Genomic DNA, 144179 nt, shown 5'->3' on the forward strand with positions numbered 1-144179 from the left:
TTAGCACCGACCACGGCAGTAACAGTTCCAACGCTCATAGAATTCCTGTGAGCATCGGAGCTCTTACTACTGTGGCCAGCGCTAACAACCGTGCTACGGTTTTGTAAAAGGAGGGTAAATGCAATGGTTGTAGTAAGGGTGAGCAGCCTCCGGGGTAGTGGCACCCCTCATGTGCCTTTTTAACTTCTCTGGCGAGAGCAGCATGCCCACGTTGGTGTCAGCTTGCCCTTTGAAACATAGAAACATAGAAATTGACGGCAGAAAAGGGCCACAGCCCATCGAGTCTGCCCATACCAATGACCCACTCCCCGACTTTACTCCCCTATAGATCCCACGTGAATATCCCATTTTCTCTTAAAATCTGACACGTTGTTGGCGTTGACGTTGTTGGCGTTGACGTCACTTCCTAGGCGCGGGTCCCAGAAGTGACAAGTCGCACTCATCGCCACTGGGTAAATAAATTCATTATAACTGCCACCATGCAGAGTTAAGACAACCTGTCTCTGCTTGCTCCAGTTTAATCCATTGGTTCCCAAACCTGTCCTGGGGGGAGGGGGGCCCCACAGCCAGTCAGGCTTTCAGGATATCCACAATGAATATTCGTGAGATAAAGGTGCATGCAAATCTCATTTATGAATATTCATTGTGGACTTCCTCAAAATCTGAATGGCTGGGAAGCCCCCAAGGACAGGTTTGGGAACCAATGGGTTAATCTTTGCCCCATGTCAGATCCACACATTCTTTGGCATTCATTTGGTTAGCTATTACATTCCTGCACATACATATTCATCACATTAATCTCCCTGCCTCAGAATCAGAAATGATGCCCTGTCTTCCTCTTTCATAAGGAAAATCTTCCACTAGAAAGAAATAAAATCCAATCAGCATGTCTTTTCAAACTACCTCACTGTCTGTCTGAAATACATTTATCAGCTGGGCATCTTTCCATCCTCAAGATATGAATATATCACCAAACATATGAGTCAATAGTCTAAATATTTAAGACGAGAAGAGCTTTCTCTGTCTCTGCTAGCAACAAATGGCATATTTATAGCTGTAGCCAATAGTTAATTCTCAGTGCATCGGTAACTAGGCAGATTTGCACTCCCGCTCAACACACCTCACATCCCATCACACAACCTACTCCCTTCAACCCCTTTATATCTCACACACCTACCATCACTCTTCACACACACCACTCCGTCCTTCACCCAGCACAAACACAACCTCTACACCCTAAGAGATTGAGAGGGGACATGATCGAAACATTCAAGGTGCTGAAGGGAATAGACTTAGTAGATAAGGACAGGTTGTTCACCCTCTCCAAGGTAGGAAGAACGAGAGGGCACTCTCTAAAGTTGAAAGGGAATAGATTCCGTACGAACATAAGGAAGTTCTTCTTCACCCAGAGAGTGGTGGAAAACTGGAACGCTCTTCCGGAGTCTGTCATAGGGGAAAACACCCTCCAGGGATTCAAGACAAAGTTAGACAAGTTCCTGCTGAAACGGAACGTACGCAGGTAGGGCTAGTCTGAGTTAGTGTGATGGTCTTTGACCAGAGGGCCGCTGCGTGAGCGGACTTCTGGGCACGATGGACCACTGGTCTGACCCAGCAGCGGCAATTCTTATGTTATTTTCTAAGCAACTCCCCATCCATTGCATATCATATATACCGCCTTTCTACTGCACACATGCTCACTAATTCCCCCACCCCAACCCACTTACCCGAGAGCAAAAACATTTATAATGCATTAAGAAACAGTTCTATAAATGGGCACCTCCATCTAGGTGCCCCTCAGTAGGGGACAATTCCACGGCTGTGGTAAAAATGGCCTGAGCACATGGGAAAACCACGCACAAGGAGTTCTCATCCAAAACCAAAATCTTGGGTGTAACAATAGATAACACCCTAAACTTTCATTCTCATATTTCTAAATTGGTTTCTTCTTCTTTCTACGCTCTCCACCAAATTCGATTCATTTGCTCATTTCTTCAACAAAGTTCACTTCGTATTCTTATACATTCTCTCGTCTTGAGCAAACTTGACTATTGTAATTCCATTCTCGTTGGACTTCTGAAATATCAAATACATCATTTACGATTGGTCCGGAACTCTGCTGTAAGATTACTTCATCACTGTTCTAAGTTTGATCACGTTACACCACTTCTAAAATCAGAACACATCCTCCCGGTTTTATATCGCATTCCTTTTAAATGTAATATTTTGTCTCATTAGATTCTATCAAGTGGTCTTCCTTCCTTTCATATAGTTTCCTGGTTCCAGACTCGCCACAAAGAACTCTACAATCTTCACAACAGTTATTAGTTGTTCCCTTATTCCGACAACTCTTCCTCGATTTTCATAGGAATTCTTCCTTTTCTGTCATGACTCCCGCTCTCTGGAATTCTCTGCCTTTTTATCTCCGTTCAGAAAAATCATTCGCAAATTTCAAGACACAATTAAAGGCATCCTACTTCTCCTTGGCTTTCCGTTCTTAATTTTTCTAGGTAACGTTTCTCTAAAGTTCCATTTTCGGATTATTCCGACAACTCTTCCTCGATTTTCATAGGAATTCTTCCTTTTCTGTCATGACTCCCGCTCTCTGGAATTCTCTGCCTTTTTATCTCCGTTCAGAAAAATCATTTGCAAATTTCAAGACACAATTAAAGGCATCCTACTTCTCCTTGGCTTTCCGTTCTTAATTTTTCTAGGTAACGTTTCTCTAAAGTTCCATTTTCGGCTTTATCTCAACTAATGTGAGCAGAACAAACTTTAGTCTTCTCCCCTACCATATTGTTCATTCCTTCCCTTTCCCCAACTTACCGACTCCCTCCTTTCCTCCTATTTCTTTGTTGGTTTGACTCTTTGACTGCATTTGATGTTTTCTTTATTTTTTGCTCCCTACCCTATTTAATTTTTACACTTATTTATTTTAAACTTTTATTGTAAACCGCTTAGATTTACCTTTGCGGTATATTAAATAAATTGAACTGGGAACATGAACTTGCACGAAGGCCACCTTTGCTGCAGCTCAACAAAAAGATCTCTAAATTTGATCATGATTTTCAAAAAAACTAACAAGGCGAATATTACATCTCAATTTGGGGCCCTTTTACTAAGGCGCCCTAGTAAAAGGGCCCCTAAAAGAGAAGTCCATAGGCCATTCTTGAGATGGTTTGGAGAAATGCATTGCTTATTCCTAGGAATCTGCTTTTCTCCTTGGGATCTTGCCAGGGACTTGCGACCTGAGTCAACCTTAGTTGGCCACTGTGCAGCATGCTGGGCTTGATGGACCTGTTCACGGCTGTCTTATTTTGTTGACATGCAGCTTGTGAAATCAGTCATTTTTGGACATATTAGGGCTTAAAGTGATGATGTGTCTTCTGTGCTGTTTGTTATTTTTAAGCACTATAAGAAGAATGTGATTTACTCTAATGGGAGCTTTTCTTTATTCCGTTACCTGACGGAAACCTGATTTCAGGCTCCCGCTGAATAGATTATATAATGCACATCAGAAAATATATGACATATTTCATCAGTCATTTTAGTAGCCACCTGTTCCTCAGCATCTGGAGTCAAGCAAAAGGTTTTGCCTTGGTAAAGAGCCTGGAATATTGCTACTCCTTGGGTTTTGGCTAGGTACTAGTGACCTGGATTGGCCAACCTGAGAATGGGCTACTGGGCTTGATGGACCATTGGTCTGACCCATATTCATATGTTCTTATGTTCTATGACATGCATTCAAAAAATGGATCCCAACCTCCCTCAAGTTTTCAAGTCATCCACAGCGAATATGCATCAGACAGACCTTCATGGAATACAGTCAGGCAAACTTCTCTCATCTGTACAAAGTATATTAAAACCTAAAAAGCTAATTGAACAGTGTCATATATTATTTATTCATATAAATTCACAATTAAATCGTCGGACATTTTAATTGCACGTTGTGCGAAGAAATATTTTCTCCAGTATTCTCATTATTTTATAGACCTCTATCATATCACCCCAGTTAAGGGCTTTTGCAGCCGTTTCTGCCTGTTAAGCTGCATTTTGCCCAATGTTTTAGAATTTTTTCTCTCAGGAAATGTGGCATGGAAAGCGTTTGGCAGATAGCATGTTGCATTTACCATGTGCTACTTGACTAACGCAGTGTTAAGGGCCACTTACTGCTTTCTAACTAGGAGGTGCTAAGCCCTGATCCGATAAACATAGGGGTCCTTTTACAAAGGCGCGGTAGCGGTTTACCGTGCATTAAACTGCCTGCTGCGCTAGTTCCTAACGCCTCCATTGATGAGGCATTAGGATTTTAGGCTGTTGCGGGGGTTAGCGCGTGATGAAATGTCCTTGATAAAAGGAGCCCATAGGCACTGAGGAAGGTGGTGCCTAGCGGCTGTCAATCTTCAATTATGCACCGTTTATAGAATCACGCCTAGCGGTGCCTAAAGTGGACTTAGGTGACCCTTATTTATGCCAGTTTTGGCACCTACATGCAAAACATGTCCAAGTTCTTCCCACATTCCTCCCCCTAACCATGACCACTTTCTAGTAGGCGCTTTGGTCATGGCCTATCACCCTATTCATTTTAGTTTTTGCCAAGTATGAGCTACCAATTGCTTATTATTGACGCCAATTAGGCTTATTACATGAAGTTAGGCACCTAGATTGGCTAGTGCAGGGGTAGGGAACTCCGGTCCTCGAGAGCCGTATTCCAGTCGGGTTTTCAGGATTTCCCCAATGAATATGCATTGAAAGCAGTGCATGGAAATAGACCTCATGCATGTTCATTGGGGAAATCCTGAAAACCCGTCTGGAATACGGCTCTTGAGGACCGGAGTTCCCTACCCCTGGGCTAGTGGGACGTGAGAGAGGCAGATGATCTGCGATGATTGAGATGTAGAACAAAGAACAGAACAAACCAGTATATGAAACCAAAAGAAATATAATGTCACATGTGCCCGACGTGGCCACGTTTCGCCGGGCTGCATCAGAGGCAAAATGTCCTGCTGCAATACTTCAACCACTTCCTGAAGGAGTATTGTAGCAGGACATTTTGCCTGTGGCACAGCCCTCGGGCTTAACATGGTCACATTAGCAGTAGCATAGAGAGGGTGAGAGGCGTCCGGGGCGGTGGCTCCCTTCTCCCCCCTCTTGTATTTGCCCCCCTTCCCCGGTCTCGCCTGCTACGCGCAGTTGTTGCTCACAGCGGTCAACAATGTGCTCATCGCGACCCCCATCAGCTCTCCCTATGACTATTTGGCTTTCTGTCAGGTACTTGTGACCTGGATTAGCCACAGTTGGAAAGAGGAAACTGGGCTAGATGGACCCAACAGGGCTGTTCTTATGTTCTTAACTGTCCCCCTTTCCTTCCCAAAAGATAAAATTAATACACAAAATCTTTTACAAGGAGAATCACTTCAGAACAAACTCCTGCATCCATCACTCACAGTCTAGTAGTTTACACAGAAACCACTAACTGGAGCGGGAAACAAATCCAGTGTTTCAAGTAGACAAAACCCCTTTTGTGAAATCCTGTGTTTTGTGCTCTCTGGGCTCCTCTCAGCCTTTTATTGCAGAGCCAAAAGAGACCAATTTATATCTTAAGGTTGCTTTAATTTTCTTCTTGTGGCTGTAGCAGAGAAATGAATAGGAGTGAGGGGCTTATTCTCTGATCCAGCAGGGATATGGCATTAGAAAGAAAAGACAGTGGAGCTAACAAAGTGGAAAAAGAAATAATTTGCTAGGGTGAGCTGTAGGCTCCATGTGTGGACTGAAATGTGTTGTTTATTATACAGAAAAGAGCCAAAAAGGCAGGCTTGTGTAATGAGAGACTAACACCCTGCCAGACAGCGACCCCTTGTGGCAAATGAACTTAAAACACTAAGCAAAATAAAATCCCAATGCAGTGATAATTAGAGAATGACATGGGGACTCAGTCTCCCTGCTCCGTCCCCGTGAGTTTTGTTGCTGTCCCTGCCCCATTCCTGTAAACTCTGCCTTAAACACACAAGCCTCGAACACTTAGGATTTTAAAGTGTTTGAGGCTTGTGCAGATGAGGATGGAGCTTGCAGGAATGGGGCAGAGGCAGGGACAGGAAAAGAACTCGCGGGGACAGGATGGGAAAATGAGTTCCCGCAGGGATGGAGAAAAATTTGTCCCTGTGCCATTCTTTAGTCATAATCTCTCAAACAGTAGTGTGCCCCGAATAGATTCCCGAATTTTACTTTATTTTAAAAAATTTCCTTCATACGTATATGCTAGAATAGATGACATGTATGTTACATGCGCAACAGTCTGTCAATGTTATGAGTGTCTGTGTGCATAAGGATACAACCGCCCAGTCAGCCATCATTCCTTGACGTGATTGGTCCTTGAAAAATAATGACAAGTAATTTTATTTTTATTTTTTATGCAATATTTTTCCTAACATGAGCAACAAAGCAATCAAGACTTTGTTACTGTTTGGATCTTCTTATCTTTGCAAACTTGGATTTTCAGCTCGGACAGAAATTAAATTGAAACTGAGAAAGACTGCAGATGGTGGATGATGAAAAGTGTATTTGTTTGTCAGCTATCGAGCCGTGTTTTGCATTAATTTGCCCTCAAAAACATGCACATCCATTGCATTGATTAGCAATTCTATTCTATCTACTTTAGTTTCATTGTTGTTACAAGATTAGTCTTCGATTTATATACCGGGTCATCTCCCAAAGGAGCTCGACTCAGTTCACATATAATTAAGACTAGCATACATAAGAAGAAGTGCATGAGAGAAGTAAGAGCTGTATTATCATTTCGTTGATACTATAGTTAAGATGTTTGAATATTGTGTGAACAGCAGTTTTCAGGGCTTGTTGTAGCTGGCCTATCAGTCTAATAGAGTCAGGAAGTCCATTCCAAATCTCTACCAGCTTGAAGACAAGAGATTGACTAATCTTCCCAGCAGATAGAATTCCCTTAAAGGAGGAGAAAGATAGCTTATATCTCTGTGTATTCCTCGGATGATAAGATCTAACGGTATTCCAATATAAGGGAACTAAAGGGTCAAATATTCCATAGAGAAGCCTAAAGATTATGCATGCAAATTTAAATTGGATCCTAAAGCGGACTGGGAGCCAGTGAAGCTTTCTCAACAGAGGAGAAACATGGTTGTACTTTTGTTTCCAGAAAATAAGCTTAACTGCCGTATTTTGTATTAACTGGAGTCATTTTAGACTGCCCTGCTTAATGCCTAGATAAACTGAATTACAGTAGTCTAACTGGGCAAGCACACTACCAACACTGAAAAATGTTCTTGATGAAATAATGATCTAACTTTCCTCAACATACGCAGACTGAAAAAACACTTTTTTGTCAAAGTGAGCCAAGTATGGGACAATGAAGCGATTGTGACATCACTGTATGAGGTTGGCTCTTATTGGTGGAATGAGGCATTATGACATCACAATCTCAGCTCTGGTTAACAGAGACTGAAACTCTTCTCACAAAGGGGGGAAAGTTATCAACGTGGGATACAGTTAAGATAGGTTATTTTAACACTAACTCTGCAATGAAGTTATCAGGCAACAAGCAGAATGGTCCTACATGATCTTTCACTGGAGATTTTCTAATGGGAGTCCATAGATGAAATTTAAATTATTGTGTAAAATAAAAAATATATCAGTATTTAGAAAGTAAGCATTACAGAAGTACTGTATCGTATGGATGGTATAAGTATTGTCAGCACCAGGTCTGGTTAAATTATACTGCATTTATGCCACTACTTGACTGGAATGATCAAAGCACACAAGAAAAGGGAAGGAAGAAGGGATTTGGGGATTTAGCTCATACCTTTTCCACTTGTGGCTCAACAAGCTTACTGCTTTCAGATTGAGAATACGATTTACTTCAAAAAAAACCCTACAGCAAAGCTTTGTGATGCTAAAAACCCTGGTTCCATTCTCCCCCTTCAAAACTTTCTCTCGGTACTTTCTATGCGCGGACGTGGTGCAGACACTTCAACACAGCAACCGCCGATTCCACTTTTAAGTTTCCTTCCACAGGGACGTGATATTAGTCTAGAAAACAGCATCCTTTATCAGGATAATTTTTATTAATAAAACTTGCAAAGCATGCTGTTTTAGAGAGGCATATGATGGGAAAGCAAGCCCAAGGAAAATCAGATCTTTTAATTGGAATTATAATTAGAATAAATTAGGAAGACCATCTTTAATCAAAATAAGGAGCTGATGGGCTCATAACCAGGATGTAGCATCATATACAGTGAAGACAGAACACAAGAACAAGATTCAGGAACTTTCTATTTAACATAAAAGCAGAAAGGGCACGCTCCACGCACTGGAAACTGAGACCTAATTTACTCCTCCTGTTCAGCCTCTTCAAGAGAGAGTTAGCGCCTTGGGAATGCCTTGAGTGAGACAATGTTATTAATCATGTTCCTATCAGAATTCTTGACGCTCGGTATCAAATGTGGAGAATTTACATCTGCAGATGAAGTGTCCTGAAGGAAACAGAATGTCCTGTGGAGAATGCAATTTTAATACGATGTAATACCAAAAAAAAAAGGCGCTCCTGTCCTCATTTCCTTCAGCTATGGATACTGGTCAAAGGGTGGAAGTTTGACTTTAGAAACAGCATAATTAAAGGACCCTTTTCCTAATGAGCACTGAAATCTGGGCTTAACATGTTCTAACGCAGGATTCTCATACTCCCTGAGCCCATATTTAATGCGGCACTTGCTTTGGACCTTTTTTTTTTTTTGCAGGTTGTACACTACTGTTCCCATTATCCGCTGAGAGATAATGCAGGAAAACGTACCACCTCCTATTTAGGAAGCCCTAAAATGATGAACAAAAATGGATGCTAGAAAAGATCAGCGCTAAGTGTGATTCAATAAAGGATATGCACTCTCTATACAATTGAGCTTAGCATTGATTTCCACATAAAATCCATTGTACTCTTTGGGATTTTGCCAGGTACTTGGGACCTGGGTTGGCCATCGTTAGAAACAGGATACTGGACTTGAATCACCTTTGGTCTGTCCCAGTATGGCAATGCTTATGTTCTTGTGTGAGCCAAGTATAGGCCAATTGAGCCATTGTGACATCACTGCTGAGGTTGGCTCTTAGGCATTGGTGGAATGAGGCATTATGACGTCACAATCTCAGCTCTGGAATGTTGCTACTCTTTGGGTTTCTGCCAGGTACTGGGGACCTGGATTGGTCACTGATGGAGACAGGATACTGGGCTTGACGGACCTTCGGTCTGTCCCAGTATGGCCACGCTTAGGTTCTTAGGTTCACTTTGACTTTGGGAGCTAGACTTACGCCTCATGACACCTGTTGGATACAGAGACCCAGCATTATGTAACAACGTGCACAATTTTTGGGAACCGTTCCATGGTCATGTCCTCTTGGACTTGTGAATGATGGGATTTGGGATGCGCACAGCCAGATGTGGACACAAATCTAAATTGGTTGTTAGTGGCCAGTTATGGCTGGCTAATGGCTTGTTAGCCAATTAAGTTGCACACACGTCTCAAGATCGTGCAGAAATCAGGAAAAAACACAAAGACATGAAGGGTAATTTTAGATGTGTGATGAGTGTGTTTGTGCTTTTCTCTGTGCAGATACTAGCAAAATGTGTGTGAATAGTTCTGCTTGGAAAATTACCCCAGAGAATTGCACCTGTTTTGATCATGCAGAAATTTGCTCACATGTCTGTGCGTGGACTAGTTTTACATTCATTTTTCTTGGGGTAATTCTTTACAACAGCTGCTAAAATTTATATGCCAGTTACACGTGAGAATGAATAAAATAATAGCACATATGTGCATACATACTAGATTGCATCTAAGCAGAGCCATTGCAACATGGTAGGCAGGGTAAGCTTGGCAGGAAGGTTCCAACGTTTGGAACACCCCCAAACGTTGCCTCAAGCCTAACACCGTCTTAGAAGTTGTGCCAGCCCTGCCCCATCAGGGACTGGGCCGATCTCCATTCTTGTGCTGCCTTTGTCTTAGCATTTGTCTCTGCTTGCAATATCTGCCCCTACCGCATTTGTGCTCTGCCTCCAGGCCCAGCCTGCCAGTTTCGGCATCACCATAACACTGACATCAAGAGAGAACTAGTCCCATTGCATCTCATATGCACGTCCCATTGTCAAGGGGCAGGACTAGCTGAAACCACATGGATGCAAAGTTCTTTCATGTGGGCTTTCACTTTCGATTCAGTAGAAGAGAAGGGAAGGGAACAGAAGGAGAAGATCCTGTCATGGATGGAAGAGTGAAGGGAAACGCTGGAGCCACGGAGCAAGGAAACAGTGAGAGATGCTGGACTGAGGAGGCACGGGTCAGAATACATAGTGGGAGGCATATGGATTACAACTGCAGTCATTGTTTATATACCGCAAATACCTTTGCAAAGTTCATTGTAGTTTACAAATAAACAGAGTGGAAAGGAAGGGAAGAGAGAGATGCACATTAACAGATTTGAGGAAACAGAAAAATGGAAGCAAGCCGAAATGAAAGATCAATGCCAAAGATGGGGAGGAAGTTAAGAAGAAAGGAGGAGAGAAAAGAAACAAATGGACAGGAGACCCTGGATACCGAGTTAAAAACACAGACAGGGAAGCAGAAGTGGAGACAGGAAACAAGATGATTAGAAAAATAAAATCACCAGCTAACAAAGGTAGGAAAATTATTTTATTTCCAGTTAAGTGACTGAACTATGTCAGATCTGAGAATTTACATGTGCTGTCTTTATACAAGTTGCACTTGACAGGTAGCAATGCATTTCTTTCTACTTCTCAAATCTCTGATCCAAAATGGAAGAGATGTAACATAAAACCAGTTACCCTTGACCTTTCCTTACACTGGATGTGGCCACCTTGGTCTTTGAACATCCAAATTCTGCAATGGGCAGCAATTTTATATTTGGGTTTGCTCCTGTAGGAACTCTCCTGTGTTTTGCCCTATCAAGCATCAAAACACCAATGACAGGTTTCTGGTGTTGCTAAAAAAACAAACCCCCTTTTTACAAAGGTGCACTAAGCTTTTTAGCACACACTAAACGCTAATGCATGCGTTATCCTATGGACGTGTTAGCGGTCAGTGCACACGCTAAATCCGTGCTAAAACGCTTAGCGTGCCTTTGTAAAAGAGGGCCAAAGACTGCAAACAACACTTGCAAACAAATGCAACAGTTTTCTTGTTTTCATTCATGTTTGTTTGCCCAATCAATTATTTTCTTTTTTTTTTTTTTTTTCTAAAAATAAAACAAATAATTAAAGCAATTCTAGAATATCGGGATCCAGAATCTTCAAGAAATTTGTCTGAACTGATTGTTGAAAGCACAACCTGCTATTCTGTTAGGATAGGGAGATGCGATTGGTGAAAGTTCACATTTAGGACCCTGTGCGATTGACTTCAATGACCAAAATAAAAGCAACAAAATTCTATAAATGCTTTATATATATTGTTCTTTTATTTTGGACATTGAATTCAACCTCACAGTGTCCTAAACGTGACCTTTATAAACTATATAAAAAGCAATATCACTCACTTTTCTAACAGAACCTCAGCGATGACACCCAAACTGGCTCAAGTTTACGTCACCATTAAGGTTTTAAGCATCAAATTGTCACTGGCTCAAAATTGATATTTCTCTTCATAAATTTTATTTCATCAAGCTCTATATTCATATATACTTTTCTTATAAAAATAATTTGCACTTAACTTCAACTTAGCGAATCATATTCGGGCAAGAGAATTCTTCAACCAATGTGACTCATGCTTTGCTGAAACACTATGGGGTCCTTTTATCAAGCTGCAGTAGGGGTTTAACAAGCGTAATATCGCCGCTAACGCCTGCACTGAGCAGGCGTTAGTTTTTTAGCCAGCCGCGGGGGTTAGCGCGTGATGAAATGTCCGACGTGCTAACCCTGCTAGCGTGGCTTGATAAAAGGAGCCCTATATCAAGGTATATCCCCTATTAAGACCACCATCATCCTTCACCTCATCTTCTATTAGATTTAACCATAGTTAAATTGTGAGTCTGCTTAGACAGATAAGAAAAATACTTAAAAGTACCTGAGTACTATTTAATGTATTGTAAACTGGTTTGGGTGGATCTCTTCATGAAATCGTGGTTAAGAAATCTAAATAAATAAATATTATACCATGACTATTTTTATGCCACATGAAAAGAGCACCACCTGCTGGAATTCTTAATTAAATGAAAAACAAGTGTGGAGCTCTATTCCCTAAGAGATCCATTTGCTAGGTTCATACTGATCACAAAATTTCAATGTGTCATATAGAAATATGATGGCAGATAAAGGCCAAATGGCCCATCCAGTCGGCCCATCTGCAGTAACCATTATCTCTTCCTCTAAGAGATCCCACGTGACTATCCCACACTTTCTTGAATTCAGACAGTCGTTTCCACCACCTCTTCTGGGAGACTATTCCATGCATCTACCACCCTTTCTGTAAAAAAGTATTTCCTTAGTGTACTTCTGAGCCCATCACCTCTTAACTTCATCCTATGCCCTCTCATTCTAGAAATTCCTTTCAAATGAAAGAGATTTGACTCATACGCATTTATTCCATGTAGGTATTTAAACATCTCTCCCTCCTTTCCTCCAAAGTATACATCTTGAGACCTTTAAGTCTGTCCTCATACGCCTTATGATGAAGACCATTCACCATTTTAGTAGCCTTCCTCTGGACCGACTCCATCCTTTTTAGATCTTTTTGAAGGTGCGGCCTCCAGAATTGTATACAATATTCTAAATGAGGTCTCACCAGAGTCTTATACAGGGGCATCAATGCCTCCTTTTTCCTACTGGCCATACCTCTCCCTATGCAACCTAGCTTCCTTCTAGCTTTCGCCGTCACCTTTTCAACCTGTTTGGCCACCTTAAGATCATCACATGCAATCACTACCCAAGTCCTGCTCTTCTGTCGTGCACATAAGTTCTTCACCCCCTAAACTATACAGTTCCCTCTGGTTTTTGCAGCCCAAATGCATTTCTTAGCATTACATTTTAGCTGCCAAATTTCAGCCCATTCTGCAAGCTTCTTCATGTTATTCACACCATCCGGTGTGTCTACTCTATTGCAGATTTGGGTATCATCCCCAACCTCTATGTCATGTCTAGCCAAGTCAGATTATAAGCTCTTCTTAGCAGGGACCGTCTATAAATGTCAAAATGTACAGCGCTATATAAGGGATGAGTAGTGGTTAAAGCAGCATCTTTCCTATATTCAGGCATTTTCTCTGTTGCATCCAAGTTTCGTGTACAAACACTTTTTTTGCAATTTCGTTTAAATGTGCCACATCTTAGCTTCAAGGATTGCTGCGAAGGAGAGGCGCATGCGTAGAAAAGCAGACCGCCCAGAAGCTAACGTAGCCTAGAATCGTGACGCACGCGCGCACAAGAGGCAGGCGCCCGCCAATCGGGGGACACTCGGCGGGCGTGAAGACCAATCGGAGCGTTTCCCGTAATCCAGACAGTTAGGAGAGGCGGGGTTGGCAGGAGCGGAGGAGGAATCAGGCGGCAGCGTTGGGGCAGGGGGGCGGGGCAACGGGTAGAATTGTTTGGTCAATAAAGCTAGTTGAGGCGGGGGGCGGGGCCAGGCTTCCGGAAGAGACCCGGGCTGGGCGCTGACCGTCCGTTGCCCCCGGCCATGGGGCTGTGTCTGCCCTGCCTGGGGGGCGCAGCCGACGACGTGGTGGAGACGCCGGATCCGGTGAGTAGAGGCCGGATCATCAGCCCCCGCCCGCGCAGGCTTGCGCGTATTTTCAAAACGCTGGGCTGCGGGTGGTGCAGTGAGTCAACGGGCTGGGCAGATGGCAGAAGCCGGCTCTGGGAAGACCCCAAAGCGGGCGAAGCCCCAGCGTGGACGAGACAGGAACCCCCCCCCCTCAATGGAGCCCCAGGGTGGGCCCCGTGGGTGGACCCCAGGGTGGGCCCCGTGTGGTGGCTCTTCCTGCAGTCGGCCCCTGGGGGCAAAGCAGTCACTGCCTCCGAAAAGGGACAGCCGTCATTCCCACCCACTCCTAAATCTTCCCCCTTGATGTCCTCCAGAGCTTCCCTTCCTAAGGGCAGCTCCCCGTGGCCTGTCCTCTGCTCCGGATGAAGTCTATTGACTGTTTGAATACCTGCCCTCTGGCCTGACTCTGTCCACTTTATGGGTTTTTTTCTGGGTCTGGTTTCCAGAATTGTACACAGTATGTAAGACTAGCCTTACCGGGTCAGACCAGTGGTCACCCCCCCCCCCCCCCAGCATCCTATATCCACGGTGGCCAGTCCAGGTCTCAAGTACCTGGCCAAAACCCAAAGAGTAGCAGCAGTCCTTGCTACCAATCCAAGGCAAGCAGTGGATCTCCCCCCCTCCCCCCTATGTCTGTCTCGCTAACAGTCTATGGACTTTTCCTCCAGGAACTTGTCGAAACCTGATTTTAAGGCCAAATGGGATCAGCACATGGGATCTATTCACAGGGCAAAGGTAGGGGAGGGACATTAGGGTGGGCAGACTAGATGGGCCGTGGCCCTTATTTGCCGTCTATTTCTATGTTTCTATGTTTAATATTAAAAAAACTGCAGTTGTTACAAAATACGGCTATTAGACTATTATGTGATACTCATAAATACGGGCATGCTTCTTCTCTTAACAGCATCGTTATTGGCTTACTGTGGAACAACGGATTATTTTCAAACTACTGACACTTCCATTTAAAGCAAATAAGATAGTACCGATTATCTCTTACCATCCCATATTCGCCCCCTCGTCTTTTGCATTCCAATCTGTCCTTCCTAATTCTAAATTCACCAGACACATTCCTTCTTTTTTTGCAGCACTGTTCTTTTGAAATTCTCTTCCGTTACAGTCACATTCGTGCTAATTACCTGTCTATTTACCCAAATATTCAACCCCTCGTAGGACGGATGCTGCTCCTTTCCCACTGTCTTCTATTTGTTCTAGACTGGTTGGATCTTGGTTGAATGATAGATTCTATCCTTTCAAGACATTGTACGGTATTGTAGTTCTTTTCCTGTTTTTAATGTTCATTTCAGGATTGTAAACCACCGAGATCTGCCAGTGGCATTACAGCAATATTTAATAAACTATAAATCTCTTCTAAAAGCTCAACTCTATGGAATTCACTTTTCTGTAGCTTTATGTATGGAACCTTTTATATTAAAAGTTTAAGGGGCTCTTAAGATGCGTTTATTTCTATTAGTGTTTGATATTTGATTTTTGTACCTGTTTTGTTGGACTCCATCAAACCTTACAAAGACACTTGAAGTTACAGGGAAATACTTTTAAAACCAATAGAAGGAATATTTTTTTTTTCACTCGGGGAGAATAGTTAAACTCTGGAACGCATTGCCAGAGGTTGTGGTAAGAGCGGATAGCGTAGCTAGTTTTAAGAAGGGTTTGAACAATTTCCTGGAGAAAAAGTCCATAGTCTGTTCTTGAGAGAGACATGGGGGGAAGCCACTGCTTGCCCTGGATCGGTAGCATGGAATATTGCTACTCTTTGGGTTTTGGCCAGGTACTAGGGACCTGGATTGGCCACCTTGAGAACGGGCTACTGGGCTTAATGGACCTTTGGTCTGAACCAGTAAGGCTATTATGTTCTTACGCTAGGGTAGAGTGAAATGCTGTTGGTCTGGACAATTCTTCCTATATCTTTCTTTCCTTTAATACTGGAGTTCTTGTCTGACCTAGGAAATTTTATTGTACGGTCCCTTTGATGGTTTTTCCTAAGCAGGTAATCAAAAGGAACCTTGCTCTTGCAGTCATGACCACAACCCTGCCAAGGCACATTTGATGACACATTGATTTACCTCCATAGGTTGAGACCCCCCAAATGTGGCATACTTGACCCACAATTGGGGAACCACTGGTCTACTCATTCCTCCATCCTAACTTCCGTTTACAACGGATCGCGTTCCAAGACAGGGGTCAGCTTAACCGCAACCAGCTTTTATGTTGGCATAAGAAACTTTAAAACATAGCAAATCCTTCTGAATACTTTCACTTCTGGATTTATGACATCACTTCCCATTTTCTGTAGGAGATGAAAAGACGACAGCTTGCAGCAGCAGCGGAAAAGAGGCAGCAAGAGGTAAATGACCTACCTACCGTGCACAGGCTGTAAGAATGTTCTGTGCGGTGCTTTATAGTCAAGCGTTTTCTGCGTCCGTCTTCTATTATGCAAACTAGAAAATAAGCCTTGAATAAAAACAATTTCAGCGAACAAAAACAACCCTCTTTAAGACGAAGCTAATGAATGCGCTGTTAACTATTGGTAATAGAACAAAACCAAAGGTAGACGAGGGGAAGCCTTTTTATTGAAAGAATCTATTTCTGACATGCATTCAAAGGCTGAACCTTTTTCCTCAGGTCAAAAATGAGCAAATTATGAAGATACCAAAATGTTTAAATGAAATAAGCATTCTAATGCCATGATGATGTGGGGTGGGGGGGAGAGATAGGAAGCAATGATCGTGTAGTATAGTTTTATGGTTTATAATGTGATCAGAAACCCAGATCTCTCTTAAGATGATAAAATATTTTGACAAGTCCTGTCTTATTAATGATTTAAGAGGAAGGAATGGCCTGGTGGTTAGGGCTATAGCGTTGACACCCTGAGGTGGTGGGTTCCAGCCCCATACTGCTCCTTGTTCACAGCATTGCCTCTGCCAGCCATCTGCTGCCACTGCTGCATCTGTGGGAGGCTGTAGGTATGTCAGGTGTCGTGGTGGGAGATTGATCAGCGGGAGAGAGGCCAGACTCGTGCGAGCATGATGAGGGATGGGAACAAGTGCAGAATTCTGCACTGCGCAGTTGCACAGAATTCCACCAGGAGTAAAACCTATGAAAATATATGGGAACAGCCCATGGCGTTAAAGAACCAGTAAGCATCTTGTGCTTGTCTTTGAAGGCGTCCTCCCGCGGCATTAAAAACCCACAGTCAGTGGAGCAGAAGAAAAAGAAGCAGGAAGAGACCGAGAAGTGGTCGTCTACTGAAGGCCCTGTGGGCGGCAGAGGAGGCCTTCGGGTAAGTTGAACAATTGCCAAGTAAGTCAGTCAGGCATGGTCAGATCTGTTGGGTCTATTTAAACCTTTCAGTTGCATTTACCCTGGGGTGGTCCCATTTTGTGTTTGTGGGAGGGGAAGGCTGAAATTAACCAGAGCCAACACCTTGTAGATAAACTGAGAACCATCTAACTAGGGATGATGGTCCTACTGTACCTTCTGTAAATCATTTCACGTACTATGATCCCCCTGGTTGCAGTATAGTGGTGCATTACGGCAGTGCTGCTTTCACAATAAAACTTGTTCACACTGTGTTTTTCAACAATACAGATGTCAATGTGACTGACTCACAATGAGAAATTTAGGGACTTATAAAAACATCCAAGTGCTAGTGGGGCTATCTCCAAAAAGGATCAGACAAGTACCTGCCAGCAGCCTTGGCACAGTGACTGTAAGAAGGGGAGCCAGTTTATACCGCTGAGAGCTCTCTGCTGCTTGGCGACCCCCGTCTTCTTCAGTGAGATCTAAACAGCTGTAGGGAACGTCCCTTCCGGCTGTAGCAGAAGACACACTTACTATTAGGGAGCCTCCCAGTCCACAGGAGCCTTGCATGAAGGAACAAGGATATGTGCATTATTCCAGAAATGCTTTTAAAAAAAGGGAAGTGGTCCTAACCATTATACAGATTCATAAATTTAGCAAGGGGCAGTATTTCCATCAAAAGTCACTTACTGTCCATCACCTGGAATTTTCTCTGTCGCATCATTTTTTCCATTGGCTCTGTCCTCCAAAAAATAAAGACTTTACTGAACGATGCATTCAAAATGGGGCATGGAAAGGAAGAAATGAAATGCATTAGTGTATTTACAAACCGAGACCATGCGGGCATCAAAATCTTCTAAAAGGAGAAGTGCATGTACCATGTGGTGGTTAACCACCTCTGCAAGAAGGGCATTAATAAAAGTACCACAGTCCACACGTTGTGTTGCTTTGGGAAGGAAGGAGAAATCTTAAAGCGGAGGAGGCTCTAAAGTGGTAGGGCTGCCAGATTTTTCCAAAGGAAAATCTGGACTCCATACCTCCCACTGCCCCACCCCCTTAACCTGTTCATGCGTTGGGACGGCATCCACGCATGCGATGCAGTGACATCAGCGTATTCGCAGATGCCGTCTCGATGTCAGAAGCTTTTTAAAACCCAGACCAGGTGCCGGGGAAATCCAGACATCTGGTAACCCTAGGGAAGGGACAGTGAGAAGATAGCAAAGACTACACACAACAGCTGGGAGGTGATTTTCTGTCCTGGGTTTGCCATGTTTCTATTACACTGTCTCTTTCTGTTCCTAGTGGCAGGTTGGATAAAGAGAGACACGGAGGAAGAAACGTTGGAAAAGAAAGAACCAGGGCCTGTGGCTGCTGTGACTCTAACCTTGCAGCTATGCGGAAGTTCTTCACGTGGCTTTTGCTTTGTGTACCCAGAGCTCCAGTTTTTGTCTACAGTTAGCAAGCCCAGGGCTTAAGACAAACACCAGGATGGCCTGGGCTGTCCTCAAATACTTCTACCTAACAAACCAAAGCTTGTGAAATTAACAATGAAAAAAATTAATGCTTTTTCTGGTATAAGTACAAGTTAAGAAATGTCAAAAATGGAGGAGGAAATAATTATGGTGTGGGTGTTCCTAAAATTCACAAAAGTACTTTTTAAGGGAAGAAGTTGTGTAAGGTCAGAATGTGTGGAAATCATCCAGTCACCCAGGATGTTGCCGGTTAAAGAGAATCCACATTATTAAATTTGGCGGCTGAGGGCAGGAGAGTAAGGTTTTGTAAAAATGTGTGAACCAGACAACGATCCGGCCAAGGTCTGTCCCTCTGTTCTTTCTTTGGCAATGGAGGAAAAAAGTTTAGCAACTCAGGTCCAATGTTTACACAGTGTGAAATCTTTGTGCATCTTGGCTTTGTGGGCGCCCGGGCTAGTTTTGCAAAGCTGTAGCAAGCGGACCAGTACGAGAGCAGCAGAAAGGAAAAAAAAAATAATTTAAAAGTAGATGGAGCCATCCTGTCTTTGCCTCTGAAAGGGACGGGCCCTTTCCTGTAGTTTCTGCTGGCTTGCGTCGATGGTGATCTTTGCATTTGGAGAGGAGAGTGTGGCACAGTGGTGTTAAGAGCTACAGCCTCAGCACGCGGAGGTTGTGGGTTCAAACTCTGCACCGTTTCCCTGTGTCCCTGGCCAAGTCACTTAATCCACTGGTACATGAGCTAGATTGTGAGCCCACCAGGATAGAGAGGAGAAATGCTTGAAGTATGTGAATGTAAATCGCTGTAAAATGACAAAAAGGTGGTATCCAAGTCCCATTCCCACCCCTGGCCTCAGGTTTGCAGGTTTTATTTAAAGAGAGTGTAGCTGATTCACTGCCATTTATGGTCTGCTTAAATCTTTATAAAAATACTTGTTTTCTAGTTTGGAGAAGGCCTGTTGCCTTGAGTAATCTTAGGGACACTTACATAAAGGATGGGATGTAGTGTAGTGTCTGCAGGTGTTGATTTGTAACTTTGAATATTGGGATAGGTAAATATTGTGTAATGTCTGTTTCCAGTTGCTGTAACATAACACTAAGCTAAAATGTACCAGTGTTCTACCAGAAGAGGGCAGTGTTGCATTTCTTCTTTTTTTTTGCCTGTTCTAGTGATCATTAAATAAGTTTGATAACATCCTCAGATGTTGTTGATCTTGCAAGAGAGCAAGTGCCAGAACTGCATTTTCACACACAACTACACTACAGAAATTTCTGTACAATGACATTGAATTGCTGCTTTCCTTAAAGTGCTGTGTCTAAGAATATAAAAATAGCCCTACTGGGACGGATCAAAGGTCCATCGGGCCTAAGATCCTGTTTCCAGCAGTAGCCAAAGCAGGTTCCAAGTATCTAGCTAGATCCCAAGTAGTAAAACTGATTTTATGTTGCTTAGCTTAGGAATAAGCAGTGAATTTCCCAAACCGTCTCAATAATGGCCTATGGACTTTTAGGAAACCATTTATAACTTTTCTAAAGCCCGCTAACCTAACTGATTTCACCACATTGTATGAAGAAATGTTTTTCTCCAGTCTGTTTTAAATCTACTAGTTAGTAGCTTCCTTGCAAGCTCCCTAGGCCTAGTAGTTTTGGAAAGAGTTATCCTTTCCACTCATCATTTTATAGACCTCTATCATATCACCCCTGAGCTGTCTCTTCTCCAAGCTGAAGAGCCCTAGCCACTTTAGCCTTTCCTCATAGGGAAGTTGTCCCATCCTTTTAATCATTTTTGTCACCCTACTCTGTACCTTTTCTAATTCCGCTACGTCTTTTTTCAGATACGGTGAGCAGAACTGCACGCAATATTCAAGGTGCGGCCGTACCATAGAGCGATACAAGGGCATTATAAGGATGCAGTTTTTGCATGTTTGGACCTACAAGCTCACCCAGGTTGGCAGAGACTTCATGCCCCAACACAATTGACCCTAAGGAGAGGTGTTGAGCTAGTGAAGGGATGGTGGTATCAGCCCATGCCATGGATGCAGACCCTAACTTGATTTCTTAAATTATATTTCCCGCCACTGCCATCCCTCCTATTAGAATAGAGGGTTCTTGTACACAAACAACTGTGTGCTCAGCAACTTGAGAAACCATTAAGTTCAGTCCCCTCTTGATCACGAATGGATTATGTATCCTTATAAAATACTTCCCAGACAAAAGCTATACAAATATTTCCAACCCAGTTTGACACTTGCACAAAGTAGCTGGGTAGGCATGTGCTATATGCTTTTTATAAAACTTCAGTACCGCACACCACCATGCATGAAAAATGCCAGTACTGTGGCACGTGGCAGCCAGCAGTGAGTTTAGAAGAGCTCGCTGGCCGCGGAGGAAGCAGCAGAGTCTTTCTAAATGACCTTATCAACATAGAGGAAGCCCCTGATGTACTTAAAATCCTCTTTACTTGCTGACTTCCCTAATCTCACCGTTAAGATGTGCAGTTGCTTGAGAGTGAAATAATCCGAGTTAAAAGGGGGTTAATGAGTGGTTTACAGCTGCTCAATTGTAAATGAACATCTATCCCCCACTGCCTAAGACCTGATCTGTCTTTTGCAAGGAGTGTGGTTCTAAAAGCGGGGAACTGTTTGAGCCTGCCATGCAGCTCTTCCCAACACAACGCAGGGCCAGGACTTTCCAGTAATTGGAGAGTGCCGTAGGAAACTAGCTCTGGTCCCTGGGAAAACCCCCATCAATGCCCCCGCCATGGTTGGCTGATTTCCTCCCACTGGCATCTGCCAAAGACATCGGGATGAGTAAGCCAGATTGCTAATACTAGGCCTTGTTTTACAAAGGGCAGTTCTAGAGACTAGGACCTATACTGGCGCCTAACTTAAGTCAAAGCTGCTGTTTAAAATAAATTAAATGCAACTTATAGCAAAAAAACGGAGATGCCTGATGCTACTGTAGGCGTGGCTTTCACCAGAAATGGCGTTAAGCGTTGTAAGGCGCCTCTGTAGGTGGAAATTTAGGCTTTGAAAACCCTGGCCTACATTTCCCAAAGGCACGGCATTTATCATGTGATTTGATACGCAAGCGGCAGCCGATGGTACTGTTTATAGAACCCGGGCCTCGATGCCTGTAAATGTAGAGCATATTAGCACATGAGCACAGAAATGTACACTTGCTCTGGGTTTTGAAAAGCTTCCAACCTGGGTCTGTGTCGGGAGGACATCACATGCATGCATGTCATTGCATTGCATTGCATTGCATTGCATGCATATATGCCCTCCTGACGCAGTCCCAAGGACGAAAATGGGTTGAGGCTGGGGGTGGGGCTAAGGTAACCCTACCCAGGCGGTTATGTGCACAGGAGTCGGGCCAGAAGAACACAATGAGGTAAAAAGGGCAAACAGAAATTCCCCCCTTCCCCAGAAGTAGCCAGCTGCTTAAAGAAATTCTTTGCTAGCTCCCACAACACTTTGATTAACCAGAGATAGGGATACCATATTTAAAAAAAGGAAAACCCTGGACACACAACCCCATCCCCAGAAAGCTGCCTCTCCAATCACGTCTGGAGCAGGAGCGAATGCGTGTGATGTCATCCACGCATGCTCAGAGGCCCTCCAGAGCTTGGGGGCTTTCAAAAACCCAAACGCCGGGTTTTGGAAAGTCTGTCCGGGATCCTGGACAATCCTCTAAAGAGAGGACATCTGGTAACCCTAACCAGAGAGAGACAAACTTCTCGGCTGCACCTTCCCCACAATTACAGCCTGTAGGCTCTGTGTGTTTTCAAATAAAGGTCTAGTCACAGTTCTTCACATAAATCAACAATGTACTGTGACATTTTAGAGGTAGGTTTTATTAAATAAGGGGAAGCATGAGAGAAACTTGACAATTGTTCTGGTGGCATGTGACAGCCTAATACAGTTTGTCCAAAACTCACAGCATAAGGAAGGAAAAAATTAGTCTCCAAGCAAAATAAGTCACCTGCAAAGAATGTCATGAGAGCCACAGGTTGACACGGAGCGATTAAACAGAACATATCTAAAGTACATACCTGTTCTGTTCCCTGAAAATGTGAATGATGCTCTCGGCTACAAAAGAATTCTACAAACACAGATCACAATCAAATGTAAACTTTATTTGCATTAAAGAAGGATTTAGACATAAGAAAATAATTACTAAAATATTTATCAAAAGAAAACATTAACCGACTACCATGTGATGTGGGAGGGAGGTACATTGGGCTTCCACATCGGTGTGACCACGTCCAGGACCGACTTGTCCCAGAGGCAGGGGATCAGGATGGGAGCAGACTTGAGAACCTGAAAACATGTACCTCTGCATGTGTTCTCCACCTACACAAGACAGTCTAGGATTCACTAATCCCTTCTTTTTTTCTTAGATTTAAGAAATGCAGTTTTGAAAAGGTTACACAGAACGATCAGCTAGTGCTACTGTGCCATGTTCCTTCTTACGTTGAAGCAGTCTAGCACAAAAGACAAGGGAGATCTTTTCAACCAATGACCAGTCTTTAGTCAACGCAGTGATCCCAACAAGGATCCCTCTTTCGGCGTGTAAGGAACGCCTACCCCAGGGGACACTTTTGCAGAGAAATGCTGAAAGATAAAAAATTCTTAGCGCAGTTGGATCGCGGTGTTCACAGCAAGTGCAAAGTGTCCCCTGAGGAAGGTGTACTTTACACGCCAAAACAGGGATCCTTGTTGGGACCACTGTGTTGACTAAAGACTGATCATTGGTTGAAAAGACTTCCCTTGCCTTTTTTGCTAGACTGTTTATACTTTAGGCAAGGTGTTCCCTCTGTCTGCCTGTCTACTTTTTTACTTTTAAAGCATGAGACTGGCAAAGTTTCTGAGAGCTGATGGACTTCAAGAAATACAAGACAGGCTTGAGCTCTCAGACTGCAGCCAACAGAGCTTCAAAACATACCTGTCGGCCCTAGCATTGCTACCAATTAGCATTTTGGTTGCCCTAACCAACGTCAGCAAAGGCCTATGGGAAATTATATCAATCTGACTTTGGGATAAGTACTCATGCACAGAATTCACATACAGAAAGCATCCAGGCAGACTTTCAAACAGCCCTAATTAAATCATGCTTAAAAGGTAACAAACGAACTTGCAGCTAAGAGGTGCTAAGAAGATGTTTTAATGTCTGATGCTTAGGATGGACAGCTTAGGATATACAATGGATCCAGGTGCACAGTTATTGTCAGAGGCATACTGGAAATTACATTTGACTCCAGTCTATTCTTCTCCAGTCTAGCACACCTCACTTCCCTTCCTGGTCAGTGAAACTAACTATTGTTTCAGACAATTTACTAAGGATGGGGATGCTTAACTTCAATAGATTCTATATTTAGAATAATTCCAAGCTATAAAAGCCCCCTCTCAACAACACCCCTCGCTCTTGCTCTCTATCTTTGAAACTTTGCTCTCTCTTTAATTGTAATGCTTATGAAGATTGCTTTTCTTAGAGCTACCGAGGCACACTGGCAGAAACGATAACCTTATTGTATACTAATCTTGTACATGTGCTTTCTTGCACATTTAGGCATAAGTGCAAAGCCCCTTTATACAGTATACTATATATGTTCCCCCCCAAACTGATCTTATTACGATAATAATTACATTTATTTAAGAAAGTTATACTGACTAATAAGTACATTTGAGTTTTGCACCCACCTCTGGCACTTTACCAAACAATGGTCAACTATCTTGCTAAGAGGTTGCACAAAATAAATAGCAGGTTTTTTTAAACCATGTTTCTCTAATTTTTTTAAACTGAATGTTCAGAATGTTGTAAAGCTCTTTTGCAACCTTATGACTACAATCTGCATGAGACTGCCTGCTCGGTTCACTTTATCTCCCTCTTACAGTTGTAGTGAGCAGAGACGACCAAGTAGTTGTCGGCGTTTATGTCCTTGAGGGTGGGAGACTTGATCTGGATGGGAGATGTTTTACTGTCCACCCGTGAGATCTGTAGCATTCTGCAGGGATCGTGTTTCAACAAATAGCCAGCAAAGGTCTCCCAACCGCCTCCTACTCGCACCATGACATGCTTGTTGTGCAGCATCTGGAAGAGAAAGAGCAGGGGCGGGTCAGCTCCACTTCTAGAACCTGCCCAATTGGGCCACTTTTCATGAGAACCATGAATATTCATTGGGAACGGCTTTAAAATCAATCAATTATACATAAAATAGTAAACGATAGCACGTAAAACCCAAGATGACCCTTCCAGGTGGCTTTTGCGGATGATCTGTATCTCACTAATCCCCTGAGGAAGGCATTCGCTGAAACTGGGATCCTAGTTGGGACCATTTTAGAAGAGTTGTCTTCATTGTTGCACTGTTTTATGGACAAATAAACAGATTTTATTTGATTGGGTTGAGGCATCTCACTTGCCTCTTTTTGTGTGTTTTCCTTGCTTGTTCTCAAGGCAAGTTTTTGCTTTTCTTCACCTACCACTTTTTCATAAGAACCACAAATGAATTTGGTTCTTTGAGGACAAGAAATGCACTCCATGAATATTCATTGGGAACTGCTTTAAAATCAATCGATTATACATAAAATAGTAAATAATAGCACGTAAAACCCAAGATGACCCTTCCAGTTGGCTCAACTGAGATTCATCCACTTTGGGTAAAAGCACATAGTTTCATAACAACCTACCACAAACCTCCATATCTGTTCCAAGCATGCCTAAAATTGGCCACAGTGATGCCCTCTACCACCTCTGCTGGTATAACATAACAAAAATTTATTTCAATACCACAATACCGTTAAGTTTTGTAAACCACACATAAGCAGTGAATATGATACATTAATCTTGTAAAAAAATACATTTTCAGTTGTCTCCTAAAATGCTGAAAAGAACAAGAAGTTGCTATTAGAGAATTCAAATCTTTATCCCATAATGCAGCCTGATCCGATAAAAGACGTTGATGGTATTGTTTATATTGTAACATAGTAGATGACGGCAGATAAAGACCCGAATGGTCCATCCAGTCTGCCCAACCTGATTCAATTTAAATTTTTATTTTTTATTTTTCTTCATAGCTATTTCTGGGCAAGAATCCAAAGCTTTACCCGGTACTATGCTTGGGTTCCAACTGCCGAAATCTCTGTTAAGACTTACTCCAGCCCATCTACACCCTCCCAGCCATTGAAGCCCTCCCCTGCCCATCCTCCACCAAACGGCCATACCCAGACCGTGCAAGTCTGCCCAGTAACTGACCTAGTTCAATATTTAATATTATTTTCTGATTCTAAATCTTCTGTGTTCATCCCACGCTACTTTGAACTCAGTCACAGTTTTACTCTCCACCACCTCTCTCGGGAGCGCATTCCAGGCATCCACCACCCTCTCCGTAAAGTAGAATTTCCTAACATTGCCCCTGAATCTACCACCCCTCAACCTCAAATTATGTCCTCTGGTTTTACCATTTTCCTTTCTCTGGAAAAGATTTTGTTCTACGTTAATACCCTTTAAGTATTTGAACGTCTGAATCATATCTCCCCTGTCTCTCCTTTCCTCTAGGGTATACATATTCAGGGCTTCCAGTCTCTCCTCATACGTCTTCTGGCGCAAGCCTCCTATCATTTTCGTCACCCTCCTCTGGACCGCCTCAAGTCTTCTTACGTCTTTCGCCAGATACGGTCTCCAAAACTGAACACAATACTCCAAGTGGGGCCTCACCAATGACCTGTACAGGGGCATCAACACCTTCTTCCTTCTACTGACTACGCCTCTCTTTATACAGCCCAGAATCCTTCTGGCAACAGCCACTGCCTTGTCACACTGTTTTTTCGCCTTTAGATCTTCGGACACTATCACCCCAAGGTCCCTCTCCCCGTCTGTGCATATCAGCTTCTCTCCTCCCAGCATATACGGTTCCTTCCTATTATTAATCCCCAAATGCATTACTCTGCATTTCTTTGCATTTAATTTTAGTTGCCAGGCATTAGACCATTCCTCTAACTTTTGCAGATCCTTTTTCATATTCTCCACTCCCTCTTCGGTGTCTACTCTGTTACAAATCTTGGTATCATCTGCAAAAAGGCACACTTTTCCTTCTAACCCTTCAGCAATGTCACTTACATACATATTGAACAGGATTGGCCCCAGCACCGAACCCTGAGGGACTCCACTAGTCATCTTTCCTTCCTTCGAGCGACTTCCATTAACCACCACCCTCTGGCGTCTGTCCGACAGCCAGTTTCTGACCCAGTTCACCACTTTGGGTCCTAACTTCAGCCCTTCAAGTTTGTTCAACAGCCTCCTATGAGGAACTGTATCAAAGGCTTTGCTGAAATCCAAGTAAATTACATCTAGCATATGTCCTCGATCCAGCTCTCTGGTCACCCAATCAAAAAATTCAATCAGGTTCGTTTGGCACGATTTACCTTTTGTAAAGCCATGTTGCCTCGGATCCTGTAACCCATTAGATTCAAGGAAATACACTATCCTTTCTTTCAGCAACACTATTGGCATTAACTGAAGGAAAGGTAAATACAGTATGCATGCGTCGAGAGCGCTTTGAATTTACAAATGTGAACGAATTCATGAGATAGTTGGGTGCAAGGCCGAACAAAACCTTAAATGCAGCCAAATTTAAAATTCACCCGCACCTCAACTGGCAACTAATTCAATTCATGAAAGAAAGGGGCGACATGATCAAACTTTTGCAGATTAAAGATCAGTCGATCGTCAGCATTCTGGACTATGCGCCATCTGCGTAGAGTTTTTTTTGATAACCAGCAAATATATTGCAATATTCCAACTGGCTCAAAACCAGTGACTGAACCAATAATCTGAAAGACAAAAAGTCTAAATATGCTCCAATAGTTCGCAATTTCCACAAAGTATAGAAATCCTTCTGTACTAAAGCATTCACCTGATCTTTCATGGTTAAATTCTGATCCAAAATCACTCCCAATATTTTGATGGTGGGGTGAATAGGATAATTCTGATGTGGAGTTGCAAAAAAAAAAAAAAATAATAATAATTAGGTCATTCCAGACCTTGGCCATCTTCAACTTTGCTTCTTTTACAACCAGTATTAAATACGTGAAAAGGAGTCCAAGTGTTTCTTGCCAGTTTCTGTAACAATCTGCATAAGAATCTAAGAATTGCTGCTGCTGGGTCAGACCAGTGGTCCATCGTGCCCTGCAGTCTGCTCCCGCGGTGGCCCTCAGGTCAAAGACCAGTGCCCTAACAGACTAGCCTTACCTGCATACGTTCTGGTTCAGCAGGAACTTGTCTAACTTTGTCTTGAATCCTTGGAGGGTGTTTTCCCCTATAACAGCCTCCGGAAGAGCGTTCCAGTTTTCCACCACTCTCTGGGTGAAGAAGAACTTCCTTACGTTTGTACGGAATCTATCCCCTTTCAACTTTAGAGAGTGCCCTCTCGTTCTCCCTACCTTGGAGAGGGTGAACAACCTGTCTTTCTCTACTAAGTCTATTACCTTCAGTACCTTAAATGTTTCGATCATGTCCCCTCTCAGTCTCCTCTTTTCAAGGGAGAAGAGGCCCAGTTTCTCTAATCTCTCACTGTACGGCGACTCCTCCAGCCCCTTAACCAATTTAGTTGCTCTAGTGAAGTTTCAAGTTTATTATATTATTTGATTAAACGCTTTTCAGGATACAAAGCGTTTTACAAAGAAATAAAATTGGATTTCTAAAATCACAAATACATTGTAATTAAAATTAACTACTTTAAAATTAAAAAAAAAAAAAAACTGGGGTAAACAATCCACATGAAACAATAGGAAAGGGGGAAGAAAGAAAAAATACAATTTAAAATAAATAAATAAATAAACAGACGTCCTCCTCAAAATCACATCAGGAAGAGGCATCCGCACATGCAACGCGGTGACATCATGCACACCCGTGTGTGATGTCATTGCGTCACATGGGTGGAGCTGGTCGGGTCTGGGGGCATGGCAATAGGTCAAATCTGGTAACCCTAGTGAAGCTACTGCAAAGAGCAGTTTCTAGGGTTCAAACGCATAATGAAACCAGCAAATGAAAAGCCTGGGCCAATGGCTCATCCGTCAGGGCTCTGGTTATCAGAGTTCTCCAAGATTCATGGAAGGAGACGAAATCCAGCAGCCAGAAATGCTATAAAGTTATTTAGCAACAATACGACATTTTAGTCTCGGCAATGAACAATTGTCTATCTGAAATACAGTTTTGTAAAAGATCCTGGATTAAGTGGATAAAAAGGAGACAACAGGAAATAGCTGAAAGCAAATGATACCCACTAGAGGGAAGCAGCTCACGATGCACAAGAAACTAGGCCTACTGTAAAAAAAATTTAGCAAGACTGAAGAATCTAGCAAAAAAGAAAAGTAAAGTGGCCTTGATAGTGAAACGACAATATCAAAGCTGGAGATGAGGGAGTGGGAGGGAAAAATAAGCGCCTATAGCTTTCTCCTTTGAAAATTACCCATATGTGCCAACGGGCTGCAGACTCTGAGCAGACCTTTGCTAAAAATCCAATGAAGGCATCTTTTTCTACTAAACCCCCTTTAGATGTCTCCTGAAAATACCTCCCCTTAAAGCAACAAAAGTGCACTAGGAAACCCCAAACTGAGTAAAAGGGATTTTCAAACAACCAATTCATCTGGGAAGGATGGTTTTTTAGGGCCAATTTCCGCTGTATTGGAATGCCGTCATGCAAAACTTGAATATTTTGCACAACATCCACCAACCAGTACAAGGGATCTAAACTGTGCAAATCCAAAATCTGCAACTCCTTTTTTGTGAGATCCCTCTTCCCTTGAGGATCCATGAAAAGTTTGTGCACTTGAGACCTAACAGCTCTTACTGGCTCCCAATACAAGCAAGAATGCTATTCAAATTCTACTGTCTACTATTTAAAACCATTAATGGAGACAGCCCCGCCTACTTGAACAACCACCTAATCCAAACTACCACTTCCAGACAGGAGAACCCAGACACCATTCACGCACCCTCCAATCAGAGACGTCAAATGAAAAATACTAGACTAGACTACTAACACTCCAATTTACTGATCACGACCCCAGGCTACAAAACTTCCAGAAAAGAAATAAAAACCATGCTATTCAAGAAATCCTTAAAGACAAACTAACACCGCAAGAATCATCTCAATCCCCTGTAGCAACCCACTCCACTCTGTAATACCTCTGGAAATGTCCAGATAACTTCTTATGTAATCTGCCTTGAACTGCAAGGTAATAGCGGAGTAGAAATCACTAATGTAATGTACTGAATAAGGACGCCATTAAATTGTTTCCTCTGTCCCATACTTAGGTTATATGAATGGCATTTTGCAGAACGTAAAGTGGATAAATTGAATTCTAATTTCCTCAGAAACATTACAGGAGAAAGCATTTTCTAAAATATGGCCTTTGATGTTCTCTGGATTAGTTCTATGCATTTTGGTATATGACCAGCACGAGCTGGAACATAGACATCGGAATGGGGGGAGGGCATGGCCTCCCCCACAATTCTCGGTTGCTTTTTTTTTTTTTGGCACTCCCGCCCACTCTTCCAGTGGTGTTGCTTAAATCTTCGGGCAGCAGCCATGCAGCATCATACAGCAGACCTGCTCTGGAACCCTTCATTCTACTTCCGGGGGCAAGTCTCGTGGACGCTGCGTAGCGGCTACTGAAGATTTAACTAAAGCGCTGGAAAAAGGTGGGTGGGGGACTCGGGAGCTGTTTAGAGGTCATATGCCAGGGCAGAGCTCCTGCCCCCCTCCCCTCCCCAAACAAGCTGGGATACAGCTCTATCGGTTATTAGTATCATTTTGAAAGAGGTTTTCCATTTGGTGACATTCTATGAGCTCTCTCTTTTGTAAGACTGAGCTTGTTGCTATGATTGCTTTCCAAGTTCCCCTGTGAATACTGGAGAACAAAAGGTGCTTCTGGGTTGTTTTTTCATTTTAGAATCCAGATGAATTGCGAGTCGTGTACTATAGATTTTAAAAAACCTTATTAGCAAGGATTCTGCATTCTTTTCTACAGGACCAGTGTATCATACAAATAAATCTTATGCTCAGCAAATTATCAGTTGTGGTCTTATGTGGATTTAAATAAAATTAACTAGACATTGCTAGGAGGTGTAATTATAATTTTTAAAACATAGCATGCCAAGATTGGCTTGAAACAAAGGTATTCCTGAAAAAGATAAAACACCCTCTGAAATATCGCGTAATCTGTGAGATCTAACCTCTTTTCCAAGGTCAGAACTGACTGGCACGTAAAGGTTTAAGGAAACATTTTGGGGTCCTTTTACCTAGGTGCACTAACTCTTTATTATTTCTACATCAGAACTCATAGTCAATTGCATTTGTAAATGTCTTAATCTAGACTGCACAATACAACTTTGAAAAAAATGGCAAGTGTCTTTACGCTTTACCTATATAGCACAGAATAAATAAATAGGAGAGAGATCTAACTGAATCCTCAAAATGATACACAGCTTTTCTATTAGTCTTGACTAGGCACAGTCTTCATGGTGATCTGGAAAGTGCTGCCTGCAGTCAATATAACACAGTGGAAGTAAGAATCAGTTTGTTTTTTTCAGCTCCAAGCTATAGGTTCTACACATGCAACCCAATCTCTCCAGACCTTTCGTGGTTTAATAAAAGAGATATTAACTCAACTTTGTCAGAGAATGGTGAAAACTACTCTTCTGAGGGTGACTGAAGGCATTATATCCTGGAGGTCATACAGTCTATGACCTGGGGTAGTATAATCTCATCAGTCACACTGTCATTTCTTCAGTCAATAATTGTCTGCTTTAACACCTCCCCACTTCCCACCCCCGGGGTGAGTTAATATTGGTGGAAGACTGATAACTTGCCAAAGTGGTGACATTTTGGTCTTGCGGCTTTGCAACAAAATCAACAACTTTCCTATGTGAGGTCCTTCCATCAACCTTTGATCTTGTGATTGGAATTATACAAAAATTTCAGACAGTTGCCCTACAGCCTTCATAAAAGCAAAGAGCAGCTTTCCAGAAAGAGATGATTTGAAATATTAGCACAGCTCACGACCACTTCTGCAATACAGAGGTCCATGTACCAAAGCACAAGTTCTGAATGACCTTAAAGCCTTTTGTGAACCATGGACTAAAGTGAGGGCTTCATGTTAACCGACACATCTGCATGAAAATGGCCATGAATGCACTGTCAACATCTGGAGGTGGGGAATGTGTGGAGCAGCCTCAGCACCCTGAGGTTGTGGGTTCAAACCCACGCTGCTCCTTGTGACCCTGGGCAAGTCACTTAATCCCCTCATTGCCCCAGGTACATTAGAAAGATTGTGAGCCCACCAGCACAGACAGGGAAACTGCTTGAGTACCTGAATAAATTCATGTAAACCGTTTTGAGCTCCCTTAGGAAAACGGTATAGAAAATTGAATAAATTTAAAAAAAAGTGCATTCGTGGCCATTTTCATGCAGATGGGTCGGTTAACCTGAAGTGGATGGGTTAGTTAAAACTAAGTCTGTTACATTTATAGGCCAATTTATAACATTAAATTTTATGTAAAGATTAATAAGAAACATATCTTCAACGTTCTAAATGATTTTCTGGAAAAAAACATAAGTTCTTCATCCTAATTAAACTGGATTTCATCCAAATCATTCAACAGAGACTTCACTTTTTGCACTTACCACTACAGTATTGAATTACATTGATCATCTCAAATTAGTATTATTGATCTCATTAGATCTTACAACAGCATTTGATACCATCAATCATGACATTCTACTATGTCGTTTAAGTGATATATATTGGCATTACCGATATAACTCGGCAATGGTTTAAATCCTACTTAAGCGATCGATATGACAGATTAAAACCGCAAGATCAGTACACTGAACCTTTTACTTTACCTTGTGGTATATCTCAAGGGTCAATTCTTGCCCCTATTCGATTTAATATCTTTATGTCACCTTTACTTACACTTGCCATATTCTTACCATATCCGTACGATATTCAACTTCTTCATCCAACTGATACTACAAATTCACAAGAGCTACAAGAAATAAACCAAAAACCTTATTCACCGGATCTGGCTCTTAGTCACCGTGTAACTTCTGGCTCTTCCCCAAAGTCAAAATGACCGTGAAAGGTAACCGTTTTAAATCGATTCAGGACATCGAGACAGCCATGACAGCGCAAGTAAAGACACAATAGCGGACTTCCAGAACTGCTTCAGAAAGTGGCAAGAAAGATGTGATAGGTGTGTCTGAAGCGAGGGGGATTAGTAGTAATGCGTCTTTTATTGTAATACATTTCTTTTTTAAATAACACCTCAAATGTGTCTAAAATGGCCGACATACGTATGTACCAGAACATACATGATTATGCTGCATGTTGACCCTATCGATATTTTAGTTGTTTATGAAATGTTTCCATCTATTCCTCGATGTACGGTAGAAGAGGCTCGATTCTGATTTGTAATCCCTTCTAAACTGCTCTAAATTTGTTTTCAGTTAGTACTTTCAGTTGCATGAAATTAAGGCATCTTAGCTTGCAAGAAAGCAGTAAAGTCCTGACTCTATAAAGTCCACCTAAAACTAGGCACAGATATTAGCACCGATTCTAAAAAAAACTTAAGTCGCCAATTATAGAATCACACTCTCAGTGTCCTAATATTTAGGCATCCACAATTTATGCCAGGGTTTTCTAAGCCTAAAGTTAGGCGCTGATTTCAGAGCCTTAAGGCACCTGATTCACAAAGAGGCGCCTAACTCGAAAACACACCCATGATCCGACCCTAACCATGCCAACTTTTAGTGTAGGCGCTTTGGGCTAGCTGCCTACTTTTTATAGAATCTACTTTTTCAAGTTAGGCACCTAACTTTCAATTAAGACCAAGTAAAGCTTATTCTAAGTTGTTAGTGCCAACATCAGCACCAATTAAGCCTATTTATCAATTAAGTTAGGGGGTCTTTATAGAATCAGAGCCATAGGCCTTTCAGCAAATCCAACCCTCAAACTGTGGGGATAGGGAGATGGCTGCTCAGCTGTGCTCAAATGTAGCGTGCCTTTAACTACCAATAAGAAAAGCCTGAACTAAATCTAAACAAGCAAACAAATCTCCTTAACCCTTTATTTGACATTGTTGCTCAGAAGCAACATGCGTCCTCTATGGCTCTTATGGGAGATCTGCATCTCCAAATGCCTGTGACTTGGCACTGTTGCTCTTGTTCAACATCAAGTTACGTAAAGCAGCCATTTCACCATCTGCCCATTAAAGGGTTAATTGCAGCTTATCTTGGGATGATCACAAACTGTGAAACGGAGTGCACAAGATCAGTCCATTTTCCCCACGGTCTAACTCTTGAGTAAGCAACCCACTTAACGAATGCAATCAGCAATAGACATTTAGATTTGGATATCTTGTTCAAAGTTAGCACAAAAGACTCACTGAAAGGCAAGTAAGGCTATGGGAAATTGATGGCAAACACAGTGAGATTGTCCATTTCACAGACCACAGGCATCGCTTGGAGCTTTGTGGGTGTGTGTACCAGCATTTCGAAGTGTAAGTAATGGATTTTTGCAGGGGCTGCCATTTGCTGATGCTTGTGGTAGGTTAAAATACCCGAGAGGGAAGGACATTTTCTTCCTCAATCAATCTTCCAAACCCTGCATCCAATTGAACAGTTAGCCGACAGCTAAGCCTGCTTCACAACAGGGTAATGTTTTGGTCTATCTGTGTTGCAAAATAAAGAATTTATACAGTATATATTTATTTATTTATACTTGAATATAAACCCATCCTACCCAAAGCAAGTTAACATTTTTCCCCTAAAAAGGGGGGAAAACTTAACTTGAACATAAGCCGAAGGTTTATATTCAAATATTCCTCCCTTATGGCGACTGATATCTCTTCCCTGTCTTTCCTCCTTCCACTGTGATCGGCCTCCCATGGTGAATGACACTTCTCTCCTTCCTTCCTCTCTCCCCATGGTTATTGGCATGCCTCTCCCCTCCCCCCCAATGTGACTGGCATTTCTCCTTACTGATACGCCTAGATACAGACGCCAACACAGAAGCAACTGCGAGCAAGGCCAGTTCAGGGTTTTAAGCATCTGCACATGCTTGAGGCCTGGTGACTCCCAGCTGGCAAGCCTCGTAGACATTTAAACTGGTTCCAGAGTATAAAAAATGCTAGGGGGTTCCTTTTTTTTGCCTCACCTTGTAAATCATCATAAGACCCCAGCATAACACAGCTATCTTCTAATTTTTTTTTTTGAGAGTACCCTCCCCCCAAAAAAAAAAAGATTGCAAAAGTTGAGAATAACATGATACAACCCAAGATTATAGGGACCAGAATAAGGCCAGCAAGGGAACAACATAGGTGGCTGTCAGAAGGGACAAAATCAGCCAATGGATAATTTTGTCTTCCAAAGCTGTCATGCTAATTTATTCCAAATAAGTCTACCTGATGTTCTCAAATGCACAAATAATAGGGAAACCAAAAATCTTGGTACTCTCTATCTATGTGAGTGATTGAAGAGAGTCAAAGCAAAATGATATAAAATCACTCCTCTAGTCCTCTTGTTCAAGTTGATAATTTTAGAAGAAAAATATGCTTAGAGACACGGAGGCAAACCAAGAATGTCGCCTCACCACCCAGTCGTTGCATATAATTGAATAGTCAAAAGATATTTTTCTTCGCTGCAGAAAGCAGTCTAAATTATTTCTATGCTACTAAAAGTTCAAAAGCAAAGAACGTATCTCAATCACGGGTTCCGACATGGCGTCAGGGAAACGAGTTACGCTTTAACACGCCTTAAAGGGTTGTTGTCTCTGAAAACATAAATTGCAAAAGCGTTGTGAATGCATAACTCGGTTCCCTGACACAGGATCGAAACGGGCCACGTCGGAACCTATGGTTTTATATCATTTTATGTAAATAATATCAATACCACGTGCTCCGAGGCAAAGTGTCTAAAAAAATTAAGTTGTTCATCTCAGCAACATTTTATGCAGAGAGTGGTGGTAAATGGTGCCCCTTCAAAAACGTCGGAGGTGATCAGTGGAGTACCTCAGGGCTCGGTCTTGGGCCCGATCCTCTTCAACATATTTGTGGGAGATCTGACTCAGGGGCTTCAGGGTAAAATCACATTATTCGCCGATGACGCCAAACTATGCAACATAGTAAGCGAGAACACTTTACCAGACAGTATGACGCAGGACCTACTTCTATTGGAACATTGGTCCTCGACTTGGCAGCTAAACTTCAATGCTAGAAAATGTAAGGTCATGCACCTCGGCAGCAGGAATCCATGCAAAACTTACACACTAAATGGTGAAACCTTAGTTAGGACCAAGGCAGAACGTGATTTGGGGGTGATCATTAGCGAAGACATGAAGACTGCCAATCAAGTGGAGAAGGCTTCATCAAAGGCAAGACAAATGATGGGTTGCATCCGAAGAAGTTTTATCAGCCGGAAGCCCGAAGTTATAATGCCATTGTACAGATCCATGGTGAGGCCTCATCTGGAGTATTGTGTACAATTCTGGAGGCCACATTACCAAAAGGATGTGCTGAGAGTTGAGTCAGTTCAAAGAATGGCCACCAAAATGGTCTCGGGACTCAAAGACCTCCCGTATGAAGAAAGGCTGAATAAATTGCAGCTATATTCACTTGAAGAACGTAGAGAGAGAGGAGACATGATAGAGACGTTTAAATATATCACCAGCCGTATTGAGGTGGAAGATGATATCTTCTTTTTTAAAGGCCCCTCTGCCACAAGAGGCCATCCGCTGAAAATCAGGGGTGGGAAATTTCATGACGACACCAGGAAGTTCTTCTTCACCGAAAGGGTGGTCGATCGTTGGAATGAACTTCCACCTCAGGTGATTCAGGCCAGCAGCGTGAAGGATTTTAAAAGGAAATGGGATACACATGTGGGATCTCTAGGGGGGTAAATTCAAGGGGGTAGGGTTGTTGGGGTGGGCAGACTTGATGGGCTGTGGCCCTTTTCTGCCGTCATCTTCTATGTTTCTATGTCTATGTTTCTAAGGTACCGAGCTATTCTTTTTTGTTTTGTTTTTTTTAAATCCAGCATTCATCGAACTGTGAGGCTCTGGTGCATCAGACAGCCTTAACGTAGAAACAATGAAAGGTCTGAACTTGCTAACGAGGCAGGAAGAATAAAGATGTTCTGCTCATTAAGATCTTGTCCTAATTGCAGAATGGGCTGTTATTCAACAGGCGGAACAAAATGTTTCAGGCTAATTTTTCACATTCTGGAGATCAATACTGTATTTGTACACCGGTCCTTATCCACTCATATTCCTAATTGTAAACCTTCCGATTCTAAATGGTAAGTCTCACATACAAGGGGACAAATTTGTCCCTGTCCCTGTCGGATGTATCGTCCTGCCCCCGTGAGTTCGATTCTTGTCGCTGCCCCATCACTGCAAGCTTTGTCTTCATCAGCACAAGCCTCAAACGCTTATGATTTTAAAGCGTTCAAGGCTTGCGCAGATCAGGGCGGAGCTTACAGGGATGGGATATGGATGGAACTCACGAGGTCGGAGATAGATACAGATCCCACGGGGACAAGGACTAATTTGTCCCTGTGTCATTCTCTAGCTGCATTTTTTTATATCATTTGGGACAGCCTCTAATTGAACAGTATTTAAAGAAAAAAAAAAAGAAACTTCAATAATAATTAAAAAAAAAAAAAAAGCTCTAGCCCTAAAGGAAAGCTATTCCTCGCCGCCAAGTAAGAACACAATGAAAGATTCATAAGCCTGGAGGGGAAACTGAATCAGAAAGAGCCTTCACAGTCCACTGTGCCAACGGGAGACCCAATGCTCTGATTTCTGAGTTATGACATAATCATTTTGCTGAAGCCATTTTTCACCAATCATGGCACTCACTGAGTTAGATAGACAGAATCTGAATGCCATTACGGCACTAAGACATTTATAAGTGTCAGGGTCAGAGTTAAAATATGAAAGAATTCTTTACCCCAGGGAACGCACTTTCGGTTGGAGAAAAAATGCAATATTAAGAGCAGAAGGAAGGGCTAGACCAAGTATAGCAGATTTAAAACGAGAAGGTGTTTGTAAGCACAAAACAGTAGAATCTCGGTTTTGTTCACCGACCTCGTCAAGGTTAAATCTTCTTATTTTGGTCGTAAAGAAACAAACACTTACAGATCTTCACTTTTCATTAGGAAGCTCTCAGATTCTCAAGAGCAGGATTGCACAGCTTAAAAATGTGACGTCTCCCCCCCATCCATGACCCAAGTTCCAGATTCCACTACCCCCTCATTCTGGAAACGGCACCCAAAGATCGGTGCATAATAGGAAGAGTTTGCCTGCATAAATGACTGTATTCTAATAGACTTATATCTACAATTGGCCTTAACAAGTGCTAATTGTTGACATTGTAATGTAGTCCTATGCCACACTTTGATTATAATTTGAAGATTTTTCCTGCGGTAATCGTCTGTTGCTCGTGCTCGACTTAGTCTTGCTGTACACTGCCTCGAGTGAATTCCTTCAAAAAGGCGGTAAAATAAGTAAACCGGCACTAATTAGGAATTACTCACGTAACTGTCCTATGCCCCTATTCTATAAAGTGTGCAGAATTTTTCTAGCTCACAACTCCAAGGGGGCAGGAGCAGGTTGTACCCCCCCACTTAGGCCCTGTTTTATAGACTATGTTCCTAAATGCCAGTTGTTAGATGTGAGTATTTAAGCCGGCTTTTGACTGGCACATAAGCCCACACCTACAACGGAGCGTGAAAATGCGGTCTTAAGCTAGAAAGTTCCATGCAGAACTCGACCCGAGTGCCCGGTTTCCCAGTATCCAAACTTAGGAGCCCTTTGCTAGACCCCCTAGGAGTACATGCTGCACAGTCAGGGTATTTCAGGGGACAATACCCGCAGGAACTCAATTTCCCCGTCCTGTCCCCGCGAGTCTTGTCGCTGTCCCATTCCTGTAAGCTCTTCCTTAACCACACAAGCCTCAGACACTTAATTTTAAAGCGTTTGACGCTTGTGCACTGCAGGACAGAGCTTGAAGGAATGAGGCGGGGACAGGGAAAATAACTCGCCGGGACGGGAAAATGAGTTCCCGCGGGGACAGGGAAAAAATTGTCACTGCATCATTCTTTAATACACACCAGTGTTTCCATGACCCAATCTAGGGCTTTGATATAACCACTACTACTACTTCTTATCATTTCTCCAGCTCTGCTAGACATACACAGCGCTGTGGATTGAAACAATCCCTGCTCAGTAGAGCTTACAACCTAATTGAACAAAACAGGACAAGTAGGGGGTTAGGGAGTTTCTCAGAAATACAATGAGTGGGGGGTTCAGGCTTCAGGATATACCTAGTGAATATGAAAGAGATTAATTTGCATACATTAGAAATCCATTGTATGGAAATCGCTCTTATCCTGCAAGCCAGACTGCAAGTTTAAGGCTCCAGGACCAAATTTGGAAATGTTGATATTTACTATGAATAAATACCAATTGTTCTCAAAAATACCCTGAAATCCATCCTGAAAGCAATTACCTCTGATTCGTAGCTATAAAAGAAGCATCATCACTCAGAGCCCTAGACAGAGGGAGGTAGACCATCACTGCACCAAATGCGACACTAATGACTGCATTCACAACTCATAACTGCAGCTAGAGTTATCAAACCCTAAATATTCTTCCCGCCATGCCCTATACCTCCTATACAAATGCAAAATATAAATTGTTGGGCTTCCAGCTGAAGATCTCTTCTTCTAGGAAGGAAGGGGGGATTTCTTCAGAGATGCTTGGAGGTTGCATAGAAGAAAAACTGTACACTGGCACTGTTTTGAATTTTAAAATAAAAGAAATAAAGTAGAAATAAAGAAGCTAATAAGAAAAAGGGTAAATAAATTGAGGTGGGGCCAGTGCACTTGTGTGCCTAGGGACCCTTGAAGAATTAATCCTGCCTTGATGTTTACCATCATGGAACACGTCTCTGCTAATAGTTATATGACCATTGTCAGCTTAGGAGCCATTAGTTATAAAATAATTTCCAGCTCCCATCAAAGGAAGTTAGATGACTCATGCAGAAACTTAATTACAAAACTCTTGCCCAAGATCCAGCTGAGCAATACATTATAAAGAGTTTTATGTTATGCTCAGCAAAAATATATATATATATATATATCTCGAGGCTATTAAATTTTGAAAATAGAGTCATTAATAGAGAGACTCAAGTTAGGTAGAGAAGATGATCAGGAACTGTGAACTCCACTTGATGGGATGTTACCCAGATAACTTCAAAATAAATAAAACCTTGGGATTTTTTTTTTAACCCGTTAAGGAAGCAAAATCAACATATGAGCAAGGGACCTGCCAATGGGAGTGTGTGGTGCAGTGGCACCCTGAGGTATTCCTCTCCTCCCCCTCCCCTAATGTAGGGTTACAAGATTTTACTATTGTAAAATCTGGGCACATGGCCCTGCCCCCCAGTTCCACCCAACCCTGCTTCATTACACCCAAGTCACGCCCCGTTACACCCCAGTCTCCCTCCCCTTCAACCCGTTCTCGTGCTCGGAGCCACGTCAGGGGCCAGCTGTGCATGCACACAGGGATGACATCACCACATTGCATCCGTGCATGCACAGATGCCCTCCGAACGCGGATCCAAGCTGGAAGCTTTTCAAAATCCGTCCGGATGCCCGTGCATGTCCTCTAAATTAAAGAGGACATGTCTGGGTAAATCCTACCCAAATGCCTACTATTTCATTATTTAACATCAAAAATTCCAGGGACTGAGCATCTCTGTGACCTTTGACACCTATATAAAAAGGGAGTCCAATAGTCATCAGAAGTGCAATTATACAAGGAACCTCAAGGTGGCAGGTTTTATCAAGGCCAGAACTATTCACAAAGGAAGTGTGAACTTTAAATAAGTTGTAGATATAAAAATAATAATTTCAAGTCATTTCTGTAGGATTTAGTCCAGAAATGTAATGCTCAACATTTAAACCAGTATAGAATACAAAATGTAAAAATTAAGCTATGAAGTTAAATTTAGTAGTGGCCATTTTTAAAGGGCTTTTCTGGTCTTCAACCGTGCACTGTTTTTCCATCATTAGGGAAGCCCTAATTAGCAGTTGCTCTTCAGTCTGTACAACAGACACAGAGGAAGTAAGAAGATCCCACTGATCAAGACACACCCGAGACAACACGGTAAATAAATTATCTAATTCTGCCAAGATTTTCTACACAACCATGTCAAAAAGAAAAATGGCTGAAATGCCACCCCAGGCATAAGTACAGATGAGAGACGTAGATCTGTATTCATTAAACATACACTCTGTTCATTAAAGAGGTGTTTTAAAAACATTAGTCCACACAAAATCAATTTAACTCAGGTTAACTGTCAAATTAACATGGGTAGAATCAATTTGTATGCATTAAAAAGTTCTAATGTACATTTGGCTATGTATTGGTAAAATCCACCCAAATATTCACAGCAGTGGTAACCAGGTGTGGCAAAAAAATATATATATATGATCTTCCCTTCCATAAAAATAAACCCAGCCTGCCTTAAACAACAATTCACGCTGCTGTTCTGGTAAAAAAAAAAAAAAAAATCTTACTTATGGTGGGAGGGTTACCATGCTACCTCCTTTCCACCCCACCCCCAATGGAGCTGGGCAGCATCAAAAGCACTTATGGACGTCCAATCTCATTGCCACAGAACTAAGTCACACAGGGGAAGAGAGGAAGAGGATCAAAGGTAGCAGAACAACACTTCCAGAAGTATAGTGTCTGCCATGCTGAGCTACTATGAAACTCGAATTTTGATCCTGCAAATTCTTCTTAGTGCCTGACAGCCTCCACCAGCAAATGGTGCATGGTTCTATGGTGGCATCACTGTTGGCTCAGGCTGCTGGGGGAGCCTTTTACAAAGAGCAGAAGAAAGGAAAGAGCTTGGATCAGCGGGAAGCCCCATTCTGCCGAAGATCTAAGCAGAGAAGACGGCTCAAGTGGCTGAAGTCCATCCCACTAGCAGGCTGACAATAGAGCTATCCCAGGTAGAAAGTGAGAGACATGGAACAGAGCGCTTGCTCAAATAGAAACATGATGGCAGATAAAGGCCAAATGGCCCGTCAAGTCTGCCCATCCACAGTAACCATTATCTCTTTCTCTCTCTGAGAGATCCCACGTGCCTATCCCAGGCCCTCTTGAATTCAGACACAGTCTCTGTCTCCACCACCTCTACCGGGAGACTGCCACAGTGGGAATGGATGCCTGGCAGGGGTCATTCACAGGACAACACTGCAGAGTAACAAATATTAAAATACAAAAAAATTAAAAAATGAAACCTTTCCCCAGCATAACCCTACTATTGGTGAAAAAGAGAGCGCCCCAATACAGCTGAGCAGTGTGAAGCCTGTGTGCGTTCCCCCTCCCCTGAGGGATGGTTATTTTGAAAAGAGAAATGACAGATTGAGCTGGCAGGAAATTTTAATTAAAACCTGTAAGAGAAGCCAGAGTGCATCTGAACCACAGCTGTGATCCTACTGTGACCTGCTGAAATAGCAAACTCTTGTCATTGGGAAAAAAAAAAAAAAAAAAAACCCCACACAACCTCGAGAACAATCCCAATATCCTTGGATTCAATGTATTCTCTCACCAAACCATATCCAGCTTTCAAGGTCTTCAAAGTACACTCAACTTAGTCTTCCTGCTACTTGGGCAGTAGAGCTCCCCTTGGTTGCTAAGAGATCCAGGCTCCTTTGTCAAATTCACCCTTTCAAATGCTTATTTCATGCTCTCGGCATCTTTATCTTCGGGATAAATTACCAGTGAGGTACCTAATTGTAAACATGCATGTGTCCTTTTAAGCCCATGCAGAGAAATATACAAAACAGGCTTGTAAACATTGGTTTGTTATGCTGAAAGTACACGCATCACTTTGTGTTTCAAAACGACAAGAGCCTAAACTTTCACGGTTAGCCGAGTACCTACTATGAGGGTGATTTTTTTTTTTGAGGCGATATGTGCTCATACCCCTTCCAAGTACCTCATCAGACTGTTTTTGAAAGTAACTGAAATATGTGCATATGGACCAACATCTGAAAATGATCTTAGCACTATAAGAATAGCCTTAATGGATGAGACCAATGGTCCATAGCCCAATATCCTGTCTTCAAGGAGACCACTCCAAGTTACGAGTACCTGGCAAAAACCCAAGCAGTAGCAGTATTCCAGAACCCCAAATACTAGTAACATTCTAGAACCTCAAAGAGTAGCAACATTCCATGCCACTGATTCAAGGCAAACAGTGGCATCCTCCATGTCTATCTCAACAGCAGTTTATGGACATAAAAAAATGAAGGCAGATGAAGACCTTATGGCCTCTCCTCACCCTCTACTATCCCTTCATCTTCCTTACAGATCCAATGTACTTGTTTTTCTTGAATTTAAATACAGTTTTTGTCTCCACGTGTTCACCACCCTATCCGTGAAAAAGTATTTCCTGAGGTTACTTCTAAATCTATCCCCTTTCACCGTCATCCTTTGCTCCCTCATTCCAGACCTTCATGCACATTATTCCACATAAGTATTTAAACGTCTCCATCATATCTCCCCTCTCCCGCTTTCCTCCTAAGTATACCCTATTAAGATCTTTAATTTTGTCCTCATATGTTTTATGTTGAAGACCACCAACCTCTGGACCAACTCTTCTGTTCATATGTTCTTGATGGAGCTGTCTCCCAAAAATGGTTGGTTAAGGCGTCAAAACATTTTGTACATGGACAGAAACCATTTGAGGGTAATTCTACAAAAAAGTGCACTTGTATATAGGCGCCTAGAAGGCATTTGATAGATGAATAGTCTATAAAGGAAAGTAGCTGCTTATTTGGCCCTTATAGAATGTTAGTGTGATCAGACATATGCACACGCACATATAGGCATGCAGGCATGACAAGATATGATAAGCGTGCTGTGGATGTCTAGATGCAACTTATTGGACTCAGTCTGGGAGCACCAGTGCCTCTGCTTGCAAGAACAAGTGTTCTATTTTTGACCTTTTTCACTTATACGTACTTCAATGCAGTGGTGCAGCGAGGGTGAAAGGCGCCCCTCCCCTGCCTTGTGTCCATACCCCCCCACTCCTCCTACCCACTAGCTGTTGACCTCCATGAGTAACAACGTCAACATGCTCCTCGTGAATCTGGTAGCTTTCCCTCCGACGTCACTTCCTATATGCGGCACCTGGAAGCAATGTTTGCGGGATAGCCAACACAGTCGCGAGGAACACATTGAAGTTGTTGCTCGTGGCAGTGAAAGCGAGAGGTATGGGGTAAGGGAAGGGGCGTGCCTGTGGCGAGGGGAGGCTTTGGAAGAGGGGAGGGGGAGGGGTGCTGGCACCCCCACCAACATGGCACCCTCCCCTCCCTTACTACGCCACTGCTTCAATGTATCAACCCAAGAGTGATCCATTAGGTAGTATCTTGTATCAGATCGTACCTAATGCAAGGCCTCGAGCAGAGGATAATCTCACAAAACATTACTATGAAAGAAATTACATGAAGCTCTGATAATTAAGCCTCCTTTGCATACAAAAAAACAAATAATCCCAATCAGAATAAAAACAGAAAAATTATCTTTCAAAATTACACCATCACTACTCCCTCCTACACACACACACTTTTTAAAACTTATGCCCATCTAAAGGTAAGCAACTTCCAATAAAACATACATAAAACTGACCAAAGAAAATATTCAAAGCAACTATATCTCAAGATAAAAATAGCCTACTGTGTAGAACTCACACCCTATCTTTCTCTAACCAATTTTTTTTTTCTTCCAAATATGACACAGGCAAGCATTAAATCAAATTATTTATACCACCTTTGCTGAAATATTCTCTAAATGAAAATAAATTACACTGTCAATACAACCTCCACTAGGGATTATTCCAGCAGATCATGTTTAAAATATTAATTATTGTGATTACCATTTGAAATTCTAATGAAGCCATAGCTCTCAGAAAGGACACGTACTTCATTATTTAAAAAACTCTAAATCTGTGGAACCTTTCACCTTGAAACAGCCCAGTACCAGTGGCAACAAAGATCCCGACTGGTTGTGTTCCTGGTCTGGATGTCAAACTGACAGACATCTATTACAAAATAGGGAATTGTTATTTAATTTGTCCTCAAATACTATTGGAAGCTTCCGAACCTCATGAGATAAAGTTGCATGAGGCTTCACCGATCACTAAGGGCTCCTTTTACCAAGCCGCATTAGGGCTATAACACGCGGAATAGCGCACGCTACATTGCCCCAAGCGGTAGACCTTTGGCGTTAGTTCTAGAAGCGTAGCACTACAAACGCTAGCGAACCTTAGTAAAAGGAGCCCTAAATTCATCCAAAATGGCCGCCTCATTAGAAATATAATGTAGAAAAACCGAGTGACGGGGCATAGACTGTTTTGAATTCAAGGATTTATCAAAATATCAACACCACAGACAAAAAAAAAGCTATGTATCCCATACCACTCGGCTAAATAGACTCGCGATTTATAATTTTTATTGATTTTATATAATAACTTATACAAACGGCCTCTTTTACAAAGCGGCAACAGCCCCGAAGCCCTTTAAATCTCTATGGGCTTCAGGGCCGCTAGCACGGCTTTGTAAAAGAGGCCGAAAGTGCAAGAAAATATCATAATAAAATCAAACAACAGCACTTTCATACTACATCAAATTCTTAAAACAACCCAAAGTTCCTCCCACCCAACCCCCCTCACCCCTCCTGGATGTGTATAAAGAATATGAATAATACAATAAATAATCTGAATAAGATAAAAGCTGGACCACGCACCGTTTTAGTAGCCTTCCTCTGGACCGACTCCATCCTTTTTATATCTTTTTGAAGGTGCGGCCTCCAGAATTGCACACAGTATTCTAAATGAGGTCTCACCAGAGTCTTATATAGGGGCATCAACACCTCCTTTTTCCTACTGGCCATACCTGTCCCTATGCAACCTAGTAACCTTCTAACTTTCGCCGTCACCTTTCCAACCTGTTTGGCCACCTTAAGATCATCACATACAATCCCACCCAAGTCCCGCTCTTCTGTCGTGCACATGAGCCCAACAAATGACACCTATTTTTCTATATGAAGTAACGCAGTAGCCATAACTGATGACAGAGTCTAAGGCAAATCTCCCGTCCCTAGGCATATGCCTAAATTACTTAAGGTAAGAGATATGGAGGAGTATTAACATATGCATCCCCAACTCTTGAAATACCAAATCAGATGGTGGCATTATCATAATAAACTCAATTTCTAGCTATCCTGAAGCTCAAACGCCAAATCTGACCTTTTATCCTGAGCACTGCTGCCCCCCACTATTTACAATTGCCCCTCATCTTCCTCTAAAAAGGTTCTTCAGTTGTCTGCTAGATGTTGTGCTGGCATTTCTCCGAGTAATAAACAAAAGGGAGGGGTGGTGAAGGCTCGAACACCCCATGCGTCACTGTCATGTTTCAACAGAAAACCACCTGACTGGAATTTAATCAATTACGTGTTTTGCATGGGCTGTTTTTGCAATCTAAACATACAACATGAATATCTATAGACTGGTATGTTTTGGGGGATTTTTAAACCAGCCGATAGCAGTTATATGAAAGCATTTCTTGCAGAGGGAAACGCCGAATGGTAACTTAGCCTCGACCATGAGGAAGTATCAGTGAATCATGATTGTGTCAGAGGCATCTATTAATTTATTTAAGCTAAGTGTTTAAAAGTTTACTTACATTTGTTTATATAAACAAATTTAAGTAAATTCACGGGGGAGTACCGTATATGTATACACACACACACACACATAGTACTCCCCTGTGAATTTGCGATTCGGAGTTTGCGGCTTCAGTCATTCGCGGGGGCGAGGGGGGGAGTTTCTTAATCCTCCTGCTGCTTTCACCATCAATTATTATTAGTGCGGCCACTGCGAGGGAGATTGGGGAGGGGGGAGAGAGAGAAGAGATCGCTGGCAGTTGCAGCGGTAGAGTGCGTGCACGCTATGGAGCCTTCCAGCCAACGGAGAAGCCAAAAACGAAGCAGGGAGGTGGGCCCTAAAAGAAATCGGGCATTTTTGGACCACGTCCATTTTTCACAGATTTGCACAATTTGCGGGGGCTCCTGGAAAGTAACCCCACAGATTTCAGGGGGTGTATTGTACATATATACATTGAAAGATAAAGAATTATTTTAAAAAACATTTTAAAAAAAAGTATATAAATGATCCATTGTCCCCATTATAGTGGTCTAAGAAGGGGAATAAGATTGTTTGATTATGTAAGATTGAACTTTAATACCTTGATTTGTTTTTCTTCCCTGTGTTTAATGGAGCAAGATGTATTCTTGTAAATTTTGATTTATAATTAGAAATAAATAATAAAATAAATAAATAAATGATCCATTGAAGATGCATGCGTGAAGACCCTGCTGAGGATCATATGAAGATATATGAATAGTAATTAGAGGGGAGAATTTAGTATTGTTTAGTTTTTTTAAAAAAACATGATCTAAGTGTAAGGAAGGCCAGGTACATGATCAATTGAAATATTTAAAAAATGGAGGCACATAAGCCTAGATTCTATAAAACAGCACCGTTGCTGTTAATTACGCGATGGCCGTGTACAGAATTGCGCCTCTGGCAAAAGGGAAGCACCAGAAAATGTAGGCCAGGGTTTTCAAGGTCTACATTTCTGGCACCTATCTTTGGTTTGAATCTCACCTCCGGAGATGCTTGCTGGTGCCTAACGCCACTTCCGGCATTAATAGGGTTACCGGATTTTCTGAAACTAAAATCCGGACCCATGGCCCCGCCCAAGACACACCCCATTCTGCCCCCCTCAACCTGTTCACTCGTTGGGGAGGCATCTGCGAATGCGCTGGTGGGAAGCAGATGCTGTCCCGACGTCGTTCCTAGCTGGAAGCGGTTTTGAAAAACCGTCCGGACATGTCCGGGAAAATCTGGTAACCCTAGGCATTAGCCACACCTATTGAGGCTTTAGCTGCCAGTAGGCCCCTTGAAATTAAATGGCATTTCCCTCTTAACTTAGGCTCCGGAAGGTTAAGTCGCCATTTCTAGAATATGGCCATAGAGTCCAAATGGCCCATCCAGTCTGCCTCTCCATGCCATCTACTTTGCCCTCCTGTCCCCTAGAGATCCAATGTGTTTGTCCCAAGCTTTCCTGAATTCAAATATAGTTTTTGTCTCCACGTATTTCCTGAGATCTCTTCCCTCTCCCCATTATCCTATCCATTATCCAGATTCTCTAAGACTGGTAGATCAATGATTTCAATTTCAAAAAAGTTTAAAAACCTGGTTGTTTTCACAATAGTTAATTTGATTCTAGCCGTCGTAAAGTAATTCTAAGCAATTCAACATACTTTTTTCTAACTTTTTCCATCCATCTAATCTAGCCAATTTCTGTTTTTATCCCACAGTTTTTACTTGTTATATTTCATTCTTTTAACGAACTGTAAACCGAGTTGAGCTCCTTAGGGAGTAGATTCGGTACATAAAATGAAGATTAGATCAGATCGGGATCATTTTTGGCCAGGCTCTTTTACCCAGCTAAACGGCTTTGAAAATTGCACTCCCAAAAGTTTAAGAACATTTGAACTAATTTGCTTAGCTGCCCCGCCGCTGATGAGGTCGTTGAGAAAAGTCGATACTTATCCCCGCTGTAGGTATTTTACTCTTGGGATCTTGCCGGGTACTTTGGCCATTGTTGGCAACAAGACATCGCCCTAACCCAGTGGGGCAATTCTTCCGTTATGACTATAGCGGCTTACAAAGAAAAATCAGGACCTTAAAATACATCTCAGCTTCCTTCACCAATAGATCTCAATAAAATAATAATCAGGATCTTGCCATCCAGAATATAAAGAAAAAAAAATGCATTCCAAATTTAAAACAGCCCACTTTGCCTTTGAACACAACATGAAAGCAGATAAATTACACAGAGCGAGGGAGCATTGTTTCACTTCTCTCCGTGACACCTTCATTTGGTGCCTATCTGCTCCTGCTCCCCCCCCCACCCCAATTTCTCCCATGCATCTGTCACTGTTTTTGTGAATAAATATTTCCTTGTTCTGCACCTCAGTAAAACATTATTTCCGCAACCTAATACACATAAGAAAAAAAACAGCAGCCTCACAGCTGAACTCCTGAAATAGGCTCTTTTTTGGGGGTGGGGGTGGGGGGAGCAGATCTTTCCTAGGAGATGGATGCGGTAATAACCTCGAGCCAAAATTGTGGTTGCCTTTTTCAGGTACATCAATAATGCAAAGACTCCGCTTCATTATACGCCAGCGTTTCATTCCAGTCAGACTGTTCCAGGCTCGTTTGAATCTGTGCAGCTATATCTTCTTTGTAAGATATTAAGAGGCAAGCAAATTCTTTTAATTAATTCATTTTATAGATTTTTTCTCTTACTACACCTTAAATCAAACCAAACAATCTCAGCACGGTGCATTTGACATGCCCTTAATCTATAATAAATAAGCAGAGACTGAATTATGTTATTGGTTAAGTAACTTTCAAAGTTCAGGGTGAAATTCTAGGTATGAAAATGTAAAAAAAAAAAACAAAGTCACAAATTCTATCAAAGGAAGAACTTTACACAGTTAACTAATTTACAGCCCTAACTTCTTCAGATTTATTGAAAACAAAGTAAACAGCCACACAAAAAGTCTAAATCTTGCAGTAGCCTGCCAAAAACATTGTGTGGCACAGTGGTTAAAGCTACACAACACCCTGAGGTTGTGGGTTCAAATCCCACACTGCTCCTTGTGACCCTGGGCAAGTCACTTAATCCCCCCATTGTCTCAGGTACATTAGACAGATTATGAGCCCACCAGGACAAACAAGGAAAAAGGCTCGAGTACCAGAATACATTCATGTAAACTGTCCCCTGAGAGAACGGTATAGAATATCGAATGAATAAATAAATAAGAATGACTTTTTTTTCTAGTGCTGGAAAACAACTTTGGAATTCCATTTCTGGAGCGTTGAGCATATGTAAGAATCATACGCCATTTAAGAAACTTTTTAAAACACAATTATTCGTAGATCAGTTTTTGTAACTTTAATGGGATTTAATTGTTCCAGGTTTGGGTGGTCTTCAATTTTTAGGGAAGATTAAGGTTAAGGAGGAATGACTTGAATCTCTAATAGCACTTTAGAATGCTTTATGGACGATTCATTTTTATCACTCTTGTATTATTTGCTATTATATTGTTTGTTTTTACAATTGGGTATGTTTAATATGTATGTACACCGCTTAGATGAGGGATCTCAAAGTCCCTCCTTGAGGGCCGCAATCCAGTCGGGTTTTCAGGATTTCTCCAATGAATATGCATTGAAAGCAGTGCATGCACATAGATCTCATGAATATTCATTGGGGAAATCCTGAAAACCCGACTGGATTGCGGCCCTCAAGGAGGGACTTTGAGATCCCTGGCTTAGACCTAAGCGATTTATAAATTTTAAAAATAAAATAAATAAATTTTATCTGTACGATTCCTAAGTGCTCAGAAAGGCTTCCTGGAACCTGACTTGGGCGTGATTTACTGAATTATAATAATAATAATAATAATAATTTTATTCTTGTATACCGCCATACCCGTAAAGTTCTAGGCGGTTTACATCCATTAAATTAAGGTCCGTGAAAGCACACGGATTTACAAAATTTTGATAAAGATACAGGCAATGAAGGTGGGGGGGGGGAACTTTTTTGAAGGGATTATACAGCTTTATGAGTCAGACTTGCCTTGATAACTGCGACGCCTCCAACTTTACTTCCAGTAAACCCATCTGTAATATCATATAAGCCAATGGTACAGGACCAACACCATCTAAATACTGGGTATATTCCAGGCATCTCGCACTTGAACGGAACTGACTCCTTTTGTTCACTGATGCTGCCATCCCCTATAAGCACCTGTCTTTGCATAGTACAATTAAGATCTCTAGGGACACTTGTTTTGCTAATAAAATTAGGCTCTTCTCCTTTCCCCTATCCTTTCTCCCCTCCCCTCTATACCCCAGCTACCCTTTTCATCCTTCGAGTCGTCTAGAGCCTGTTTTGTGCAATGCACAAATATTAGATTAGTTTAACCTGCACCAGTGGAGCATATTCTGTAGTTGGCCAGCTGACTACAGGTTCCCTCATAGCTCAGGAGAACATCAGTTTATTGTCTAATTTCTAAGCAAACTGCTTAAGAGTAGAGCGTGCATACGTCACGTTACGATTATCTGTTATTGAAATGACCGCGTCCTGAAGCAGTAAACAGCATATGAAACATGCATCTCGGCAGTGGCGCTATTGAATAATTCAGCACAAGTTACATCGTTGGCTGATTTTGGACATTAAAGATAAGTTGTCTAATTTAAAATGTAAATATAGAACATTTAGAGTATATGATATAGAGATGGTCAGGAGCCGATGAGGATGCATTGCAGTATCTAAGTTCCATAACCTTTCGTGTTTACAAATGTTGGAGTACCACTTCTGAAGGCTCGCTGATTCAAAACTCTCATTGAATGAATGGCAAAATTACTCACTTAGAAGATTTATTGAACTTTATTAGTCTGGTTATTTCGGAGATTAGTAATTATCATTAACAGTGGCATGATCATGCCATGATACGTTACACAGCAGCAAACATAACATAGAAACATAGAAACATGATGGCAGATAAAGGCCAATTGGCCCATCCAGTCTGCCCATCCGCAGTAACCATTATCTCTTCCTCTCTCTAAGCCTATCCCAGGCCCTTTTGAATTCATACACAGTCTCTGTCTCCACCACCTCTACCGGGAGACTGTTCCACGCATCTACCACCCTTTCTGTAAAAAAGCATTTCCTTAGATTACTCCAGAGCCTATCACCTCTTAACTTCATCCTATGCCCTCTCATTGCAGAACACTTAAATCCAAAAATCCTTATCATAGTAAAGAGAACCACTGATCAAGAAACTCCTAAATCCTATCCAGTGCTTCGTTTCACCAAAATAGCAGCCAGCATTACCCTTTCACCCTTCGACAAACCACCAAAGCAAGGAGACTGAAGAAATCGCGAGGCACACAAAACCAATATTGTTTATGGATCTGAAGAACCTGTAGAGTGGACAAGACCCCAATGATCTAAACAAACGTTACGATAATCCCTTCACAATACGTGCATGCACAGTTTGTACGGTAGAAGCGTTTCACTCCAGGTCCTCGTGTTACGACACTGGATACCACATGGATGGCATTGGTATTGTACCAGTGCTGTGTTTCTTGTTCTACACAAAGGATCAATATATTGTCTAGGAGCAGCACGGAAAGAAGCTACACTCATTGCTGATGCATCTATTCACAGTAAATCCCCAAAGAAATTTCCCAGCTCTGTTTCCATAGCAACGGGATTAGAAAGTCTTTGCTCACATTTAGATGTCGAGTTGCGTTCAGTGTTATAATACAATGGAAAGAGAAGGTGGTGAAAGTGCAGAACAGGTAGACTTGGAAAAGCTTACCCCTAAGACGTCGGTGACGTTTCTTTCAATTAATCAAGATAAAAGAAAAACCTTCAGGCTCTGTCAATATAAACCTGCCACTGTCCTGTATTTTTATGCATAGAAGAAGTTGTTCCTCATTGTACAAATTATATAAAGCATAGTAAGAGCAAAACACTTTGTACTGCCCAATGCGCGGCAGCGGCCAAAAAGCAAACAAGATGCTAGGAATTCTTTTAAAAAGACTAAGAATGTTATAATGCTTCTGTATCGCTTCATGGTGTGACCTCATCTGGAGTTTTGCATTCATTTCTGGTCTCCTTATCTCAAGAAACATATAGCGGCTCTAGAAAAGGTTCAAAGAAGAGCGACCAAGATAATAAGGAGATGGAACTCCTCTGGTATGAAGACAGACTAAAAAGGTTAGGGCTCTTCAGCTTGGAAAAGAGAAGGCTGAGGGGAGATATAATTGAAGTCTACAAAATCCTGAGTGGAGTAGAACGGGTACAAGTGGATCGATTTTCATTTTGTCAAAAATTACAAAGACTAGGGGACACTCAATGATGTTACAGGGAAATACCTTTAAAACCAATAGGAGGAAATATTTTTTCACTCAGAGAATAGTTAAACTCTGGAACGCGTTACCAGAGATTGTGGTAAGAGCAGATAGTGTAGCTGGTTTTAAGAAAGGTTTGGCCAATTTTCTGGAGGAAAAGACCATAGTCTGTAAGGACATGGGGGAAGCCACTGCTTGCCCTGGATCGGTAGCATGGAATGTTGCTACTCCTTGGGTTTTGGCCATGTATTAGGGACCTAGATTGGCCACCATGAGCATGGGCCACTGGGATTGTTGGATCATTGGTCTGACCCAGTAAGGCTATTTTTATGTTCTATAATATCATTGGAATTTTCTACATCTAATGGGTGTAAAAGTTGTATGTCATCCGCATAGGCATTTGCAGAAAATCCAATTGATTGACTGAGAGTCAGTAGTGGTGCCAGAAAGATATTAAAAAGGAGCGGAGACAAGATTGAACCTTGAGGGATTCCATAAGTATTATGAGGCAGATTCGCATATAATAGTGGGGGGGGGGGGGGGGGGGAGTGTGTCGCAGTGGTTAAAGTTACAGCCTTAGCACCATGGGGTTGTGGGTTCAAATCCCATGCTGCTCCTTGTGACCCTGGGCAAGTCACTTAATCCCCCCATTGCCTCAGGTACATTAGAAAGATTGTGAGCCCACCGGGACAGACAGGGAAAATGCTTGAAGTACCTGATTGTAAACCACTTCGATAACCTTGATAGGCAGTATATAAATACCAAATAAAATAAATAAATTGTTTACCCTAATAAAAAGGATTTTTTCTCCAACTCTGTATCTTCCTTGTGAAAGACGTTCCACGCAGAATTTACTGGGGCACTTGCAAGGAGGATCTTCAGAAATGTGCTGGACCTGAGAAGGGAGAGTTCATGGATCAGAAGAGGGAACTAGGGAGGGAGGGAGGGAAGGAAGGAGAGTCTTGCAAACAGGAACTTCTAACAACTGCTTAAAACTTACAGCAGATGCATTCAAACCCTGGCAGAGACAAAATTAATCTTTTGGTGGTGCATGAAATGAATACATTATAGACCAGACATCACAGCAGGAATTGAGGCGTACCGGTCAGTGTGTCTCAAGTTTAGGACAGAATTAGGACGGTCAGCTCATCCTCTAACATCACTTCCTAGGTGCGGGTCCAGGAAGTGACATCAGAGAAAGAGCCGACGCTGGCATGAGCCCCACGTTGAGGGTTGCTGCTCGCACCAGAAATGTTAAAGAGGTAGAGGGGAAGGGAAGGGGTGCGTTCGTGGTAGTGGGTAGGGCGGAAAGGAAGATGGCGCCTGGGGTGGACCGTGACCCCCCCCTTACTATGCCATTGTGTATAACCCATTCTAAAGTGGAGAAACGGGCAAAAGTGTGCCAGTTCTCTTTCCGATTGTAGAAACACATCCGGGCATTATCCCAGTGCTGTCACAATGACCCGTTTTCCCTTCCCAGTTTGGATTTGGGTCATGGACAAAACCCCAGCTGGAAGTTCAAAGGGGGAATCTCCCCAATCCCTCTAGTGCAGCGGTGTCAAATGTCAGACCTCGAGGGCTGCCATCCAGTTAGGTTTTCAGGATTTCCCCAATGAATATGCATGAAATCTATTAGCATACAATGAAAGCAGTGCATGCAAATAGATCTTCATGCGGGAAATCCTGCAAACCCGACTGGATTGTGGCCCTCGAGGACCAACATTTGACACCCCTGCTCTAGTGGAAGAAGCTGGATGGCAGCCGTCTCACAAATGCATCTCCCAACATTGGTCTTTCAAGGGAGCGATTCCCAAACGTACCTAGGATCACCCCAGCAAGTCAGGTTTTCAGGATATCTATAATGTATGTTCATGAGAGAGGTTTCTATCCAGTGGAGGCAGTGCATGCAAATATCTCATCAACATTCATTGCGGATATCCTGAAAACCCAACAGGGCAGGTTTGGGAACCACTGTTTCCACGTGGAAAAGCCAGCACTTACCTGATGCTGTATTTTTTGTCCACATGTAATTTTGTAAAACGGTGCTCCCACTGTACGTGTCGCCAAGTTCACATGCATTCCTGCACCTCCTGATTCATATTTTACAAAAAACTTCATTCAGCAGAACCTTCTGTAAAATACTGCCATGTCTTGACCCAGGCACCTGAATTCCGATCTCAAGCGCTCTATGCAAAATGGGTCTTTAGTATTTCCCTTGTGACAGATGGGCGGTTTCTCCACTAATACTATTTTGCATAGGCAGGAAGTGTGAAGATCGGCTATGCAAGCTAGACTATGAACATCTTAGATTTGATCCTGATAGTTTAGTAACTCTAAAACTGACATTTGATCTACCCATTACTGCACTAATAATAACAAAAGAACTTCCACTATGACCACCTATTAACTCTTTTACAAACCACCTCACAATCAACAACCCGCTAAATGTTTATAAGATCTACAACTTACCTCTCTTGCTAATCATTGTAACTCTGTTTTTTTTTTTTAAATTAACCTTTTGTAATCCGCCTTGAACCGCAAGGTAATGGCGGAATAGAAATCACTAATGTAATGTAATGTAATAGCTATGCACACAGGAGGCGTGTAGATGTTCAATGAAATGACATTTAGAAGATTACACTACAGGTTACGACATACAATAGTTTTCTGTATGAATTCTCTCGTCACACTACACCAGGCCAAGCATTTAAAGGTTATTTTGGATAAAGGAATATTTTTTCTGGAAACCTACTGATCTGTGGAGAATGCAGCGTCTGAAATTCGAAACTTACAGCATCATCCAGCTGCTTGCCTGTGCTCCTTTTCCCAGATGATTTTGTTGGGGACGGTGAAGGAGATGGAGGAGGGACTGCGAGCGTTTCTTCTATTTCCTTTTCCAACTTTATTAAACCGGAAGGTTCCACGCCATACCTTTTCAAAAAGGCACACATTAGACATCCTAGCAGTCCAAGGAAATGTCTGAATGCAGCTATAGAGAGAGTATCACACTTTTAGCCCTGTAAGGTGGGCATTCATACATAAATGTGAACCCTGCTGAAAGAAATGCAAACTCAGTCACTGGGGTACCAAGCTTATCATGCAATCGACATTTATCCACGCAAGCTGTTCCCCCCCCCCCCCCCCCCCGCCACACACACACAGTCTAGTCCAGGGGTGGGCAACTCTGGTCCTCGAGGGCCGGAATCCAGTCGGGTTTTCAGGATTTCCCCAATGAATCTGCATGAGATCTATTTGCATGCACTGCTTTCAATGCATATTCATTGGGGAAATCCTGAAAACCCGACTGGATTCCGGCCCTCGAGGAGGGACTTTGACACCCCTGCCCTAGATTAAAGTAACTTATCTGAATCCTTCTCCTCCTCTACCAGTTCCAGACTTCATTCCTTTCACCTCACTGCCCTAATGCCTGAGTCCGTGCATCATACCCCTTTCCCTAGTTCAAAAAAAGACTGAAAGCCTACCTTTTCGAGAATGCCTTCAATGTATAACCATCCCCAACTAACTGTAACCCCTACCAAGGTATCCTGTCTTGATCGATTAGATTGTGAGTAGCACAGCTTCATTTTCTTTGGGTCCCTCACTAATCACAGTGGTGGTTTGACAACAGAGATCAAGTGTTGATTAGCACTGGGGTGTGCAGCCTTGTTGAATATGGACCAAATATGAAAGTGCAAAGATGTCTCAATCACCGTCAAACAAAAACTGATCACTGCCATTGTGTTCCCAATCACGACGTATGGCTGCGAGACATGGACACTCACAAAAACAGATAGAAGAAAAAATCAACGCCTTCGAGCTGTGGTGCTGGAGAAGTCTTCTACGAATCCCATGGATAGCTAGGATCACCAACAAAGATGTTCTTGATCATATAAACCCAGAGTTGTCCCTGGAAGGCAAGATTACCAGACAGAAACTGACCTATTTTGAACCTGTGATGAGGGCGAATTCACTAGAAAAGGGCGAAATAGTCAGTGGTAAAAGGAAGAAGGGAAAACCAAAGGCTCGTTGGCCGGATACCATCAAGAATGACACAGGAATGAAGATCAAGCAATTGAAAGAAGACGTGGAAAACAAGAAAGCATGGCGAGGACTGGCCTACAGAGTATCCAAGGGTCAAACATGACAATGGATAGTAGTAGCAATAGTTCTTCAAACAGAGACCATCTCCTTTGCAACTATACAGCTCTGCGTACGTCTAGTAGCACTCGAAGTACTTGTACTACTGTAGTAGTAGGGAATATTTCTTTATTTGGATTTAGTTCATGCCTTTTTCCATTGTGGCTCAAGGTGAGTTACAGTATAGTATGTATTTTCCTGTACTTAGAGGACTTAGAACTTTGTGTCTTAGGCAAGGGAGAGTTACATGACTTGCTCAAGATCACAAGGAGCTGCGATGAGATTTGAACTGGGCTTCCCCGATTGTCAGCCTAGGCTTGGGCTCAAACTGCTGAGGAAAATGTCAAGGCGCAATGTGGGAGAGCATCACCGACATCCACTACCCTCTCTGAGGAGGCATAACAGATGACGACAAGGTGATGTGTGATAAATACAGAACATGGACATCAAGTATTGAGCATTACAATTCAAAATGACTTTTGTGCTGTCGAGAAGATGGGGGTAACCTGCAGAGCAGCAATTAATAACCCTGACCGCCCTACTGGCAGACTAAATGGCTTATTCGAGTTTTTCTCTACCGATATATGAGCTAGCCCCCATGAGGCACCGCTACAAGGACTGAACAGGACTTACGCATTTCTTCTCCTCAGCCATGACTGCATTAAATAAAAGATCCGAACTCAAAATTGATTGGCAGAGTTAGAGACAATTTACGTCTTGTAAAACACTGGAAAACGCTGCAGAGATTATTTAACACTGAAGTCGGGAGCACAATGCGCAGCGGCCTCCAAGAAGGCGAACAGAATGTTGGGAATTATTAAAAAAGGAATCACTACCAGAACCAAAGAAGTTATCCTGCCGCTATATCGGGCGATGGTACGCCCGCATCTGGAATACTGCGTTCAATACTGGTCGCCGTACCTTAAGAAGGATATAGCGACTCTCAAGAGGGTCCAGAGAAGAGCAACAAAAATGATAAGGGGCATGGAAGGCCTCTCATATGCTGAGAGGCTGGAGAAACTGGGGCTCTTTTCTCTGGAAAAACGGAGACTTAGAGGGGACATGATAGAAACTTACAAGATCATGAAGGGTATAGAGAGGGTGGAGAGGGGCAGATTCTTCAGACTGGCGGGGGAAACAAAAACAAGAGGGCACGCAAGAAAACTGAAGGGAGACAGATTCAGAACAAATGCTAGGAAGTTCTTCTTCAGCCAGCGGGTGGTGGATACCTGGAATGCGCTTCCGCGGGAGGTGGGAGAGCAGAGTACGATTTTGGGTTTCAATAAGGGGTTGGACATGTTCCTAAAGGAAAAGGGGATTGAGGGATATAGCTAGAGGGGTACTATAAAGGATAAAATGTCTTAAGTGAAAGAACACTACAGGTCATGGACCTGGGGGGCTGCTGCGAGTGCGGACTGCTGAGCACGATGGACCTATGGTCTGACTCGGCAGAGGCGATGCTTATGTTCTTATGGAGTTCAACGTACTTGACATGAGAAGTCCATGCGCAGTCTGACAACAAGCTGCTACAGTCTGCTTAAAAATAAACATTTGCCAGAACTGAGTAAACATGTGCAGGGAACCCATTTGCTTCCTGTCTGTCTGGAGCCGCTCACAGGCGGTAAAATCACCACGAACTCCGGCTGAGCACTGTGCCCCCCACCTGCATGCATTCAGCCTTATCCATCACCCCCCCCAACCCAAACGATCCCCAGGAATGCCGCTTTCATACTTCAGGAAGATCAGAAGCCAAACTATCAGATCTTTAGTCTTACTGTGGTTTTTTTTTTTTTTTTTTTATAATATACTAGAATTATTTCTTAAAGTTTTGCTACTTCCAAGACTTCATTGTATTCTAATTTGTCTGGCTTTACTCATAGAAAAAAATGAAGAATATACTGTGGATGAAAGTTAACCAGAACCATAACTCAGGCGAAAGGCAATGTTCCCTTTTATTTGCGGCCTTTATGCCTCAGTTGGGGAGTCGCATTTCTGGACCCTCTTCTTCCTAAAATATTAGCATCGGAGTCTATAGCATTTTAAACTCCTTTTCCCTGCAAAAGATTAAATTCAGAAGCAGATATCTACCCAAGTTGTTCCTTACTTTGGAGCATTGAAGGCAAAAGACATCTTGGTCCCGGCAAGTAATGTTAGGCTCCTATTTCGGAAGCGCCCAACTAGATGGGCGCTTATCTAAATTGATTAACAAGCTCAATTAAGCTTTGTAAGCAGCAATAATTGAAACTTTGGTGCCTATTGAGAAAGAGCGATTCTGCAATAAGGCGCCTCTACAAATTTAGGCGACCTTTAAAAAAAATAGGCGCTATGCACGTTAGGCGTGCGCGTGGCTACGTGTTAGGTGTGGGCGTGGCTATGTGTTAGGTGTGGGCGTGGCTATGTGTTAGGCATGGGCGTGGCTATGTGTTAGGCGTGGGCGTGGCTATGTGTTAGGCATGGGCGTGGCTATGTGTTAGGTGTGGGCGTGGCTATGTGTTAGGCATGGGCGTGGCTATGTGTTAGGCGTGGGCGTGGCTATGTGTTAGGCATGGGCGTGGCTATGTGTTAGGTGTGGGCGTGGCTATGTGTTAGGCATGGGCATAGCTACGTGTTAGGCGTGGGCGTGGCTATGTGTTAGGCATGGGCATGGCTATGTGTTAGGCATGGGCGTGGCTATGTGTTAGGTGTGGGCGTGGCTACGTCTTAGGCGTGGGCGTGGCTACATGTTAGGCGCCTTGTGGCAGAATCACTGCTCTTAAGTTTGCTTAAGCGCTCGCATGGGCATCTAACTTTTAGTTGTGCCTAGAGCTGGCCTATTCCTGGGCGCCTCCAAAATAGGTGCCGCTCAGTGTGATTTGTTAAACAGCACCCAATTGTACTGGAATCGTGCTGAACGGTGCCTAATTCAACGCCTCACTTTTGGACACTTCTTATAGAATTTGCCCTTTTTTAACCACATTAAAATTCGAGTTTTGTGCTTTGGTACTGTGTGCATTTTACTTTTTTTTAAAATGACACGCCGGCATTCTTCATGATCACGTTAGGTTCCAAAAGTCATCCCAGTACATAGAGGGCGCCCTACTGGGTATAACTAACGGGCAGACTGGATGGACCGTTCAGGTACTATGCTACTACGTAAACGCCCACTGGCGCCTACAGAAAAGGCACCAGAGTCACACCCCTGCAGGCGCCTACCACAGTCTAACGCCACTATGGGCGTGGCCAACACCAAAAGTGGCATTAGGCGCGATTCGCAGCAAAGATAGGCATTAGAAACGGAGGCCTGGAAAATCCTGGCCTACATTTTGGGTGCCTATTTTTCCCAGAGGCGCGATTCTCTGTACAGCGCCGTCGCATGATCGATATGCAATCAGCACCTGCTTTTTAGGCGGCCATTGCCAATAACAGCACCGTAAAGAGAATCTGGGCCAGAGACTTCTCGTACTCTCTGCTAAAACCTGTCTTTTCTTTTTATAGGGGTTTTTTCCCCAAGGGATTTTCTTCTGATCAGCCTTTACACTCAAGAAAAAACCTGCAGTGTCTACCTTACCTTTTCTTTATTTCATTTTTGTTCATTTTGTTCTCCCCTTCCTTTATGTGTCAGAATATTCGTCTGTTTTAAAGTTTAGTTTGTTGTTGCTGTTTTGTTTTTAACTTTGATGTTGTTTTAATATTTGATGTCTTTTTATTATTCTGCCTTAATTGTCAAATGTATTAAGAATGTTAGCCGCTTTGAAACGTTGAAATTTTAAAAACTTGAAACTTGATCGTAAAGTGACTTCAGCCAGGCAATCAAAGATTTACATGAGTTTCAAAAGGAAAACATCATTTCCTCTTGCGTTTATCATATAGATTTGCTTATGTGCACTTTTGTTTGCTCAAGGCTACAGAACTCGGCCTACTCATATCCATGCCCAGCCTTTGTTAAAGCAACTTACTCCACGTAGAGAATTTTTTTGCTGGAAGGAAAAGGGTGGGATGCAAAACCACTGTAAATTTGCAAGGAGAGGATATAGCCCCAGAATTTTTCCGTTACATTTTTTAAAAAAATTTCCTAATTTTCCTTTGGATTTCAAACAAGGCCATTTGAACGTTAATCTGAACCCATACCAGCAGTGGCCTAGCGAGAGGCGCCCCTCCTCCGCCTTCATCTCCACACCCCCCCGCACTTCTTCACCGCCACGAGCAACAAGAACTTCAATGTGCTCCTCGCCACCCCCATCGGCTCTCCCTCTGTCACTTCCTATGCACAGCACCCGGAAACGACATCAGCGGGAGAGACGACGCGGTTGTGAGCAGATTGAAGTGGTTGTTCACGGCGGTGAACAACTAGCGGTGTGGGGGAAGGGAATAGAAAGGGCGCACGCGTGTGGTGAGGGGAGGAGGGGCGCCAGCACCCCCACCAGCATGGCGCCCGGGGAGGGACAACCCCCTTACTATGCCACTGCACACCATCTAAGGCGGGACTGACAATAGTTAAAGACTCCCGTGCAAAAATTATTCTTAATTCTTTGACTCTTTTGTCCTACCTGGCAGCAATCCTTCCCAGCTCCAGCAAGCAGAGGCACACTTCCCTAGGCTGTTTATGAAGAACTGGAGAAAGAAGGAAAAACGGAGGAGACATTCACCAGAGAAGGCGTCTTGTACAAGACCCAACCACCAGCTAATACCCATTCACTACTAATTTTTCATTAAAACACAAGCGGCATTGCTTTATCATCAAACCTCAAATGCAGACAGAAATATGGTGGCCAAGCAAAGTAAGTGTTGACAATTGTAATGTGTTAATCTAGGGTTACCATATTGCTCCAGAAAAAGGAGGCTGGATGGAGACGTCCAGGTTTTATTTTTACTGAAAGCAATGGAAGTAAGGAGGACAGATAAGCCCAGATGCCTCTATCTGTCCTCCTTACCTCCATTGCTTTCAGTAAAAGTAAAACTTGGATGTCTCCATCCAGCCTCCTTTTTCTGGAGCCATAGGGTAACCCTAGGTTAATCACATTCCATTAGAAGTCCTCTTTAAAGGAGTATTGCCAATTAAAAGAAAAAAAATTGCGTGTAGAATATAGGTACCGATTCAACAAGGACATTTCACATTTTCAAAGGATTCTCACAGGTTAACAATGTGCAACATAACTCTACGCATATGAAAGCGCCAAACACTCAGAGGCAAGAGTTTGCCCTGTTTGAAAGGATTGTGTTTGTGAGGGGCCCACAGATATCTAAGAACCCCAGGGTTTGTGCAAGGAATTTGCTGTTTTAGTTATCATTTCAAAAGTTTCCCTTCCCCCCCCCATGCATGCTTTCTTTCCCTTCCTCTGAGCACTGTATCATCCCTCTTCTCCCCCTGCCCCTTCTGGGACAGCAGACCATCCCGGGCCCCTCAATCTCAGTACATGGCACAACAGAAACGGACTGCGATTCAACCCATGCCCATGTGGCCTGTTGAGTGTGCTTCCTGTTGGAATGGAAGCCATAAGAAGCAGCCGGGCATTTCTTGGGATTTCATTGAAGGCAGACCATTTCTAATGCTATGCTCAGACAGTAGCAGAACCATCCCATTGGAGATACACCCTGGGTGGAGGATGGGGGCGGTGCGATGCTTGGAGGAATCAAGGAGAAGCAGACAAGCAGCTATTACCCAAGGATGGATGGCCAAAAAGTAGAGGCGTCCAATGGAGGCATATTTTGCTATCTGGCTCTTCCCTTTTATAGATCCTCAGGCCATAGAATCTCTTCTTAGATTTGATCAATAAATTAAAAATTCTTCTATCGTCCTCAAAGCGATTGCTCACTCAAACACAAGAACGATGGCCCGATTGTTAAAACACATTTATCCTAGCAGACACAAGAGGACCCACAACGTTTCTTCAAATGTCTTATTCGGAGTGTGTGGCGCAGAGGTTAGAGCTACAGCCTCAGCACCCTGAGGTGGTGGGTTCAAATCCCATGCTGCTCCTTGTGACCCTGGGAAAGTCACTTAATCCTCCCTTTACCCCAGGTACTTTAGATAGCCTGCCAGGACAGATAGGGGAAAGTACCCGAGTACTTGAATGTAAATAATAAAAAATAAAATAACTCCAAAATAAAGTTGCTTTTTATCGCTATTTCAGAATAGGTGCGAAAACTGGATGGTCAATTCCAGGCAGTGCTAAATTATAAATATGGCAAATTAAGCCCTGTGTTAGTCTTCTTCAATTAATTGTGATTTTTTTTTCTCATGTTTTCTCATATTTTCAGTTTGTTTCAAAATGTGATAATGAAAATTTTTAGTGCAGGTCACAGCTAAGGCATACAACCTGACTCTATGCATAAGCCTTGTTACATGTGCTGGTGCACTTTAAAAATTTAGAGCATACAAAATCCATGCATTTCCCTTAGGGATCCCAGTAAATTAGAATAGTATGCACAGAAGTGTGGTTTATCAAACAGGATAAGATCATTTGAGAAGCTGTCATGATTCACTCAGAGATGACAAGAGCTACAAAACCAGACAAAATAACACAACAGATACTCTACATGCTGGCATGCGAGCACACGGGAAAGCAAACCGATTTCTTGAGGAGATTCTTTCTGGGTGAAACAGGCTTCAATTGATCTCTGGCTCCACATCCTATAACCATCCAACATTATAACAGTCAATTAAACCAACATGGATCATACATTGTGGACAATGACTTCAGTGGGAGCTCTATTAGATCTCTTCAAGGGTAGAGTACATAGGCACCAACATTTCAAAATAAACGGGAGTGTCAAACAATTCAAGACTATCCCTCCCTGAACATAATATATAGTCAAAGGATCTTGTTCAATAATGGAGGTGCCTCCTATAGAGAATGGCACGGATCTATCGCCATCCCCGCAAGCTGTCTCCTCATCTTCACAAGCCTCGAACACTTATGATTAAGATGAGGACAGAGCTTGAAGGGATGGCAGTGACGGGACAGGTATGGAGGTAGATCCTGTCTCATTCTCTAGACTGCTGTAGCACCCATCGGCTTCTCGGTCTACTTCCACAAATTAAGCAGAAACTGAATCATGTACACATTTGGATTTAACAAATCAGAATTTAAAAATCACTACCACTGGTCACTCCACCAGCCGACTTATCTTGCTTACATCCCCGTGAAAGAATGATTAGGAATGCCTAGCTGGTTTCATTATATATTTAAAATAAGAGGAGAGGTGCAATTAATTAATGTACATTATTTAATGACCTGCTCAATTTTTTTAAAAAATATATAAATAAGTACCATCAATGTGTCCTTTTACTAAGGAGCGGTAACATTTACTAATGCATCCGTTATAGTCTATGGATGTGTTAGCGTTTAGTTTGCGGTAATATTTAGCGCAGGCTAAAACGGCTAGCACGCCTTAGTAAAAGGATCCGTCAGTGTAGCTCTGACTAAAATATATCTGCAACTTTATATTACGTACCCCATTCCTTTGCAAAAATCTTCAGTTTAACCAGGAAACATACATCATAAAGTGTATATATAACCGGTATAGGACCTGTGTACCAGGCTGGAGGAGGGGGAACCTTTTCTCAGGCTGTCAACGTTATCCATTTTATCCGTTTATAGAGTTGATGAGAAGCTGGAGATTCATGAATATGAGCCAACAATGAGGACAGTCAGTGTCGAGGTAAGCTATCAATTGCAGCAGAGACGGGGTCTTCAACCTAGACCTTTTCGGGAGCTGAAGACAGGAGCCTCTTGATACCAAGACACAGGCTTCATTTATTACCCATACAAACAGATTTATCTTTCAGCCAAATAGTTCCTTCTGCTTATCTGAAGTTCATCTCTCAAATGAACAGTAGGGCTATTTTTTTTCCCATGAAAATACCGCATTGAAGCCATGAAGAAAAAAGGCACATTTTCTTTCATAAAAGGAACTGTACAAAGATTACAACGATGGTTAGAAGGGATCGTTTATCTAATCTTGCTTTGTTGTACAGTGGGTCAGGACTCTCCCCCACTTGCTGTAATAGGTCCTAGTGACGGGCCACGGGTTACTTCAAGTCACTATAACGATAACGAATGTGTTTTATATGTAGCGTTATATGCTAAACTGTCACTAATACCTGGCAAAAAAGCAAATAGTAGCAGGATTCCATGCCAAGCAGTAGCTTCTTCCATGTCTGTCTCAACAGCAGTTTATGGACTTTTCCTCCAGGAACTTGTCCAAACGTTTTTTTAAAAACCAGCTTCATTACCAGAGGCAACACCATTTTTCATTGGAATACTAGATGTGAGCAACATGAATGAGAGGGTCTCGAATGACGTGTGTGTGTGTGTTTCTAGGCCTTTCCTAGAGATATGATGTAAGTTCCTAAAATTATTTCTTCTTTTTTTATGTTTATATTTAGGATACATTAGGTTTGTAAACTGCTTTGGTCTTAAGTGGTATATCGAATTTGAATAAAGAAACATTTTACATGAATGCTCCTCACCAAAAAGTTCCCAAGGCAATGGGAGAGAAAATGTTTCATTCAAAAGTCACAAGTGTGCGAGTGGCAGAAGCAAGATGCCAACCTCAACCCCCAGTTCTTAGTCCATTGCTCTAACCACCAGGGCTTCTCCACTATTGCTAACACAGCACCTCCTGATCACTCACAACCTGGTACCTCCTCAACACCCATAATTAGGCCCTGGGAGGGGGAAAAACTTCAACGAAGATCTGAGAAATAAACCTTTTAACAAGCAGTTTTACTTGCATGCAAATGAGCGTTAGTGCCTCCGAGAAACTAAATATTCAAAGTAGTAGTCTATACATACCTAAACCTTCGGATTCAAATAGGCATGTGTCGCCCACCCCGACGTCTCTACACCAGGATAAGAAATTGGCAGTGTTATCCCTTGCAAAAAATGACCCCGAGGGGGCGTTGGCTCGGCACGGAATTTTCTTCCCTGGGAGGTTCTAAGAAAGAGAAACAAAGTAGCATATTAAATAACGGAAGATAAAGACCAACAGAGAAACTGAGCCATATTTGTCCAAGAGAAGCAGCAGGGTTTTTTTTTGAAAATAGCTGCGTTTTCCCATTTCATTACAGGGCAACAAAACACTTCTGAAAAATAAACTTTTTAAAATAAACAAAAAAAAAACAAACAAACCAAAACACCCAACAACCCACAAACATAAATCAGATAACCCTCTAGCTCAGTGGTTCCCCAAATAGTAGCAACATTCCATGCAACCGATCCAGGGCGAGCAGTGGTATCCCCCGTGTCTTTCTCAATAACAGACTATGGACTTTTCCTCCAGGAACTTGTCCAAACCTTTCTTAAAACATAACATAACTTTATTATTCTATAGCACCATAATCAGATGACTTCTAGGCAGTTCACACTGAAGAGAGCTGGACAACAAAAACCAGCTACACTATCCGCTCTTACCACATCCGCTGGCAATGCGTTCTAGAGCTTAACTATTCTCTGAGTGAAAAAATATTTCCTCCTATTGGTTTTAAAAGTATTTCCCTGCAATTTCATCGAGTGTCCCCTAGTCTTTGTAATTTTTGACCGAGTGAAAAATCGATCCACTTGTACCCGTTCTACTCCACTCAGGATTTTGTAGACTTCAATCATATCTCCCCTCAGCCTTCTCTTTTCCAAGCTGAAGCGCCCTAACCTTTTTAGTCTGTCTTCATACCAGAGGAGTTCCATCTCCTTATTATCTTGGTCGCTCTTCTTTGAACCTTTTCTAGAGCCGCTATATCTTTCTTGAGATAAGGAGACCAGAATTTAATGCAGTGCTCCAGGTGAGGTCACACCATGGAGTGATACAGAAGCATTTCAACATTCTTAGTCTTTTTAAAATAATTCCTAGCATCTTGTTTGCTTTTTGGCCACCACTGCACATTGAGCAGGTTTCATTGTACTGTCTATAATGATACTCAGATCCCTTTCTTGGGCGCTAACCCCCAAGGGGGACCCTAGCATCGGGTAACTGTGGTTTGGGTTATTCTTCCCAATATGTCATCTGCGCATTTAATCACTTCACTTGTTCCAATTTCCAGATCATTTATAAATAAGTTAAATACAGCCTCAGCACCCTTCCTTGTGACCCTGGTATATTAGATTGATTGTGAGCCCACCGGGACTGACAAGGAAAAATGCTTGTGTACCTGAATAAACTCATGTAAACCGTTCTAAGCTCTCCTGGGAGAACAGTATTGAAAATTTAATAAATAAAATTAAAATAGCACTGGTCCCAGTACAGATCCTTGTGGCACTCCACTGTTTACTCTACTCCACTGAGAAAAATAATCTGGAACACCTGTATGAAATGTCTAATAAGTAAGAGTAAGAATTTTAAAATTGTTTTCAATAATACATAGACTGGTAGTCAATGTAGTTGTTTTTAACAAAAGCGTAAACCTCCAGCTTTATTACAAAGACTGCTTTCTAGTCTGCACAGCAAAGCCCTTACATCCACAGAAATGCAGTTCTTAAATATATTATGGCCATCCAATAATGACTTTTTATAAGGTAGAGGCATATCTTAATCTTTAGTCATCTAAGGTAAGGAAAAATCGAAACATAAGAATCTATATAATCACAGCTTAGGAATTCTGAACCGAATCTGCTTGGATTGTGCAGCATGGCTATGAAATGTGATTTATGGAGTATCTGGTTCTGTTCTGAAGCAGACTAGTTTTAGAATATTTTACAGAAGCCAGACATTCTCTCTAGAGAGCTTTTAAAAAGGTCTTTGCTCAGGCTGTGCTTTTAATTAGTTAAAAACATCAATGCGCCCAATCCAAATGATTCACGCAGATTAGGAAGGTTTACCTGATCCGGAGCTGGCATTTTGGAACACTTTTGACACATGATCTCACCTTAGAGGTCAGTAATACAGCACAGAATGAAGTCTTTGTACTGCTCCAGGCTGACTCATGGGTTAAGAAGTGGTGCAAGAACTTTGCGGTGGAATTCAAGGGACAAGTTCGCCTCGCATCAAAAACTTGGAAGATTCATTTGCTACTAATGCTTCTAGGATGAATACATTCTAGTCAAAGAAAATGGACTTATTTCCAAAATGAGCAACTAGCAAAGCTCACTTAGTTCACTTAATCAGGTTTCACACACAAAAATTACAGCTGCGCACAGAAACAAATGGCCAAGATCTGTGGACATGTCTTTCCCTTCTTCCAGGCAGTGCCCCTTGGTATATGCAGATACTTGGCTTTGTAAGACATTTATGCAAACTAAAAATTTAAGGGCTCCGTTTACTAAGGTGCGCTAGCGTTTTATAGCGCGCGCTAAACCCGCACTACGCTTCTAGAACTAACGCCAGCTCAATGCTGGTGTTAAGGTCTAGCGCGCGCGGCAATTCGGCACACGCTATTCCGCACATTAAAGCCCTAACGCAGCTTTGTAAAAGGAGCCCTAAGTGCTGGTTTATGCATGTATCAAAAGCAAGTAGCTTTGTAATACCTTATGGCTCTCATTTTGCAAGCTTAACCAACAAATGGTCTCTAATAAGATGTCCATTAGCCTGGTTGCTTTGCTACTTCAGCTTGTCTGCGGTGTTATTTGCTCACAGGTTTAAAGACAATAGACTGTTTTCAGTCCCATTCTTTATATGTGAGTTTGCAAACCATTGGACCCCTGAGGAAGGCGTGTTTGCCGAAACACGGACCGTGTAGGATCCGATTGGATTTTTATCACAGTATTTTTTATCATTATACTTTTTAAATTGAATTTTCATGGTTTTATATGTTAGTGTTTAATAAATTATCTCCAGAACATCTGTATCCACAGTTTTTGTTTTTGTTTTCACTGTGGATTATTGGGTCTCCCCATTTTTCTTTGTTGGGCAGACTAGATGAGCCATTTGGACTTTATCTGCCATCATGTTACAATGTTTCTATAACCATAAAGCCCTATGACCTCACAATGCAGGTGTAAAGAGCCTTAGCCTATAGGAAGAGGAGATGCAAATGTTAAGAGCCTTAGCCAATAAGGAGAGAGATAATGGTTACTGCAGATGGGCATTTTTTTGCTACTTCAGCTTGTCTGCGATGTTCTTTGCTCACTTGTTTAAAGACAATAGACTGTTTTCAGTCCAATTCTTTATATGTGAGTTTGCAAACCATTGGACCCCTGAGGAAGGCGTGTTCGCTGAAACACGGACCGTGTAGGGTCCGGTTAGATTTTTATCACTGTATTTTTTATCATTATACTTTTTAAATTGAATTTTCATGGTTTTATATGTTAGTGTTTAATAAATTATCTCCAGAACATCTGTATCCACAGTTTTTGTTTTTGTTTTCACTGTGGATCATTGGGTCTCCCCATTTTTCTTTGTTGGGCAGACTAGATGAGCCATTTGGACTTTATCTGCCATCATGTTACAATGTTTCTATAACCATAAAGCCCTATGACCTCACAATGCAGGTGTAAAGAGCCTTAGCCTATAGGAAGAGGAGATGCAAATGTTAAGAGCCTTAGCCAATAAGGAGAGAGATAATGGTTACTGCAGATGGGCATTTTTTTGCTACTTCAGCTTGTCTGCGATGTTCTTTGCTCACTTGTTTAGTCCAATTCTTTATATGTGAGTTTGCAAACCATTGGACCCCTGAGGAAGGCATGTTCGCCGAAACACGGACCGTGTAGGGTCCGGTTGGATTTTTATCACTGTATTTTTTTTATCATTGTACTTTTTAAATTGAATTTTCATGGTTTTATATATCAGTGTGTAATAAATTATCTTCAGAACATCTGTATCCACAGTTTTTTGTTTTTGTTTTCACTGGGGATCATTGGGTCTCCCCATTTTTCTTTGCCATCCAGTATCTCCTCCTCTCCCTAAGAGATCCCTACATTTAACTTAGTTGCGGATCCCCCAAATTCTAACACAGTGCACATGTCATAAGTCAGTGATCCTGAACAACATTTAGCAAGATGCCCATGCAATAACTGTTAGCGCTTATTTGTGCATTCAATTTTAAGCACCATTAAAAACATTGCCCTGTACATGGGCTCACCACTGCCTTTGGTGTTTTCAACACCATTATTACCAACAAAATTCTTCATAAAAGCACAACAATTTTAAAGGGAAAATTATAAAATTGGGCAATTTTCTTTCAAGTAATTTCAGCTTCTTGAACATATTTGTCCTATAGCACATCATTCAGGAATAATTAGGTTTCCATATGGCAGGGCTGACTTCTGTTGACATAGTGTAGTGTATCACATGCTTTGAAACTGCAGTGCTCAGTCTCTGCTCTCAGATATCATGGAAACAGGTCCCCTCTCGTCTAAATGTGCATGCATATGGTTTCAGGCAGGATGTGAAAGTGCGAGTGAAATGCATGAGGTAACGCTAGAAACATTCCACCAGATTAACCCACTTTCACCAATGCTACAAATCACAACTTTTTTTTTTTTTTTTTTAAGTAGGGTTTTGTTTCTAAAATGAAAGCTTTGTAAAGTTAACGATGAATTAAAATGAGAAAATGAAATCAGTCTAAACATTGGTCTGCAAACATTTAAAGAAAGACCCCGATAATCAACAGATCCATCAAATTGTTTCTCAGACCTTTTAATTCTCTGTTTTGAAAGCAAAAAGAGTTCCATTACTTCACATTTAAAGCAGGAAGTATAGTGAGGGGGATCGTTTTAATTCAACTGGCAGAAAACCAAAATCATTGTAATAAACTCCCTCCCTCTACCATTTTCCTTTCATTATTCAATAGCAATTCAAAGTTGACATTTTTACGATTTTGGTTAATATCAATACCAGGTCTGCCTTACAAATCTAGAGTTATATGCTGAGGCAATGCTACGCTACAGTACCTGAATGTAACCTCCTCGGTCTACAACTCAAAAAGTTAAAAGGTGGATTCAAAATCCTTCCCTTAGGTTCATTTTTTTACCAGAACCACATTCAGGTTTCATATGGATGTACAGAAGGCACAAAAACAGAAAAAACTGAAGTACAGGCTCAACAAGAGAGGACATTAACCAGGACTAGAGATTTCAAGGAAGGTTTTGAGTTATTAAGTTAACCAATCTAGCACAGTGGTTACCTGGAAGGCATAGAGTAATTTAGGGACTAGATGTCAGGATACTAACATAGAAACATGATGACAGATAAAGGCCAAATGGTCCATCCAGAGCATCCATCTCCTCCTCTCCCTATTGGCTAAGGCTCTTAACATTTGCATCTCTTCTTCCTATAGGCTAAGGCTCTTTATACCCGCATTATGAGGTCATAGAGCTTTATGGTTATAGAAACATGTATGTTTATGTTACATGTAAGTAACGAGATGTTATTCCTTCTTTTTTACTAATACTGAGATGAATGGAATTATACTTACATGCCTATTTGATCTTCAGTTCTAGAGACTTCCCCTGATGCAGCGATAGCGAAACAGGGCCTGTCGGGAGTCTTAATGGATGAAGATTAATGTGACATTCCTATATTATCTAACCGGATTCTTGTCTCACCTGGAGAATTGTGACGTTAAGAGATAAGTTTTTTTCTTACTACTAGTCCTTTTGATTCTAATTAATAGTTGCTTTACTAGTAGTATGTAGTGGAGTTTTTCTGACCCGGGATGTTTTCTCCTATGCTGCTTTAAGTTGTGTACGGCAGACATAGAGACCTCTTGATGAGGAAACTGAGGTCTTTTCTCCAAATAACTACATTGTCTTATCTCTAGACTATACCTCTCCATAGTAGTGGGCATTTATGGGAATACTTTTTGGTGGTGTATCTTATAGAAACATAGAAACATGATGGCAGATAAAGGCCAAATGGCCCATCCGCAGCATCCACTATCTCCTCCTCTCCCTATTGGCTAAGGCTCTTAACATTTGCATCTCCTCTTCCTATAGGCTAAGGCTCTTAACTCCTGCATTGTGAGGTCATAGAGCTTTATGGTTATAGAAACATAGAAACATGATGGCAGATAAAGGCCAAATGGCCCATCCAGAGCATCCATTATCTCCTCCTCTCTCTATTGGCTAAGGCTCTTAACATTTGCATCTCCTCTTCCTATAGGCTAAGGCTCTTAACTCCTGCATTGTGAGGTCATAGAGCTTTAGAAACATGATGGCAGATAAAGGCCAAATGGCCCATCTAGTCTGCCCATCCGCAGTAACCATTATCTCTTTCTCTCTTGAAGAGCTCTCACGTACCTATCCCAGGCTTTCTTAAATGCAGACAGTCTTAAAAACCTTTTTATGAGATTGTATGAGTAATAAGGGATATGTGGATGGTTCAGTTTTACATGTTTTGATGTAATCCAATGAGATTAGCTATTGGTTTGATTGAGTGGCATCCCAAGTGTACATTAATGCCTTCTTGCACAGAGGAATAAGGTTTTCTCCATACCAAGTTTTATCTTTATTATGTATGATCTGCACCTTAATCTAATTTAGAAACATAGAAGATGAAGGCAGAAAAGGGCTCCAGCCCACCAAGTCTGCCCACTCTGCTTACCCACCCCCTGTCTATGCCCTAATGACCCAATTTCCTTATCTTGACCCTCGTAGGGATCCCACATGGGGATCCCATTTATTCTTAAAGTCTGGCACGCTGTCTGCCTCGATCACCTGCACTGGAAGCTTGTTCCAATGATCAACCACTCTCTCTGTGAAGAAATACTTTCTGGTGTCGCCATGAAATTTTCCGCCCTTGAGTTTGAGCGGGTGCCCTCTTGTGGCCGAGGGTCCCTTGAGAAAGAAAATATCATCTTCCACTTCGACACGTCCCGTGAGGTACTTAAATGTTTCGATCATGTCTCCCCTCTCCCTACGTTCTACTTCTGTAGAAAAGTCAAAACAGTCAGACCTGTTGAATCTATTCAATACCAGAATCAACCCAATACACTTGTGGCTGGATCTTACCTTGCTGAATCGGTTCTCACTATTACCGTCTCTAAATTTATCTTGCAGGGTCTCTGCTAGCTCACATAGGAGAGCACCATTATCCAACTTCTCCATAAACGTTTCTGCTGCGATTTCCTTACCTGCAAGGAAAGAAGGAAGACTTCCGGTTACATCAGCCATTGACCTGTAGCTTGCCTATCTTTTGGCGCCAATGCAGCTCTGGGCCAGCCAAAATATATCATAGAACTGGTGCCAAGTCCCACCCCCTTGGGAGGCCTAGCTGCATGGAAATCGATTGAGCGTGCATTAATCAGTAGGTTAGAACACATTAAATTGTTTTTTTGCATGCGCTACATTTCTTTAAAGTATACCAGTGAACGCACATCCGTAGTGCCGAGCTTCACCATCACTTGGCCGGACCTTTACCTATTAGGGTTAAACACTGTGGTTCATTCAAATCTGAACATAATCTGTTCCCGTTATGCTAGTTAAGGAAAATATCACACATACAGGCTGCAGCTCTTTAGATGTTGAAGATGGTCAGTAGCTGTTTGTATGGAGTGCACGATTATAGTGATGAGGAAGAGACATTAGAAAGCCAGTTCATAGAAATTCCATTTTCTTATGAGCGTAAACATAAAGCAGCATGAGTTACTACTTTGGGATACCATCCTTGCACTTTAGAAGAAATACTTTCAGAATAAGGAACATTGTTGATGACCGTTAACATATCTGTTTTCGTGGGACCCGTAGACAGTGTGAAAGCAGACAGCATTGTGAAACCAATTTAGAGTGAGCTGGACCAAAATTCACAACTTGTAAACCCTGCACTATACACTGGAGAATTTTTTTATATGGGTGGGGTTTATTGGATCACCGTAATTCAGTACTCTAAGGAGCTCATAACTGAAACTTAAATACGTCTACAAAATGGATGATCTAAAAAGAGAGGTCATAAGAACATAAGAAACGCCTTCGCCGGATCAGACCTAGGTCCATCTAGTCCGGCGATCCGCACACGCGGAGGCCCAGTTAGGTACTGAAAGTGATCAGATAACCACTGCAGAGACAAAGTAAAGACCCCACACACACTCCCCTCATGTTCACTGACCCCACTGCACCCCCACAAAGTTCAGAATAAAAATGTACATACCTGCCTCCGGAACATCAGCACCTGGCATAGGAAAGCCTAGTAGAGCTGCACAGAGGTGGCTTAAGTAGTCTGGGGGGTGGGCTAGTGAACCATAGAGAGGAGGACCCAGGCCCATAAGCCACTCTAACCACTACATGTGGGTGGAACATATGCATCCACCAACTCCCCCCCCCCAACCCTACTCTACTGCCATATAGGTGGCACCTGCAGCCATAAGGGCTATTGGGGTGGTAGATAGGTAGGTATAGTGGGTTTGGGGGGCTCACCATAACCTATAAGGGAGTTCTGGTGAGATGTTTATCTGGCACCCTTTTTGTGAAGTTCTCAACAGTGCCCTCTGAGGTGCTCCACTGTTCTGTTGCCATGTCTGGGTGGCCAATCCATCACAATACTGGCCCCTCCCATGTCCAAAAGGTCTTGTTCTGGGTGTTTGGGACTTGAACAAATTTTTGGTTGAAAATGTGGTATAAAAATAGACATACTTTTCGAGACTGGACATTTTACCGGTGCCAACTTTGCGTGACTTAAGACGTTTCTTTTGATTATGGCCCTCCATGAGTCTGAAATAGTAGTGTCTGAAAGTGAAGCCATCGTATACCGCACATAGGGTTAATTCTATATATGCAAGCACCTCCTCCTAAGAACTGCACTGCTCTGCCATGAGAGCCTATTCTATAGGGGCATATGGACACCTGGATTCTATTATAGATAGAGGCTAACCAAATTTTGGTTTCAGCACCAAAACTGGCCCATAATTTGGATTTCAGCCAAAAATGCCAGTGCATTTTCAGCTAAAACCCAAACTCTCTCCCCCTCACAATCAATCATCCTCTTGCAGAAAACAGGGTCACTGGCAGCAGCTCTGCCCTCTTGAACCGCCCCCAGAGGCAGCTCTCCGATTTCAAGCCACCCATGGCAGCCCCTCTCCCCCAAGTCTGTTTCCCCCTGCTCACACCCAGCCTAGGAAACGTCTTCCAGGACTTCCAGCGGCAATCTCTCAAGACTGCCACGGGAGGTCCCGGCATCCATCTTGAGCACAGAACAGGCGCAGGCAAGAGTGTGTAACAGCAGAAACATAAATGCAGCTAGGGTACGAATAACTTAAAAGTATTCTGTTAGCAGAATGTGTAAGTGAAAGGCCCCTTGAATTTACAAATCTATATCTGAAAAAACACCCCACTAATAATCTTGTCAAAAATGACAGCGCCGAGTTTGCCAATCTGAACGAAAGAAAAAGCCTCAGGTTCTAGGTGAGCAACTATTTGCCCTGCCTACCTACCATCATTGGCATAAAAAACTTTTGTTCCAATTGCTAATGTCAAAGCTACCGATATTAATCTTTATAAAGTGTAAAAAAGTGTGCTACACTAGTCATTCAAAAAACCACTTCCACTTCCTACTAATACTATGAATTATTTCTATAGCGCTACCAGACACACGCAGTGCTGTACTGAGTCACAAAGAAGACAGTCCCTGCTCAAAAGAGCTTACAATCTAAACAGGATGTCATGGATACAGTTAAGGGGAACGATTAATCTGCTGGCTGGGTTGGAAGGCAGAGGGGAGTACGGGACAATCAAGCCATTGTGACATCACTGATGAGGTTGGCTCTTATTGGTGGAATGAGGCATTATGACATCACAATCTCAGCTGTGCTTCCCAGAAACTCTTCACACTACTACTATGAAATATTTCTATAGCGCTACCAGACACAAGCAGCGCTGTACAGAGTCACAAAAAAGACAGTCCCTGCTCCAAAGAGCTTACAATCTAAACAGGATGTCATGGATACACTTCCCTCAGCTAATGTGTGGTCTCTACTTTCAGTAGCTAATAGTTGAATTTGCACACATTAAGTCTACACTTACGTGCAAGTTTTCTGTGTATTCACAGTGCAAATGGTGCATAAGTGTGGGCAGCCAGTTACAGAATCACCTTTTTTAACTGTGGTGCAGTTAGGATTTGGGGTAATTAAAAAGATCTTTGGCTGTAGCTCTGCATAGTGAATGAAGTTGGAGTGCAGCGTGTGAGGGATTGATCGGCTGAGATTCCCAGATTAAGTTCTGCCTCATCATGCATACGTGCCGCAGTTGAGTTTCCCTTATTCACTGCAAGGTCAATTGAATGTGAGGCTGGAGAGTTTTTTTATGCCACCGACTTGATGTAGCAGTTGTGGGCTCTGCTGCTAAGTGTTTCTGAGGCTTTGCAGCGTATGATTGAGTCCCTCACTCCGTTAGCTTTTTTCAACAGTTTATTTATTTTGTTTTGGATATCTGTCTTTTGAATTTCCCTTTTTGGGTTATGTAATTAAAAAGATGCCACGTAATTCCTTTACCAGAGGTTGTATTAAGAGCGGTAATCGTAGCTGGTTTTAAGAAAGGTTCCTGGAGGAAAAGTCCATAGTCTGATACTGAGAAAGACATGGAGGAAGCCACTGCTTGTCCTGGATAGGTAGCTTGGAATGGTGCTCCTCTTTGGGGTTCCGGAATCTTGCTATTCTGCATGGAATCTTTTGTTACTCTTTGGGGTTCCGGAATCTTTTCTTACTCTTTGGGATTCTAGAATATTACTACTCCTTGGATTTTGGCCAGGTACTAGTGACCTGGATTGGCCACCGTGAGAACGGGCTACTGGGCTTGATGGACCATTGGTCTGACCCAGTAAGGCTATTCTTATATACCGCATCTTCCCTATAACAGTAGAGCTTGGCACGGTTTACAAGATACAATATGGAATTGGAATAGTATGGAGAGGAGCGGAATTTACAACTTTGAAAATAGCCAAGTTTTCAGATGTTTTCGAAATATATATATATATACACATACACTATATTCAAAAACCAGAATCCAAACTCTCTTTACACATCCTATAGAAACATTAAATATTTGAGAATAAAGCATCGACTTACCTAACAAGTTTGTTAGCCACATGGCTAAGTCTTCTTTCATCGGAAATAAGTTTGCTTCATGCCTGATGGCCAACCACTGGCTATACTGCTGCATATCAGAGAGACCAGGTCCACGTACCTTGGGACTCAAAGGTGAGCACATACTTAATCTCCCTGTAATAAATAGCACACAAGTGTTTACAGAGGGTCTAGAACTGGCCCATTTCTTAATTCAGTACAGCTTGCAAACCCGAGTATCACAAGGTAGAACCCAAAAGTATAACCAGGTCACACTTTCCAAATGAAATCTCTAATTTCCGAATAAAGAATGATATAAGCAGACACAGAAATACTGGTTTTACATCTAGAAACACTACAGATTCTCTCCTAAAAAAAAGAAGATGGGATTATTTTGTTCTTTTCACCTTAAGACAGAAAATCAGAAGCTAGATATGAAAAAGTATCTCCAGTCAAACATTTGATTTACTAAAATAATCTCATCATTCAATATAAGAATAGCAGTAAAGTTTTGTGAATCCTAAACTCAGGCCTAGAGTTTCTATTTCCATGGAATTGATCAGAATGCGATAGGCAACACCTCTGCATTATATATTATAGCGATTTCACCAAACAGGATCCTGGAGGGAGGGAATGCAAATGTCTTCTGAATATTCATTAAGGATATTCTGAAAATCTCAGCTGTAGTTTGACACCCCTGAATTAGGTTCTCCAGCGACCTCAGTTTCAATTGCTGAAGGCAGAGCCTATTTGTGACAAACCACTACAATTATTTATTATTTCTATAGCGCTACCAGATGCGTGCAGCGCTGTGCATTAAACACGCAAGAGACGGTCCCTGCTTGAAAGAGCTTACAATCTAAATTATGACAGACACACAGGACACATGGCTCAATATATGGTGCTGATGAAGAGAGGGTAGGGGGCTACAGAGGGAACGAGAAACAATTTGGAAGCGGTAGGATCTAAATGCAGTCTTCGAAAAAGTAGGCTTTGAGCCTGGATACCACCAGAGATGGAGCCTGGGGTATTGATTTAGGCAGATGTATGGTGCAGGAATGCAGAATGGGCAAAGTCGGGAGCTGGCAGTAGAGGAGAAGGGTACAGATGAGAGAGACTTACCCAAAGAACAGGGTATAGAGTGGGGTATAGGGAGAGATCCTGAGGAACTGCAGAGCGGGTACACTGGTAGGTCAGTAAGAGGAGTTTGAACTGAACGTGGAAGCGGAGAGGAGCCAAAGAAGCAACCCGAGGAAAGGGGTAACTTGAGCTAAACGTCTTTGGCGGAATACACAGTGCGCTCAGCAAAATTCTGAATAGATTGAAGGGGGGGGGGGTGGAGAGATAGGTTAGTGGGAGACCTGCAAGAAGCACATTGCAGTAATCCAGGCGAGAGGTATGCTCGGAAAGGAAAAACTGTAATTTAGCGAGGGAAGTGACAAGTTTTGGTGGTTTGTTGTATGTGCGAAGAGAAGGACAGAGATGAGTCCAAGGTGACCCCAAGGTTGCAAGCCGACGAGAGCGTTATCCACCGAACTAGAGAATATAGGGAGACGAGAGGCAGGTTGAGGAGGAAAGATAAGGAGTTCCGTCTTTAGATGGTGGCGAGACATCCATGTAGCGGTGTCCAGACAGAAAACTACATCACAGGGCTTGTGCTTCAGGGCATAAGAAGAATTGTCCGTGAATCTGTAAAAAGCTACACGAAATCAGAATGAAGGCTGTTGTGTGGAGTAGTTGAGAATATACAGTAGATGTTTGAAGGTGCTCGGCCCCTGAGGAAACTGCACAGTGAAACGTCGGGTAGAAGTTAAGCGTTCTTCTTGTACATTTTATTACACACAGTCGTCAATATCACAGCCTGAAATTGAAAATTAAGGTTAGTCACGAATATGCCTTAAAGACCAATGATGAATGCAACACCCCAGTAAGGGCACGAAAAAATGTTCCAGTGGTGCCTTGTGTGAAAATAATTAGTTATATTCTAAAAGTTTGTTTTCTTTCCATTTTTGCATATTTTTTTGAGCAAATTTACGTTTTCCTTTATTTCGTTTGGATGCTTTAAAATAAAGCATCTGGGGTGGGGGTGGGGGGGAATCACCTACACAAGGTAACAGGTACCGCTCTAAATAAACTCAAAGGAGATACCCTTTACAGAATGGCAAATACTACTCTAACAATGCAACAGAGGGGGGACCTTGTATGGAGCAGCAGATATGACCGTTTGCAAAGGCACAGACCCCACCCTCTTTTACGAACGCAAAGCACGGGTTTTAGCGCTGGCGGCAACTGCTCCAACGCTCATAGAATTCCTGCCAGCGTTAAAACCCGCGCTATGCGTTCGTAAAAAGAGGGGGAGAGAGCGTAACCTGCGCATAGCAGTACGTAAGACCGCCATCTTACTGGGCAGCTTAGATGGGCCAAGCTGCATCTTTGACGAAGTTGCTATATTTCTTGGGGCTCCCCCTCCCCAAAGATCTAAAGCAGTAAATAATAAACATAACATAAAAAATCAATTTCTAGACCCCAAAACCAAAAGGTTCTGTGCGGTTTACAAAGAATTAGTGCGCATGCATGATAGCTTTTAAAATTTGCAACCCCAGACAAGCAGAAAGACGTAGAGAGCGTGCGATCTTTGAGAGATTAGAGTTGAGGAATGTTTCAGTTCGATAGAACGGTGCCTGACCAACAATAGCAGCCCAACTTGAAAATAATGCGAACCTCTGTCGGTAACCAATGCGATTCTTGGTCGTAGGGGGCAACGTGTTCAAATTTCTTAAGGCCAAATCTAAGTCCGACCGCGGCGTTCTGGATGACTCGCAGTCTCAAAATATTTTTTATGTCCAGAAAGCAGATACCTTTTGCGTCTAGGAAAAGAGATGTCTGGAAGAAGGAAAGCAAAGCAAAGTATAATGCGTCTCATTGAACTCTGTGGCATTCACCTCAATGGTCTCTTCTCCAAAGCAGCGAGGTCTGCAATCCAGAATCTCAAGACCGTATCCTCCCAGTAAAGAATCCCTCTCAGGATAATGCAGGGTGGCTTACTGGCATGCACCCTGCTTCAACAAGCGCAAGGGGTAAAAGGGCACTCTTCCAAACCCATCCCGAGCACTCAAACACTGAACAGTAGGGGTTTTATCTCTCTTTACACTGGTGCATTTTTCCTTCTCTGCTGTTCAGCACAGAGAACTCTTTCTGTATTATATGCCAGCACCATAATTTAAACGGATTGCTGATATCTGTAAACGGATCTTTCCATTGCAAACCAGAGGGAACTGAGCAATTCTTTGCTCTTCAATTGATTTCTTGGGTTCTGGTGCTTAGAGGGGAGGAAGACCTAAGTACTGTTACAAAAATAAAGATTTATAAAGCTGCCTCTGAAGCTGAATAGGCATATTGAAAGCAGAGCTATTTCTGCACTGGCTTTGTTTACAGTGTCAAAAGGAGGGATGAGTATGACGCAGTGGTTAAAGCTACAGCCTCAGCACCTGGGGGTTGTGGGTTCAAACCCACACTGTTCTTGTGACCCTGGACAAGTCACTTAATCCCCCCATTGACTCAGGTAGATTGTGAGCCCACTAGGACAGACAGTGAGGACACTAGGACAGACAGACGCTTGAGCACTGAATAAATTCGTATAAACCGTTCTGAGCTCCCTTGGGAGAATGGTATAGAAAATTGGATAAATATATAGTGTGAAAATTTTCTGGCTCTGGTAAACAGAGCTGAGATTGTGATGTCATAATGCCTCATTCCACCAATAAGAGCCAGCCTCATCAATGATGCCACAATGGCTTGATTGTCCTAGACTTGGCTCTCTATTACTACATTTTGATTCCTAGAGTGGCGCAGTGGTTAAAGCTATAGCCTCAGCACCCTGAGTTCTTGGGTTCAAACCCACGCTGCTCCTTGTGACCCTGGGAAAGTCACTTAATTCCCCCCATTGTCCCAGGTACATTAGATAGATTGTGAGCCCACCAGGACAAGACAGGGAAAAATGCGTGAGTTCATGTAAAGCATTTTGAGCTCCCCTGGGGGAACGGTACAGAAAAATGAATAGATAAATAATTGTAAGGGCAGCCCACGGCAGTTCTGTGAGTTAGCCGAGAAGATGTTTTACGAAGAAATCTTTCAGAATATCAGTTTATCCACCCAGTAGAGTTACTTGAGGAAAACACCGCATTAAGGTGGTCACTTATTAGCAGAACGCGCCCGTGCCCATTTTGCCTTTGGCGAGCACGGCTTTACATCTGCAGTGGACACAAATCCTTTCACATGCATTAAGCTGATTTCTCAAGTCACCATCATCCTATAGGTGAAATGCAATGGCAGCAAACGACCTAAAGACACAACATGCTTGAGTGGAAGGACCTACTAGGAGATCTTGATAATTTGAGCGTAAATTACGGGTTGCTGTGTAAGGGATTACATGTTTGGCTATGAAGGGTGGAGTTTTGGATTTTCTACAATGTTAGGACTTCGATAGGAAGACATGACTTCAATGAGAAACCAAGGTGGCAAGGGATCCCCTTCTGGTGATTCAGACGGGTCGTGACCTGTTTGGGCCGCCGCGGGAGCGGACTGCTGGGCAGGATGGACCTATGGTCTGACCCGGCGGAGGCACTGCTTATGTTCTTATGTTCTTATGTTACAAAACGAGAAAGACCCTTGAGTATATGAGGCCAAACGTCAACATTTCTCAAAGACCATTTTCTAGGTTACTTGAGACATAGTCACACACATTTGAGACCTGTGGGTGTACGTAGCACAAGAAGTATGTCAAGTGCAGACGTCCCAAACACCAAAGCTGTCAGAGCTCCAGAACCAGGACTGCATGAAGATGCACATCAACGCAATAGACCAGTGGGGTCCACTGTCCGTCCTCGAAGGCTGCAATCCAGTCGGGTTGTCAAGATTTCCCCAATGAATTTGCATGAGATCTATTTGCATGCACTGCTTCCATTGTATGCAAATAGAGCTCATGCATATTCATTGGGGAAATCCTGAAAACCCGACCTGATGAGGGCTGAGGTTGGACAAGCTTGGAACTTTAATTTACCAATAAGTCTTATTGTACACAAGAACACAAGAGTAACCCTATTTAGCCCGGTATTCTGTTTCCACAGTGACCAATTCAGGTCCATGTACATGGCAAAAACCCAAAGAGTTCCATGCCACCAATCCAGGGCAAGCAGTGGCTTCCCTTATGTCTGTTGCAACAGCAAAGGAACATAAGAATAGCCATACTGGGTCAGATCAATGCTCCATCTAGCCCAGTCTCCTTTTTCCAACAGTGGCCAACCCAGGTTCCAAGTACCTGGCAGAAACCCAAAGAGTAGCAACATTCCAAAGCAGAGATTGTGATGTCATAATGCCTCATTCCACCATGCCTAAGAGCCAATCTCATCAGTGAGGTCACAATGGCTTCATTGTCCTAGACTTGGCTCACATTAGAACAAAAAACCTGCCATATTGGGTCAGACCGAATGTCCATCAAGCCAGTCTCCTGTTTTCAACAGTGGCCAACCGAGGTCCCAAGTACCTGGCAGTAACCCAAATAGTAGCAACATTCCAAAGCAGAGATTGTGATGTCATAATGCCTCATTCCACCAATGCCTAAGAGCCCATCTCATCAGTGATGTCACAATGCCTCATTCCACCAATGCCTAAGAGCCCATCTCATCAGTGATGTCACAATGGCTCAACTGTCCTATACTTGGCTCACATTAGAACATAAAACCTGCCATATTGGGTCAGACCGAATGTCCATCAAGCCAGTCTCCTGTTTTCAACAGTGGCCAACCCAGGTTCCAAGTACCTGGCAAAAACCCAAAGAGTAGCAACATTCCATGCTACCGATCCCCATGTCCATCTTCTGCTAAAGTCTGTGTATTTAATAAAGTGGGGGGTAGAGGAAGGGAGTCTGGAAGCACAAGAGAAGACAGAGGACTGCTTGGTTATTGGCAGCATGAGATTAAAGCCTGTCCTAAAATCCAAACCAGAATGCACAGAACAATGATAAACAGATAAATCCAGTAAGAAACCTGCATACAGAGAGAGAAAAACAACAACTAATTTTAGTCCACCCCCAGCTTCATTACAACTTTGGCACAAGTACAGAAGGACACAGACATTTCTGTCAGCCCACTGTCTCCTCTAAGTGGCAATGGTCAAATGAGTGAGGCAAGGGGGTGCCATTGGCCACTTGCCAGAGCTCAACTAAACCTCTGTATGGTCCTGGACTAAACATTACTATTCTAACCGACTAGCCTGCCCAGGTCCAGCCCAGAGAGGCCGAGATCATCATGGTCCAATTTCTCTTCCACACTGACAAAGAGGCAAATATATTCCTTGGAAAATAACTTTTCCTAATTCAAAAACCTAAAAGATTTGTGAAGACCACATGATCCAGCTTCTCTTCTGCTACTGATCTGAACAGTTGGCTGAAAGAGGCAGTGAATATGTCCATCGAATAGTAACGCGGGGGGAGGGGGATTATATTTACAGAACATAAAGCTATGAGTGGAGTAAATCAGTGTTTCTCAACTGGGTCCTGGAGTCCCCCCTCCCCACTTTGCCAGTCAGGTTTTCAGGGTATCCAACAATGAATATGCATGAAAGAAATTTGCATATAATGGAGGCAGTGTATGCAAATCAGATGTATGCACATCCATTGTGGATATTCTGAAAAGCTGACCCCAGGACCCAGTTGAGAAACCCTGGAAGTAAGCAATGCAGAGAAGCAATTCTGAAACGGTGCAAAGCCAATCACCAGGAACAGCAGATCCAAGATGCCAATTCCGAGGGAGCATGAAAAGGGGGTGCTGAAGCCTCCAAATTCAGTTACTGAGTTTTTGCCTTTCACGTTTTCGTTCGTTCAACCCAGCAACGAAACAAGTCGACAAGGCTCCTTTTAAGAGCCATTTGAACTAGCAACCTCTGCATCTCCTCACCAGACTTATTATCATTTATTTTGCAAGTGAACTGCTACAATTTGTAGGGCTTCCAAGAAAGATATCTTTGCAAATGGGCCACTAATCTGCCAGTGATTTCCTCCCCCCCCCCCCCAGCTTCACTTACTCTCTCCTCTCGCACCGCTTCTCCTCTGCACAGATCGCCAGCAGCTGCTCTGCTCGTCCTCATGCTTTTGACTGCTCCAACTCTCGCTCTTTTGGCCAACGAAGGGTTTCCTACTTTTCCAGCGGAAGTTAATGCAGTTCCTCTCCCCCTGCCTAAAACCAGATCCATTTACCCTTGAAAGGCTGAGAGATTGTATTACAGTCTGTGACCCTGCTGGGTTTTTTTTTTTTTTTTCATGCTCTTTTTCCATAAGAAAATCTTCTCTCTCTCTGTCTCTTTTTTTTCCTCCAAAACAGAGGCTGAAGAGAAATAGTTAACGTTTTCAAAACTAGCTTGTTTCTTCCCCCCCCCCCATGTTTCACTAAAGATTAGATTTTAACTGACGGCTCTGGCCAAAGACAGGGTGTTCCAATTCCCTTATTCTCTGTTCTTTAAAGGGTCTCCAAACCCTTTCAATAGGGAGAAAGAGATCCCAGAGACCTTGCAATTATGCCATTTCCTACTGGCAGTGGCGTAGCGAAGGTGAGAAGTGCCCCTCCCCCCATGCCATCCACTTCTTCCCTGTCTTCTCCTGCCACGCGTGCACACCCCTTCCCTTCACACCAGTGTTGGCTCTTCCTCTGACATAACTTCCTAGGCACGGGTCCAGGAAGTGACATCATAGGAAGATCCAACAGTGACACAACCAGCAGGTTGGGGGTTGCTTCTCACACCTGGAACATTAACGAGGTAAGGGGGAAGGGAAGGGGGCACACATATGATAGTCAGGGGCGGGGAGGGGCAGAAAGGAGTATGGGTGCCGGTGCTCCCACCAAGACAGCGCCCGGGGTGGACCGCCTCTCCGCCCCTCTTACTACACCACTGCCTACTGGCACTCTGGGGAAGATTTTTAAAACTAAAATGTGCCTTTAACGTGCTCGCTAGACCGGTTCCAGCTGGTTTAAAAGATCGTGGCCGAAATATCAACAACCTGCGCTTTGCAGATGATACAACGCTCATCACCAGCAGCAAAGAAGACGTGCTGTACCTACTGAGAAAAGTCAAAGCCGAAAGTCATAACATAAACTGAACATAAACAAGACGAAGATCATGAACAGGGGAAATGATGAAGATTTTGAGCTTGAAGGCGATAGAATAGAAGTTGTAAATCTCCTGGGCTCTTTCGTAAACAAAGAAGCAACTAGCAGGGAGGAAATACTCTGCAGAATAGCACTTGGTCGCTCTTCAATGAAGGCTCTCAACAAAGTATTCAAAGGCAAGGAGGTAACACTCCAAATGAAGATCAGACTCGTCTATGCACTCATTTTCTCAGTGGTCAGTTATGGGTGCGAAAGGTGGACACTATGGAAACAAGACAGAAAAATAATTGATTCATTTGAGCTTCGGTGCTGGAGAAGGATTTTAGGCGTGCTGTAGACTGCCAGAAGAACTAACAAATTGATGGTGGAAGAGGTCAAACTGGCTAAGTCACTTGAAGCCCAAATGATGAAGTTTCAACTGTCTTATTTTGGTCACACCGTCAGAAGAGAGAGATCACTGGAGAAGGACATCGTGTTTGGGAAGATCCAAAGAACCAGGCGAAGAGGGTGACCTGCAATCCGATGGCTGGACATGTTGAAATCAACCATGGGGTTGACGCTGGAGGACCTTTCCGGACTAGCACAAAGCCGATCTCTTTTTAGACCTGTAATTCATCAAGTTGCAAGAACTCGAACATGAGTCGATGGCACCTAACTAATTTTCTTTATATGTTTGTTTTTGAAGAAAGAAGGCTAACGGAATCCATAAGCAATCGGGAATTAGAAAACAAGGAGCATAAAATAATATTTACCGTAGGCATGTGTGTATATTTCTGCTCTCGTCTGTTTATGTTATGTTCTATATGTTTTTCTGATGCGTAAGACAAGTTTTACTTATTATTGGACATGAATCAGTTTGCGTATAAATATTGCTTATTCATATTATAAACAATAAAAATATTGAACTTAGAAGAAAACAAGGTATTCTCTTCCCTTATTCCTGTTTTCTCTTTCTTTCTCTGCACTGCTATATTTAGGGCTCCTTTTACTAAGGTGCTTTAGCGTTTTTAGCGCACACGGGAAATTACCGCGCTGCTCCGCTTCTAGAACTAACGCCAGCTCAATGCTGGCGTTAAGGTCTGACGCATGCGGCAATTCAGCACGCGCTATTCTGCGCATTAAAGCCCTAGCGCACCTTTCTAAAAGGAGCCCTTAGCCATGTTAAATGAATAGCAGGTTTTTTTCTTGGTCAATTATGTGCCCAGACAGAAAACATCAAATAAACGCCTTGGGTTTTTTGGGTTTGGTTTTTTTTTTTTTTTTTTTTAATACGAGTGAAAGCTGAAAAATTACAGACATTAAACGCAGCTACAATAGTCTGCAATTGCTCCAATAAATAGCTGAGACAGAGGATGTTGTAAACCCAGCCAGTATAACTCAAACCGTCCAGTGGAAGAAAATGTTCTTATGTGTCTTTCAGCCTCATAAATAGAATATAGTTTGTGTTTTGTTTTTAACTGTTGCAATGCTTAGGAAAAGAAGATGGATGTGTTTACAAGCGGCTTCACAGGCTCCAGGAATATTACACATCTCGTTCTCGGGCCCTCCTTCTAATCCATCTTAATTCTCGCAGCCTACACCCTATCTCTCTCTCTGATACTCATTCTGCCCCATGGAAAATCCATAATGGGACTGTCTAGACTTTGCTGCTTCCACAGCGTTGCATAAAAAATTAGAACAGGAAGGTAGAAGGTGCACATCGGTTTCACCACCCAACTTCTCATTGACTGGGGAGGGCTTCAACGGCTGGGAGGGTGTAGATGGGCTGGAGTGAGCTGTGACGAAGACTTCAGCAGTTGGAACCCAAGCACAGGACCGGGTAGAGCTTTGGATTCTTGCCCAGAAATAGCTAAAAAAAAAAAAAAAAAAATCATCAAATTGAATCAGGTTGGGCAGTGTGGATGTACCATTCGGGTCTTTATCTGCCGTCATCTACTATGTTATGTTACTATGTGACTGTACTGTGTCTGGGGGCATGGTGATGCTTTCAAGTTAGAAAGCAAAAACCTTTTAGTATCACTTTGGCGACTTTCTCTATTTCATTTTTATTTTCACTTTCACTTTCCTCCATTGATTTTTCAAGTGTCTTCACTCCATTTTTCACATTGGTACTCACATCATGATCATGACAACAATCATGTTTCGCCTACTGCTGTTTCAAGGCTCTTTAGCCCCACTGACAGCAGTAGGCGAAACATGATCGTGTCGGCAAGAGTTACTCCCCTCCCAATAATAACCATAAGATAAGTACACATAAATAACTTTATGAAGAACAGTTAAACATGAGTTATGAATATATGAGTGATTATAAGTATTTATGAGTGAACTTTGGACTAAGCTCATCTCTGATGCTCCAGTTAATCTCATTGAAAGTATATGGGATATTTGATTGAGTTCAATACTGAAAAGTAGATGTCATAAAAAATTTGCGCCAAGCTCTGTTCTTTAAAGTTAGCTTTGGGATAAGTGTTCTTTATAGAATAGTCAATAGAAACATGATGGCAAATAAAGGCCAAATGGACCATCCATTCTGCCCATCCGCAACATCCACTATCTCCTCCTCTCCCTATTGGCTAAGGCTCTTAACTCCTGCATTGTAAGGTCATAGAGCTATAGAAACATGATGGCAGATAAAGGCCAAATGGCCCATCCAGAGCATCCACTATCTCCTCCTCTCCCTATTGGCTAAGGCTCTTAACATTTGCATTTCCTCTTCCTATAGGTTAAGGCTTTTAACTCCTGAATTGTGAGGTCATAGAGCTTTATGGTTATAGAAACATAGAAACATGATGGCAGATAAAGGCTAAATGGCCCATCCAGTCTGCCCCTCTCTAGTTATATGCTGCTGATAATCTGGGTATGAGTTGGCGCTGCTAAACCAGGAAGCAGATTCTCCTACCTGATTATGTAGGGCTGAATATAGGACCCAGACAATGTAATTCATACTAATCCCTCCCATCGTTCAGCGATAAATTCAATGAACTTGGAAAAATTTTGAATGCCTGGTTAAACTTTTTTTTTTTATTTGAAATGCTGTGATAAATTAGAGACAAAGTCCTCTTCTGGATTTCTATCGTATCTAAAGCACACTGGGGTGCTTCTTCAGATTCTTTTCCCCCCATCTAATTTGGATTTTCCAAACTCGTTTCTGAATTCCAGTGGTTGTGGAAATATCCAGTGGATTTCCCCCTGGTAGATTTGTAGAATATCTGAAATTCTCTTAGACTTGGACTAAGCTGAAATTGCCGTTGAATTGTTCATATATATTTAATTCCTATTGATATTAAAATACACAAAATCATAATTTCAATAGGCTTTAACTTCCATGTAAACTCTTTATCTGCTCATCATGTTTTATTAATCACAGATTTGATGTAGAGAAAAATTGTGAGCTATACACAGACCATAAAACTTGATTTCTAGATTGAGCCTAGCGATACAAAATCGACAACACAATTATTGCTCTGATTAAAAACAAAGTGCAGCCAACCCCTCCTAAGAGGTGCGTTCAGAAGAAATTCATTCATGGATTTTTAGTATTAATTAATGTAAATGAGCAAGGTAGGAGCCATTGATTTCTCTTGGGAATTAATTGGGCATGATCAATCAGTAGAGCAGAAGTGTGGTGGCAAGGTCATTTATCAGATACTTAATGTCGCATCAGGCTAGGGTTGTCCTTTCAGCTGGGAAAGAAGGAGCACTCTGGGGGACTGAGGTTTAAATCATTATATTGTTGACAATTAATGTGTGTTCTCCTGTCTCTCAGCTCATTACTCTTAATCTTGGGGTATAGGTGACTAGGGTCTAAAGGGCTGTTAAAAATTCACTGTGCTTCACGTTACAATTATATTAAGAATTTCTTCTATAGAGGCTGAAAGTCTAGCTTTCAAAGGTTTCACTATGCAACAGTATCCTCAATGTATTTTAACATATGGAGAGGAAACTGGTGGCATATCTGTTTCAACTGTAGAACATATATAGAACATATAACTTGGTGACATAAGAGACTTTGGCAGCTAGGGAATTTCCTGAACAATCGGCATTTGCACGGAAGAGGTAAGCATAAATTATATACATTGCTTGCCAATAAAATTAATTTGGGATTCAACCCATTGGTAAACGAACATTTTATGTATTGGTTTGGTGATAGAGTATGACACTAATGTGCTGTGTTACTTCAGCTGATGCCTTGCATGTGTTATGAGTTTACCAGGTCCGAGAAAGAGGATTTGCACAGCAAGACATTTATTGCAAAAATACATTTGATGGAAGCTGGTTTGAAAAATGAGCCCCTTCTGACATTAATTTTGTAACACTTAAAGCACTGGTGAACGTAACCGCAGCTGGTGTGAATGGACATATGCTCCAAATGAAGTTGCATGAATGGACTATAGAGCGCTTTATATAAAGAAGAACCAAGCACCGGACAAAAAAAGTGGGCAGTGGCAAATAAGATGGACTCCATGTACTGAGCTGAGACATTTTCCTCACTTCAAGGAACCCATTTGTTCAACAACACAGCAAACCGCGGCCATGGTTCTTTCAAGAAGGGCCTTCGTACACCAGCAGACAAATCTCTGGAACTTTCTGCATATTCTGTGCAGCGCATGTTACGATCTTCGAACTTCAGTCGTAATAATACATAGAACCAGTAGCTAGACCACTAGAGACTGCTTTGCTTCTCCTAACTGCAGGAAGCCATGGAATGGATCAGAAGGCTTGACTCTGATCCAGTGAATCCAATTTCTTACAGCTAGTTCACTTCATTCACTTAGTTTGGCGTTTACATCAATCATATAATAATAATAATAACAGTTTATATACCGCAGTACCGTTAAGTTCTATGGGGTTTACAAAAGATTAGTGAAGTACAAGTTGAGATAACTTAAGGGAAGTGGGAACAATAGGGGGAAAGGGCAGGAAAACCGTTAAAGAGGGGAAAGAGAGGAGCGGGTCAACTGTCTAGGTATTTCAGGAATAGGTGAGTTTTGAGGCGTTTCCTGAATACCTCGTAAGTGGTGGGCAATAGGAGTTGTTCTAGGTCTTTACCCCATAGAGCTGCTTGATGTGAGAGAAGATAATAGTCAAGAGACACTGATATACCATGGTTACGAAATCTTACCAAGCTGTCTGTACAGTGCTGCCAACATAAAAGTCAGACCTCTGTAAATACTAAAAATAAATAAACAGTTAAAAGCTAAAACTAGACCAATGTTTTTGTTGATACGGCGTGGCCTTTTCTCCCTCCCGTTGTTTTGCCTTCCTGAATGCAAACGATGTAAACTGCTTAGAAGCTATTACCACTGGTGGTACATCAAACCCCTGTAAATAACGAAATGGCTGTTAGCTTAGATCTGACTGAATACAGTTTTCAGTTAGTCGCAGAGACTGTCTATTACATGTTACATGGATAGTGCTGCGTACATCTTTCAGCACTATAGAAATGATAAATAGCAGTGGTAGTAGTCACTGAGTGATATGAATTAGAGCAGTATTTTTCAACCTTTTTACACCTATGGACCGGCAGAAATAAAATAATTATTCTGTGGACCGGCATCGGTCCGTGGACCGGCGGTTGAAGAACACTGGGCTAAGTCGTGGGCCAGACCCCGCCCATCTCTACCCAATCTCCACCCCAGACCCCGCCCCCATAATAGTACTAATTGCACCTTGCACGTCCCGTGCCTCATCTGAAAGCCTTCCCTCTGACGTTGCGACGTCAGAGAGAAGTCTTCCGGTTCAGGCGCAGGATGCCCGTAGGAGCCACTGCCCGTGGCTTTGTGCACTGAATCAGTGAGGAAGAGGGAGCTGGCTCGAAGATACCGCCGCATCGATCGCACGGTGGACCGGCGGTTGAAGAACACTGTGTTGGGCCTGATGCACGTGCTGGCCCTGTGGACCGGCAGGAAATTTCTGTGGACCGGCACTGGTCCATGGACCGGCGGTTGAAGAACACTGAATTAGAGCACTGAAGCTGAAAGATAAGTTTACGATTGTTGAATATAGTTCCAACCAAAGTTAAGACATCAATAAATACAAAGTTTTATAGATCACTGGGTTGAATTTAATTTGCTGTAAGAAAAATTTGTTTTTCACTGTCTTGTTAATATTCCTAATGTGCCCTTGTGTGGAGCTGTCATCTAGAAACCAGGCTGGGAGCATAAAATATATTGTAAATGCCTTACAAGAGCAATTTACAGGCCAGACATAATACACTTTGCTAGTCACAAGACATATGGCTGCCTCTAGGGTTACTATGGTAACCAGAAGACAGGGAGCATGCGCCATGTTGTAACTTCATCAGAAAAACACTGGACCCTGATCACCACACCAGCAAATTGGTCCCTGTGGTACAAGGGGTTATTTCACTACACTCATTACTGCCTCTAGCTAGGATAGGATATTTGGACAGATTACGGCCTTGGCTATTTATATCTATTTTTATATTTGGGTCCTTCATTGAGAACATCCCAATGGAAAGACACTTGCTGTACAATCATAAACAATATATTTTCCAGGGTCTGTATTTCTTTGTGGTTCATAATCAGAAAGTACCCTCAGAGTGCTGGAGCATGTTGGATTTAAGGAGGAAAGAACAGAATTCATAGTATTATATTTATTTTTGGCTTATGTTTGCAATGGGGCAATGGGGAATTAGGTGACTTGCCCAGGGTCACAAAGAGCAGTGTGGGATTTGAACCCACAACCTTCGAGTATTGAGGCTGTAGATCTAACCCCTGCACCACACACTCCCACAGTGTGGTTCATGGCTTAGTGTTATCTGAAATAGATTACTGCAACGCACTCTATGTTGGTCTACTCTGATCTACTTTGCATGCTTTGCAACTTATTTGGAATTCAGTCTCTTGACTGACTACCATTTGCTGGTACTTACTGTGGACCACATTACGTCCCATTTCAAAGCATTGCACTGGCTGATTGATTTTGGCGCTGATCTTTCATGTGATAAGATGTGTTGGCCTGCCCTGTGCTAGCCTTTTAAACCCTTCAGACCTAGCCGCCCCTCCCTCTCCTCTCTCCCAATTGGTCTTCCGGTTCATCTTGTGGTCATTCAGCGTTTGCTTATTATGTACCCGGGGCTGCCTTAGGCAAAACACCACTGTATCAAATCAAAATCTGTAGCATATTAAGAACATAAGAACATAAGAACATAAGCAATGCCTCTGCTGGGTCAGACCTGAGGTCCATCATGCCCAGCAGTCCGCTCACGCGGCGGCCCAACAGGTCCAGGACCTGTGCAGTAATCCTCTATTTATACCCCTCTATCCCCTTTTCCAGCAGGAAATTGTCCAATCCTTTCTTAAACCCCTGTACTGTACTCTGCCCTATTACTCCCTCTGGAAGCGCATTCCAGGTGTCCACCACTCGTTGGGTAAAGAAGAACTTCCTAGCATTCGTTTTAAATCTGTCCCCTTTCAACTTTTCCAAGTGTCCTCTTGTTCTTTTATTTTTCGAAAGTTTGAAGAATCTGTCCTTCTCTACTCTCTCTATGCCCTTCATGATCTTATAAGTCTCTATCATATCCCCTCTAAGTCTCCTCTTCTCCAGGGAAAAGAGACCCAGTTTCTCCAATCTCTCAGCGTATGAGAGGTTTTCCATTCCTTTTATCAAGCGTGTCGCTCTCCTCTGAACCCTCTCGAGTAACGCCATATCCTTCCTAAGGTACGGAGACCAATATTGGACGCAGTATTCCAGATGCGGGCGCACCATCGCCCGATACAATGGCAGGATAACTTCTTTTGTCCTTGTTGTAATACCCTTCTTGATTATGCCTAGCATTCTATTTGCTTTCTTAGCGGCTGTTGCGCACTGTGCCGTCGGCTTCATTGTCATGTCCACCATTACCCCCAAGTCCCTTTCTTGGTTGCTCTCATTCAATAATATCCCTCCCATCGTATAGTTGTACCTCGGGTTTCTGTTTCCAACATGCAATACTTTACATTTCTCAACGTTGAACTTCATCTGCCATCTCGCCGCCCATTCCCCCAATTTGTTCAAGTCCCTTTGCAATTCTTCGCATTCCTCTTTAGTCCCAGCTCCACTAAATAGTTTTGTATCGTCCGCAAATTTTATTATCTCACACTTCGTGCCTGTTTCTAGATCATTTATGAATATATTAAATAGCAGCGGCCCGAGCACTGAGCCCTGCGGAACACCACTCGTGACCCCCATCCAGTCCGAGTAGTGGCCCTTCACCCCTACCCTCTGTTTCCTACCCGCCAACCAGTTTCTGATCCATCTATGTACGTCTCCGTCCACTCCATGGTTCTTCAGTTTCCGGAGTAGACGTTCGTGAGGCACCTTGTCAAAGGCTTTTTGGAAATCAAGGTATATGATGTCTATGGGGTCTCCTCTGTCCATCCGTTTGTTAATTCCTTCGAAGAAGTGCAATAAGTTCGTTAGGCACGATCTCCCCCTGCAGAAACCATGTTGGGTTGTTTTCAAAAGTTCGTTTCTTTCCAGATGTTCATCGATGTGTTCTTTAATCAGTGCTTCCGTCAGTTTCCCCGGAACCGAAGTCAAACTCACTGGTCTGTAGTTTCCCGGGTCACCTCTTGATCCCTTTTTAAAGATGGGCGTGACATTGGCTATCTTCCAATCCTCCGGGATCATGCCTGTTTTCAAGGATAGGTTGCAAATTTGCTGCAGTAGTTCCGCTATCTCCTCCTTTAATTCCTTCAGAACCCTGGGATGGATTCCGTCCGGACCCGGGGATTTGTCAGTTTTAAGTTTTTCTATCTGCCTGTGTACATCATCAAGGCTCACTTCCATGGATGTTAATTTTTCTGCTTGATTTCCATTGAATATTTGTTCAGGTTCCGGTATGTTGGTTGTGTCTTCGTTTGTAAATACAGACGAGAAGAACATGTTGAGTCTTTCTGCGACTTCTTTCTCCTCCTTCACCGCTCCCTTCCTGTCTCCTTTGTCCAGCGGTCCTACCTCCTCCCTAGCTGGCTGTTTCCCTTTAACATATCTGAAGAACGGTTTGAAATTTCGTGCCTCCCTGGCTAGCCTCTCTTCATACTCTCTTTTGGCTTTTCGAACCACACGGTGACATTCTTTTTGATACTTCCAGTGCTCCTTCTGGTTCCCTTCAGTTTTGTCCTTTTTCCATTCCCTGAATGAATTTTTCTTATTGCCTATCGCTTCCTTCACTATTTTAGTCATCCATACTGGGTCTTTTGTTCGACCCTTTTTGCACCCCTTTCTGAATCTGGGGATGTGCAGATTTTGTGCCTCGCTCACTGTGTCTTTGAAAAAAGACCAGGCATGTTCTACTGTTTGCCATTTTTTGGAAGTGTTCCTAAGTTTCTTCCTTACCATTTCCCTCATTGCTTCATAGTTTCCTTTCCTGAAGTTGAAAGATGTCGCTATGGTTCTCTTTCCATTCGGTATGCCTACTTCAACCTTGAACTTGATCATATTATGATCACTGTTTCCCAACGGTCCCACTACTTCCACTTCCTTTGCAGGTCCCCTTAGTCCATTTAGGATTAAATCCAGAGTGGCATTTCCTCTCGTCGGTTCTCTAACAAGCTGCTCCATGAAGCAATCTTGTATAGCCTCCAGGAATTCTGTCTCCCTAGCGCATCTTGAGCTTCCAAGACTCCAGTCTATCCCAGGATAGTTGAAGTCTCCCATAACAACTGTGTAACCACTTTTGCATTCTCGCTTCATCTCGGCATCCATTTCTTTATCGCTATCTCCGGTTTGCCCGGGTGGACGATAGTATAGGCCCATCTTTATTTCATGCCCTTTCCTACCCGGTATTTTAACCCATAGCGATTCCAGTTTGTTGATCATCTCCGCTGTGTCCATTCTTGTCGATTGTATGCTTTCTTTTACGTATAGGGCTATTCCTCCTCCTTTCTGACCTGACCTATCCCGGCGATAGAGCTTGTACCCCGGCAGTGCTGTATCCCATTTGTTTTCCTCATTCCACCACGTTTCAGAGATTCCAATGATGTCTATGTCCTCTGCATTGACCATGGCTTCTAGCTCCCCCATTTTGTTTCTTAAACTCCTTGCATTAGTATATATGCAGTTTAGATCCTGGCATTTTGTCGTCTTCATTTCTTTTCCCTGTGCTTCAGTCTTTGGTGTCTTCTCTTTTGCTACAATCTTTCTAACCTCCTCTTCTGGGTTAGTTGACTCCTGTAATTTGTCTCTTGTTTCTTCCCTGCCTTTTTTCCCCTTAGTATCTTCACGGGATACCTTCTTCCGAATCATCGACGCTAGGTCGACTGTCGGCTTTCCCCTTTCTCTTAGTTTAAAGCCTGTTCTATTCCTCTCTTGACGTTGTTTGCTAGAAGTCTTGTTCCCGCCACGCTCAGGTGCAGTCCATCTCTCCTGTAGAGCTTGCTCTTGCCCCAGAACGTTGTCCAGTTCCTCACGAAGTGGAACCCTTCTTCCTCACACCATCTCCTCATCCATGCATTTATTGATTGTAGTTCTTCCTGCCTTTTCACATCTGCCCTCGGTACCGGTAGGATCTCTGAGAATGCTATCTTCTGGGTCATCATCTTCAGTTTCCTTCCTAGAATCTTGAACTGTTCTATCAGCGTGCCTCTTCTGTAGTCTCTCCTGCTGACATCATTCGTCCCGATGTGGATCATTACTGCGGTCTCTTCCGTCTCCGCTCCTTCCAGGACCTTCCCAATTTTGTCCACGATGTCCTTGGTTCTCGCTCCTGGGAGGCAGGTCACCAGTCGATCCTCTCTTCCTCCTGCTATGTGGCTATCCACATGCCTCAATATCGAGTCTCCCACCAGGATCGCTGACTTTCCCTTCTTCAATTTTCCTATCGGTCTCAGGTCAATGTCCTCGGTGTGCTTAGCTCTCTCTTCTTCTGGGCATCGACTAGCCAATTCTTCCCCCTCGTGTGGTATTCTTCTGTGGGTGTCTTCTTTGAGGTCATCTGCTTCTTGCTCCCCCTTCCAAGTTGGTGTTGCATCATCTCTCATCTGGAGTTCGTTCTCTTCCACCCTCCTCCTGTATGCTTCCTCAATGAATTCCTCGAGTTCCCTGACTTCCTTCTCGATGTGTTTCTCACTCCTGAAGTCTTCAAATGCCCTGGTAGGGTCCTCCGTGGTGTAAAGTCCTTCTAGCTCCTGTATCTTGTCCTCAAGTCGCTTGACTTCTTTCTTCAAGCTTTTCAGCTCCTGACACCGACTGCATACGTATGACTGTCTCCCCGAGGGGAGGTAGTCATACATATGACAGTCCGCGCAGAATACTGGAAAGCTCATCTTCTGGTTACCTTCTGCTTCCATCGGGGTTACTACTTTAAGAAAACAGATAAGTTTACGTGTTCCTTCGGTGCCTGCTTCCTTCTGCACCTGCTTCTTGCTTTACTGCCTTCTGCCTTTGTATGGACTGCCTACGCTCTACCTTTCCTTACTTTTGTTTGTGTGATTGTTTGTGTGACTTTCCTAAGAATATCATTTTCCCCTATGACACATTTTATTTCTGTGCAGAAGGCTACTTCATTTGACAGGTGAAGTCATCTGCTATTTTTATATTCAAGAGCTCGAAAATAATAGACAGTTGCTATTCCTTAAAATTACTAGTAATTATGTATGCAGATGGCAAACTTTAATTGATATAAGTCCCCGTCCTTTGGCTTCAAATATGATGAAGTAATTAACTTCTTATAAACCATTAGCCTTTCAACCACAATGAAATGCATCTGAAGTCCTGGTAAATAGCACCTCGCGGTTGTGCCGAGCCATCGGGATGACTTGCCCTGGAGGTACCAACTAATAACGCTTGTCTCAACTGTCAGGAAGGTGCCGCAGAACCTAATGACCGTCTTCAAGAAATGCTGAGGCCGCTCTAAAACCCTCCTGGTATCCCTATGTTTCCTCATTGCTCCAGAGCCGTACAACCCACCAGATCCTAGTATAAAGGCTGCCCCAAAACTAGACGTGCAATTCTAGGCATGGATCTGCATGCAAACCCGTTGAGCAATAGATGCTAACGATCAATTAGCGCTCATTGGCAGTTACGCGTGGATTCTATAACCTGGTGCACCTAGCTTATCTCATGCACAACTGCGAAGAGGGAATGGCTGGGGGAGGAGCATTGGCAAGCAAGTGGCATTCACCGGATTTATGCACGTGGTTATAGAATACTTGGATTTTTAATGCTGAACAGTCGCTAGACACCAGCATTTCTATAGGCCTTTGTCTGTTGCAAGTGCTCAAAATTCTACTTCTTACATTCAGAAGAAAATTTGAACATTCTCCGGCCTTTACTGAGAGACTGATTGTTCCTTTCTCCACTCCACCGATCAAAATCTCTTATCCGTTCCATCGATGTGACCTATCATTTATTGCACCTCACGGAAATCCATCTTTTCCGTCACAGCACCATCCTTATGCAACTTGGACAGCGAAAGTCCACATCTAAGTTTAAATCAGAACTTAAAACATTTTTATGTAAAGATCATTAAAATACAGAAAATATCTTTTATTTCATCCCTCCTTTTTATTTATTTGTTCATTTTTATAGCCCTAGGATAGGTTACAATAAAATAAAATTAGGGAAGTTCTAAGTACCCATCTGTCCCGAAGGCTCACAATCCAGCTAAAGTACCTGAGAAAACAATTAATAAATTATTTATTCCCTTTTACCCTTCTCCTTGTTGTTTTTTTTTTTTTTTAAAGTATTTCTTCCCCTCCCTCTTTCCTTCCATGTCTCCCATATCTGGTTTTGCCTCTCTTGTAATTATGCCTATTTTTAACATTCAACCTTTCTTTGTACAATTTGCTTTGTTGTGCACTGCTTAGATTTTTTAGCTGGTTTTAAGAAAGGTTTGGACAAGTTCCTGGAGGAAAAGTCCATGGACTGTTATTGAGACAAACATGGGAGAAGCCACTGCTTGCCCTGGATCGGTAGCATGGAATGTTGCTACTCTTTGGGATTCCAGAATCTTGCTACTCCTTGGGATTCTGTATAGAAATTTGCTACTATTTGGGATTCCGGAATCTCGCTATTCTTTAGGATTCTTAATGGAATGTTGCTACTCCTTGGGCTTTGGCCAGGTACTAGTGACCTGGATTGGCCACCGTGAGAATGGGCTACTGGACCATTGGTCTGACCCAGGAAATCTATTCTTATGTTCTTAGATAGGCAAATTATCAAAATAAATAAACTTGAAACTTGTTTAGACACAAAATTGCACACTAAAGCTTCACAGAGCTGCCTTTATAGAATTCCTTCATATCCCAAATAATAATAATTGTGCTAAAAACTGCATGCAAAGTTTTGGTGATATACAAAATTGCATGCAGAATTTAATTGACTAAGAAGCTCTAATGGTTGTAGTTTATGGTTTATTAGTGTTTGATATGCCGCATTTTTCCAGTGTATGGATCAATGTGGTTTACATTCTTCTCTATTCAGCTACTCTTATTTTTCCTTATCTGGGCTCCCAATCTAGGCCAATTGAGGGTTAAGTGACTTGCCCAGGGTCACATGGAGAATTGATAAAAGGTATTTTAACAAGGAAATGGTGCTAATTAAAATCAATTATGAGTTCTGTGCCTAAATTTTACACGAGTGTAAAAAGGGGGTACACCTATGTTTGTAGGGGTGAACCTCTGGAACACACTGCCAGGGTAATGGCATTTATCTGCTGATCGTGTTAATTTTAAGAAGTTATTCAAAACGCAGTTATTTGCCAGCACATTTATGTAAAGATGCTGTAAGTCAGGGGTAGGGAACTCCGGTCCTCGAGAGCCGTATTCCAGTCGGGTGTTCAATGAATATGCATGAGATCTATTTGCAGGCACTGCTTTCAATGCATATTCATTGGGGAAATCTTGAAAACCCGACTGGAATATGGCTCTCGAGGACCGGAGTTCCCTACCCCTGCTGTAAGTGAACAGAAGTGGGAGGGTGTCAAGACAGCTGATGTTTTCTCTTTCCTGTAGAATGTATTTGTTTCTATTATTTTCTATGCTCTTTGGTAGGGGAGGATATCTTCTTCTTCAAGGAACCCACGTCAACACGAGGGCATCCGTGGAAAATCAGGGGAGGGACATTGCATGGCGACACCAGGAAGTACTTCTTCACCAAGAGGGTGGTAGATCGATGGAATAGTCTTCCGATACAGGTAATTGAGGCCAGCAGTGTGCCTGATTTTAAAGCTAAATGGGAACGAAAGGTGGGATCTCTTCACAAAGGGAGGTAGGGGAGGGTCATTGGTGTGGGCAGACTTGATGGGCCTTGGCCCTTATCTGCCGTCACTTTCTATGTTTCTATGTTTGGAAACCTCTTCGTTTATAGGCAGCGTATAAATTTTTTTTTTTTTTAATAAATTAGTTCCAAATAACAGCCCATCCCTAGAAATAGCACGCTCTTAGACTTGCAGCTACTCTAAAAAAGCTCTCATAGCCACTTTTAGATGCGAAATAGAAAACCTCTTTGAATCGAGAGACGAACAAGTCCTTAGCATAGATTAAAAGCGACCCCTTGTAGGTTCAAGAGACCCGACTCCTTTGCCAAGCATCCTCCATCTTTCTTAGGCAGGATAGAGAAGAACGAGTCAGGGTGAAATTCATTATCTGCCAAGTGAATGCGTGATACGTGAAATACAATCTGCTCCGAGCCGCTGTGGAAAAGCTTTGCTTGACCAATATCCTGTGATGTTCTGGGGCCGGTTTGCCTCATGTGTTGCTCCCCACCTTATTAAATTGAAATGGTTCAGCAGGTGGCCAGATGGGATCTCGCAGGGAATCGAATGAGCATACCATACTTTTCATGGCTCAGTTCCTGGTGTATCTTTAAATCAAGCTGCCCTGCTAAAACTACTCACTTCCCTGGAGTTTGGGAAAGAGCCAGAAACTTTTTTCTGCCTTGTTCTGCTGCTGCTGAAATAATTATGCTGGGAAAGAAAGTGGATTCTCAGTTCATCTTAACTAAATCGCTTTAGAAACCACATACATTTTTAAAAAAATCTTCAACCACCTCATCAGATCTTAAAATATTTCTGTTAACTTTTCTAATTTCTGTGCTTTGGGGGTCTTTTTACCAAATAGAGGGTCATTCCTGGGTGCTAGAAATCATTTTTATCGAGGGGGAGTAGAATGGTCAGTTTTCCTATTTTTATTTTTTGTATTAATGGCTACATGGTAATTCTCTCACTAACTCATGGCCATTAATACGTAAGCCCCCCAACTGCCCCACCTATTTTGTAAGTGGTAGGGACTCACGTGCTTAGCACACGGTAAAGCCCCTCGCTCGTACCAGTTAGCATGAAACATGCCTACTCTCTGCCTCAACACTAAGAAACTAATTTTTTTTTTTTTTTTTTTTAGCATATGGATAGCGAAACATAGAAACATGACGGCAGATAAAGGCCAAATGGCCCATCCAGTCTGCCCATCCACAGTAACCATTATCTCAAGTGCTTATCCCACGCCTTGAATTCAGACACAGTCTCTGTCTCCACCACCTCTTCCAGGAGACTGTTCCAGGCATCTACCACCCTTTCTGTAAAAAAGTATTTCCTTAGATTACTCCTGAGCATATTACCTCTTGATTTCATCCTATGCCCTCTCACTCCAGAGCTTCCTTTCAAATGAAAGACTCGACTCATGCACATTTATGCCACTTAGGTATTTAAACGTCTCTATCGTATCTCCCCTCTCCCGCCTTTCCTCCAAAGTACGCCTTATGATGAAGACCACAATACGCACATCTCCAAATTACCGTGGGATGCAGTAAGCACACCTTGGTATTTACCCCAGCATTGTCAAAGGGCCGCTTTGTGAGGTATGTTTAAACCATATATGATTTATGGTTTATTTAGTTATATCTCCTCTTTAACAAGGTGGGTTACAATACCACATTTACAATAAGCATTAGAAAACCGCCATAAGACACACACGTATAGGCTTCATCAATATATCATACAGTCTACCCAGTGAAAAGCTCAGCACCCATGCCAATGAAATCCCCATCTTGTGTTCATAGCTGCATGACGATACTGCCACATCTGGAAATGATTTTCTACAAATGACCCGCTTTTTTGCCAGCTCGGTTGCTGGTGCTTTGTAGGGCTGTTGACTACACCGCCATCTTATTTTCACATGATAGATCTTGCTGCCCTGACAGCTGCTTGGCCTGGTCTCAATTTCCTTAAGAGGTTTTGAAAACTGCAAACGAAGTTATTTGGCATTTGCAGAAGATTTCCACCAAATCTCCCTAGAACCTCAAGGGCTGTGTTTACATTGGATTTAACCAGCAAGAAAATTAAACCGTACAGTCTGGTTGCTCACAGACACAGACCATGCAGAAAGTGTAGGTGGGCCGTAGCTGGAGTAACGGCCCTCCTGGAGCTCATTCAGGTACCCCTGGAGACCTTTAAGCACCAGAGTACAACAGAAGAGTTTTCCAATGCTGGCCTTGCGATCTGTAGTAAGCATCAGCTCTTCAAAGAAACAAATCTGCCCTACAATTCACGCAAAAATTCATTTTAACTTTAAAAAAAGGTGCATTGTTTTTCAAGTGATCTGGGAGAGGGAGAGTGTGGCGCAGTGGTTAACGTTACAGTCTCAGCACCCTGGGGTTGTGGGTTCAAGCCCATGCTGCTCCTTTTAACCCTGGACAAGTCCCCAGATACATTAGATTGAATATGAGCCCACTGGGACAGAAAGGGAAAAATGCTTAAGAACCTGAATGTAAACCACTTAGGCAATATAAAAAGTAAAATAAATAAAATCTATGAAAGCGGGGCAAAGTGTCTCCTATAGCAGGCTGACTAACCTGCTAAGAAGAGCTTTAGACTAAACACAGGCCACATCGAGATAAGTGGATGCGAGGGGGGCAGATCTCTAGTCCAGGGCAGTGGTTGGGTCACTGGAAGAGGAAGGTTTTCTGAAGTCCTTCAGGCTTTCCAGAGACCTGACCTGTGCAGGCAACAAGGCTACAGTTTTGGGAGGAATTGGGTTTAGGAGCGCTTGCGTGCTGTTTCCAGTAGGAGGGATCGTCCAGGAGGTAGGCTCAGATTCAAGGCGATGCACAATTCTAAAAACAGTTTAAGACAATGTACAGGGAAACAAAAAAAATGAATATACCAAATACAAGACTTACAGGATTTCAGCTGGCTCTTAAATCTATCAATATTTCATTCTTCCCTCAAATAAATTGGTAAGGAATTCCACAGTTGGGGAGCCACAACCCAAAAAATATATTGTCTCCGCGTATTAATGGTTTTAAGTGAAGGAACAGTTAGCAGATCAGTCACCAGACCAAAGTATTCTAGTGGAAGTGTAGGGAATTAGAATCCTATCGATGAAAGCTGGGGACTTATAGAGCTGAACCTTAAGCCATAGCAAACATATTTTGTAAATTATTCTATGCGAAACTGGAGATTTTTTGAGAAGTGGTGAAACATGATCAAATTTCTTTGCTTTCATGATAATTTTAATAGAAGCATTTTGAATTAGTTGTAAGCGACTAATCTCCTTTTGAGCAATACCCTTAAATAGGGCGTTACAATAATCAATTTTAGAAATGATCAGTGAATGGATTAAGATGTTTAGAGATTTGGGTTCTAAACAGTTGGAGATTGAACAAATTTGCCATAGTCTTAAAAATGTTGATTTAACTATGCTGATGATATGATCACGATAAGACAGTGCTATTTGCCCATCCCCTGAGGAAGGCACTTCCAGAGGGCCAAAACTGGGGTCCCTGTTGGGATTCTAAATTTTAAACTTTGAATGCTAATAAACTATACCGTTGGTTGATTTGGACATCTCACTTATCATACACTGAGGCAAGATACCTTCCTTTTCCCACTGGGAAGTTTTTATAGGCCAATATAAGGCCCTTGAAGACGTGCCGTACAACGAGAGATTAGAGAAACTGGGCCTCTTCTCCCTTGAAAAGAGGAGACTGAAAGGGGACATGATCGAAACATTCAAGATGCTGGAGGGAATAGACATAGTAGATAAAGACAGGTTGTTCACCCTCTCCAAGGTAGAGAGATCAAGAGGGTACTCTCTAAAGACCCCTCCATACCATCCAACTACCGTCCAATAGCAAATATCCCTCTCCTCACCAAACTGCTCGAGTCTATCATATCTACTCAGCTCTCTTCCTACTTAGAAAGATTCTCCATCCTCTTACCTTACCAATATGGCTTCAGACCCAACTTCTGCACTGAATCCCTATTGGCCTCTCTAATCTCTAAGGTTCAGCAACTGCATTCTCGTAACAAGTTTGCTGTCCTTCTACAATTCGACCTCTCCGCAGCTTTTGACGTTGTCCACCATGACATTCTAATTTTCCAACTCTCCGAGATAGGCATTAGCTCCATAGTTCTTGATTGGTTCTCCAAATTCTTGCGCTCCCGTTCTTACATGGTTAACATGAGCGGCACCTCATCCTCCCCCTGGACCCCGACTTGTGGTGTCCCACAAGGCTCACCCCTCTCCCCAATCCTCTTTAACATTTACATGTCCTTCCTGAAACTACTCCAACTATCCCCCCTTGAAACTCTTTACACTTACGCTGATGACATCCTCGTCCTCCTTGAGACCGACTCGAACCTCACTAACCTCTCCACGAACATATCCTCATGCATAAAGAACCTCCAATCCTGGGCATTCACAATGCATATGAAACTAAACGAGTCCAAAACAAAACTCCTTTGGCTCGGCCAAAAATTAGACCATCTACCTTCCTCCATCCCATTGTCCACCGACCCCCCATTACAGCTCGAGTTCTCAAGCAAAGTTCTGGGTGTCACCTTAGACTCTTCTCTATCCTTCAACGAACATCTCCAATCCCTGGTGAAGAAATGCTTCTTCAGCCTTCACATGCTAAGGAAAGTCAGACCCTATTTTCACCAAAAACACTTCGCAGTCCTAGTACAATCCATCATCCTCTCCAGATTGGATTATTGCAATTCTATCTACCTCAGCCTAACCAAGAAAAGCCTCCACAGACTTCAGCGGATTCAGAACGCCGCAGCTAAGCTTGTTTTCGCGAAAAGCAAATTTGATCACGTCTCACCACTCCTGTCTAAGCTCCATTGGCTCCCAGTAATCCCCAGGATCCACTTCAAATGTGCGTGTCTGGCCTACAAGATCCTACATGGCATCCTTCCTGCCATTATCCCTCTATCCTGGAACTCCCCAACCCCTACTTCCTCCAGATCCTCCCAAATTTTTAAACTATCCTTCCCTTCCATAAAAGGTATTTCCCATGTAGGCAAACTTGGGTCATCCCTCCCCTTTAGAATCACTGAGATCTGGAATAACCTCACCTCCCCTCTCCGAACCTCAAGCTCCCTCCAACTCTTCCGCAAACACCTAAAAACCTGGCTATTCTCAAAACTGTAACACTTCCCCCCTCTTAGGCCTCTCACCTTCCCCCTTTACACCTAACTCTTTAATCTCTCCACTGTAGTTCTTCTCTCATCTTTCTTCCTGTAAACCGTGCCGAGCTCCGCATTCGTGGAGATGGTGCGGTATATAAACCCAAGGTTTAGTTTAGTTTAGTTTAAAGTTAAAAGGGGATAGATTCCGTACAAACGTAAGGAAGTTCTTCTTCACCCAGAGAGTGGTAGACAACTGGAACGCTCTTCCGAAGTCTGTTATACTGGTAAACACCCTCCAGGGATTCAAGACAAAGTTGGACAAGTTCCTGTTGAACCAGAAAGTACACAGGTAGGGCTAGTCTCAGTTAGGGCGCTGGTCTTTGACCAGAGGGCCACCGCGTGAGCAGATGCTGGGCACGATGGACCACTGGTCTGACCCAGCAACGGCAATTCTTATGTTCTTATTTACTTACTGAAAGTCTTGTAGATCACGGTGCCTTTTAAAGAACCAAGCAAAAGAGATATAGTTCATAAGCTTTCAAGACTTCACAGGCTTTCTTTTCATATATCATAGCCTACAAAGACTCTGGCTTTAGCAAAACAGAAAGAAAACCTTTCTATTACACCGTGAAATAACAGTCTTCATAAACATCTAACTTCTAGAAAACCAGAGGCTTAGGTAATGAATCCTGCACAACAGCTTTTTCCACTCTTACTGGGAATAAATTTCCTAACCTAGCAGTTTTGCTTTTATCTTTTTTTATTCTATTTCTTCTTTGTCTCTATGGGTTTTTTTGTTGGGTTGATTTTTTTCATCAAGAATGTTTTGAAGTGGTAACATGTTGCTTATTCTCACCTGTCTTCTCCCCTACCACTTTCACTAGGTTTGAGCTGTCATTTTTACTGGTAGGTGGGTGTCGCTAAACAACATGTCCTCTTTTTCTCTCTCTCGCTCTCTCAGTCCGAGGTCTATGGCTGCTTCTTTTATGGACAGACATTTTGAAATGATGGCTTTACAAAGACAAAGACTTTTGTGGTCGTCAACAAAGACAAAAGCTTTTGTGGTTGTCATTGTTACTGATGTTGGATGTTCTCGTAGCACAAGACCCTCTTCACAAGGTGACATGTTCAGCATGAAACCTTATATTAAACTCTAAGAACTGGAATGAATGAGTTGTCCAAAAAAAAATCCCAAATCAATCAACATCGCTGCTAGGAAACCACACAGTTGGAACTCGGAGCATTCTCAAAGACGTGTGAAGTCAAAAGAGACATCATTTGTCATTCATATATTCTATAAATAAAAATCAAAACCAAGCCAAAAAACACCCCCAAACCTCAGAATGAGTTGGAACAAAGCATAGGTGAAGATCCTCATTAACAGAATCAGAAGAACCTGAAGCAGCTCGTTCAGACAAGCAGTTTCTCCTTCGTTTTATAAAATATTTCTTTAGGATTCACAGCTTTTCAACCTTTTCTGTAAAATCCTTTATCACTGCCCTATGAAGCAAACGTTTTTGCAAGAAAGGGGGTGGGGGGTGAATGGTAGCAAAAGCTTGCAGAATAAATTATGAAGTATGCTCATTTAACTGACGCTATCTGTCTCTAAGGAAGTTGGGATTCTCTAGCACCAAACATCTACTGCTCAACTAGACTAGGTCAGACTTTCCAGCATTATGCGCATCTGAACAGGGGTACGTGGGGCCTAGCGGAGTGCTTAGATCATTGGGTTAAGAGCCAACATAAGCCAGGCTTACATTCCATTCTCCCACTACATTCTCTGGGGGTAATTTTATGAAAGGCAGAGGAGACCGTTTGTAAAACAATAAACGCTCCTTTATGTACTTGGACAAGGCGTATTAAGCACTTTCTATTCAGGTATGCAGGCTCACAGTCTATGTAACGTTCCTGAGGCAGTTGAGGATTAAGTGACTTGGCCAGGTAACAGCACAGGGTTTGAACCCACTGTGGCCCTCTCCTTATTTAGACCTGTTTCAGGAATGTCCAGGTTAGAGAAAGGTGCTCTGGATTGAGGATTAAGGCACGACATCTCCTAAATCCTCCAGTGGTTGCTGTCCCCCTCCCTTTCCCCTGTTAGGGAGTGTGCATTAATGGTCCCTTTTAACAAGCTGCACTAGAGGTTTTTAGAGCTTGTCGGCGCAGTAAATGCTCCGGTGCCCATAGAATCCCTGTGCGGGTCGGAGCACTTACCTCGCACTAAAACGTCTAGCGCAGCTTGACAAAAGGGGAGTGTACGTGCTGTACCTCCCACAGGTATACAATATACTGTATGGCATTTAGCAGACGCTAATCATTAGTTTGCTTTAGTAAAAGTGCCCCTAAATAAGTAGAACCTTTGGATGAAAAGGCCTCTGTGGCAGGAACTATTTAGCATGTCCCATTGTAAACTGCAGGTAATTCCGTTGAAAAAAAAATTAAAATAAGACTCCTGGGGCAGGCCTGAGGGCCGAAACATGTACATGTCGAGTCATTGAGTTGTGAATGTGTCATTTAGATGTTTTGAACAATAAAGATCTTCATATCATCAGAAGGATTGGAGGACACTTTTTTACAGAACAAGAGGGCATTCGGAAAAGTTGAAAGGGGACAGATTCAAAACGAATGCTAGGAAGTTCTTCTTTACCCAACGTGTGGTGGACTCCTGGAATGCGCTTCCAGAGGGCGTAATAGGGCAGAGTACGGTACTGGGGTTCAAGAAAGGATTGGACAATTTCCTGCTGGAAAAGGGGATAGAGGGGTATAGATAGACGATTACTGCACAGGTCCTGGACCTGTTGGGCCGCCGCGTGAGCGGACTGCTGGGCACGATGGACCTCAGGTCTGACCCAGCGGAGGCATTGCTTATGTTCTTATGGGAGAGGAGGAGATAGTGGATGCTGCGGATGGACCATTTGGCCTTTATCTGCCATCATGTTTCTAGGTTTCTATAACCATAAAGCTCTATGACATCACAATGCAGGTGCAAAGAGCCTTAGCCAATGGGAAGAGGAGATGCAAATGTTAAGAGCCTTAGCCAATAGGGAGAGGAGGAGATAGTGGATGCTGCGGATGGACCATTTGGCCTTTATCTGCCATCATGTTTCTAGGTTTCTATAACCATAAAGCTCTATGACATCACAATGCAGGTGAAAAGAGCCTTAGCCTATAGGAAGAGGAGATGCAAATGTTAAGAGCCTTAGCCAATGCGCTTCAAGAGAGCGTAATAGGGCAGAGTACGGTACTGGGGTTCAAGAAAGGATTGGACAATTTCCTGCTGGAAAAGGGGATAGAGGGGTAGAGATAGAGGATTACTGCACAGGTCCTGGACCTGTTGGGCCGCCGCGTGAGGGGACTGCTGGGCATGGTGGACCTCAGGTCTGACCCAGCGAAGGCATTGCTTATGTTGTTATGTACATCTCTCTTATTTGGACAATTCCACTCTGGTGGTGACATATTCAGTTTTGTGGTGTTGTTTCCCCCCCCCCCTTTTTTCTCTCCGCTTTGTTCCATCAGCAGTAGGACAATTGGGGGCTCCTGTGCACTAACCGATTTAGCGTGCGCTAAACGCTAAGTCATCCACTCTATCCTTTGGGCTTCTTAATATTTAGCGTGTGCTAAATCGGTTAGCACACCTTAATAATAAGGCCCTGAGGTGATTTCATGATAAGAAAAAGGAATGAGGGCATGCATGTCCTCTGGTGCTCTGTTCTAGGGGTATGGCAGCAAACTTTCTAGAAAACAATTCATATGTGTGTAGATAAATATTTATAAATCATTCTGAATTCCTCCAGCCTATCGCCCAGCTCACATGACATTAGTGAGCAAATCTCAAAGACAGGTGAATCCTCTACAGTATTTCTCCTTGATGTGCTAAACTGGAATAAATTGAAAACTGAAAGCAGAAGGGATCAACATGCAGGAAGCTTCCCCCCCCCCCCCCCCCCCATGTCGTGTCGTCCTGGAGCAAGAGAAGACCCCGAGCGCTGAGACTTATTATGAAAGGGACTGTGGAATGATGGGAAGGCAGTGAAACAGCTGCGGCAAGCTGAAAACCTCCACTCCAGGGAAAATAATATGTTACTACAATTCCTCTCATCAACTCTCTTTCCAGACTACAAATTTAATTTATTAGGTAAATTTGCTGGAGAAAATGTTCTCTGCAGAAAGAGGGAGGCTGCAAAATCACACGTGCACCTATGCAAATCTTTTGCACTGCTAAATATGGTGCATTTTCAGTTAATATACAGGACCTAAATCAATTTAGTTCACTTCCTCAGGGAGAAATCCCTGATAAATTAATAATAGCAGATTTGGATTACTTTTTTTGTTGGTATTTCGGGGTTGGTTTGCTACCCTGCGGTAAAATATGGCAGTCCTCGAGAGCCACAGGCAGGTCTGGTTTTCAGGATATCCACAATAAATATGCATCTCAAGGAAGCAGTGCATGCAAATCCATCTCATGCATATACTGTACATTGTGGATATCCTGAAAAGCTGACCTGCGGCTCTTGGAATTGGCTACCTCTTTTCTATACCGTTCTCTCAGGGGAGCTCAGAACGGTGTATATGAATTTATTCAGGTACTCAAGCATGTTTCCCTGTCTGTCCCAGCGGACTCACAATGGCCAATCCAGGCCACTAGTACCTAGCAAAAAACCAAAGACTAGCAACAGTCCATACCACCGATCCAGGGCAAGCAGTGGCTTCCCCCATGTCATTCTCAATAACAGACCATGGACTTTTCCTCCAGGAACTTGTCCAAACCTTTCTTAAAACCAGCTATGCTATTTGCTCTTACCAATGCGTTCCAGAGCTTAAATATTCTCCTATTGGTTTTTAAAGTATTTCCCTGTAACTTCATCAAGGTTTTTGTACTTGGGGCAAAGGAGACTTAAGAGACCTGCCCAGGGTCTCAAAGAGCTCAGTGGAAACTGAACCTGATTCTCAGACCACTGCAGAAACTGGCAATTCCTTTCCTCCTATACTTTTTTTAAAAAAAATATTGATTTGTCTTAGAATACTTTGGTTTTGATGCCCATTGAATTTCACCTCTGAGTGAAAACTTTTCATTTTTTTGCATGATTTTACTGTCTGGGGCCAGATATACGAAAGAGGCTTTTCTTTGCTATCTCTAAGGGGAAAATGCTTAGTGCATCCAATGTGTTTATTTTTGGTGTTTAAAAATGTTTTTATTTTAACCGAAGAGTCCATTTGCACGTGGGCTATTTTTGTCACGTCTAGAACTGAAAAGGGAAGCTTGCCGTGCTGGGCTTTTCTCAGGAGGTTTCGTCCCCTGCCTTTTGAGGCGAGGCAGGTTTGATTATCACACTGGCTTTAAGCTCGTGGAGGAAAAGGTATTAATGTGTTCTTCCTGCTCCATCTCCATTCTAGGGAGATTTTCTTTCTATTTAGTCATGTCATTTGGCATTTTGCCCATGGCTAGAAGTGAGCTACCATCTGTTTCATCTCACTAATGGGTTTCCATTGTGAATTTTTCAATCTTTTCCTCTGTTCTCTATTATGGGGTTGTTGGGGTGTTTTTTTTTTTACCATAAACCTTCCATTTTTTTTTTTTTTCCTGACCTGCATCATTATACTTCCAGCTCATTTGGAACCGGGGCTGGGATCTGAAAGAAGGGATCTTCATTTATAACTCTCTGGGTTAGGGAACCTTCCAGAACAGAGGGTCTCTGGAATCAGTCATTATGGGAACAATTCAAGAAAGGTGCCCTCTCTTTAGGTTCTAAAATTTAGCATGCAAGTCACAGAATGGCAATCAGGCAGGAAATTGATCTTAAAGCATAGCAGCTTTAATGTGCAAATATTTACGCATGGCCACCAAGACCAGCTCTATGACAAGCATAAGTGAAAGGGAGAAAGTTATCAAGGTGCATCAGGGCTTTAAGTTGCATTATTTGTCCCAACTTAACGGGCTCTAATGCAGCCTAACCTTTCTTAGTCTGGTGATGTTTAGGTCATTGTGGGTTACATAGTAATGACATGGAAATATGCAAATGCATGTAAAGCAGCTCATTACTATATAAAAAAAATCCATAATGCAACATGTGATGTGCACCCGATGCCAAAAATTACAGTAAAATAACCCTAGGCAAAAGCTAGGGTTATTTTAGCATATCAGGAGCATCGGGCATAAAAACTTCAGCCTGATGCTCCTGGGCCCGTCCCCATTACAACCTCTGGATCCATGCTCAAAGCATCTCAATATGACTCTCCGATCCCAGATCAAACTCCCCATGAAGACCCTCGTATGACAGTCTAGTGCAGTGGTCTCAAACTCGCGGCCCGCCAGGTACTATTTTGAGACCCTCGGTATGTTTATCATAATCACAAAATTAAAACAAAAGTTTCTTGATCATATGTCTCTTTAGCTACAAATGACAATACTGTATTATTATTAAGACTTAGCCAAAAGGAAAGATTTATAAACTATAAAGAGTTTTACCTCATGCAAAGTTGACATTTCTTTAATAAGACATTACCTATTTTTTTCTGAGGCCCTCTAAGTACCTACAAATCCAAAATGTGGCCCCGCAAAGGGTTTGAGTTTGAGACCACTGGTCTAGTGGTTCACAAGCAGGAGTAATCCTTTCAAAATGATGCCCCTAGTGGTAGTCTCACATTGCTACCGCTAGGGGCAATATTATACAGAAATATAGTCATGACTTCACAACTGCACAAATATATGTATTTGATTCAATCATGAGTCCAGCTGGAAGTTCCTGCACCCTACCAAGGACCTCAGGTGTTGGAAGTGTAGGCCAGGGTTTTACAGGGCTACATTTCCAGCACACCAGGACGATGAAGTCTGGTGTCACCCTAACCACGCCCACTTCTGGTCTTCGGCCGCACTATATGCCACTAGTTGCCAGGGACCTAGGCGCCGGTCCTGGAGGCCATATAGTAGTGGCTATTTTTTTAACGAGAGTTATATCGCAAGGTCAATAACATGGAGGACTGCGAAGATCTCCAAAAAGATCTGACAACACTGGAAAAATGGGCCAAAAAGTGGCAAATGAGTTTCAACATAGGGAAATGCAAGGTCATGCAAATAGGGAAAAAAAAAACGATGTTCACTTACAAAATGGGGGGATCAGCGCTAGGGGTGAGCGACCTTGAAAGAGACCTGGGAGTGATGGTAGACACAACATTGAAGGCGTCGGCGCAGTGTGCCACGGCCTCAAGGAAAGCAAACAGAATGTTGGGTATCATTAAGAAGGGTATCACGACCAGGACAAAGGAAGTCATCCTGCCACTGTATCGTGCTATGGTGCGCCCGTACCTGGAGTATTGTGTTCAGTTCTGGTCGCCGTACCTCAAGAAGGACAGGGAGATACTTGAGAGGGTCCAGAGAAGAGCAACTAAGCTAATAAAGGGCATGGAGGACCTCTCATATACTGACAGACTGAAAAGGCTAGGGCTTTTCTCCCTGGAAAAGCGGAGACTTAGAGGAGACATGATAGAAACCTTCAAGATCATGAAGGGCATAGAAAAAATAGACAGAGACAGATTTTTCAAATTAAGGGGATCAACAAGTACAAGGGGGCACTCAGAGAAATTGAAAGGGGAGAGGTTTAGAACAAACGCCAGGAAGTTCTTTTTCACACAGAGGGTGGTGGATACATGGAACGCGCTACCAGAGGATGTGATAAGCAGGAGCACGCTACAGGGGTTCAAAGAAGCTTTGGATAGGTACTTGGAAGACAAAGGGATTGAGGGGTACAGATAAGAGTAGAGGTAGATTATAGGGATGAGATTAGAGGTAAGTTACAAAATTAATCAGGGACCACTGTTCAGGCACTAGGCCTGATGGGCCGCCGCGGGAGCGGATCGCTGAGCAAGATGGACCTCTGGTCTGACTCAGCGGGGGCAACTTCTTATGTTCTTATGTTTTAATGGCACGACTACCGTAATTATTGTAGCACTTTAACCCAGTTAAACCAATTAAGTTAGATGGTGGTAGTGTGGCTACTGCCGCCTAACTTTCATTGGCTTTCTGAGAATCTGGCCCTTAGTGTGTATTGCCACTGCATATCTCTGCTAACCAGCCATTTGCTAACTGGCTAGATTAGGGGCTGTCAGGAGATAGAATTTGGGTGAAGCTGCACACCAGATAAATAAGTGTTTAATGTTAGAATAGCAATAATCAGGTTTCAGGTTTATTAAAAATTTGATACCGCCTTATTAAAAATTCAAAGCAGTTTTACATAATATAAAAACAGAGTATAATAAAAATGTACATTAAAAACAAATTACCAACAATGCTACAGACTGACGAACATAATGCTGACCTATCTTCATGCACCGAGCTAATAATCAGACCGGGGCACAGTTAACTTCCAGCATGGGCTATATGAGAGGTGTTGATCTGTAGATGCAGGCGCAAGATGGACAGACAGCAGGCCACGTCCACCAGATGTTGAAAGCAGCAAGATCTTCATGCAGGGAATGGCTTACGGCAATGCCCGCCATGACCACATTTCACCAAAATGCAGGCTGCATCAGGGGCTTAAAACAAGAGGAACCCACTCATAACCTTCTCTCTGTAGCATACCAACAGGTAATTAGCCAATGTAGTCACGGAAGTATTCCACACAGCTCATTAATAAAGTCGGGCATTGCTGTAATCTATTCCTTGAATAAAGATCTTGCTGCTTTCAACTTCTGGTAGACTTGCTTAACTGCCAGGTCGGCACACGTACCGGGATATTCAGTACTGGGAGCTGTGCATGCCCCAACATTGAATGCCTGGGGCTACTTCAGCCCATGACACTATGTAGCTTACAAATCACTTACCACTGTGACATAAATATCGCTCACAGTATTATTAATCGCAGAATTAGACTTTCTGATCAAGGTATGCAAATAAAAAACATACTTCTATGCTGGGGCAGTGGAGTGGCATAGTAAGGGGGAGGTCGGGGGAAGTCCACCCCGGGCTCCCTCTTGGTGGGGGTGCCAGCTCCCTGCCCCCTCATTCCCTATCCCCACCCCCCACTACTGTACGCACGTGCCGCTTCCCTTCCACTGCGCCTTTTTAACATTCGTGGCGCGAGCAGCAACCCCCACCTGGCGTCGGCTCATCTTCTGACGTCACTTCCTGGGTAAGGGCAGGAGAGTGCGGGGAAGGAGCGGATGGGGTGGGGGGGCAGGGGAGGGGTGCCTCTCGCCCTCACTACGCCGCTGTGCTAGGGAGCTGTTTTAGGCACGATTAAGGTGCAGTGAATATAAGATTCAAGTTTCAAGTTTTATTAATTTTAATATACCAAACAATTAAAAAAGCAATTAACAATTAAATGACCCAAAAATTAAAAGTAAAAAAAAATTAAAAAATAAAAATAAAAAAAATATAATAATTATAAGTGGGGGAAGAGTGAACATTAAAATACAATTTACAAATACAAACTTGGACTTGAGGGTAAAGAGGGGAAGGGGGAGTCGATAAATACATCATTAAAAACAGAATAAAGGAACAGGGAAGAGGGGGAGGGATATGACATCAGGAGTGGGGGTCGCTTCTTAAAAGCGGTTGATGCTAAGTTTTGCTGGCTGTTGGAGAGGAGTTATTTAAGGGCTGTGATATGCATCTTGGAATAAGAACGTTTTTTAGTTTAGTCTTCAATTTGTCGAGGGAATTTTCGAGGCGGAGTTGAGGTGGCATAGCGTTCCATAAGGTTGGTGCAACTATGGAGAAGTTTGTTTTCCTGCTGTAGTAGAATTATTTGATGGAAGGGATGGTCAGTAGATTCTGATTTGCTGATCTAAGTGTCCGAGAAGGGCAGAGAGGAATGATCAGTTTATCAAGAAAAGATGGAAGACGGGAAAGTTTGATTTTAAAGACCAGCATTAAGATTTTATAAGTCATACGGTGTGTAATGGGCTTCCTTCAGAAGAGGAGTCGCATGATCATACCAAGTGAGGTCTTGTTTTTTTTCCAGCTTAGTGCACTGCAAAGTCTTTCCTTGAGTGTAAAATGCTCTTCTCTCATATGAATTGACTTCCTGGTCATTAGTAGTGGTAAAGAAGCTTTCAGTAAACAATACCACATAACGTTTTGCATTTACAGGTTAAGTTCATACCTGTGCAGATGGACAAATGCACCTCCATTTTTAAAATCATCTCAGGCAAACCATATTCGTAGATTTGCACCTCACATTCATTGAAAACTAAGGCTGGATGCATGAAATGTATGGACATGTGCACAGACTATTTAAAAAACGCTTATTATAACACAGATATTGCTTTACCTGCAAAAATCTTCTTGCTTTAAATGTTTTTGCATGATTGATGCATTTTCATACCTATTGCAAACTGGCAGTGTTTTAAAGTGTGTGTCTGAATACTGCAGCTTTTGTAAAAGGTTAGGATTGATTGCATCTTCGAGTGGAAGTGTTCATTTTCCTGGAATTCCCAGTTATAACATCAGTGTGGTTCGTCTGGATTCCTATAAGGAAAGAAAAGAGATGGCCAAGGTCTTTCCAGGGTCTACGTCCCAAGTGTCACTGGGCTCAGTGCTGTCATCGGGCCATGTCAGCAATAAAACATATGTTCACGTCACTTTTAATGGATCATATGATATTCTGTTTAGGCATCTCACTGGTTGTGGTTAGCAATATATTGTAATAATTCTCAGCTGCAGGGTACACTCTCGACACACTGGATGTTGAAACTGTAACAGAAGAAAATTCATTCCCCAGATATGCAAGTGAAGTCTTGGAAAAATATTTAGAAGCCATAAAGAACCAGGTGTGGACGGATTAGGTGAGTTAGCATATAAAATGCAAAACCAAAACATTGTAAAAGATTTTAACAGAGGTACATGAAAATACATTTTGTTATGACTAAGAACATCTGAGTTAACTAGGAGAAACAGCTCTAAAAATAATCCCTCTTAGAACAAATCACCCTTTGCAAAAATAAATGCCCGAGACACAGACATAAGTTTATTTAAAAATCTGTTATCCCGCTTATCATGCTTCTAAGCGGCGTGCAAAGGTAAAAATAGATAAAATATGAGCAAATGCATACAGATCTCAATAACAGACATAAGGAGGTTTTTAAATTTGATTTGACTCAGTCCAGTGAAGATTCCTCCCGAAGATGTGTAGGCATAGAGTTCCATAATTTGGGGGAGGGGGTAGTACAGAGAAAATCGTTTAATATTTACCATGAAAAGTGAGAGGGTTGGTTCACCTCTAAGGGGGCCGTTCACTAAAGTGCATTTAGATTTTGCACTTAATGTGCTTTAACACAGGAAATTAATGCACCCCAAGTACAGAACTCGTGCATGTATGCAATATATGTATTTGGATTTTTATCCTATCCTGCCAGAAGAGCTCAGAACGGGTTACAAGTTCACACACACAATAAAATAATAATAATAATAACTTTATTCTTCTATACCGCCACAATCTTGTGACTTCTAGGCGGTTTACAATCAAGAGTGCTGGACATTCAGCGAAATACAATAAGTAGATATTCAGAGGAAATACAAAGATCAGAGACCTCAGGAGGCAATAGTATAGAAATACAATTTGCTGAGCGAAAATGTAATATGTACATTTTAGTAGGTAATGTTCGACAGGACCTGTTGGGGGATAAATAGCAACGTAAAGTTACGATAAGATGAAGATAACAGATTATATTTATAAGAGTGCTGTAAGTTCAGGTGGAATAGGGAGGGGGGAGGGAGAGGGAGAGCGGGTCAATTGTTTAGGTATTTCTGGAACAGGTATGTTTATAGGCGTTTCCTGAATTCCCCGTACGTAGTGGGCGAAAGCAGTTGGTCTAGGTCTTTGCCCCATAGGACTGCTTGGTGAGAGAGAAGGTATAGTAATGTAGAGCATGGCATGATAGGATAATACATAGGAGAGCATGATGGTAGTCAAAAGCATGGTATATGACAGGACAAGGCCTCATACAGCATGGGGTGGTGATGTCATGAGCTTGGTATGACTCTGTGGTAGACTAAAAGAGCTCGACAGTACCTTATAGTGCCTGGCAGTGCGAAGTGTGGTAAGGCAGTACATAAGAGAACATGGCAGACAATACTAGGGTAGCTAGACACCCGGATTCCCTCAGACATGTACTCCTTTTGAGGACATGTCCAGGAGTCCGGACGGCTTTTCAAAACCCGTCACTTAGTCTGGGTTTTGAAAAGCTTCCAACAAATCCTCCGTCATTTGGGCAACAGAGTTAAAGAGAAAGGCACTGAATATGATTGGAATGCCAAAGGAAAATTCCTACCACACAGTAAACCCACTGGTGGGAGCATCCGATTATACTTTCAATCCCTGCAAGAGACATTTACTGTATGCTTAAAAAAGCAAGCACAAATTCAGTTGTCAGCCTAAAGTAAAGGGACCACACATAGGTCACGTGCTCAAAGCAGGCGCGTTCTATATGATGCTGGACAGAACCACTTGAGCTCATGCCACAGCTTGAATGTCTGGCCTCCTGAGGAAAACAGAGCTGTGAATCCTCGTCATCAGGTCTCCTTACTGTGTGTCTTGTAGTATATCATTCAAAGAGGTAATTTGAAAAGCATCTCCAAATGGAAATTGTATTAGGTGCCTTCGGCTCGTGTTCGGGCCCTAGCGACTTGATGAATTACAGATTAAAAAAGAGATCGGTTTTGTGCTAGTCCGGAAAGGTCCACCAGCATCATCCCCATGGCTGTTTTCAATGTGTCCAGTCATCTGATTGCAGGTCGCCCTCTTCGCCTGGTTCCTTCGATCTTCCCAAACATGATGTCCTTCTCCAGTGATCTCTCTCTTCTAATGGTGTGACCAAAATAAGACAGTTGTAACTTTATCATTTAGGCTTCAAGTGACATAGCCAGTTTGATCTCTTCCAGAAGCGATTTGTTAATTCTTCTGAAAGTCCACAGCACACATAAAATCCTTCTCCAGCACCAAAGCTCAAGTGAGTCAATCTTCTTTTTGTCTTGTTTCTGTAGTGTTCAGCTTTTGCATCTGTAATTGACCACTGAGAAAACGAGTACATGAACAAATCTGATCTTGCCTTTGAATGTTCTGGTCGAGAGATTTTGGAAAGTCCCTATTTACATGTGTGCATGCTCTAAGATCCAGAAATTTCAAGAGGACATAGTTTCGGTAGACTAAGAAAGTACATGTTGTTCCGAAGAATGGGAATTATATGTATATTTTTCCAAATTTTTGCATCTGCTTTGGCACCCACTACAAGGCCTGCATGAGTATCTGTTTCTCGGTTGTTTGAACCTGGGGTATCCATCAATGATTCAAGGGGGCAGCTGTGTGAACCTCTGTGGTATCCAACATTTCATTCAAGAAAGCGTGGGACAGGCACATGGGATCTCTTGGGGGAGATGGATGGGTCATTTGGCCTTTATCTGCCATCATGTTTCTGTTTCTCAGTTTCTATTAAAAAGCATTCTTTCACTTTCTTGGCTACTTAACTGATTCCGCTTGGCGCTTTGTGGAATCCAGCACATATGCAAGTATTTTGCAAGACTGATGCCCACCTGTCGTTACTGGACATTTACACAGGTAAAGCCCCAAATCTTTTTTCTGAATGTGTCTAAAATGGCTGCTCCCATTCACTGAACATGCCAGAAAATACATATTTATTTGCTGATGATCTCAATCACCCAACCTGGATGTTATACTGAAAATGGTATCGTCTTTTTTTCTCTCTTTTTAATTTCTATTTATAAATCTTAAAATTGGGCTAACATTCCAAAGGAGCTTTGCTGCATTTTAACCATTTACCACTAGAGAGCAGCACCAAACTATTTTGACAAAAGACCTTAGCCGTTGCTCCTCCTTGCCTGCTGTTCATTTTCTCCAGGTCAAAATTAATCTTGTAAGGTCCTGATTGCTTTTAAGGGGGAGGATATGTGAATACTTGAATATTTGCTTTGCCACAGTGGTTTTGTGATAAATTTGAAATGCATTAGTTAGTGGATTGCTGTATGCACAGTAAACTGGATGCAATTTATCAAATGCACCCCAATATCAAAACATTGGGGTGACTTTTATCCTATGAAATGGCAGTCATTAACTTCTTGAACATGTTTTAATAATAATAATAGCTTTATTTATATCCCATCATACCTTTTCAGTTCAAGACGGTATACAATAAGAGATGCTGTAAGGACAAGGTTACATCAGTTAGATTTGGGAAGGTGTGGAAAACAGTTGAGTGAACGGGGTGGTAGGGTAGGAAGAAGGAGCGTATAAGAAGAGGTAAGAGATGAGCAGAATTGAAGGATCAGATAAATTTGTCGAATAAGTGGGGTTTTAGTGATTTTCTGAATGAATGGTGTGTTGGTGCATTCAGGATTAGGTCGCTTGAGGTGTTGTTCCGAATCCCTGCTTGAAAGGAGATGTTCCCTTTGAGGAATCTTTTGGAAATGTGAACAGTAACATTCTGTGAGAGAGGCGGAGTTTGTCCTGTAGGGTGACTTTGATGGTGTCACATGAGCTAAGCACGCAGCCAGTTTGTCTATCTAATCTGAGTTCAGTAGGTTCTGAGCCACTAATTGCAGAGAAAGTCTAGAAAGTTTTGGAATCTTTTAAAGATATATTCTGTTTTTAAGCAATTGGCTGTTTTTCAAGCCAGACTGAGAAGGAAAGTTATCAAGCTGTTTTCAGCCCCTTAAAGTTCTCTAACTCAGGTTGGCTTGCCCTAATGCAACAACATTTAAGTCACAACGGGTTACAAAGTAATGAGATGCAAAACCTGCAAATGCATTTCAAACTACCCGATTCGATATATGGTGCCTTTTGGAAACATCCACAGTTCTTTTGCTTTTTGCCTAAAAATATTGACACAGAAAAAAAACAGCATTCGGTGCTATTCTATAAACTTTGCTCAAAGTCGGACTCCATTTATAAACTTGCTCTTGATGCTGGATGTTGAGCCCAACTTTAGCACAGAAAGGGAATTGTGGTGAAAATCCTGATGCCTAAATTAGGCATGGATCCCCCCTAAATCTATAACTATAAACATGCTTACAACATACAAACAAAACAATACATACAGTATAAGAGGCAAAAGCATATGTTAAGTGCCTAATGACTTTATGAAAAGATGTGTTTTGAGAAGTCTTGAATTCCTGCAGAGTGGGTGCATTCCTGATATCCAGAGGGAGATTGTTGCATGTGACAGGATTTTGCAACTTTGGGATGTAATGAGCATCACTTGCACTTATAAATCACAGATTTTCTAAACCTGAAAGAGCTGATTTAGGGACTCATCGTCCAAAACTCAAACTATTTGTACATGGAGGTGGTTTTCAGTGCCAGAGAGGTGAGCCCAACTCTCCCCTGAAGCTCTCCTCCCAACCCTAGGTCAAAATGAGAAGTTAGATGGGGCCTACAGGGAACTCAAAGCAAGGAGGTGCTGTATCCATAATTTTTTTTTAAAAAACCTCTGTTACAAAGCCGCACTAGCATTTTTGGCCATGGCAGTAACAGCTCGCACGGTCATAGGAATTCTAAAGGAGGGGGAAAGTTACTACTATAAAATACTAAAATGCAAATATACCACGATCTGCAAAAGACAACCCAGAACAAACCTTCTTTAAATCCCTCCTAAGCGGCTGATTTTTTTAATTGTTTATATAGGTCAATTTATATGTGCAAAAGCACTTTTTAAACATACAAATAGCACACAAGCCTTCAAACATTGCCTTATAAATGTTCTGGAAAGAGGTGTGCATCAAATGATGCCCAGAGGGGAAGTAAGAAACCAACGGAATGTTCCTGAGACTCTTCCCTTCGAAATTAGGGTATCTCTATTATCCAGGGTGGTTCCGGAGTATTGACACTTGAAGCTCACTAACTTTTTATGACTCTGTAGAACACCGTTGTTTAATATTCTTTTTGGGGGTGCAATGTTTTGTGCTTGCAATGACAGTCATGAACCTCACTCCTAAGTCAAGGTATATTGGGTATGATCTCAGCCTTTTTGGTTTAGAGATAATTCTCATCTTAATACTTCCAAATATCAAAGAGAGCTTCCCTCCAAAGTTCACAGAATGTTAAAAGCACAAGCCAACGATTGAGGTGCAGAGACATTTCTTTTAATCAGGGTTGTGGCACTCAATCAAATTGTGAATCTTTCCACATCTTCCTGCTACATGACCTTGGACTCTGACTTCATTTCTTGTTGTTTCTCTCTGCACAAAATAATCACTTAACTCCGAAACTACTTTTCCATTAAAAATTTTATCGAGATGCTATTTAACTAGACCTTAACAACAGACGAATGCACATTTCTCACCAAGCTTTTCATCAGCTGGAACCGAAATGTGCCGAGTGATCGTGTCTTCCCTTTGATGACTCCTCCGTTTACCCACTGTAAAGACTCTGAACTCAGTGTTGTCTTTTGTGAGCAAGCGTCAACGAGGAATAATGACTGATGTATTTGAATTGGTTTAGAACTGTAACTATAGTGCTCAAGGTGAGTTTCATTCTGAGACAGCAGAGTTTTCCCTGTCTCAGGAGGCCACACAATCTAACCCCTTTACTAGGCCGCAATAGAGGTTTTTTACCGTAGCCCAGAATGCTCCAATGCCGGGGGAGGGTTCTCACATTCATTATTTCTGTGTACAAGTTTTGCATTGTAATTAATCTCACTTTATATTGTCAAGATAACACACAATAATATATGACATTGGCCCATAGTGGTATAAGATTCTGAATTCTCTGGTTGGAATTAGCTTAGTTCCTGCTCATCAGAATTTAATTAACCTCTGCCTGCACCTGACCTTGAGTATTGCATTCAATTCTGGTCGCCTTATTTCAAGAAAGATATAGTGGAACTAGAAAAGGTTCAAAGAAGAGCGACCAAGATGATAATGGGGATAGAAATCGTCTCGTATGAGGAAAGACTAAAGAGGTTAGGGCTCTTTAGCTTGGAAAAGAGACGGCTGAGGGGAGATATGACTGAAGTCTACAAAATCCTGAGTGGAGTAGAACGGGTACAAGTGGATCGATTTTTCACTCTGTCAGAAATTATAAAGGAAATACTTTAAAAACCAATAGGAGGAAATATTTTTTCACTCAGAGAACAGTTAAGCTCTGGAACACATTGCCAGAGGTTGTGGTAAAGTGGATAGAGTAGCTGGTTTTAAGAAAGGTTTGGACAAGTTCCTGGAGAAAAAGTCCATAGTCTGTTATTGAGAAAGACATAGAGGAAGCCACTGCTTGCCCTGGATCGGTAGCATGGAATGTTGCTACTCTGGGGATTCCGGAATCTTGCTACTCTATAGGATTCTAGAATCTTGTTACTCCTGAGATTCCGGAATCTTGCTACTCCTTGGGTTTTGGCCAGGTACTAGGGACCTGGATTGGCCACCGTGAGAACGGGCTACTGGGCTTGATGGATAAGGCTATTCTTATGTTCTTATGTACGTTCTCATGAAGTTCAGAGAATTATACAATAGTCGTTAGAGATGCGCTGGATCAGTTTCACAGGTACACAGTAGTATCTGGCAGGATTATGAGCAGATATTAGATAGCTCCATAGCCCCGACATGACTGATATTTAGATCTACCAAAAGAATGAGGATTTAGGGCTCCTTTTACAAAGCTGTGGTAGCAATCCCCATATGGCAAATGCGACGCAACTCATGCAGTTCCTATGGGCTGTGTCGCAGTTGCCGTGCAGGAACTCACTCCTGCAGCTTTGTAAAAGGAGCCCTTAAAGGGGCAGCAACCTGGTCTCAAATCCAATATCTGGATAGACCAGACAAAATATTCAGCTAGGAAATTATAAATGATTTTCAGCGTGAATTAAAATAGAGTTCTGTTTGAGCTGCTCGGTCTCCAACTTTTAAAAATCTGCCACTGGAAGAAAATCAGTGAGAGGCTTTAATGAGGGCAGGTGCAGGTGGTCCTTTGTGCCCTGAATTGCATCAGGTCCAGCCACAGATCGTATATTTGGACGTCATGTGGTACAATAAATCTTCAGCACATAAAAAGAGAGCAGAATTGCCCAGCATTAATGCGATTACACTGAAAATAAAGCGTCTTGATACCTGAAATCTAATTTGTAAGTGATGAACTGCGTGCGATTGCCAAGCAATTATTTTTCAGCAGCCCTTGTCCACAGGGAGGCTGGAACCCCTGGGATATTATGCCGCGCTGATGGCACACGCCAGACATAGTCCAGCATTTAAATACTTGCATCGGTAACAAAGCAAGCTTCGTAGAAGTGCCAGGAACACTAGAGTGTGCTCACCACATGTAGACACAACCTCGCTCTCTCTCAAACCCTACCAGATGGCCACCTCTCTTCCAATTGTCCTGACAGCTATGCATTTCTAATGCAAAATCTTGACTGAACAGGGTATGGAAAGGTATGGAAATATTGCAAATATTTTGCTTGTGATTTTTAGTTGAGCAATGCAGAATTTGCAGCTCATAAATATTTTTGGTTTTTTTTATGAATAGATATCCAGGGCGAATTGTGAACATCTTGGGCTACTTGGTGAGACCGTTTTTTTTTATTTTTGTGAGCTTAATGTTATCCCATTGTACTGGCAAGAGGCAGAGGGAACGTTTTCCATAAAATGCTGAGTGGAGTGGAATGGGTAAAATCACTCTTTTCAAAAATACAAGTACCAAGTAGTAAATGTAAAACTAATTAGATAAACTATTTCTTCACTCAAAATATAATTTAACTTTGGAATTTGTCAGAGAATGTGGTGAAAGCAGTTATTGTAGTTTAGCAGGGTTTAAAAAAAGTTTGGATAATCCTAAAAGGGAAGTCCATAGGCCATTATTGAGATGGCTTGGGGAAATCCGCTGCTTATTTCTAAGATCCGCAGCATAAAATCTGTTTTATTTTTTTTTGAGATCTTGCCAGATACTTGTGACCTGGAATGACCATCGTTGGAGACAGGATACAGAACTTAACAGTTATGCGGTATACAAGTGGTTTTTTAATGTTATGTTATGTCTTGGACAGGGTGCAGTTTACTATCTGCACTTTTAACCCCTTCATGTGAAATATATTTCACAACTTGTTGGCATTTTTTGTACTCTTTTGCTGAAATTCCAGCTCATTTGAAGCAGACCTTTTTAAGTGTCCAGTGGTCACGTCCGCAACCGCCTTCAGCTCTCACCTCCTCCAGCACCGGACACACGCACAAGCTGCACCGCCTCCAATGGTTACCTTACGTTCTGGAACGTTGCCCATCTCACTGCTGTAACCTCACGCAAGCGCTTTCCTGCGTCTGTACGTGAGGTGGAGTGGAGAGGACAATCACGTACAGACGTGACCACCGGACACGACTGCCTGACACTTAAGGCACAAGTTTTCCTTACACAATCATTCTTTATAATACTGAGGGCCTCAAAATAGTACCTGGCGGGCCACATGCGGCCCCTGGGCCGTGAGTTTGAGACCACATCAGTTCTGCTAAATTCCTGCTTCTCCACTGACATTCTGAAATAGGAAAAGCAGTTTTCATGTAGCGAAGTCGAAGAGATGTCTTGACAGCTCTAGCGCCCAAGCCAATTCCACAATTCACGCCGTAATTAGAGAAAACTATGAATCATTGTCTACTTCATGCTTCATCCCATACCACACTCTTCTGCTGCTCAGAAATGCAAGCTTATTTGTATTAATAATACTGTTTTTCAAGAATAAGCCATCTGTTTCACTCTAATCAACGTTCTACCACCAAACATCAATATTGGTCTACAAATTAACAGTTATCGCAGTTCCATTAACACACTGACGAGAGTTTCCAGACTCTACAGTGAGTGAATTGTGTCAGTGTTTACCATAGCTTTTAACTATGCTAAGAATTTTGATATAACGTACTTACAGTAGAAAAATGTTTTGTTGGTGTTTGTTTTGTTTGATGGGGTTGTTTTTTTTTTTTTCATTATATTTGTCAAGATCTAGAGATGGGGATGAAGTAGCCAGAGGCACGGAGAGCCACAACCAGATTTTCGATGATGGTATCCACCTCCATCCTCTCTGCCCGCTCCAGCACTGTCCGGTTAGTGCTGTGATGGTCTGGAGCTGGAACTGGAGGTTATCCTGGTACTGCTGGGTATTCGGGTACCTATTAAAGGTTTATATAGTTTCTGTATATTTTTATATTGTATAGGCTGGATTCAGTAAATGGTGTTCAGATTCTGATGCCACAAAGAAATCAGAGCTCAATGGTTTTCTATAACTGATGTTCTGGGATCATCAGCCTTTATAGAATAGTGCATACCACTAGGCTCCGTCTCTGGCAATCTTCAAATTCAGACTCAAAAGCCCGCTTCTTTGAAGCTGCTTCAATTCCAAACTCCCACCCACCTGCTAAGCCCCAATATCTGTCTTATCATTCCCTCTGTAATTCCCCCATCTGAGCACAGTGTATTGAAGCACCTTGTCCAATTTGTCTGTCTTGACTAGATTGTAAGCTCTTCTGAGCAGGGACCGTCTCTTCTGTGTTTTGATGTGCAGCTCTGCGTATGTCTAGTAGCACTACAGAAATTAGTGATCACCTTTAGTCACGAGGAGTTACAATAACTGAAACTAGGTATAAATCCTGGTGTGTAAGTTGCTCATGGATTTGTACTATTCTGTAACACTATATGCATTTTAAGGGATAGCCCTATGAGAATCACTGTGCTAAAGTATAAAAGTCCCTTTAACCAACGCTTAGTGTGTGCTAAATGCTAAGAAGTTTATAGGTATAAATGAACTTCTTAGCATTTCGCAAATGCTAAGTTTTAGTAAAAGGGTCCCAAAGTCAATATGGGCAAAATCTTCCAACATACGTAGAAATATAAGAAAAAAAAAAAACACAGTGTTTGCAACTCGCTCTCTTTGCATTGAGGCAGACAAACTACCCTTGGTAAAATCTACAGCAAACGTCAACAATGGTTTGTCTGACTCAATGCAAGAAAGCGAGATCCAGATTATTTTCTTTTGGCCATACTGACTTTAAGAGAATAACACAGGGACAAATGTGTCCCCGTCCCTGCAGAAACTCAATTTTTCCATCCTGTCCTCATTCCTGTAAGCTCTGCCTTAACCGCACAAGCCTCGAATACTTATGATTTTAAAGCGTTTGAGGCTTGTGCAGATGAGGACGGAGCTTAGGCATTGGTGGAATGAGGCATTATGACATCACAGTCTGAGCTCTAGAATGTTGCTACTTAGGATTGTAAAGGGTTTGAGGCCTGTGCAGATGAGGACGGAGCTTAGGCATTGGTGGAATGAGGCATTATGACATCACAGTCTGAGCTCTCGAATGTTGCTACTTAGGATTGTAAAGGGTTTGAGGCCTGTGCAGATGAGGACGGAGCTTAGGCATTGGTGGAATGAGGCATTATGACATCACAGTCTGAGCTCTCGAATGTTGCTACTTAGGATTTTAAAATGTTTGAGGTTTATGCAGATGAGGAAAGAGATTGCAGGAACGGGGCAGGGACAGGAAGCAAACTCGTGGGGATGGGACGGGTAAAAATTTGTCCCCGTATCATTCTCTACTTTATGGCTTAACGTGTCTACTGACCTCTGATGCTCTGTCAGGGGATTGGAAGCCACACTGGGCATTCTGGATTTTTATTCCTTGATCTTTTCTTCTTTGGGTGTCATTTGTTGTTCTTTTAGGTAGTTCAGCTTTGCTTTTGCCTCTTGGCTGCTTTTGGTGTTTCATATCTGTTTTTTACAAATGCAGTTTTTGGGAGTAAGCAGGCTATAAAGAAGGAATACTGATTTCTTTTACAGGACTCATTTCTGGCTGCAGAACTATTGCTTTCCGTTACCAAACTGGTATATTCTGAAACGTGTGCTCAGGGAGCCAAAGGAAACCTCAGTTAACCCTTTCCCCCCCCCCCCCCTTCCTCAATCTCAATGTCTGCTTTGGGATAGGCTGACTGCAAGTGACTAGGCAACGATGCTTTGCCTCTTTGGAGCCAGAGGCTCTGGGATCAATTAAAATGCCAGGCTTTTCCGGGCTGGTTTCCAGTGCATCTGTGCATGATTCCACATAAATTTAAGGAATTAAAGCTCAGGCACAAGTGTAAACATCTCCATGCTTGGTTTAGCAGTGATTTAAAAGGCGGGGATGAAATATGACAAACCCATTTAGCCCACGGCTACGTTTGCACCTTCAGGTTATTACCGTTACACTGAGTCATTTTATTATTTTAGGTGATGAAGTAACTAGAGACCGCTTAAAATAGAGTTATATTCCTTTCTGAGAGTTTTCAAATGGGACAGGGCCAAGAGGTATTCATTTTGTAATTCTTATTCCAGATCTTTTGTAGTAAAAAAAAATAAATTTCAGAGCAGGATATCTAACCACATTTATTTCTTGATAAACGCTTCTGGATGGTCTTTCTAGACAGCATAACAAAACCTCCTTCTTCCTATCACCTTTCTTATCTTGTGTGCCTTCAGGTTGGCCTTTTCTCCTGCATGAAGTGTAAGACTAACAGGTCCTTTTACTGAGGTTCGTTAGCTAACGTGTCCATTATAGTCTGTGGATGCATTAGCATTTAATAATAATAATAATAATAACAGTTTATATACCGCAATACCGTTAAGTTCTATGCGGTTTACAGAAGATTAGTGGAGTACAAGTTGAGTTGACGTACAAGTTGAGTTAACTTAAGGGATGTGGGAACAATGGGGAGAAAGGGCAAGAGAGGGGCAGGAGGGAAGTGGGTCAGCTGTCTAGGTATTTCAGGAATAGGTGAGTTTTGAGGCGTTTCCTGAATACCTCATAAGTGGTGGGCAATAGGAGTTGTTCTAGGTCTTTACCCCATAGAGCAGCCTGATGTGAGAGAAGATGCTCATGGTGTTTTTTTAGTTTGCATCCTCTAACCGGGGGATAGGAAATCAGTTATCGTGTGCTAAAAATGACCTGAAAAAGTGTGCAATTAAAGTCTTTTACGTATAACTTACAAAAAGTTGTGAAATACATTGAACCAAGACGTACTTACTGCGAGCAGCTCTGCTACTGCATCACTATAATTCAAAGATGGCGCAGACACAAAACGTATCCCGGGGGGTCTTGAGAATGCACCTGTGCGTTCGCGGATGCCATCCCGACGTCAGAAGCTTTTCAAAACCCGGACAAAGTGGCAGCTTTTGAAAAGCCATCGGGTATCCCCACCCGACAGCATGTGCCAACTGGATAGTACAGAGTTAATGCAGGAGCACCGCGGCTTCTAAATAGGAGGTGGTAAGCCTTCCTGCATTAATTTTTGGGCAAGTCACCTGCACTAATGGAAAAATTAAAGCAGGACCTGAATAAAAAAAGATAATCCTTAAAATACCTTGCCGTAAATGTGGGCTTAGCATGCGAGAACGTCACATATTAAAATGTACTGATAGGGGGTGGGGTCAAGATGGTGCCTGATATGGAAGTAGTTACAACAAACTCCAAAAACAAAATTGCCAAAGAACCTCAAAAAGGTCAAAGGTTCCCAAGATTGGTAGTGAAACAGTGTCCCCAGCAAAGGTTAAATCAATAACCAACACAATAATGTGAATAAGGGAAATAGCTATCAGAATTTTACAAGACTTAGGTACCCTTAGTGCGAAGGGACAGCGACGGGAGTGTAGCTCCAATGCTTCATGCATCAAGGTGGCGCCGGGAAGGCGTACACCTACACACCATCATAGGGTACCAGAGTGTGTGTTTTTAAATCAAAATGACACTATCATAAACAAAAGCAGTGCAAAATAAACACAGGGCACTATTACAGCAACCAATCAGGGAAACCCCCAGCCAACTCCCAAAAAATGAAAAAGCAAAACTTAGCTTCAAAAGATTTTCATCCAATGTCCAAGGGAACTGAGACAGGGCAGATGGAACGCCAGAAGACAAGGTTTAACCAGCCTGGTTTCGGGAACAAGTCCCTTCCTCAGGAACCCATAACTGAACAAATGAATCAATGGCAATCCTCCAGGAGAGCTGGAAGAGAGGAGGAGCACTGCTTTTGTTGGTGATAGTGTTATTTTGATTTAAAAACACACACTCTGGTACCCTATGATGGTGTGTAGGTGTACGCCTTCCCGGCGCCACCTTGATGCATGAAGCATTGGAGCTACACTCCCATCGCTGTCCCTTCGCACTGAGGGTACCTAAGTCTTGTAAAATTCTGATAGCTATTTCCCTTATTCACATTATTGTGTTGGTTATTGATTTAACCTTTGCTGGGGACACTGTTTCACTACCACTCTTGGGAACCTTTGACCTTTTTGTGGGTCTCTTTGATATGGAAGTAGGACATGGAGCTCCTGGAACAACAATGGTTAAGCTCAAGGGAATGCAGCTTGCTTAAGCACTTGAACCCACAGCCAGCCAAGCTCTGGTCCAACAGGAAATATTTGGTTTTGTGGTTCCTGCTACTGGTTTTGAGAGTCAGGTGATGCAGTGCCTCAAAATGGGGACTCTCTGAGCATCTTTAGCACAACCATGAGTCTGAGCAAAGAAAGACTCCCCTAGACCCGGATGTGGGAGCACATCACTGGCAAAATGCAGATGCTGAAAGGATGCTGCAGTGCAACTTAATGTGGGGAAGGCTACAGCATTCCCAGAAACTACAGAAGTGTGTCCTGACCCCAATAAAGTCTGCAAAGAGAACTCAGAAATTATAGCTGGCGTGGAGAGAGCACACCTTGGGGTGAGTGAAGCCATTCAGTTGTTTCCTAGAGTAAAGGACTGCACTCGGTAGGGGGGGGGGGGGTGAATTTGGAGGAAGTGTGGGATTCACTGGGAAACCTGGAGGAATCTTTGCTTTCTAAGCTTGATAAACGTGTTGTAGGCCCTGACTCACTTCAATCCTAGGTTGTTTGTCAAGGGGACTTACTGAGACAGCAGAAGATAAAACAAGGAAGCTTCAGCAGGATATGAAGGATCTAAAGGAAATGCAAGATGCTTTGATGAAAGATAAATTGGTAAAACACACCAAAAGCTGTAGACTTTAGAGAAGTATGAGCAGTGTTTGAATTTGCACTTTCTTAATTTTTCCAAGTCCCTGGTATTGATAGATAGATAGATAGATATGATGGATTTCCTACTAGTCTCTAAAAAATTTATACCACCTCTTGTTAGAAGTTATGATGTGAATTACTATGAATCAGTCATACCAACAGGAGGCTGAGAAAGGAATGTCAGAGGACAGCTTTCATCTCTCTGGTTTTCTAGAAGGATCCAAATTAGTGATGTCTACAGCTACTCTAATTCCTTCCTTTGCACTAGATCCAAATCGTAACTGGAGTCTTAGACTGTGCAGTATATCCGATGTAAAGACGCCAGTTTCTTAAGTCTTAAAGTTCTCATTTTTCTTGTCCTCTGCAGGGCCACTCAGATTAGACGAAAGGTTTCCTTGGCCTATAAATCTCAGCTCTTGGCCATGGGAGGGTTGTTTTTCTTACAATTTCCTTGTGTTTTGTAAAATTTGAAGCTAAGACATATGTTTTTCTAGATTGTGACCAACTTAAGAATTTTCTATTAGCATGGAAGCCCCCTGCTCCTCTGATGGTCTCTACTTCTTCCAATATTCCATCTTAATGTCTCTTATAGTATAATATAATAAAATATTATATTATATTATTGTTAGTTTTTCTGCTTCACGGAGGCCAATCCAAGTCACATGTACCTGGTAAAAACCCAAATACTAGAAGTATTCCAGAATCTCAAAGAGTAACAAGATTCCGGAACCCCACAGAGTAACAACATCCCATGTGTAATCCCCAAAGAGTAGCAAAATTCTGGAACCCCACAGAGTAACAACATTCCATGCCACCAATCCAGGGCAAGTAGTGGCTTCTCCAATGTCTGTCTCAACTGCAGTTTATGCACTTTTCCTCCAGGAACTTGTCCAAACCCTTTCTAAAACCAGCTACATTAACCTTTTTAACCGCTCTTACCACATCATCCGGCAACGTATTCGTAAAGCAGGCGTCTTGATATGACGTTCAAGAGGTAGATTTGAGAGCAATGCTGGGAAATATTGTTTCCTGAAACATGTGGTGGATGCATGTAATTCCCTCCTGGAGTATGTGCTGAAGTCATGAAAGAAAGCAAAAGCAGTGCTCCTACAGGGTTTTTTTTTTGGGGGGGTGGGGAGGGGGGAGGAGAGGCGGTGTTAATGTTGCGTGCTCTACCAAAGGGAATTTGTCACGCAATTTATGCTATCTCATTAAGGTCCCCTTTTACAAAGCCATTCAATCGAGTGCCAAACAGCAAATGCTCCAACGCTCATTCAATGCTATGGGCATCAGCGCATTTACCACGCCGGCCCATGCCGTCAGCTTATGTAAAAGAGGAGATAAGTAAAGGCATCATGATGAATTTTCAGGGTAAAAAAAGCTTATGTGCCAACCGTTCCTACTGAAGGCGTATATCATCTCTCCCAGCACGAAACTGTGTTTATCTGATGCATTTTGCAAGAATAATCCAAAGGTTCACGACAAAGAGACACATCCATATGCACTAGTGCTATAAAACAGTAATTAGGTTTTCAAAGTTAGTTGCGGGAAAAAATTATTTCAAATGCACACACTTCTAAATTTGTGTGAGTGTTTAGAGAATTTTTAACACATCAACTCTGATTTTCGAATTTGCTTTAGGATAATTCATTGTCTGCATAGATATCACCTAACGATATCATTTAAATATCTTCTCTGTGGCTCTGTGTTTATGCTTGCTTAATGAAGCTCAGCACACAAAAGCGATTATAATTCATCTTTTGTTCAATGTACAAGGGGTGCAATAAAGCCTTCCAGAAAGCTCATATTTTATTAATTAGCAGCTGGGTCGTGCTTATGGATGTAAGAACATTTGTTCGCATTTCCTGTTTCCATCGTAAGTTTGCCCGCAATTAGAAATTACCCAGATTCAGTCCTGGCTACCATGCACAAAGCAAATAAGCAGTGATGTGATTAAAAAACAAAACAAACCAGAAAGCAGGATTCAAATAAAAACCTTTTTTCTTCTAAAAACATGCGTTCATTAGCTTTTCCAAATGTCACATTTGGCATGGCCTTCTCCCTCGGGCAGCTAGTTAATGCAAGACAATTGACAACCAGACACATACGAAAGTCATGCGTGGATTCCTCAAGGGAAGGTCTGTCAGAGGAAGAGGGAAGCCCATTTGTGCTTCTGATTTGGAATTCTGATTCTAACCTGGATCATGGGGCTGGGGTCAGCTCAGTCTCCGAGGGTGATGGTAATACACAGTTCCGATTCCTCTGGCCTGGAATCCCGTGAGATTCTTTAAGATGGCATCTCACACGACACAGGAGGGGAAAAAATGTTAATGCCTTCTTAATGTGATAGGAAAAGAAAAAAAGGTTATATTTCGTATCACAAAGAATGAGATAAATCGTATAAAAGACCTTAGAACCATGGAATCATTCCGATAGAGGATTTGAATGGAGTTTATTAATTCCTTATGTAGATTTCTCTATAGTCCATGGTGTGGGGGGGGGAGGGAGGGTGCAAAGATGCTATCTTTCATTTAGAAAACTACAAATAATCGACCATCCAGTAGTCTAGTGCTGCGGCCCAAAGAATTGTAGTTCAGTTTCTAAGCCTATCTTTGGCTGCATGGCTTGTTACACCTGGACATACTGTTCTGTTGGGAGGGGACCTTCTGCTGCAAAGAATGACCCACAGTGACTAACAGGCTCAGAGAGAAAGATGCAGGGAAAAATTGAGGACATGAAAACTGATTAGTGAATCTTCACAGTCGTTCATTTCTAAACATTGCACTTTGTGAGTCCAGCATGGAATTGCCAAGTAGCTGAATCATCTTTGCATCATATGAATCTCATTAAGGTGCCTAAAATGAAAAATTCACTGAGGGTTAATTGGGCCGACAGGGAATTCAGTTTGCATGCTGAACTCCTTTTGAATGCTGAGCTTGCAAATTCTGTAGACCACGACATGATACAGGGAAGTCTGGATCTTCTGTGCGAACATGTCTAGAAGCAGGTCTAGCCCAAGGATATTGGCTGCCCTAGGACGGTGAACCCAGCCATGCCCTTCTCTCTCCCTCCCATGATCAAGCATCTCTCCCTTCTCGTCTACCCCATGCAGATGACCAGCTTTATTTGGAAACGGGGCAGAAATGTACAAGAAAAAAAAGATACAAAAACACAGTATCTAATTTGTGGCATAAACCCACAAATTAGATACTGTGTTTTTGTATCATTTTTATTTTGTTCATTTCTGCCCCGTTTCCAAATAAAGCTTTTAACAAGATCATCATTTTTTTGCCTTCTGCTTTGCTTCTGTTTTTGTGGAATTATTTCAGTGGCCTTGTCTTGTTTTTCTTTAGCATTTGGGCCAGCCTAGAAAGAGGTGGCAGGGTAGGGGCTGCAGAAGGCTCCCATATGTGCTAGAGCCCTCCCAAATGCTGCCAGCTCAGCTGACCCTATGTAAAAGAGTTTATTTAAGTCTGAGAAAAGCACATTTTCCCAAAAAAAATATTATTTTATGTCCAGCAGTTTGCCATTTGAAAATGCCCTTTTTTTTTGTACCTCCAATTTTGGACATTCATCTGAAAATGTCTAAGTTGAACACTATTCTCCTTGGGCACTTATATACGTGTAGTATAATATCATACACACACATTTATATATACATATACACTGTACCACTGCCCCTGATACCTCAGAAAGACATGCCTCACCTCACACACTTCCACACATCACACCCCCACTTTGCCCTGGCACACCCAAACCCCCTACTCCCACATCTCAGCCCCAGGTCGACATCCCTACCTATCTCTATTCTCCTTGGTGCCCCCTACATATCTCATGAGGATGACAAGAATAGAATGGGAGGGGACAACAGTGACTGGAGGGAAATGAACATAGGAGTCCCTCAGGGGTCGGCTTTATCCCCCACGCTTTCTATATATTCTTAAAACCGTTGGAGAATTCATTAGAAACCTAGGTTAGGAAAGTTGCATATACGCGGATGAAGTCCAACTGCTCATCCCAGTGTCTAAATCTGAAGAGGCCAAGCAGATGATTAAGACAGGACTGGAACACATTTTTGGATGGTTTCAAGCTATTGGTCTGGTAGCAAATAAGGAAAAAGCATTCATAAATGGGGAAGGTAGAATCTGAGGTATCAACCAAAACTGAATGGCAACTCAGTAGAGTCATCTGTGGATTGAGTGAGAAAGTTAGGTGTGTGGTTGGATCCAAATTTTGATATGTCTTTACAGGTCCAGCACACAGTTAAAAATGCATACCGAAAAAGAGGTCTGAAACCGTATATTTTCTCTCAGACGATGACCGATGTAGTTGTTTCGCTTGCAGTCTGTTTTTGACTGCTACAATGCCATCTTGCTGGGAGTATTGATGTATATGATCGGACAAATCTAAATGGTGTAAAATGCAGCAGGAAAATCACAGCAGACAAGTGCAACCCCGTTATTGAAAAAGCTACACTGGCTGCCAATCGAGAGCGGGGTGAAATTCAAGATCCTGTCACTGACGTTCAAGGTCTTGCACCTATCCAAACCACAATACCTGTTCACCAAATTACACAAACATGTACCACCATACTCCCTGAATTCCAGTCAAGAGTTGTTGTTAGAAATGCCCTCCTTCATGGACCTCAAATATGAGCTTATCGGGGTGAGAATGTTCTCAATGATGGCTTCCGTGTGGTGGAACACCCTACCACGAGAACAAAGAACAGAACGGACATTGGCAAATTCAAGGAAAAACTGAAGTCGGCCCTGTTCACAGAGTATTTTAGCTGATGTAGGTTGCTAGATACTTAAGAGACATCTTGGGGAAGTTATGTTAATTAATCCTGTATTATATGTGACTTTTTGCTCCTAAACTACAGATGTTGACTTTCACCGTTGAATTAGATTCAATTTTGTATTATCATTTATATGTTTTGCTATTGTTCCATGTAGACTTCTTTGAATTAACTTTCTAGTCATTTTAGCGGTATATAAAATTTGCAATAAAAGAGAAAGATGTATATTCCTTGCCCAACATATCAAAACCATGACCCTTCAAGGATCCTATTCCCTTATACACTGTATCCCAGATACACCTCAGTTTCCACAGCAATTCTTCAACCTCCAGCCCCTAACTGGACCTGAAACCCTCCCTCCCCAGTCCTCTACTACCTTGGGAGAGATGGTGATATAGGAACCCATTTTAATTTTTCCACCCAGGGCTCATTCAGTTCAAACTACACTACTGTTCTTACATTTCTATGAGGGAACACTGAAAAGTTCTCAGGCCAACCAAGAAGAGAATGATGTGGAGCCATGAAACTTACAAGTCATTGCACACTTTTCTTGACATTTTTCATTTCATGTCAGCGAAACGAAAAGTGTGGAACAAATTGTAAGTTTCATGGCTCCACATCATTCTCTTCTTGGTTGGCCTGAGAACTTTTCAGCAGCCCCTTGTATTGTGATGTCACAATGCCTCATTCCACCAATGCCTAAGAGCCAACCTCATTGGTGATGTCACAATGGCTCATTCCACCAATGCCTAAGAGCCAACCTCATCGGTGATGTCACAATGGCTTGATTTCCCTATACTTGTGCCCATTTACTAGATGCATTTGCCTCACTGAGACAAAAAGCATCAAGAAAAGTGCCAAAAAACTTGTAAGTTTCATAGCTCCACATCATTCTCTTCTTGGTTGGGCTGAGAATTTTTCAACCGCCCCTCATATGATTATATTTCCTAAGAAATATTTCACCTTTGTAGGGGTTATTCGAGATGACTAGTGAGTTGAACACTACCTTGAAACAGCCATGTGCCTGAGGAAAACACATTTTAGAGCTCCAATGAAATTAATCCTCCATGCAGCCATTCCTCATTTCCCTTCCATGATAACTAGCTTCTCCGAAAAAAATATGTCTTGCCACAGACAAAGCCTGTAGATCTGTACTCGTATCTTCTTTCAGTTCATAGCGCACATGAACCCACTGCGTGCGGGAGTCCTACTGAGGGAGAAAAACATCGGAATTATTGGAAAAGGTTCTGTAGTATCCCACATCATAACCACACAGTAATTACTTCAGCAAGTGAAGATTGTTAAAATCCCAGATTTTGCTTAAAGCAGACAGTTAATTCCTTGCCTGTAACCTTACACTACAGGGGAATGTCATTTCTTGCACGTCTTCCTTTACTCTTTGCCCCTGATTCTATAAATGGTGCTTAGTGGTACCCAACAGCTATGCGCCGTTCAATGCGGTTGCCAATCAACCACTAGACGTCTTTTAGAGAATCACGCCTTGCGGTTTTCCTGGCCTAATTTGTTGGTGCCTAACCACAATTTATTATTTCTATAGCGCTACCAGGCGAACGTAGCGATGTACATTCTACATGTAAGATACTGATGCCTGAGTCATTCCATGCCCCTAATCACACCCACTTTGCAGGGTAGGCGTGCGTAGGTGCCTCGGTGTAGGCGTCTGTACAAGCCACGCTGATTTGCTTACAAAACTTTAATATTTTTAATGGTTTTCTAAAAATCAGCTTTTAAAGGCATTATCAATTATCACGCCATGTAAGACAATTGAATAATTTTGATTTTTGTGTACAGATCAACTAGGTGTCGCTAGGTGCCATTTATGGAATCAGGGCCTTTGATTCTGTGTTGTCTTCTTAAAGAAAATAAAGGAAAGGAGAAATTATCATTGCAATTCAATGTGTAAAACACAAGGACATTTTCTCACATCATCTTGTCCTAGCATTCATGTGTAATTAAAAGATTTCATGTCATTCTGTCTGAGAGAAGGAGCCTTTTTACAAAGTAGTTTGCAAAAGGGAATCGTAAAATCCCCCGACTTCTTTGGCATTTGTGGAGGAACACCACTCGTGGCTGCTCAGCTTCTCCTCCGCATTCGCAGAGAGACCTGACGAAGAGCTCGAGGCCTTATAACAATGCAATTGAAATCCAGAGCACGAAGACTCACTTCAGACAGGAAGAGGGTGAAGACAGGCAAGGCTTTTTTGCTTTCAGCATGACCTTACTTCACCACGGTACTAATTACCTTCAAGTCCATTTCTGCTCCCCGTTCTTTAATTACTGTTAGCATAGCTTTCATTTTCTTGACTCAGTAACTGAGTGGGTGAAGAGGTGGCCAGGAAACAGGCATGGAATGAAGATGCTAAAGCTTGTACTTCAAATCACCATTGACAGTGCAAGCTGGACTTCTAGAGTTGTGTCCCGCAAATGGCAAAAGGGATGACGGTCAAGTCTGCATATTGTGTATCGCTTAATTATCATATGTGATGAGCGAGGGTTCTGTGCATCTCAAGGGAGGGGGGGGGGGACACATCTTAATGTTGAAATTAACAAGTTAATCAAAAATATTGCATTTATAAGATGTGTTGTCCCAAGGCTCCATCATATGGGGTTAGCATGATGGCAAATTGCCAAGCTGTGTTTAAGCAGGAATGACTATGACCTGCACAGATTGGCGGGTGCAACTCTGGCTGCCTTGTTGGACAGATTGGGTAGACTGGGCAGGTCTTTATGCCGTCATTAACTGTGTTCCCATTGATAAAGAAAAGCTATGGAAATCAAGAATAAAAGCAGGCAAAATTCATACATGACTTCTGGTGCAGTGGTTAAAGCCTCAGCACCCTGGGGTTGTGGGTTCAAACCCATGCTGCTCCTTCTGACCTTGGGCAAGTCACTTAATCCCTCCACTGCCCCAGGAACATTAGATAGATTGTGATCCCACCGGGACAGACAGAGAAAAATTCTTGAACACCTGAATAAATTCATGTAAATTGTTCTGAGCTATCCTGGTAAAACCAAATGGCCCATCCACAACATCCACTATCTCCTCCTCTCCCTATTGGCTAAGGCTCTTAACATTTGCATCTCCTCTTCCTATAGGCTAAGGCTCTTTACACCTGCATTGTGAGGTCATAGAAACATGATGGCAGATAAAGGCCAAATGGCCCATCCACAGCATCCACTATCTCCTCCTCTCCCTATTGGCTAAGGCTCTTAACATTTGCATCTCCTCTTCCTATAGTCTACATGGCTCTTCACACCTGCATTGTGAGGTCATAGAACTTTATGGTTATAGAAACATAGAAATGTGCACTCAAATTCTAGGGAGATATTAATAAATACTCTGTGATAATATAAATAATTTCAATCAAATATCACAGCTCTAAATATGATATTTGATTGAAATTATAGAAACATGATGGCAGATAAAGGCCAATTGGCCCATCCAGTCTGCCCATCCGCAGTAACCATTATCTCTTCCTCTCTCTAAGCCTATCCCAGGCCCTTTTGAATTCAGACACAGTCTCTGTCTCCACCACCTCTTCCGGGAGACTGTTCCACGCATCTACCACCCTTTCTGTAAAAAAAGTATTTTCTCAGATTACTCCAGTATAGAAAAATGAATAAATAAAGTTCAAGATACATTATGTGGTTGCATTGCATCTTTCCCTTTCTTCTGGAATCATGGCCAGTGTTGGGGGAGGGGGTGACGACTCGGGGCCTTTATGCCACATCAGGCCCCCACGCTTGCTGAGAGTTGATTGAGGCACAGACTGTAGCCACAGCTTTGGGGTCCAGGATCCCAACTCGTCTAACGGACCGGCCCTTTTTGGCAAGTAGAGAAAATACCAGCAGCGCCCCTGGTTCTTGTGGCAGATCTCTCATGCCTCTGCAGGAAGAGTCAGCAAAATCTACAGCAAAGAGGAATGGTCACTGCACCCGAGGTAGAGAATGACACAGGGACAAGGTTTCTCCCGTCCTGTCCCCGCTCCACTCCTGTAAGCTCCGCCTTAACCTCACAAGCCTCCAACACTTATAATTTTAAAAGATGAGGACAGAACTTGCAGGAATGGGGCAGGGACCGTAAAAGAACTCTCGGGGACAGGACGGGAAAATGATTTCCCGTGGGGACGGGGAAAAACATGTCATTTTCTAACCTGAGGGTCGACAACAGAAGGGGAGGATGTAGCCCGAGACTCCACACTGCTGCTATCCTTTTAATCCCGGCACAGAGCGAGAAGCAGGAGGGAAATCATCCACTGTTCTGCTTCTGAGTCCGACCCATGGGAAAGGCCAGAGTTTGCAACCTGCCCTGCAGATACGAGCCCCTGCAAGATCAGGGACACGGTGCTCTGTTCACCATTTTCGGATCTTTCCCGCCTTCTTAATTATATCTTAATACAGCATCAGTGACATCTGTTCATTGTCCGTGTAGCTGCCTTAAACACTGGAACTCTTTTCCCCCAAAATGATTATTGCTAAAGAGATTTTATACTTACCGTCTGGAAGTAAAAGCCAAGAAGGCAGGCTGCCCCACTTCATCCAGGAGCAGGCAATATTTACACCGGTTCAGAGGGCATCTGCTTCAATAAAGAAAAGAGTAAACGCTCTCCTTTGAAGAAGAGGAACGTTTACTCTTAACTCTCCATCTGCAAACATACCTTTCGTGATGAGGTTTTGATCCATTGGTCGCAAATTCCCGGTGGGACCAGCTTCCACCCATTAAGCCGGCTCGCTTCTGCCACCCCGGCTGTTAATTTGGCAGGACGGTGTCACATTAACTAGAACAAACATGTTTTCACCCACTCAGCCACCCAGAACAGACACGGCTGTTACTCTGACAACTCCTATTGATGAGAGAATAGCTCACCCTTTCCGACCCGCCACCGAAATGGGCTGTGTTTGCTAGACATATGTGTGGTGTCTGGGTACCATAAATTCAACATTTGCAAGCCTGAAGACCTTATCCATTCTCCTTGCATGATTTTGTAAAGCAGTTATTACACACCTGTATGGCCCACTTCCCTACGCTATTGCATAAATTGTTTAGAAATGATAATATCCAAACAATGACATGAGCCTTGATTCCAAAGGATAAAATAGCACGAATTTGTACAACATTGGTTATTAGAATTCATCCCCCAAACACTCCATTCTGTAGCTCCTCTTGCAAATCACCTGATAGTGCTAACACCGTTTTATTTACACAGATAGATGTCGATTTTGCAAATATTTGAAAGATGTCCATAGCGTAGTGAATCTGACCTTCAGGTTGTGCTCTCTTGTTGCAGGATCCCGGGGAAAGCAGCGCATTTGAGGTCTCTGTGGGGGGAGGCTGATGAAAAGTGACTTTGGCACTTAGGCTGGAATTAAGGATTCATGAGAGTCCTGCAAAGCAAACCCCATCGCCCGCCGAATGAGCCACAGGGGAGGCAGAGACCCTGATGGGGACCTGGAGCAGGCGGGGATCGCATTTTGATGCCACTGAGCTATAAATGCCATTAATCCGGAGGGTCTGCCCTAATCTACTCTAAAGTGCAGGGAAAATGATGGTAGCCCTGGACATGTTTTATAAACACACGTAATAACGTGCAGAATAAGGCGTTCCTAAGACAACAGGGAAGCGATTCATTGCTCAGTAATTGAAGCTATTTTGACGTTTAACTTTGCTGAAGTGTTAAATTGCAGGGACCTGAGCACAATTCAGGGATCGTACTACATTCCTAAGAATTAAATGTAATTACTCTATTATTCTATAGCCAAATGGTTGAAAAAGCAACTCGAACATAACACCTGTTTGCCCTTCTTAATTATGTATGTAAGCATTATCTGGTATTTGATTTTTTTTTTTTAAATACAGATAACTTTAGTCTGGCAGGATATTATTATTTTGAAAACAGCTGATTTAGAGTTTTGTCGCTGTCTCATTCCTGTAAGCTCTGCCTTAACCGCACAAGCCTTATGATTTTAAAGCATTTGACGCTTGTGCAGAAGAGGATGGAGCTTAGGCATTGGTGGAATGAGGCATTATGACATCACAATCAGAGCTCTAGAATGTTGCCACTTAGGATTTGAAAGCGTTTGAGGCTTGTGCAGATGAGGACGGAGCTTAGGCATTGGTGGAATGAGGCATTATGACATCACAGTCTGAGCTCTAGAATGTTGCCACTTAGGATTTTAAAGCGTTTGAGGCTTGTACAGATGAGGACGGAGCTTAGGCATTGGTGGAATGAGGCATTATGACATCACAATCAGAGCTCTAGAATGTTGCCACTTAGGATTTTAAAGCGTTTGAGGCTTGTACAGATGAGGACGGAGCTTAGGCATTGGTGGAATGAGGCATTATGACATCACAGTCTGAGCTCTAGAATGTTGCCACTTAGGATTTTAAAGCGTTTGAGGCTTGTACAGATGAGGACAGAGCTTAGGCATTGGTGGAATGAGGCATTATGACATCACAGTCTGAGCTCTAGAATGTTGCCACTTAGGATTTTAAAGTGTTTGAGGATTGTGCGGATGAGGACGGAGCTTAGGCATTGGTGGAATGAGGCATTATGACATAACAAACTCAGTTCTGGAATGTTGCTACTTAGGATTTTCAAGTGTTTGAGGCTTGTGCAGATGAGGACGGAGCTTAGGCATTGGTGGAATGAGGCATTATGACATCACAGTCTGAGCTCTAGAATGTTGCTACTTAGGATTTGAAAGCGTTTGAGGCTTGTACAGATGAGGACGGAGCTTAGGCATTGGTGGAATGAGGCATTATGACATCACAATCTGAGCGGTAGAATGTTGCTACTTATGATTTTAAAGCGTTTGAGGCTTTTGCAGATGAGGATGGAGCTTGCAGGAATGGGGCAGTGAATGGACGGGAAAATGAGTTCCCAGGGGACGGGGAAAAATTTGTCCCCGCCCCTGTCATTCTCTAATTAGAATCCACTGAGGACTGTCAAAGATCACAGGAATGTTAGACACTTTGAAATAAAGAACCGTATAGAGTAGTGGCCAGTATATCTTACAATGGCAAGATTATGCATTTCTTTCTGCTGAAACTGTGAACATATCTTGCCTCTATTAATCTATGTCAAGTAATACAGCTGAAATCTGTTGGTTGCACATAAGTTAATGGCAGCCCAGTACAATTACTACAGAGCCAGCAGTCATGGAAAATGCAAAGTGCCTTTTCTCTGATTTTGCTGCAGTCTTTGCAACTGTTTAGGTTTCCTTCCCATTCATACAGTCTATATTATGCCATTTAGTTCTTGCTATCCTTTTCTCAGCCAATTGAGTGTGAAGCCCCTCCTCTGCAGCACTTCAGCCCTGCAGCCTTTCCTGTCCTTCAGAAAGTGCCGGGTGAAGCTAAGATGGCCGCCTGATCCATGGCAGATAAATTATGGATGTCTGGGCTGTTGGAGCGTTGAGCTGATCGTCAATCTAATCTTTGTTCTCCTGATTAACTGGAGGTGGGTTGGGCCAGGAAAAGAGAAACTGAGAAGAATTGGAATGTAAACAGCCCAGGTCCAGAAAATGTTGGGCTTTAGAAAACATTTCCTTGTAATTTTTGCGCTTGTAAGCTACATGAAGGAAAACTAGAGAACCTGTGAGCTCTGGTAATGTGTTTTAATTTGTTTTTTGGGGGTTTTTTTTTAGTATTGTTTTAGGATGTGCCTTTAATATGCTATCTATCCATTCGTTTAGTTCTAAATTATTATCACTGAGGTTGATATTCAGTGTCATTTAACCAGATAACAGGGTACCGTAACTATAGTGCGCCAGACAAAAACGTGCCGACAATCGTGCACCGACAATCCCGCGCAGAACTTATGCGTGGCCTGTTAGCACTCTGAGGGAGCGTAGGAGGGGGACCCCCCTCCCCCCAGTAAGTTACAAGTGTTCACACTTCCGTTGGAGGGGGGTGTGGGGGAGGGAAGAAGGGAACCCTCCCCATTTTCCTTCATTTTATGGGTATTTGGGAGTTTTCAGTGTAGTGGGGGGGGGGGGTTCTCCCCAACGAGACTGCGAACACTTGTAAGTTTAGTGGAGGGGTTCTCCCACATATACACCCTCAGAGCGCTAACAGTAACAGTTTTAAGGGCAGAGCGCATAAGTCCTGCGCAGGATTGTCAGTGCGATTTTGCCTGGCGCAATTTTGACGGGTCACCGATAGCAGGACTCTTGCCTGATTAAATCATGCTGACTGGTTCTGGCACTGGAGGATGCTGGTGAATACTGGCACAGACCATGGTATCGTTCTCCAGTATAATTCTGAGACAGGCCAGAGATGGAGCAATGGTGGAGCCGGGAGTTATCCAGGGAAGGTCAGTGTTTCACACAAAGAGGATGCCATGGGTAGCCACCTATTGTACTTGTCTTCACCAAATGCAGATACCACAATCACATACCTACTCAACAGCTGGTGTACATGAAGATGTATACAGTATGTTACACAAATATGCATGTACATTAAGGTATTTGATAACTTATATGCATTTGTGCTAACTGCCCTTATACTCCTCCCAATCTCCACCCCAAACATGATCATATATAGGTAGAAATGGCTTTGTGAAATTACCTCTTTAATGTAAAGTGCCTATTACCACATGAGAATTAGGGGAACCTTTGTTGAGGCATCCATGAAAGGCTTTGTCATTTTGGGAGTGGCAGATCAATGGCAATCTTTCCAGAAGTGGTGTTATGTACTTTGGGACACAAGGAATCAAAGAACGGCAAGAAGATGACCAACCAAGGAAGATTTAAAGGCCTATTTCCGATAGAGTGTAGAATTTGTACTTGAGACGTCCAGGCCATGTACAATTTCAGACTTTAAGCTCCAAGGTGAAGACAATGTCTCATTTACAGCAGGACATTAAGAGTTTGGGAGTAATCCTTGATACCTTGGTGTTAAAACTTTGGGATTTGCTGTCAGCAATGAACTTTAGACTGGTTATGCAGAATTATGTCTTACCACATCTAGACTATTGGAATTCTCATTTTGGCGGCTTGCCGAAGACTTCACTCAGAGCGCTTCAGGTGGCTCAAAATACCACTGCCAGGGTAATAGATAGATTGCCCCATTAGTCCCATGTTATATCCGTGCTGGCCAAAATTCCCTAGTTGCCAGTTGTTTGGAGAATACAATTTAAGCTTCTAACCCTGGTATTCAAGTCTGTCCGGGATCTGTTGCCCATGGTGATTGCTTCTCTGCTGCAGACTTATGGGCCATCTCGTTCTTTGAGATCACTAGACAGAGTTTTTTGGCTGTTCCCACTGTTCGTTCTGCCACGGTGTGAATTGAAGCCAGTTCTCCAGGATCTCAGCCCACCTCACTAACAACTAGGGCTAATCCTCCACAGCAGGGAGGAAGCGTAGCGCCAGGTAGGGTCCCTTGTCATTTTTTAAATGCCAGCTGCCCTAGAGCCTGGGCACTTGCCAGTCAATATTCAGCAGCAGTTTAACCGGTTATCTCCAATGAAACGACCAGTGAGCGCCAAATTCAAAAGTGGTTTTCTCGTCGCCTGGTTAAGTGCCTCTATTCGGCCCCTGAATTCATAAGTAAACCACTTAAAACAGGCCGCATAAACAGCAGTCCTATCTTTAAGTGGTTTGGCTTATGCGGTCAAAGGCTGAGTATCAACGTAGTCATATCAGTGAAAACCCGTATATTCAGTGATGAAGCCTGGACAGGGCCCAGCATTGAATATCCGGGAATAACGACAACCATCACTGGTTGGTTTTGAGAAGAGGCGAGGGATTTCGTGGAAAATAAAGATTTGTTCTTTTACCTGAAGATGAACAATGCCTCATACATTTCTTCCAAGAGCGTTACGTACCGCAGAGTGTGAGCCCTTTGCAGAGAGAGAAAGCTTTGAAATCCAACATTAGCCACGGTACCATGTGATGCTGGCGTTGCTATGGCAACCCAGCTTTTTTGTATTGAGCAGACGAACAGAAACACATTTCAGACCCTTATTCTGCTCTAAATATTTCCCAGAAATATCTTATTCTTTCAGGTGGATCTGCAGATTGCATAGTTTGCAAACAGAATCATAGACAATTTGTATTCTTTCCCAGAAATGGACCTTCCTTGATTTATCGATAGGAAGAAGTTAAGTCCTGCTGTCCCAGATTAAATCACTTATCTT

At 42.6% G+C, this 144179-nt stretch overlaps 2 protein-coding genes across 2 annotated transcripts; one reads left to right on the forward strand and one right to left on the reverse strand.

The window, feature by feature from the left end:
• The first annotated feature begins 13617 nt into the window (after positions 1-13617).
• SVIP (small VCP interacting protein) lies at positions 13618-22104 on the forward strand. The gene is made up of 4 exons (XM_033928231.1): positions 13618-13751; positions 16087-16137; positions 16957-17073; positions 18396-22104. Exons 1-4 carry the CDS (start codon positions 13689-13691, stop codon positions 18408-18410), a joined length of 246 nt encoding a protein of 81 aa, XP_033784122.1. The 5' UTR covers positions 13618-13688; the 3' UTR covers positions 18411-22104.
• A 2186-nt stretch (positions 22105-24290) lies between these two features.
• GAS2 (growth arrest specific 2) lies at positions 24291-83922 on the reverse strand. The gene is made up of 8 exons (XM_033928230.1): positions 83817-83922; positions 76740-76892; positions 72697-72818; positions 65614-65755; positions 61363-61426; positions 55492-55630; positions 53487-53594; positions 24291-24655 (listed from the first exon to the last, which is right to left on the reverse strand). Exons 2-8 carry the CDS (start codon positions 76879-76881, stop codon positions 24437-24439), a joined length of 936 nt encoding a protein of 311 aa, XP_033784121.1. The 5' UTR covers positions 76882-76892; positions 83817-83922; the 3' UTR covers positions 24291-24436.
• Between the last annotated feature and the right edge of the window lie 60257 nt (positions 83923-144179).

This window comes from Geotrypetes seraphini, chromosome 19, assembly GCF_902459505.1.
Source record: "Geotrypetes seraphini chromosome 19, aGeoSer1.1, whole genome shotgun sequence".
NCBI lineage: Eukaryota > Metazoa > Chordata > Amphibia > Gymnophiona > Dermophiidae > Geotrypetes > Geotrypetes seraphini.

What these genes read in the sequence shown, in the direction of transcription:
- SVIP (XM_033928231.1), top strand. Translation starts at nt 13,689, where the DNA reads ATGGGGCTGTGTCTGCCCTGCCTGGGGGGCGCAGCCGACGACGTGGTG. An exon ending in TGGTGGAGACGCCGGATCCG is followed by an intron (nt 13,752 to 16,086) that starts GTGAGTAGAGGC and finishes CATTTTCTGTAG; the next exon opens with GAGATGAAAAGACGACAGCT. An exon ending in CGGAAAAGAGGCAGCAAGAG is followed by an intron (nt 16,138 to 16,956) that starts GTAAATGACCTA and finishes TTGTCTTTGAAG; the next exon opens with GCGTCCTCCCGCGGCATTAA.
- GAS2 (XM_033928230.1), bottom strand. Translation starts at nt 76,881, where the DNA reads ATGTGCTCACCTTTGAGTCCCAAGGTACGTGGACCTGGTCTCTCTGAT. An exon ending in GTGAGAACCGATTCAGCAAG is followed by an intron (nt 65,756 to 72,696) that starts GTAAGATCCAGC and finishes TCTCTTTCTTAG; the next exon opens with AACCTCCCAGGGAAGAAAAT. An exon ending in AAAAAATCCTTTTTATTAGG is followed by an intron (nt 24,656 to 53,486) that starts GTAAACAATTTA and finishes TTTCTCTTCCAG; the next exon opens with ATGCTGCACAACAAGCATGT.